Genomic DNA, 144,179 nt, shown 5'->3' with positions numbered 1-144,179 from the left:
GAGGAGGGGTGCCCCACCTGGAAGGGTAATGGGAGGGGCAGAGGGTGGGGTGTCACACCTGGGAGGGTATTGGGAGGTGCAGAGGAGGGGTGTCACACCTGGGAGGGTAATGGGAGGGGCAGAGGAGGAATGTCACACCTGGGAGGGGCAGAGGAGGGGTGTCACACCTGGGAGGGTAATGGGAGGGGCAGGGGAGGAATGTCACACCTGGGAGGGGCAGAGGAGGGGTGTCACACCTGGGAGGGTAATGGGAGGGGCAGAGGAGAGGTGTCACACCTGGGAGGGTGATGGGAGGGGCAGAGGAGGGGTGTCACACCTGGGAGGGTGATGGGAGGGGCAGAGGAGGGGTGTCACACCTGGGAGGGTAATGGGAGGGGCAGAGGAGGGGTGCCACACCTGGGAGGGTAATGGGAGGGGCAGAGGAGGGGTGTCACACCTGGGAGGGGCAGAGGAGGGGTGTCACACCTGGGAGGGGCAGAGGAGGGGTGCCACACCTGGGAGGGGCAGAGGAGGGGTGCCACACCTGGGAGGGTATTGGGAGGGGCAGAGGAGGGGAGCCACACCTGGGAGGGTAATGGGAGGGGCAGAGGAGGGGAGCCACACCTGGGAGGGTAATGGGAGGGGCAGAGGAGGGGTGTCACACCTGGGAGGGTAATGGGAGGGGCAGAGGAGGGGTGTCACACCTGGGAGGGTAATGGGAGGGGCAGAGGAGGGGTGCCACACCTGGGAGGGTAATGGGAGGGGCAGAGGAGGGGTGTCACACCTGGGAGGGTAATGGGAGGGGCAGAGAAGGGGTGCCACACCTGGGAGGGTAATGGGAGGGGCAGAGGAGGGGTGTCACACCTGGGCGGGGCAGAGGAGGAGTGTCACACCTGGGAGGGTAATGGGAGGGGCAGAGGAGGGATGTCACACCTGGGAGGGTAATGGGAGGGGCAGAGGAGGGGTGTCACACCTGCAAGGGTAATGGGAGGGGCAGAGGAGGGGTGTCACACCTGGGCGGGGCAGAGGAGGAGTGTCACACCTGGGAGGGTAATGGGAGGGGCAGAGGAGGGATTTCAAACCTGGGAGGGGCAGAGGAGGAGTGTCACACCTGGGAGGGTAATGGGAGGGGCAGAGGAGGGATGTCACACCTGGGAGGGTAATGGGAGGGGCAGAGGAGGGGTGTCACACCTGCAAGGGTAATGGGAGGGGCAGAGGAGGGGTGTCACACCTGGGCGGGGCAGAGGAGGAGTGTCACACCTGGGAGGGTAATGGGAGGGGCAGAGGAGGGGTGTCACACCTGGGAGGGTAATGGGAGGGGCAGAGGAGGGGTGTCACACCTGGGAGGGTAATGGGAGGGGCAGAGGAGGGGTGCCACACCTGGGAGGGTAATGGGAGGGGCAGAGGAGGGGTGTCACACCTGGGAGGGTAATGGGAGGGGCAGAGAAGGGGTGCCACACCTGGGAGGGTAATGGGAGGGGCAGAGGAGGGGTGTCACACCTGGGCGGGGCAGAGGAGGAGTGTCACACCTGGGAGGGTAATGGGAGGGGCAGAGGAGGGATGTCACACCTGGGAGGGTAATGGGAGGGGCAGAGGAGGGGTGTCACACCTGCAAGGGTAATGGGAGGGGCAGAGGAGGGGTGTCACACCTGGGCGGGGCAGAGGAGGAGTGTCACACCTGGGAGGGTAATGGGAGGGGCAGAGGAGGGATTTCAAACCTGGGAGGGGCAGAGGAGGAGTGTCACACCTGGGAGGGTAATGGGAGGGGCAGAGGAGGGATGTCACACCTGGGAGGGTAATGGGAGGGGCAGAGGAGGGGTGTCACACCTGCAAGGGTAATGGGAGGGGCAGAGGAGGGGTGTCACACCTGGGCGGGGCAGAGGAGGAGTGTCACACCTGGGAGGGTAATGGGAGGGGCAGAGGAGGGGTGCCACACCTGGGAGGGTAATGGGAGGGGCAGAGGAGGGGTGTCACACCTGGGAGGGTAATGGGAGGGGCAGAGGTGGGATGTCAAACCTGGGAGGGTAATGGGAGGGGCAGAGGAGGGGTGTCACACCTGGAAGGGTAATGGGAGGGGCAGAGGAGGGGTGTCACACCTGCAAGGGTAATGGGAGGGGCAGAGGAGGGGTGTCACACCTGGGCGGGGCAGAGGAGGAGTGTCACACCTGGGAGGGTAATGGGAGGGGCAGAGGAGGGATTTCAAACCTGGGAGGGTAATAGGAGGGGCAGAGGAGGGGTGTCACACCTGGGAGGGTAATGGGAGGGGCAGAGGAGGGGTGCCACACCTGGGAGGGTAATGGGAGGGGCAGAGGAGGGGTGTCACACCTGGGAGGGTAATGGGAGGGGCAGAGGAGGGGTGCCACACCTGGGAGGGGCAGAGGAGGGGGTGTCACACCTGGAAGGGTAATGGGAGGGGCAGAGGAGGGGTGTCACACCTGGGAGGGTAATGGGAGGGGCAGAGGAGGGATGTCACACCTGGGAGGGTAATGGGAGGGGCAGAGGAGGGATGTCACACCTGGGAGGGTAATGGGAGGGGCAGAGGAGGGGTGTCACACCTGGAAGGGTAATGGGAGGGGCAGAGGAGGGGTGTCACACCTGGGCGGGGCAGAGGAGGAGTGTCACACCTGGGAGGGTAATGGGAGGGGCAGAGGAGGGATGTCACGCCTGGGAGGAAAATGGGAGGGGCAGAGGAGGGGTGTCACACCTGGGAGGGTAATGGGAGGGGCAGAGGAGGGGTGCCACACCTGAGAGGGTAATGGGAGGGGCAGAGGAGGGGTGCCACACCTGGGAGGGTAATAGGAGGGGCAGAGGAGGGATGCCACACCTGGGAGGGTAATGGGAGGGGGTGTCACACCTGGGAGGGTAATGGGAGGGGCAGAGGAGGGGGGTCACACCTGGGAGGGTAATGGGAGGGGCAGAGGAGGGATGTCACACCTGGGAGGGTAATGGGAGGGGCAGAGGAGGGGTGTCACACCTGGAAGGGTAATGGGAGGGGCAGAGGAGGGGTGTCACACCTGGGCGGGGCAGAGGAGGAGTGTCCCACCTGGGAGGGTAATGGGAGGGGCAGAGGAGGAATGTCCCACCTGGGAGGGTAATGGGAGGGGCAGAGGAGGGATGTCACACCTGGAAGGGTAATGGGAGGGGCAGAGGAGGGGTGTCACACCTGGGAGGGTAATGGGAGGGGCAGAGGAGGGGTGTCACACCTGGGAGGGTAATGGGAGGGGCAGAGGAGGGGTGTCACACCTGGGAGGGTAATGGGAGGGGCAGAGGAGGGGTGCCACACCTGGGAGGGTAATGGGAGGGGCAGAGGAGGGGTGTCACACCTGGGAGGGTAATGGGAGGGGCAGAGGAGGGGTGTCACACCTGGGAGGGTAATGGGAGGGGCAGAGGAGGGGTGCCACACCTGGGAGGGTAATGGGAGAGGCAGAGGAGGGGTGCCACACCTGGGAGGGTAATGGGAGGGGCAGAGGAGGGGTGTCACACCTGGGAGGGTAATGGGAGGGGCAGAGGAGGGGTGCCACACCTGGGAGGGTAATGGGAGGGGCAGAGGAGGGGTGTCACACCTGGGAGGGTAATGGGAGGGGCAGAGGAGGGGTGCCACACCTGGGAGGGTAATGGGAGGGGCAGAGGAGGGGTGCCACACCTGGGAGGGTAATGGGAGGGGCAGAGGAGGGGTGTCACACCTGGGAGGGTAATGGGAGGGGCAGAGGAGGGGTGTCACACCTGGGAGAGTAATGGGAGGGGTGTCACACCTGGGAGGGTGATGGGAGGGGCAGAGGAGGGATGTCACACCTGGGAGGGTAATAGAAGGGGCAGAGGAGGGGTGTCACACCTGGGAGGGTAATGGGAGGGGCAGAGGAGGGGTGTCACACCTGGGAGGGTAATGGGAGGGGCAGAGGAGGGGTGCCACACCTGGGAGGGGCAGAGGAGGGGGTGTCACACCTGGGAGGGTAATGGGAGGGGCAGAGGAGGGGTGTCACACCTGGGAGGGTAATGGGAGGGGCAGAGGAGGGATGTCACACCTGGGAGGGTAATGGGAGGGGCAGAGGAGGGATGTCACACCTGGGAGGGTAATGGGAGGGGCAGAGGAGGGGTGTCACACCTGGAAGGGTAATGGGAGGGGCAGAGGAGGGGTGTCACACCTGGAAGGGTAATGGGAGGGGCAGAGGAGGGGTGTCACACCTGGGAGGGTAATGGGAGGGGCAGAGGAGGGGTGTCACACCTGGGAGGGTAATGGGAGGGGCAGAGGAGGGGTGCCACACCTGGGAGGGTAATGGGAGGGGCAGAGGAGGGGTGCCACACCTGGGAGGGTAATGGGAGGGGCAGAGGAGGGGTGTCACACCTGGGAGGGTAATGGGAGGGGCAGAGGAGGGATGTCACACCTGGGAGGGTAATGGGAGGGGCAGAGGAGGGGTGTCACACCTGGGAGGGTAATGGGAGGGGCAGAGGAGGGGTGCCACACCTGGGAGGGTAATGGGAGGTGGGAGGGTAATGGGAGGGGCAGAGGAGGGGTGTCACACCTGGGCGGGGCAGAGGAGGAGTGTCACACCTGGGAGGGTAATGGGAGGGGCAGAGGAGGGATTTCAAACCTGGGAGGGGCAGAGGAGGAGTGTCACACCTGGGAGGGTAATGGGAGGGGCAGAGGAGGGATGTCACACCTGGGAGGGTAATGGGAGGGGCAGAGGAGGGGTGTCACACCTGCAAGGGTAATGGGAGGGGCAGAGGAGGGGTGTCACACCTGGGCGGGGCAGAGGAGGAGTGTCACACCTGGGAGGGTAATGGGAGGGGCAGAGGAGGGGTGCCACACCTGGGAGGGTAATGGGAGGGGCAGAGGAGGGGTGTCACACCTGGGAGGGTAATGGGAGGGGCAGAGGTGGGATGTCAAACCTGGGAGGGTAATGGGAGGGGCAGAGGAGGGGTGTCACACCTGGAAGGGTAATGGGAGGGGCAGAGGAGGGGTGTCACACCTGCAAGGGTAATGGGAGGGGCAGAGGAGGGGTGTCACACCTGGGCGGGGCAGAGGAGGAGTGTCACACCTGGGAGGGTAATGGGAGGGGCAGAGGAGGGGTGCCACACCTGGGAGGGTAATGGGAGGGGCAGAGGAGGGGTGTCACACCTGGGAGGGTAATGGGAGGGGCAGAGGTGGGATGTCAAACCTGGGAGGGTGATGGGAGGGGCAGAGGAGGGATGTCACACCTGGGAGGGTAATAGAAGGGGCAGAGGAGGGGTGTCACACCTGGGAGGGTAATGGGAGGGGCAGAGGGGGGGTGTCACACCTGGGAGGGTAATGGGAGGGGCAGAGGAAGGGTGCCACACCTGGGAGGGGCAGAGGAGGGGGTGTCACACCTGGGAGGGTAATGGGAGGGGCAGAGGAGGGGTGTCACACCTGGGAGGGTAATGGGAGGGGCAGAGGAGGGATGTCACACCTGGGAGGGTAATGGGAGGGGCAGAGGAGGGATGTCACACCTGGGAGGGTAATGGGAGGGGCAGAGGAGGGGTGTCACACCTGGAAGGGTAATGGGAGGGGCAGAGGAGGGGTGTCACACCTGGAAGGGTAATGGGAGGGGCAGAGGAGGGGTGTCACACCTGGGAGGGTAATGGGAGGGGCAGAGGAGGGGTGTCACACCTGGGAGGGTAATGGGAGGGGCAGAGGAGGGGTGCCACACCTGGGAGGGTAATGGGAGGGGCAGAGGAGGGATGCCACACCTGGGAGGGGCAGAGGGGGTGTCACACCTGGGAGGGTAATGGGAGGGGCAGAGGAGGGATGTCACACCTGGGAGGGTAATGGGAGGGGCAGAGGAGGGGTGTCACACCTGGGAGGGTAATGGGAGGGGCAGAGGAGGGGTGTCACACCTGGGCGGGGCAGAGGAGGAGTGTCACACCTGGGAGGGTAATGGGAGGGGCAGAGGAGGAATGTCACACCTGGGAGGGTAATGGGAGGGGCAGAGGAGGGATGTCACACCTGGAAGGGTAATGGGAGGGGCAGAGGAGGGGTGTCACACCTGGGAGGGTAATGGGAGGGGCAGAGGAGGGGTGTCACACCTGGGAGGGTAATGGGAGGGGCAGAGGAGGGGTGTCACACCTGGGAGGGAAATGGGAGGGGCAGAGGAGGGGTGCCACACAGGGGAGGGTAATGGGAGGGGCAGAGGAGGGGTGTCACACCTGGGAGGGTAATGGGAGGGGCAGAGGAGGGGTGCCACACCTGGGAGGGTAATGGGAGGGGCAGAGGAGGGGTGCCACACAGGGGAGGGTAATGGGAGGGGCAGAGGAGGGGTGTCACACCTGGGAGGGTAATGGGAGGGGCAGAGGAGGGGTGCCACACCTGGGAGGGTAATGGGAGGGGCAGAGGAGTGGTGCCACACCTGGGAGGGTAATGGGAGGGGCAGAGGAGGGGTGCCACACCTGGGAGGGTAATGGGAGGGGCAGAGGAGGGGTGCCACACCTGGGAGGGTAATGGAAGGGGCAGAGGAGGGGTGTCACACCTGGGAGGGTAATGGGAGGGGCAGAGGAGGGGTGTCACACCTGGGAGGGTAATGGGAGGGGCAGAGGAGGGGTGCCACACCTGGGAGGGTAATGGGAGGGGCAGAGGAGGGATGTCACACCTGGGAGGGTAATGGGAGGGGCAGAGGAGGGGTGCCACACCTGGGAGGGTAATGGGAGGGGCAGAGGAGGGATGTCACACCTGGGAGGGTAATGGGAGGGGCAGAGGAGGGGTGTCACACCTGGGAGGGTAATGGGAGGGGCAGAGGAGGGGTGTCACACCTGGGAGAGTAATGGGAGGTGGGAGGGTAATGGGAGGGGCAGAGGAGGGGTGCCACACCTGGGAGGGTAATGGGAGGGGCAGAGGAGGGGTGTCACACCTGGGAGGGTAATGGGAGGGGCAGAGGAGGGATGTCACACCTGGGAGGGGCAGAGGAGGGGTGTCACACCTGGGAGGGTAATGGGAGGGGCAGAGGAGGGATGTCACACCTGGGAGGGTAATGGGAGGGGCAGAGGAGGGGTGTCACACCTGGGAGGGTAATGGGAGGGGCAGAGGAGGGGTGTCACACCTGGGAGAGTAATGGGAGGTGGGAGGGTAATGGGAGGGGCAGAGGAGGGGTGTCACACCTGGGAGGGTAATGGGAGGGGCAGAGGAGGGATGTCACACCTGGGAGGGTAATGGGAGGGGCAGAGGAGGGATGTCACACCTGGGAGGGTAATAGGAGGGGCAGAGGAGGGGTGCCACACCTGGGAGGGTAATGGGAGGGGCAGAGGAGGGGTGCCACACCTGGGAGGGTAATGGGAGGGGCAGAGGAGGGGTGTCACACCTGGGAGGGTAATGGGAGGGGCAGAGGAGGGATGTCACACCTGGGAGGGGCAGAGGAGGGGTGTCACACCTGGGAGGGTAATGGGAGGGGCAGAGGAGGGATGTCACACCTGGGAGGGTAATGGGAGGGGCAGAGGAGGGGTGTCACACCTGGGAGGGTAATGGGAGGGGCAGAGGAGGGGTGTCACACCTGGGAGAGTAATGGGAGGTGGGAGGGTAATGGGAGGGGCAGAGGAGGGGTGCCACACCTGGGAGGGTAATGGGAGGGGCAGAGGAGGGGTGTCACACCTGGGAGGGTAATGGGAGGGGCAGAGGAGGGATGTCACACCTGGGAGGGTAATAGGAGGGGCAGAGGAGGGGTGCCACACCTGGGAGGGTAATGGGAGGGGCAGAGGAGGGGTGTCACACCTGGGAGGGTAATGGGAGGGGCAGAGGAGGGATGTCACACCTGGGAGGGTAATGGGAGGGGCAGAGGAGGGATGTCACACCTGGGAGGGGCAGAGGAGGGATGTCACACCTGGGAGGGTAATGGGAGGGGCAGAGGAGGGGTGTCACACCTGGGAGGGTAATGGGAGGGGCAGAGGAGGGGTGTCACACCTGGGAGGGTCGGTGGTGGGGTGTCACCCTTCGGAGGGGGTGGGAATACCTCTGGGGGGTCCTGTACACCCGGCAGGGGGAGGGGCCTCACCTCTCCACAAGCTGCTCCTTATACCTCCGCACAGTCGGGTGTAGCGTTGTCTGGTGACGTCACACGCACGGCACGCACGGGGGGGGTGTAGCACAAGTAGGCTGGATGTCACCTGAGTACGGAGAGGCACGCGGGACACTCCTCTTCTCTCCGCGAGCCTCTGTGCGCGCTCCCGAGTATGGGACGCGCTCGTAAGAAGGAGACACGGGTGACGTCACGGACATGCGCAGTGGTAGGCGTGCCGTGTATCGCTATTGCGCATGCCTAATCATCACACGGGCTGTAACTAGGCACAGGCTGCTGTGACGTCACGGACATGCGCAGTGGTAGGCGTGCCGTGTATCGCTATTGCGCATGCCTAATCATCACACGGGCTGTAACTAGGCAGAGGCTGCTGTGACGTCACGTACATGCGCAGTGGTAGGCGTGCCGTGTGTCGCTCAGCCTGTGTCACGGACATGCGCAGTGGGAGCGCAGCGCAATGTGATGAGAGCACTAGTGATGGGATTTCCGGTGTGATGTCAGATAGTGCAGCTCCCCCCCCCGCATGCGCAGTAGGAGCCTGCGCCCCATTACATTGTGCAGCCACGTGTGAAACGTCCTAAATATCTCCGCTTCCGCACCACGTACACCCCCGACATTCTCAGGGGAGGGAGGGAGGGGACCCCCACATCTAGCTCTGTGCCGAATTGCAGCCCCCGAGCCCCGCTGGTTTTTGCAGCAAACCTATCTCGGGAACCAGCAGGTCTCGGGGGCTGCAATTGGGCACAGAGCTGGATCTGGGGGTCCCCTCCCTCCCCTGAGAATGTCGGGGGTGTACGTGGTGCAGAAGCGGAGATATTTAGGGTAAATAATGTCTAACTTCCCACTGAGCATGCGTGATACTCACTGAGGGAGGAGCTTCCGGGCTGCAATATCTGACATTACACCTCCAGCCCCGGAACCAGCATGTGTGATACTCAGTGAGGAAGGCTGCTTCCGGGCTGCCCATTCTGACATTACACCTCCAGCCCCGGAACCAGCATGCGCGATACTCAGTGAGGAAGGCTGCTTCCGGGCTGCCCATTCTGACATTACACCTCCAGCCCTGGAACCAGCATGCGCGATACTCAGTGAGGAAGGCTGCTTCCGGGCTGCCAATTCTGACATTACACCTCCAGCCCCGGAACCAGCATGCGTGATACTCAGTGAGGAAGGCTGCTTCCGGGCTGCCCATTCTGACATTACACCTCCAGCCCTGGAACCAGCATGCGCGATACTCAGTGAGGAAGGCTGCTTCCGGGCTGTCCATTCTGACATTACACCTCCAGCCCTGGAACCAGCATGTGTGATACTCAGTGAGGAAGGCTGCTTCCGGGCTGCAATATCTGACATTACACCTCCAGCCCCGGAACCAGCATGCGTGATACTCACTGAGGGAGGAGCTTCCAAAGTTGCAATATCTGACATTACACCTCCAGCCCCGGAACCAGCATTCGCGATACTCAGTGAGGAAGGCTGCTTCCGGGCTGCAATATCTGACATTACACCTCCAGCCCCGGAACCAGCATGTGCGATACTCAGTGAGGAAGGCTGCTTCCGGGCTGCAATATCTGACATTACACCTCCAGCCCCGGAACCAGCATGCGCGATACTCAGTGAGGAAGGCTTCTTCCGGGCTGCAATATCTGACATTACACCTCCAGCCCCGGAACCAGCATGCGCGATACTCAGTGAGGAAGGCTGCTTCCGGGCTGCAATATCTGACATTACACCTCCAGCCCCGGAACCAGCATGTGCGATACTCAGTGAGGAAGGCTGCTTCCGGGCTGCAATATCTGACATTACACCTCCAGCCCCGGAACCAGCATGTGCGATACTCAGTGAGGAAGGCTGCTTCCGGGCTGCAATATCTGACATTACACCTCCAGCCCCGGAACCAGCATGCGCGATACTCAGTGAGGAAGGCTGCTTCCGGGCTGCAATATCTGACATTACACCTCCAGCCCTGGAACCAGCATGCGCGATACTCAGTGAGGAAGGCTGCTTCCGGGCTGCAATATCTGACATTACACCTCCAGACCTGGAACCAGCATGCGCGATACTCAGTGAGGAAGGCTGCTTCCGGGCTGCAATATCTGACATTACACCTCCAGCCCCGGAACCAGCATGTGTGATACTCAGTGAGGAAGGCTGCTTCCGGGCTGCCCATTCTGACATTACACCTCCAGCCCCGGAACCAGCATGCGCGATACTCAGTGAGGAAGGCTGCTTCCGGGCTGCCCATTCTGACATTACACCTCCAGCCCTGGAACCAGCATGCGCGATACTCAGTGAGGAAGGCTGCTTCCGGGCTGCCAATTCTGACATTACACCTCCAGCCCCGGAACCAGCATGCGTGATACTCAGTGAGGAAGGCTGCTTCCGAGCTGCCCATTCTGACATTACACCTCCAGCCCTGGAACCAGCATGCGCGATACTCAGTGAGGAAGGCTGCTTCCGGGCTGTCCATTCTGACATTACACCTCCAGCCCTGGAACCAGCATGTGTGATACTCAGTGAGGAAGGCTGCTTCCGGGCTGCAATATCTGACATTACACCTCCAGCCCCGGAACCAGCATGCGTGATACTCACTGAGGGAGGAGCTTCCGAGGTTGCAATATCTGACATTACACCTCCAGCCCCGGAACCAGCATTCGCGATACTCAGTGAGGAAGGCTGCTTCCGGGCTGCAATATCTGACATTACACCTCCAGCCCCGGAACCAGCATGTGCGATACTCAGTGAGGAAGGCTGCTTCCGGGCTGCAATATCTGACATTACACCTCCAGCCCCGGAACCAGCATGCGCGATACTCAGTGAGGAAGGCTTCTTCCGGGCTGCAATATCTGACATTACACCTCCAGCCCCGGAACCAGCATGCGCGATACTCAGTGAGGAAGGCTGCTTCCGGGCTGCAATATCTGACATTACACCTCCAGCCCCGGAACCAGCATGCGCGATACTCAGTGAGGAAGGCTGCTTCCGGGCTGCAATATCTGACATTACACCTCCAGCCCCGGAACCAGCATGCGCGATACTCAGTGAGGAAGGCTGCTTCCGGGCTGCAATATCTGACATTACACCTCCAGCCCCGGAACCAGCATGCGCGATACTCAGTGAGGAAGGCTGCTTCCGGGCTGCAATATCTGACATTACACCTCCAGCCCTGGAACCAGCATGCGCGATACTCAGTGAGGAAGGCTGCTTCCGGGCTGCAATATCTGACATTACACCTCCAGACCTGGAACCAGCATGCGCGATACTCAGTGAGGAAGGCTGCTTCCGGGCTGCAATATCTGACATTACACCTCCAGCCCCGGAACCAGCATGTGTGATACTCAGTGAGGAAGGCTGCTTCCGGGCTGCCCATTCTGACATTACACCTCCAGCCCCGGAACCAGCATGCGCGATACTCAGTGAGGAAGGCTGCTTCCGGGCTGCAATATCTGACATTACACCTCCAGCCCCGGAACCAGCATGCGTGATACTCAGTGAGGAAGGCTGCTTCCGGGCTACAATATCTGACATTACACCTTCGGCCCCGGAACCAGCATGCGCGATACTCAGTGAGGAAGGCTGCTTCCGGGCTGCAATATCTGACATTACACCTCCAGCCCCAGAACCAGCATGCGCGATACTCAGTGAGGAAGGCTGCTTCTGGGCTGCACTATCTGACATTACACCTCCAGCCCCGGAACCAGCATGCAAGATACTCAGTGAGGAAGGCTACTTCCGGGCTGCCCATTCTGACATTACACCTCCAGCCCCGGAACCAGCATGTGCGATACTCAGTGAGGAAGGCTGCTTCCGGGCTGCAATATCTGACATTACACCTCCAGCCCCGGAACCAGCATGCGCGATACTCAGTGAGGAAGGCTGCTTCCGGGCTGCAATATCTGACATTACACCTCCAGCCCCGGAACCAGCATGTGTGATACTCAGTGAGGAAGGCTGCTTCCGGGCTGCCCATTCTGACATTACACCTCCAGCCCTGGAACCAGCATGCGCGATACTCAGTGAGGAAGGCTGCTTCCGGGCTGCAATATCTGACATTACACCTCCAGCCCCGGAACCAGCATGCGCGATACTCAGTGAGGAAGGCTGCTTCCGGGCTGCAATATCTGACATTACACCTCCAGCCCCGGAACCAGCATGCGCGATACTCAGTGAGGAAGGCTGCTTCCGGGCTGCAATATCTGACATTACACCTCCAGCCCCGGAACCAGCATGCGTGATACTCAGTGAGGAAGGCTGCTTCCGGGCTGCAATATCTGACATTACACCTCCAGCCCCGGAACCAGCATGCGCGATACTCAGTGAGGAAGGCTGCTTCCGGGCTGCAATATCTGACATTACACCTCCAGCCCCGGAACCAGCATGCGTGATACTCAGTGAGGAAGGCTGCTTCCGGGCTGCAATATCTGACATTACACCTCCAGCCCCGGAACCAGCATGCGCGATACTCAGTGAGGAAGGCTGCTTCCGGGCTGCAATATCTGACATTACACCTCCAGCCCCGGAACCAGCATGCGCGATACTCAGTGAGGAAGGCTGCTTCTGGGCTGCACTATCTGACATTACACCTCCAGCCCCGGAACCAGCATGCGAGATACTCAGTGAGGAAGGCTACTTCCGGGCTGCAATATCTGACATTACACCTCCAGCCCCGGAACCAGCATGCGCGATACTCAGTGAGGAAGGCTGCTTCCGGGCTGCAATATCTGACATTACACCTCCAGCCCTGGAACCAGCATGTGCGATACTCAGTGAGGAAGGCTGCTTCCGGGCTGCAATATCTGACATTACACCTCCAGCCTCGGAACCAGCATGCGCGATACTCAGTGAGGAAGGCTGCTTCCGGGCTGCAATATCTGACATTACACCTCCAGCCCCGGAACCAGCATGCGCGATACTCAGTGAGGAAGGCTGCTTCCGGGCTGCAATATCTGACATTACACCTCCAGCCCCGGAACCAGCATGCGAGATACTCAGTGAGGAAGGCTACTTCCGGGCTGCAATATCTGACATTACACCTCCAGACCCGGAACCAGCATGCGCGATACTCAGTGAGGAAGGCTGCTTCCGGGCTGCAATATCTGACATTACACCTCCAGCCCCGGAACCAGCATGCGCGATACTCAGTGAGGAAGGCTGCTTCCGGGCTGCAATATCTGACATTACACCTCCAGCCTCGGAACCAGCATGCGCGATACTCAGTGAGGAAGGCTGCTTCCGGGCTGCAATATCTGACATTACACCTCCAGCCCCGGAACCAGCATGCGCGATACTCAGTGAGGAAGGCTGCTTCCGGGCTGCAATATCTGACATTACACCGGCTCTTCTCGGAGAATCGGCTCTTCTGAATCGGCTCCCAGTAAAGAGCCGACTCTTACGGCTCTGAATCGGCTCTTCATTAAATATCACTAAACACCACTCAGAATCGGAGTAAAAGCCCCGCCCCCGTCTCCATGACAACTCCAGACTGCTTCTCTGACTGGGGCAATCCCTCCTGCTACTGCTCTGCTCTGCCCCATACACTCCTACAAGCTGCACGAGGAGGACTACATCTCCCAGCATGCCTCAGCGCCCTTTATTACACAGCAAGGCAGAGCTGTGTGGGGCGGCTGAGCAGAGGAGGACTACATCTCCCAGCATGCCTCAGCACCCTTTATTACACAGCAAGGCAGAGCTGTGTGGGGCGGCTGAGCAGAGGAGGACTACATCTCCCAGCATGCCTCAGCGCCCTTTATTACACAGCAAGGCAGAGCTGTGTGAGGAGGCTGAGCAGAGGAGGACTACATCTCCCAGCATGCCTCAGCGCCCTTTATTACACAGCAAAGCAGAGCTGTGCGGGGCGGCTGAGCAGAGGAGGACTACATCTCCCAGCATGCCTCAGCACCCTTTATTACACAGCAAGGCAGGGCTGTGTGGGGCGGCTAAACAGAGGAGGACTACATCTCCCAGCATGCCTCAGCGCCCTTTATTACACAGCAAGGCAGAGCTGTGTGGGGCGGCTGAGCAGAGGAGGACTACATCTCCCAGCATGCCTCAGCACCCTTTATTACACAGCAAGGCAGAGCTGTGCGGGGCGGCTGAGCAGAGGAGGACTACATCTCCCAGCATGCTTCAGCGCCCTTTATTACACAGCAAGGCAGAGCTGTGCGGGGCGGCTGAGCAGAGGAGGACTACATCTCCCAGCATGCCTCAGCGCCCTTTATTACACAGCAAGGCAGAGCTGTGTGGGGCGGCTGAGCAGAGGAGGACTACATCTCCCAGCATGCCTCAGCGCCCTTTATTACACAGCAAGGCAGAGCTGTGTGGGGCGGCTGAGCAGAGGAGGACTACATCTCCCAGCATGCCTCAGCACCCTTTATTACACAGCAAGGCAGAGCTGTGCGGGGAGGCTGAGCAGAGGAGGACTACATCTCCCAGCATGCCTCAGCACCCTTTATTACACAGCAAGGCAGGGCTGTGCGAGGAGGCTGAGCAGAGGAGGACTACATCTCCCAGCATGCCTCAGCACCCTTTATTACACAGCAAGGCAGGGCTGTGTGGGGCGGCTGAGCAGAGGAGGACTACATCTCCCAGCATGCCTCAGCGCCCTTTATTACACAGCAAGGCAGAGCTGTGTGGGGCGGCTGAGCAGAGGAGGACTACATCTCCCAGCATGCCTCAGCGCCCTTTATTACACAGCAAGGCAGAGCTGTGCGGGGAGGCTGAGCAGAGGAGGACTACATCTCCCAGCATGCCTCAGCACCCTTTATTACACAGCAAGGCAGAGCTGTGTGGGGCGGCTGAGCAGAGGAGGACTACATCTCCCAGCATGCCTCAGCGCCCTTTATTACACAGCAAAGCAGAGCTGTGTGGGGCGGCTGAGCAGAGGAGGACTACATCTCCCAGCATGCCTCAGCACCCTTTATTACACAGCAAGGCAGAGCTGTGTGGGGCGGCTGAGCAGAGGAGGACTACATCTCCCAGCATGCCTCAGCGCCCTTTATTACACAGCAAAGCAGAGCTGTGTGGGGCGGCTGAGCAGAGGAGGACTACATCTCCCAGCATGCCTCAGCACCCTTTATTACACAGCAAGGCAGAGCTGTGTGGGGAGGCTGAGCAGAGGAGGACTACATCTCCCAGCATGCCTCAGCACCCTTTATTACACAGCAAGGCAGAGCTGTGTGGGGCGGCTGAGCAGAGGAGGACTACATCTCCCAGCATGCTTCAGCGCCCTTTATTACACAGCAAGGCAGAGCTGTGTGAGGAGGCTGAGCAGAGGAGGACTACATCTCCCAGCATGCCTCAGCGCCCTTTATTACACAGCAAGGCAGAGCTGTGCGGGGCGGCTGAGCAGAGGAGGACTACATCTCCCAGCATGCCTCAGCACCCTTTATTACACAGCAAGGCAGAGCTGTGTGGGGCGGCTGAGCAGAGGAGGACTACATCTCCCAGCATGCCTCAGCACCCTTTATTACACAGCAAGGCAGAGCTGTGCGGGGCGGCTGAGCAGAGGAGGACTACATCTCCCAGCATGCCTCAGCGCCCTTTATTACACAGCAAGGCAGAGCTGTGTGGGGCGGCTGAGCAGAGGAGGACTACATCTCCCAGCATGCCTCAGCACCCTTTATTACACAGCAAGGCAGAGCTGTGTGGGGCGGCTGAGCAGAGGAGGACTACATCTCCCAGCATGCCTCAGCGCCCTTTATTACACAGCAAGGCAGAGCTGTGTGGGGCGGCTGAGCAGAGGAGGACTACATCTCCCAGCATGCCTCAGCACCCTTTATTACACAGCAAGGCAGAGCTGTGTGGGGCGACTGAGCAGAGGAGGACTACATCTCCCAGCATGCCTCAGGGCCCTTTATTACACAGCAAGGCAGAGCTGTGCGGGGCGGCTGAGCAGAGGAGGACTACATCTCCCAGCATGCCTCAGCGCCCTTTATTACACAGCAAGGCAGAGCTGTGCGGGGCGGCTGAGCAGAGGAGGACTACATCTCCCAGCATGCCTCAGCGCCCTTTATTACACAGCAAGGCAGAGCTGTGTGGGGCGGCTGAGCAGAGGAGGACTACATCTCCCAGCATGCCTCAGCGCCCTTTATTACACAGCAAGGCAGAGCTGTGCGGGGCGGCTGAGCAGAGGAGGACTACATCTCCCAGCATGCCTCAGCGCCCTTTATTACACAGCAAGGCAGAGCTGTGCGGGGCGGCTGAGCAGAGGAGGACTACATCTCCCAGCATGCCTCAGCGCCCTTTATTACACAGCAAGGCAGAGCTGTGCGGGGCGGCTGAGCAGAGGAGGACTACATCTCCCAGCATGCCTCAGCGCCCTTTATTACACAGCAAGGCAGAGCTGTGTGGGGCGGCTGAGCAGAGGAGGACTACATCTCCCAGCATGCCTCAGCGCCCTTTATTACACAGCAAGGCAGAGCTGTGCGGGGCGGCTGAGCAGAGGAGGACTACATCTCCCAGCATGCCTCAGCGCCCTTTATTACACAGCAAGGCAGAGCTGTGCGGGGCGGCTGAGCAGAGGAGGACTACATCTCCCAGCATGCCTCAGCGCCCTTTATTACACAGCAAATCAGAGCTGTGCGGGGCGGCTGAGCAGAGGAGGACTACATCTCCCAGCATGCCTCAGCGCCCTTTATTACACAGCAAGGCAGAGCTGTGCGGGGCGGCTGAGCAGAGGAGGACTACATCTCCCAGCATGCCTCAGCGCCCTTTATTACACAGCAAGGCAGAGCTGTGTGGGGCGGCTGAGCAGAGGAGGACTACATCTCCCAGCATGCCTCAGCGCCCTTTATTACACAGCAAGGCAGAGCTGTGTGGGGCGGCTGAGCAGAGGAGGACTACATCTCCCAGCATGCCTCAGCGCCCTTTATTACACAGCAAATCAGAGCTGTGCGGGGCGGCTGAGCAGAGGAGGACTACATCTCCCAGCATGCCTCAGCGCCCTTTATTACACAGCAAGGCAGAGCTGTGCGGGGCGGCTGAGCAGAGGAGGACTACATCTCCCAGCATGCCTCAGCGCCCTTTATTACACAGCAAGGCAGAGCTGTGCAGGGCGGCTGAGCAGAGGACTACATCTCCCAGCATGCCTCAGCGCCCTTTATTACACAGCAAGGCAGAGCTGTGCAGGGAGGCTGAGCAGAGGACTACATCTCCCAGCATGCCTCAGCACCCTTTATTACACAGCAAGGCAGAGCTGTGTGGGGAGGCTGAGCAGAGGAGGACTACATCTCCCAGCATGCCTCAGCACCCTTTATTACACAGCAAGGCAGAGCTGTGCGGGGCGGCTGAGCAGAGGAGGACTACATCTCCCAGCATGCCTCAGCACCCTTTATTACACAGCAAGGCAGAGCTGTGTGGGGCGGCTGAGCAGAGGAGGACTACATCTCCCAGCATGCCTCAGCACACTTTATTACACAGCAAGGCAGAGCTGTGTGGGGCGGCTGAGCAGAGGAGGACTACATCTCCCAGCATGCCTCAGCGCCCTTTATTACACAGCAAGGCAGAGCTGTGTGGGGCGGCTGAGCAGAGGAGGACTACATCTCCCAGCATGCCTCAGCGCCCTTTATTACACAGCAAGGCAGAGCTGTGCGGGGCGGCTGAGCAGAGGAGGACTACATCTCCCAGCATGCTTCAGCGCCCTTTATTACACAGCAAGGCAGAGCTGTGCGGGGCGGCTGAGCAGAGGAGGACTACATCTCCCAGCATGCTTCAGCGCCCTTTATTACACAGCAAGGCAGAGCTGTGTGGGGCGGCTGAGCAGAGGAGGACTACATCTCCCAGCATGCCTCAGCGCCCTTTATTACACAGCAAGGCAGAGCTGTGCGGGGCGGCTGAGCAGAGGAGGACTACATCTCCCAGCATGCCTCAGCGCCCTTTATTACACAGCAAGGCAGAGCTGTGCGGGGCGGCTGAGCAGAGGAGGACTACATCTCCCAGCATGCCTCAGCACCCTTTATTACACAGCAAGGCAGAGCTGTGCGGGGAGGCTGAGCAGAGGAGGACTACATCTCCCAGCATGCTTCAGCGCCCTTTATTACACAGCAAGGCAGAGCTGTGTGGGGAGGCTGAGCAGAGGAGGACTACATCTCCCAGCATGCCTCAGCGCCCTTTATTACACAGCAAGGCAGAGCTGTGTGGGGAGGCTGAGCAGAGGAGGACTACATCTCCCAGCATGCCTCAGGGCCCTTTATTACACAGCAAGGCAGAGCTGTGCGGGGAGGCTGAGCAGAGGAGGACTACATCTCCCAGCATGCCTCAGCGCCCTTTATTACACAGCAAGGCAGAGCTGTGCGGGGAGGCTGAGCAGAGGAGGACTACATCTCCCAGCATGCCTCAGCGCCCTTTATTACACAGCAAGGCAGAGCTGTGCGGGGAGGCTGAGCAGAGGACTACATCTCCCAGCATGCCTCAGCGCCCTTTATTACACAGCAAGGCAGAGCTGTGTGGGGCGGCTGAGCAGAGGAGGACTACATCTCCCAGCATGCCTCAGCGCCCTTTATTACACAGCAAGGCAGAGCTGTGCGGGGCGGCTGAGCAGAGGAGGACTACATCTCCCAGCATGCCTCAGCGCCCTTTATTACACAGCAAGGCAGAGCTGTGCGGGGCGGCTGAGCAGAGGAGGACTACATCTCCCAGCATGCCTCAGCGCCCTTTATTACACAGCAAGGCAGAGCTGTGTGGGGCGGCTGAGCAGAGGAGGACTACATCTCCCAGCATGCCTCAGCGCCCTTTATTACACAGCAAGGCAGAGCTGTGCGGGGCGGCTGAGCAGAGGAGGACTACATCTCCCAGCATGCCTCAGCGCCCTTTATTACACAGCAAGGCAGAGCTGTGCGGGGCGGCTGAGCAGAGGAGGACTACATCTCCCAGCATGCCTCAGCGCCCTTTATTACACAGCAAATCAGAGCTGTGCGGGGCGGCTGAGCAGAGGAGGACTACATCTCCCAGCATGCCTCAGCGCCCTTTATTACACAGCAAGGCAGAGCTGTGCGGGGCGGCTGAGCAGAGGAGGACTACATCTCCCAGCATGCCTCAGCGCCCTTTATTACACAGCAAGGCAGAGCTGTGTGGGGCGGCTGAGCAGAGGAGGACTACATCTCCCAGCATGCCTCAGCGCCCTTTATTACACAGCAAGGCAGAGCTGTGTGGGGCGGCTGAGCAGAGGAGGACTACATCTCCCAGCATGCCTCAGCGCCCTTTATTACACAGCAAATCAGAGCTGTGCGGGGCGGCTGAGCAGAGGAGGACTACATCTCCCAGCATGCCTCAGCGCCCTTTATTACACAGCAAGGCAGAGCTGTGCGGGGCGGCTGAGCAGAGGAGGACTACATCTCCCAGCATGCCTCAGCGCCCTTTATTACACAGCAAGGCAGAGCTGTGCAGGGCGGCTGAGCAGAGGACTACATCTCCCAGCATGCCTCAGCGCCCTTTATTACACAGCAAGGCAGAGCTGTGCAGGGAGGCTGAGCAGAGGACTACATCTCCCAGCATGCCTCAGCACCCTTTATTACACAGCAAGGCAGAGCTGTGTGGGGAGGCTGAGCAGAGGAGGACTACATCTCCCAGCATGCCTCAGCACCCTTTATTACACAGCAAGGCAGAGCTGTGCGGGGCGGCTGAGCAGAGGAGGACTACATCTCCCAGCATGCCTCAGCACCCTTTATTACACAGCAAGGCAGAGCTGTGTGGGGCGGCTGAGCAGAGGAGGACTACATCTCCCAGCATGCCTCAGCACACTTTATTACACAGCAAGGCAGAGCTGTGTGGGGCGGCTGAGCAGAGGAGGACTACATCTCCCAGCATGCCTCAGCGCCCTTTATTACACAGCAAGGCAGAGCTGTGTGGGGCGGCTGAGCAGAGGAGGACTACATCTCCCAGCATGCCTCAGCGCCCTTTATTACACAGCAAGGCAGAGCTGTGCGGGGCGGCTGAGCAGAGGAGGACTACATCTCCCAGCATGCTTCAGCGCCCTTTATTACACAGCAAGGCAGAGCTGTGCGGGGCGGCTGAGCAGAGGAGGACTACATCTCCCAGCATGCTTCAGCGCCCTTTATTACACAGCAAGGCAGAGCTGTGTGGGGCGGCTGAGCAGAGGAGGACTACATCTCCCAGCATGCCTCAGCGCCCTTTATTACACAGCAAGGCAGAGCTGTGCGGGGCGGCTGAGCAGAGGAGGACTACATCTCCCAGCATGCCTCAGCGCCCTTTATTACACAGCAAGGCAGAGCTGTGCGGGGCGGCTGAGCAGAGGAGGACTACATCTCCCAGCATGCCTCAGCACCCTTTATTACACAGCAAGGCAGAGCTGTGCGGGGAGGCTGAGCAGAGGACTACATCTCCCAGCATGCCTCAGCACCCTTTATTACACAGCAAGGCAGAGCTGTGTGGGGCGGCTGAGCAAGAGGAGGACTACATCTCCCAGCATGCCTCAGCACCCTTTATTACACAGCAAGGCAGAGCTGTGCGGGGCGGCTGAGCAGAGGAGGACTACATCTCCCAGCATGCCTCAGCACCCTTTATTACACAGCAAGGCAGAGCTGTGCGGGGAGGCTGAGCAGAGGAGGACTACATCTCCCAGCATGCTTCAGCGCCCTTTATTACACAGCAAGGCAGAGCTGTGTGGGGAGGCTGAGCAGAGGAGGACTACATCTCCCAGCATGCCTCAGCGCCCTTTATTACACAGCAAGGCAGAGCTGTGTGGGGAGGCTGAGCAGAGGAGGACTACATCTCCCAGCATGCCTCAGGGCCCTTTATTACACAGCAAGGCAGAGCTGTGCGGGGAGGCTGAGCAGAGGAGGACTACATCTCCCAGCATGCCTCAGCGCCCTTTATTACACAGCAAGGCAGAGCTGTGCGGGGAGGCTGAGCAGAGGAGGACTACATCTCCCAGCATGCCTCAGCGCCCTTTATTACACAGCAAGGCAGAGCTGTGCGGGGAGGCTGAGCAGAGGACTACATCTCCCAGCATGCCTCAGCGCCCTTTATTACACAGCAAGGCAGAGCTGTGTGGGGCGGCTGAGCAGAGGAGGACTACATCTCCCAGCATGCCTCAGCACCCTTTATTACACAGCAAGGCAGAGCTGTGCGGGGCGGCTGAGCAGAGGAGGACTACATCTCCCAGCATGCCTCAGCGCCCTTTATTACACAGCAAGGCAGAGCTGTGCGGGGCGGCTGAGCAGAGGAGGACTACATCTCCCAGCATGCCTCAGCACCCTTTATTACACAGCAAGGCAGGGCTGTGTGGGGCGGCTGAGCAGAGGAGGACTACATCTCCCAGCATGCCTCAGCGCCCTTTATTACACAGCAAGGCAGAGCTGTGCGGGGCGGCTGAGCAGAGGAGGACTACATCTCCCAGCATGCCTCAGCGCCCTTTATTACACAGCAAGGCAGAGCTGTGCGGGGCGGCTGAGCAGAGGAGGACTACATCTCCCAGCATGCCTCAGCGCCCTTTATTACACAGCAAGGCAGAGCTGTGTGGGGCGGCTGAGCAGAGGAGGACTACATCTCCCAGCATGCCTCAGCACCCTTTATTACACAGCAAGGCAGAGCTGTGTGGGGCGGCTGAGCAGAGGAGGACTACATCTCCCAGCATGCCTCAGCACCCTGTATTACACAGCAAGGCAGAGCTGTGTGGGGCGACTGAGCAGAGGAGGACTACATCTCCCAGCATGCCTCAGCGCCCTTTATTACACAGCAAGGCAGAGCTGTGTGGGGCGGCTGAGCAGAGGAGGACTACATCTCCCAGCATGCCTCAGCACCCTTTATTACACAGCAAGGCAGAGCTGTGTGGGGCGGCTGAGCAGAGGAGGACTACATCTCCCAGCATGCCTCAGCGCCCTTTATTACACAGCAAGGCAGAGCTGTGCGGGGCGGCTGAGCAGAGGAGGACTACATCTCCCAGCATGCATCAGCGCCCTTTATTGCAGGGCAAAGCAGAGCTGTGTGGGGCGGCTGAGCAGAGGAGGACTACATCTCCCAGCATGCCTCAGCGCCCTTTATTACACAGCAAGGCAGAGCTGTGTGGGGCGGCTGAGCAGAGGAGGACTACATCTCCCAGCATGCCTCAGCGCCCTTTATTACACAGCAAGGCAGAGCTGTGCGGGGCGGCTGAGCAGAGGAGGACTACATCTCCCAGCATGCCTCAGCACCCTTTATTACACAGCAAGGCAGAGCTGTGCGGGGCGGCTGAGCAGAGGACTACATCTCCCAGCATGCCTCAGCGCCCTTTATTACACAGCAAGGCAGAGCTGTGCGGGGCGGCTGAGCAGAGGAGGACTACATCTCCCAGCATGCCTCAGCGCCCTTTATTACACAGCAAGGCAGAGCTGTGCGGGGCGGCTGAGCAGAGGAGGACTACATCTCCCAGCATGCCTCAGCGCCCTTTATTACACAGCAAAGCAGAGCTGTGTGGGGCGGCTGAGCAGAGGAGGACTACATCTCCCAGCATGCCTCAGCGCCCTTTATTACACAGCAAGGCAGAGCTGTGCGGGGCGGCTGAGCAGAGGAGGACTACATCTCCCAGCATGCCTCAGCGCCCTTTATTACACAGCAAGGCAGAGCTGTGCGGGGAGGCTGAGCAGAGGAGGACTACATCTCCCAGCATGCCTCAGCGCCCTTTATTACACAGCAAGGCAGAGCTGTGTGGGGCGGCTGAGCAGAGGAGGACTACATCTCCCAGCATGCCTCAGCGCCCTTTATTACACAGCAAGGCAGAGCTGTGTGGGGCGGCTGAGCAGAGGAGGACTACATCTCCCAGCATGCCTCAGCGCCCTTTATTACACAGCAAGGCAGAGCTGTGCGGGGCGGCTGAGCAGAGGAGGACTACATCTCCCAGCATGCCTCAGCACCCTTTATTACACAGCAAGGCAGAGCTGTGTGGGGCGGCTGAGCAGAGGAGGACTACATCTCCCAGCATGCCTCAGCACCCTTTATTACACAGCAAGGCAGAGCTGTGTGGGGCGGCTGAGCAGAGGACTACATCTCCCAGCATGCCTCAGCGCCCTTTATTACACAGCAAGGCAGAGCTGTGCGGGGAGGCTGAGCAGAGGACTACATCTCCCAGCATGCCTCAGCACCCTTTATTACACAGCAAGGCAGAGCTGTGTGGGGCGGCTGAGCAGAGGAGGACTACATCTCCCAGCATGCCTCAGCGCCCTTTATTACACAGCAAAGCAGGGCTGTGCGGGGCGGCTGAGCAGAGGAGGACTACATCTCCCAGCATGCCTCTGCACCCTTTATTACACAGCAAGGCAGAGCTGTGCGGGGCGGCTGAGCAGAGGACTACATCTCCCAGCATGCCTCAGCACCCTTTATTACACAGCAAGGCAGAGCTGTGCGGGGCGGCTGAGCAGAGGAGGACTACATCTCCCAGCATGCCTCAGCACCCTTTATTACACAGCAAGGCAGAGCTGTGCGGGGCGGCTGAGCAGAGGAGGACTACATCTCCCAGCATGCCTCAGCGCCCTTTATTACACAGCAAGGCAGAGCTGTGCGGGGCGGCTGAGCAGAGGAGGACTACATCTCCCAGCATGCCTCAGCACCCTTTATTACACAGCAAGGCAGAGCTGTGTGGGGCGGCTGAGCAGAGGAGGACTACATCTCCCAGCATGCCTCAGCGCCCTTTATTACACAGCAAGGCAGAGCTGTGTGGGGCGGCTGAGCAGAGGAGGACTACATCTCCCAGCATGCCTCAGCGCCCTTTATTACACAGCAAGGCAGAGCTGTGCGGGGAGGCTGAGCAGAGGACTACATCTCCCAGCATGCCTCAGCGCCCTTTATTACACAGCAAAGCAGAGCTGTGTGGGGCGGCTGAGCAGAGGAGGACTACATCTCCCAGCATGCCTCAGCGCCCTTTATTACACAGCAAGGCAGAGCTGTGCGAGGAGGCTGAGCAGAGGAGGACTACATCTCCTAGCATGCCTCAGCGCCCTTTATTACACAGCAAGGCAGAGCTGTGCGGGGCGGCTGAGCAGAGGAGGACTACATCTCCCAGCATGCCTCAGCGCCCTTTATTACACAGCAAGGCAGAGCTGTGTGGGGCGGCTGAGCAGAGGAGGACTACATCTCCCAGCATGCCTCAGCACCCTTTATTACACAGCAAAGCAGGGCTGTGCGGGGCGGCTGAGCAGAGGAGGACTACATCTCCCAGCATGCCTCAGCACCCTTTATTACACAGCAAGGCAGAGCTGTGTGGGGTGGCTGAGCAGAGGAGGACTACATCTCCCAGCATGCCTCAGCGCCCTTTATTACACAGCAAGGCAGAGCTGTGCGGGGCGGCTGAGCAGAGGAGGACTACATCTCCCAGCATGCCTCAGCGCCCTTTATTACACAGCAAGGCAGAGCTGTGCGGGGCGGCTGAGCAGAGGAGGACTACATCTCCCAGCATGCTTCAGCGCCCTTTATTACACAGCAAGGCAGAGCTGTGTGAGGAGGCTGAGCAGAGGAGGACTACATCTCCCAGCATGCCTCAGCGCCCTTTATTACACAGCAAAGCAGGGCTGTGTGGGGCGGCTGAGCAGAGGAGGACTACATCTCCCAGCATGCCTCAGCGCCCTTTATTACACAGCAAAGCAGGGCTGTGTGGGGCGGCTGAGCAGAGGAGGACTACATCTCCCAGCATGCCTCAGCACCCTTTATTACACAGCAAAGCAGGGCTGTGCAGGGCGGCTGAGCAGAGGAGGACTACATCTCCCAGCATGCCTCAGCACCCTTTATTACACAGCAAGGCAGAGCTGTGCGGGGCGGCTGAGCAGAGGAGGACTACATCTCCCAGCATGCCTCAGAGCCCTTTATTATACAGCAAGGCAGAGCTGTGTGGGGCGGCTGAGCAGAGGAGGACTACATCTCCCAGCATGCCTCAGCGCCCTTTATTACACAGCAAGGCAGAGCTGTGTGGGGCGGCTGAGCAGAGGAGGACTACATCTCCCAGCATGCCTCAGCACCCTTTATTACACAGCAAGGCAGAGCTGTGTGGGGCGGCTGAGCAGAGGAGGACTACATCTCCCAGCATGCCTCAGCGCCCTTTATTACACAGCAAGGCAGAGCTGTGTGGGGCGGCTGAGCAGAGGAGGACTACATCTCCCAGCATTCCTCAGGGCCCTTTATTACACAGCAAATTTAGGGCTGTGTGGGGCGGCTGAGCAGAGGAGGACTACATCTCCCAGCATGCCTCAGCGTCCTTTATTACACAGCAAGGCAGAGCTGTGCGGGGCGGCTGAGCAGAGGAGGACTACATCTCCCAGCATGCCTCAGCGCCCTTTATTACACAGCAAGGCAGAGCTGTGTGGGGCGGCTGAGCAGAGGAGGACTACATCTCCCAGCATGCCTCAGCACCCTTTATTACACAGCAAGGCAGAGCTGTGTGGGGCGGCTGAGCAGAGGAGGACTACATCTCCCAGCATGCCTCAGCACCTTTTATTACACAGCAAGGCAGAGCTGTGTGGGGCGGCTGAGCAGAGGAGGACTACATCTCCCAGCATGCCTCAGCGTCCTTTATTACACAGCAAAGCAGAGCTGTGTGGGGCGGCTGAGCAGAGGAGGACTACATCTCCCAGCATGCCTCAGCGCCCTTTATTACACAGCAAGGCAGAGCTGTGTGGGGCGGCTGAGCAGAGGAGGACTACATCTCCCAGCATGCCTCAGCACCCTTTATTACACAGCAAGGCAGAGCTGTGCGGGGCGGCTGAGCAGAGGAGGACTACATCTCCCAGCATGCCTCAGCGCCCTTTATTACACAGCAAAGCAGAGCTGTGTGGGGCGGCTGAGCAGAGGAGGACTACATCTCCCAGCATGCCTCAGCGCCCTTTATTACACAGCAAGGCAGAGCTGTGTGAGGAGGCTGAGCAGAGGAGGACTACATCTCCCAGCATGCCTCAGCGCCCTTTATTACACAGCAAAGCAGAGCTGTGTGGGGCGGCTGAGCAGAGGAGGACTACATCTCCCAGCATGCCTCAGCGCCCTTTATTACACAGCAAGGCAGAGCTGTGTGGGGCGGCTGAGCAGAGGAGGACTACATCTCCCAGCATGCCTCAGCGTCCTTTATTACACAGCAAAGCAGAGCTGTGTGGGGCGGCTGAGCAGAGGAGGACTACATCTCCCAGCATGCCTCAGCGCCCTTTATTACACAGCAAGGCAGAGCTGTGCGGGGCGGCTGAGCAGAGGACTACATCTCCCAGCATGCCTCAGCGCCCTTTATTACACAGCAAAGCAGAGCTGTGTGGGGCGGCTGAGCAGAGGAGGACTACATCTCCCAGCATGCCTCAGCACCCTTTATTACACAGCAAAGCAGAGCTGTGTGGGGCGGCTGAGCAGAGGAGGACTACATCTCCCAGCATGCCTCAGCACCCTTTATTACACAGCAAAGCAGGGCTGTGCGGGGCGGCTGAGCAGAGGAGGACTACATCTCCCAGCATGCCTCAGCACCCTTTATTACACAGCAAGGCAGAGCTGTGCGGGGCGGCTGAGCAGAGGAGGACTACATCTCCCAGCATGCCTCAGCGCCCTTTATTACACAGCAAGGCAGAGCTGTGCGGGGCGGCTGAGCAGAGGAGGACTACATCTCCCAGCATGCCTCAGCGCCCTTTATTACACAGCAAGGCAGAGCTGTGCGGGGCGGCTGAGCAGAGGAGGACTACATCTCCCAGCATGCTTCAGCGCCCTTTATTACACAGCAAGGCAGAGCTGTGTGAGGAGGCTGAGCAGAGGAGGACTACATCTCCCAGCATGCCTCAGCGCCCTTTATTACACAGCAAAGCAGGGCTGTGTGGGGCGGCTGAGCAGAGGAGGACTACATCTCCCAGCATGCCTCAGCGCCCTTTATTACACAGCAAAGCAGAGCTGTGTGGGGCGGCTGAGCAGAGGAGGACTACATCTCCCAGCATGCCTCAGCACCCTTTATTACACAGCAAAGCAGGGCTGTGCGGGGCGGCTGAGCAGAGGAGGACTACATCTCCCAGCATGCCTCAGCACCCTTTATTTCACAGCAAGGCAGAGCTGTGCGGGGCGGCTGAGCAGAGGAGGACTACATCTCCCAGCATGCCTCAGCGCCCTTTATTACACAGCAAGGCAGAGCTGTGCGGGGCGGCTGAGCAGAGGAGGACTACATCTCCCAGCATGCCTCAGCGCCCTTTATTACACAGCAAGGCAGAGCTGTGCGGGGCGGCTGAGCAGAGGAGGACTACATCTCCCAGCATGCCTCAGCGCCCTTTATTACACAGCAAGGCAGAGCTGTGCGGGGCGGCTGAGCAGAGGAGGACTACATCTCCCAGCATGCCTCAGCACCCTTTATTACACAGCAAGGCAGAGCTGTGCGGGGCGGCTGAGCAGAGGAGGACTACATCTCCCAGCATGCCTCAGCGCCCTTTATTACACAGCAAGGCAGAGCTGTGTGGGGCGGCTGAGCAGAGGAGGACTACATCTCCCAGCATGCCTCAGCACCCTTTATTACACAGCAAGGCAGAGCTGTGTGGGGCGGCTGAGCAGAGGAGGACTACATCTCCCAGCATGCCTCAGCGCCCTTTATTACACAGCAAGGCAGAGCTGTGTGGGGAGGCTGAGCAGAGGAGGACTACATCTCCCAGCATGCCTCAGCGCCCTTTATTACACAGCAAGGCAGAGCTGTGCGGGGCGGCTGAGCAGAGGAGGACTACATCTCCCAGCATGCCTCAGCGCCCTTTATTACACAGCAAGGCAGAGCTGTGTGGGGCGGCTGAGCAGAGGAGGACTACATCTCCCAGCATGCCTCAGCGCCCTTTATTACACAGCAAGGCAGAGCTGTGTGGGGCGGCTGAGCAGAGGAGGACTACATCTCCCAGCATGCCTCAGCACCCTTTATTACACAGCAAGGCAGAGCTGTGTGAGGAGGCTGAGCAGAGGAGGACTACATCTCCCAGCATGCCTCAGCACCCTTTATTACACAGCAAAGCAGAGCTGTGTGGGGCGGCTGAGCAGAGGAGGACTACATCTCCCAGCATGCCTCAGCACCCTTTATTACACAGCAAGGCAGAGCTGTGTGGGGCGGCTGAGCAGAGGACTACATCTCCCAGCATGCCTCAGCGCCCTTTATTACACAGCAAGGCAGAGCTGTGTGGGGCGGCTGAGCAGAGGACTACATCTCCCAGCATGCCTCAGCACCCTTTATTACACAGCAAGGCAGAGCTGTGCGGGGCGGCTGAGCAGAGGAGGACTACATCTCCCAGCATGCCTCAGCGTCCTTTATTGCAGAGCAAAGCAGAGCTGTGCGGGGCGGCTGAGCAGAGGAGGACTACATCTCCCAGCATGCCTCAGCACCCTTTATTACACAGCAAGGCAGAGCTGTGTGGGGCGGCTGAGCAGAGGAGGACTACATCTCCCAGCATGCCTCAGCACCCTTTATTACACAGCAAGGCAGAGCTGTGTGGGGCGGCTGAGCAGAGGAGGACTACATCTCCCAGCATGCCTCAGCGCCCTTTATTACACAGCAAGGCAGAGCTGTGTGGGGCGGCTGAGCAGAGGAGGACTACATCTCCCAGCATTCCTCAGGGCCCTTTATTACACAGCAAATTTAGGGCTGTGTGGGGCGGCTGAGCAGAGGAGGACTACATCTCCCAGCATGCCTCAGCGTCCTTTATTACACAGCAAGGCAGAGCTGTGCAGGGCGGCTGAGCAGAGGAGGACTACATCTCCCAGCATGCCTCAGCGCCCTTTATTACACAGCAAGGCAGAGCTGTGTGGGGCGGCTGAGCAGAGGAGGACTACATCTCCCAGCATGCCTCAGCACCCTTTATTACACAGCAAGGCAGAGCTGTGCGGGGCGGCTGAGCAGAGGAGGACTACATCTCCCAGCATGCCTCAGCGTCCTTTATTACACAGCAAGGCAGAGCTGTGCAGGGCGGCTGAGCAGAGGAGGACTACATCTCCCAGCATGCCTCAGCGCCCTTTATTACACAGCAAGGCAGAGCTGTGCGGGGAGGCTGAGCAGAGGACTACATCTCCCAGCATGCCTCAGCACCCTTTATTACACAGCAAGGCAGAGCTGTGCGGGGCGGCTGAGCAGAGGAGGACTACATCTCCCAGCATGCCTCAGCACCCTTTATTACACAGCAAGGCAGAGCTGTGTGGGGCGGCTGAGCAGAGGAGGACTACATCTCCCAGCATGCCTCAGCACCCTTTATTACACAGCAAGGCAGAGCTGTGTGGGGCGGCTGAGCAGAGGACTACATCTCCCAGCATGCCTCAGCGCCCTTTATTACACAGCAAAGCAGAGCTGTGTGGGGCGGCTGAGCAGAGGAGGACTACATCTCCCAGCATGCCTCAGCACCCTTTATTACACAGCAAGGCAGAGCTGTGCGGGGCGGCTGAGCAGAGGAGGACTACATCTCCCAGCATGCCTCAGCACCCTTTATTACACAGCAAGGCAGAGCTGTGTGGGGCGGCTGAGCAGAGGAGGACTACATCTCCCAGCATGCCTCAGCGCCCTTTATTACACAGCAAGGCAGAGCTGTGCGGGGAGGCTGAGCAGAGGACTACATCTCCCAGCATGCCTCAGCGCCCTTTATTACACAGCAAATCAGGGCTGTGTGGGGCGGCTGAGCAGAGGAGGACTACATCTCCCAGCATGCCTCAGCGCCCTTTATTACACAGCAAGGCAGAGCTGTGCGGGGCGGCTGAGCAGAGGAGGACTACATCTCCCAGCATGCCTCAGCGCCCTTTATTACACAGCAAATCAGAGCTGTGCGGGGCGGCTGAGCAGAGGAGGACTACATCTCCCAGCATGCCTCAGCGCCCTTTATTACACAGCAAGGCAGAGCTGTGTGGGGCGGCTGAGCAGAGGAGGACTACATCTCCCAGCATGCCTCAGCACCCTTTATTACACAGCAAGGCAGAGCTGTGCGGGGAGGCTGAGCAGAGGACTACATCTCCCAGCATGCCTCAGCACCCTTTATTACACAGCAAGGCAGAGCTGTGTGGGGAGGCTGAGCAGAGGAGGACTACATCTCCCAGCATGCCTCAGCGCCCTTTATTACACAGCAAGGCAGAGCTGTGCGGGGCGGCTGAGCAGAGGAGGACTACATCTCCCAGCATGCCTCAGCTCCCTTTATTACACAGCAAGGCAGAGCTGTGCGGGGCGGCTGAGCAGAGGAGGACTACATCTCCCAGCATGCCTCAGCGCCCTTTATTACACAGCAAGGCAGAGCTGTGCGGGGCGGCTGAGCAGAGGAGGACTACATCTCCCAGCATGCCTCAGCGCCCTTTATTACACAGCAAATCAGAGCTGTGCGGGGCGGCTGAGCAGAGGAGGACTACATCTCCCAGCATGCCTCAGCACCCTTTATTACACAGCAAGGCAGAGCTGTGCGGGGAGGCTGAGCAGAGGACTACATCTCCCAGCATGCCTCAGCACCCTTTATTACACAGCAAGGCAGAGCTGTGTGGGGCGGCTGAGCAGAGGAGGACTACATCTCCCAGCATGCCTCAGCGCCCTTTATTACACAGCAAGGCAGAGCTGTGCGGGGCGGCTGAGCAGAGGAGGACTACATCTCCCAGCATGCCTCAGCGCCCTTTATTACACAGCAAGGCAGAGCTGTGTGAGGAGGCTGAGCAGAGGAGGACTACATCTCCCAGCATGCCTCAGCGCCCTTTATTACACAGCAAGGCAGAGCTGTGTGGGGCGGCTGAGCAGAGGACTACATCTCCCAGCATGCCTCAGCGCCCTTTATTACACAGCAAGGCAGAGCTGTGTGGGGCGGCTGAGCAGAGGAGGACTACATCTCCCAGCATGCCTCAGCACCCTTTATTACACAGCAAAGCAGGGCTGTGTGGGGCGGCTGAGCAGAGGAGGACTACATCTCCCAGCATGCCTCAGCGCCCTTTATTACACAGCAAGGCAGAGCTGTGTGGGGCGGCTGAGCAGAGGAGGACTACATCTCCCAGCATGCCTCAGCGCCCTTTATTACACAGCAAGGCAGAGCTGTGCGGGGCGGCTGAGCAGAGGAGGACTACATCTCCCAGCATGCCTCAGCGCCCTTTATTACACAGCAAGGCAGAGCTGTGCGGGGCGGCTGAGCAGAGGAGGACTACATCTCCCAGCATGCTTCAGCGCCCTTTATTACACAGCAAGGCAGAGCTGTGCGGGGCGGCTGAGCAGAGGAGGACTACATCTCCCAGCATGCTTCAGCGCCCTTTATTACACAGCAAGGCAGAGCTGTGTGGGGCGGCTGAGCAGAGGAGGACTACATCTCCCAGCATGCCTCAGGGCCCTTTATTACACAGCAAGGCAGAGCTGTGCGGGGCGGCTGAGCAGAGGAGGACTACATCTCCCAGCATGCCTCAGCGCCCTTTATTACACAGCAAGGCAGAGCTGTGCGGGGCGGCTGAGCAGAGGAGGACTACATCTCCCAGCATGCCTCAGCGCCCTTTATTACACAGCAAGGCAGAGCTGTGCGGGGCGGCTGAGCAGAGGAGGACTACATCTCCCAGCATGCCTCAGCACCCTTTATTACACAGCAAGGCAGAGCTGTGTGGGGCGACTGAGCAGAGGAGGACTACATCTCCCAGCATGCCTCAGCGTCCTTTATTACACAGCAAGGCAGAGCTGTGCAGGGCGGCTGAGCAGAGGAGGACTACATCTCCCAGCATGCCTCAGCACCCTTTATTACACAGCAAGGCAGAGCTGTGCGGGGCGGCTGAGCAGAGGAGGACTACATCTCCCAGCATGCCTCAGCACCCTTTATTACACAGCAAGGCAGAGCTGTGTGAGGAGGCTGAGCAGAGGAGGACTACATCTCCCAGCATGCCTCAGCGCCCTTTATTACACAGCAAAGCAGAGCTGTGTGGGGCGGCTGAGCAGAGGAGGACTACATCTCCCAGCATGCCTCAGCGCCCTTTATTACACAGCAAGGCAGAGCTGTGTGGGGCGGCTGAGCAGAGGAGGACTACATCTCCCAGCATGCCTCAGCGCCCTTTATTACACAGCAAGGCAGAGCTGTGTGGGGCGGCTGAGCAGAGGAGGACTACATCTCCCAGCATGCCTCAGCACCCTTTATTACACAGCAAGGCAGAGCTGTGCGGGGCGGCTGAGCAGAGGAGGACTACATCTCCCAGCATGCCTCAGTGTCCTTTATTACACAGCAAGGCAGAGCTGTGCGGGGCGGCTGAGCAGAGGAGGACTACATCTCCCAGCATGCCTCAGCACCCTTTATTACACAGCAAGGCAGAGCTGTGTGGGGCGGCTGAGCAGAGGAGGACTACATCTCCCAGCATGCCTCAGCGCCCTTTATTACACAGCAAGGCAGGGCTGTGTGGGGAGGCTGAGCAGAGGAGGACTACATCTCCCAGCATGCCTCAGCACCCTTTATTACACAGCAAGGCAGGGCTGTGCGGGGCGGCTGAGCAGAGGAGGACTACATCTCCCAGCATGCCTCAGCGCCCTTTATTACACAGCAAGGCAGAGCTGTGCGGGGCGGCTGAGCAGAGGAGGACTACATCTCCCAGCATGCCTCAGCGCCCTTTATTACACAGCAAGGCAGAGCTGTGTGGGGAGGCTGAGCAGAGGAGGACTACATCTCCCAGCATGCCTCAGCGCCCTTTATTACACAGCAAGGCAGAGCTGTGCGGGGCGGCTGAGCAGAGGAGGACTACATCTCCCAGCATGCCTCAGCACCCTTTATTACACAGCAAGGCAGAGCTGTGTGGGGCGGCTGAGCAGAGGAGGACTACATCTCCCAGCATGCCTCAGCGCCCTTTATTACACAGCAAGGCAGAGCTGTGCGGGGCGGCTGAGCAGAGGAGGACTACATCTCCCAGCATGCCTCAGCGCCCTTTATTACACAGCAAGGCAGAGCTGTGTGAGGAGGCTGAGCAGAGGAGGACTACATCTCCCAGCATGCCTCAGCACCCTTTATTACACAGCAAGGCAGAGCTGTGCGGGGCGGCTGAGCAGAGGAGGACTACATCTCCCAGCATGCCTCAGCACCCTTTATTACACAGCAAGGCAGAGCTGTGCGGGGCGGCTGAGCAGAGGAGGACTACATCTCCCAGCATGCTTCAGCACCCTTTATTACACAGCAAGGCAGAGCTGTGTGGGGCGGCTGAGCAGAGGAGGACTACATCTCCCAGCATGCCTCAGCGCCCTTTATTACACAGCAAGGCAGAGCTGTGCGGGGAGGCTGAGCAGAGGACTACATCTCCCAGCATGCCTCAGCACCCTTTATTACACAGCAAGGCAGAGCTGTGCGGGGCGGCTGAGCAGAGGAGGACTACATCTCCCAGCATGCTTCAGCACCCTTTATTACACAGCAAGGCAGAGCTGTGCGGGGCGGCTGAGCAGAGGAGGACTACATCTCCCAGCATGCCTCAGCGCCCTTTATTACACAGCAAGGCAGAGCTGTGCGGGGCGGCTGAGCAGAGGAGGACTACATCTCCCAGCATGCCTCAGCACCCTTTATTACACAGCAAGGCAGAGCTGTGTGGGGCGGCTGAGCAGAGGAGGACTACATCTCCCAGCATGCCTCAGCACTCTTTATTACACAGCAAATCAGAGCTGTGCGGGGCGGCTGAGCAGAGGAGGACTACATCTCCCAGCATGCCTCAGCACCCTTTATTACACAGCAAGGCAGAGCTGTGTGGGGCGGCTGAGCAGAGGAGGACTACATCTCCCAGCATGCCTCAGCGCCCTTTATTACACAGCAAATCAGAGCTGTGCGGGGCGGCTGAGCAGAGGACTACATCTCCCAGCATGCCTCAGCACCCTTTATTACACAGCAAGGCAGAGCTGTGCGGGGCGGCTGAGCAGAGGAGGACTACATCTCCCAGCATGCCTCAGCGCCCTTTATTACACAGCAAGGCAGAGCTGTGCGGGGCGGCTGAGCAGAGGAGGACTACATCTCCCAGCATTCCTCAGCGCCCTTTATTACACAGCAAGGCAGAGCTGTGCGGGGCGGCTGAGCAGAGGAGGACTACATCTCCCAGCATGCCTCAGCGCCCTTTATTACACAGCAAAGCAGAGCTGTGTGGGGCGGCTGAGCAGAGGAGGACTACATCTCCCAGCATGCCTCAGCGCCCTTTATTACACAGCAAATCAGAGCTGTGTGGGGCGGCTGAGCAGAGGAGGACTACATCTCCCAGCATGCCTCAGCGCCCTTTATTACACAGCAAGGCAGAGCTGTGTGGGGCGGCTGAGCAGAGGAGGACTACCTCAGCGCCCTTTATTACACAGCAAATCAGAGCTGTGCGGGGCGGCTGAGCAGAGGAGGACTACATCTCCCAGCATTCCTCAGGGCCCTTTATTACACAGCAAAGCAGAGCTGTGTGAGGAGGCTGAGCAGAGGAGGACTACATCTCCCAGCATGCCTCAGCACCCTTTATTACACAGCAAGGCAGAGCTGTGTGGGGCGGCTGAGGCATCGGCTCTTTTGAAACTGAGAACCGGCTCTTGTCTCTTAGAGCCGGCTCGTTCGCAAACGACCCATCACTACTGGTCACACTCAGGGCTGGTCACACTCAGGGCTGGTCACACTCGGGCTGGTCACACTCAGGGGCTCGGTCACACTCGGGGTTGGTCACACTCGTGGCTGGTCACACTCGCGGCTGGTCACACTCGCGGCTGGTCACACTCGCGGCTGGTCACACTCGGGGCTGGTCACACTCGGGCTCGGTCACACTCGGGGCTGGTCACACTCGGGCTCGGTCACACTCGGGGCTGGTCACACTCAGGGCTGGTCACACTCGGGGCTGGTCAAACTCGGGCTCGGTCACACTCGGGGCTGGTCACACTCGTGGCTGGTCACACTCGTGGCTGGTCACACTCGCGGCTGGTCACACTCGCGGCTGGTCACACTCGCGGCTGGTCACACTCGGGGCTGGTCACACTCGGGCTCGGTCACACTCGGGGCTGGTCACACTCGGGCTCGGTCACACTCGGGGCTGGTCACACTCAGGGCTGGTCACACTCGGGGCTGGTCAAACTCGGGCTCGGTCACACTCGGGGCTGGTCACACTCAGGGCTGGTCACACTTGCGGCTGGTCACACTCGGGGCTGGTCACACTCGGGCTCGGTCACACTCGGGGCTGGTCACACTCGGGGCTGGTCACACTTGCGGCTGGTCACACTCGGGGCTGGTCACACTCGGGCTCGGTCACACTCGGGGCTGGTCACACTCGGGGCTGGTCACACTTGCGGCTGGTCACACTCGGGGCTGGTCACACTCGCAGCTCGGTCACACTCGGGGCTGGTCAGACTTGGGGCTGGTCACACTCGGGTTCGGTCACACTCAGGGGCTGGTCACACTCAGGGGCTGGTCACACTACGCTTCTGGACTGCGATACAACGGAGAATGGGCCAACACAAACCACATCTACAAAAAAAAAAAGCCAGACAGACCTTTTGAGAAGGAGAGGTGCCATAGTCATTGTGAAAACCATTGACAATATCCAGGAGGCTCAAAGACATTTGTCCAACACCATGCCAAACTACAGGGGAACCCCACAGGATGGCACTCAATAAGGGGGTAAATGTTTTGCCCGTGAACATTAGAGCACATGTATGGACTTGAATCCCTGAATAGCCTAGAACAAGCTGCCCATTATTTCCAGGAGTGTAAAACTCACAGAGAACATCTCAGGGTGGTTGGAAAACATCTTGAATCCTCTGGTCTGTAAAAGACTCAGCTACATACAGGATACCACCCACCTCCTGAACCAACTGGTGGCCATAGGTCCAGTGCCTGAGGGAACCATTCTGGCCACAATGGACATGGAGTTTCAGTACACCAACACCCCCCATGATGACGTGATTGCAGCCTGTCATAAATATCTTCAGGGTCGGGACAAACCTGTACAGCCGATTCCTGGACTGATGAGATTCATTCCAGGGCTGTGGAGTCGGAGTTGAGGAGTCGGAGCAATTTTGGGTATGCGGAGTCGGAGATTTCATAAACTGTGGAGTCGGAGTCGGATGATTTTGTATAAAATCAACAGCCTTGGTAAGTATAAAGGGGCCCATACACCTAACGCTTTTCCTGCCGATATACAGCCGTTTCCATCACAGTGATCAAAACGGCAGTGAAATCGCCGCGCACACCGCTGACAGAACGATCGATTTCCGTCCGAAATCGATCGTTCCCGTCGATTCCCGTCGACCCATCCGTGCGGAAGATTTTTCTCGGTCGCCGGCGGGTCGGGAGTGCGGCGTTCGAATGCCCGACGACCGACGCAATACAGCGGTAATACATTACCTGCTCCAGCGGGCGCGAGTCCCCTGGTCTTCTTCTCCGCTTCAGGCTTCGGGCTCCAGAGCTACACAGAACTTCCTGTCCCGGCAGGAAGTTTAAACAGTAGAGCGCCCTCTACTGTTTAAACTTCCCCTGGACAGGAAGTTCAGTAGCCGGAGCATGGCAGGGCCGGAGAAGAGGACAGCGGGGACTCGCGCCGGCTGGAGCAGGTAATGTATGCAGGGGGGGGGGGGGGGGGGCGGCAGCAGCGGCAGCTCCACAGATCGTGATCGGTTTCAGGCTGAAATCGATTCACAATCTGTTTGCAGTAAAGGTGGCCATACGATCCCTCTCTGATCAGATTCGATCAGAGAGGGATCTATCTGCTGGTCGAATCTGACAGCAAATCGACCAGTGTATGGCCACCTTTAGACTAAGGAGTTGGAGTCAAAGTCATTTTGGGTACCTGAGTCGCAGTTGGTGGTTTCATAAACTGAGGAGTCGGATGATTTTGTACAAAATCAACAGCCCTGGTAGGTATTAGACTAAGGAGTTGGAGTCGATGAGTCAGAGTCGGAGCCATTTTGGGTACCTGGAGTCGGAGTTGGTGGTTTCATAAACTGAAGAGTTGGAGTTGGAGTCGGAAGATTTTTGTACCGACTCAACAGCCCTGATCCATTCTCACCCATAATTATTTCACTTTTGGACAGGACCTCTATTTACAACAGATGGAAGTGGCAATGGGTTCACAATCTGTACCACAGTAAGCAAATCTCTTCATGGCCAAAATCGAAGAGGAATACCTCAATACATGTCATATAAAACCCATGGACTACTTCTGTTTTATAGATGAACTTTTAATCAACTGGTCTGCTAGTGAAAAGGATCTTCTCCAATTCCACAGGAACTTCAGTGCGTTTCATCCCACAATCAAACTGAAGCTTACCTACTCTCACACGCAAATTAAAACTTTCTGGACACCACCATATACATCGGGGGGGGGGGGGGGGGGGGGGCAGCCTAACTTAAATAGAGCCGTCGTGCTTCCTCCCAAGCCGATTTCCGCCATTACCACCGCCGATCGTTAGATTTAAGAATGAGAACAAAGTTTCCAATTATGAATCTCCCCTCTAGGCCACCATTGATGCCTGCGTCACCTACCTAGTTACAATGTAGCAACACATTACCTCCTACAGTGTACTTATTGTACGTGGATAGGAAGTACTGGGTGAGGCCAAATAGTAAAATGACACTTACTGACTTTAGGGAATAAAAATGTTTTAATATGTACATCAAGAGGGCATATTATTATTAAATTATGGGCTAAAAATTAGTGATGGATGTAAAACTGAAAAAATGCACCTTTTTGTTTCCAAATAAAATATTGTCACCATACATTATACTAGGGATATAATTGTAACGTTGCAATAACCGGGACAAATAAGCAAATAAAATGTGTGGATTTTAATTATGGTAGCATGTATTTTTTTAATACTATATTATTCCCATTAAAATAAAATAATTCTCAGCATATTGTACCACCCAAACAAAGCTTAATTGGTGGCAGAAAAAACAAGGTGTAGATCATTTTGTTGTGATAACTAGTGATAAAGTTATTGGGGAATGAAAGGAAGGAGCACTGAAATGTGAAAATTCCTCTAGTCCAGTGGTCCTCAAACTAAGGCTGTGGGCCAAATGCAGCCCCCTGAGGCTTTTTTACCAGCCCCCATACACAATATGTATTACTTATAGATGCAGTCAGCTACATCTTTAAATATTGGTGGTCCACAAATAGAATAGCAGTGCTGGCACCACCCATCCACATGGAAGCCAGTAAGCAGTCATTCAAAGGTTTCCAATGAAATTCCACATCAGGTGACACTGCTGTCCAATTGGACTTCAGGTTGTCACCTGGGTATGCTTCACTGTCTGGCCCGCAAAGACATCATTTTATGTATACTCCGGCCCCTAGCAGTCTGAAGTATGTTGACCTGGCCCTCGACCCAAAATGTTTGGGAACCCCTGCTCTAATCCATAAGGTGAAAAATACCCGTGGGGTGAAATGGTTAAAAGAAACTAGAGCGGATGAAACATAAAAGTTGAATACATACCTGGGGCTTCCTCCAGCCCCATAAGCTCGGATCACTCCCACGCCGGTGCCCTCCGCTGCCTGCAGCTCCAGTACCAGGTCCCGTCACTTCCTCCAGCCCCGTAAGCTCGGATCACTCCCACGCCGCCATCCATCGCTGCCCGCAGCTCCGGTAACGGGTCCCATCACTTCCTCCAGCCCCATAAGCTCGGATCACTCCCACGCCGGTGCCCTCCGCTGCCTGCAACTCCAGTACCAGGTCCCATCACTTCCTCCAGCCCCGTAAGCTCGGATCACTCCCACGCCTGTGCCCTCCGCTGCCCGCAGCTCCGGTAACGGGTCCCATCACTTCCTCCAGCCCCGTAAGCTCGGATCTCTTCCATGCCGCAGTCCTTCACTGCCCGCAGCTCCGGTAATGGGTCCCATCACTTCCCCCAGCCCCATAAGCTCGGATCGCTCCCACACCGCCGCCCTCCGCTGCCCGCAGCTCCAGTACTGGGTGCCGTAACATCCTCCAGCCCCATAAGCTCAGATCACTCCCACACCACCATCCCCCGCTGCCCGCAGCTCCAGTACCAGGCCCTGACACTTCCTCCAGCCCCATAAGCACAGATCACTCCCACGCCGGTGCCCTCCGCTGCCTGCAGCTCCAGTACCGGGTCCCATCACTTCCTCCAGCCCCACAAGCACGGATCACTCCCACGCCGGTGCCCTCCGCTGCCTGCAGCTCCAGTACCGGGTCCCATCACTTCCTCCAGCCCCATAAGCTCGGATCACTCCCACGCCGCCGCCCTCCGCAGCTACGGTACTGGGTCCCGTCACTTCCTCCAGCCCCATGGGCACGGATCACTCCCACGCCGCCATCCTCCGCTGCCCGCAGCTCCGGTACCGGATCCCGTCACTTCCTCCAGCCCCATAAGCTTGGATCACTCCCACGCCGCCGCCCTACGCTGCCCGCAGCTCCGGTACCGGGTCCCGTCACTTCCTCCAGCCCCATAAGCTCGGGTCACTCCCACGCCGCCGCCCTCCGCTGCCCGCAGCTCCGGTACCGGATCCCGTCACTTCCTCCAGCCCCATAAGCTTGGATCACTCCCACGCCACCGCCCTACGCTGCCCGCGGCTCCGGTACCGGGTCACGTCACTTCCTCCAGCCCCATAAGCTCGGGTCACTCCACGCCGCCACCCTCCGCTGCCCGCAGCTCCGGTACCGGGTCCCGTCACTTCCTCCAGCCCCATAAGCTCGGATCACTCCCACGCCACCGCCCTCCGCTGCCTGCAGCTCCAGTACCGGGTCCCATCACTTCCTCCAGCCCCATAAGCACGGATCACTCCCACGCCGGTGCCCTCCGCTGCCTGCAACTCCAGTCCTGGGTCCCGTCACTTCCTCCAGCCCCATAAGCTCGGATCTCTCTCATGCCGCCGCCCTTCGCTGCCCGCAGCTCCGGTAACGGGTCCCATCACTTCCTCCAGCCCCATAAGCTCGGATCACTCCCACGCCGATGCCCTCCGCTGCCTGCAGCTCCAGTACCGGGTCCCATCACTTCCTCCAGCCCCATAAGCACGGATCACTCCCACGCCGGTGCCCTCCGCTGCCTGCAGCTCCAGTACAGGGTCCCGTCACTTCCTCCAGCCCCATAAGCTCGGATCACTCCCACGCCGCCGCCCTCCGCTGCACGCAGCTCCGGTACAGGGTCCCGTCACTTCCTCCAGCCCCATAAGCTCGGATCACTCCCACGCCGCCGCCCTCCGCAGCTACGGTACTGGGTCCCGTCACTTCCTCTAGCCCCATGGGCACGGATCACTCCCACGCCGCCATCCTCCGCTGCCCGCAGCTCCGGTACCAGATCCCGTCACTTCCTCCAGCCCCATAAGCTCGGGTCACTCCCACGCCGCCGCCCTCCGCTGCCCGCAGCTCCGGTACCGGGTCCCGTCACTTCCTCCAGCCCCATAAGCTCGGATCACTCCCACGCCACCGCCCTCCGCTGCCTGCAGCTCCAGTACCGGGTCCCATCACTTCCTCCAGCCCCATAAGCACGGATCACTCCCACGCCGGTGCCCTCCGCTGCCTGCAACTCCAGTACCGGGTCCCGTCACTTCCTCCAGCCCCATAAGCTCGGATCACTCCCTCACCGCCGCCCTCCGCTGCCCGCAGCTCCGGTACCGGGTTCGTCACTTCCTCCAGCCTCATAAGCTCGGATCACTCCCACGCCGCCGCCCTCCGCAGCTACGGTACTGGGTCCCGTCACCTCCTCCAGCCCCATGGGCACGGATCACTCCCACGCCGCCATCCTCCGCTGCCCGCAGCTCCGGTACCGGATCCCGTCACTTCCTCCAGTCCCATAAGCTCTGATCACTCCCACGCCGCCGCCCTACGCTGCCCGCAGCTCCGGTACCGGGTCCCATCACTTCCTCCAGCCCCATAAGCTCGAATCACTCCCACGCCACCATCCCTCGCTGCCCGCAGCTCCGGTACCGGGTCCCATCACTTCCTCCAGCCCCATAAGCTTGGATCACTCCCACGCCGCCGCCCTCCGCTGCCCGCAGCTCCAGAACCGGGCCCTGACACTTCCTCCAGCCCCATAAGCTCGGATCACTCCCACGCTGCCGTCCTCCGCTGCCCGCAGCTCCGGTACCAGATCCCGTCACTTCCTCCAGCCCCATAAGCTCAGGTCACTCCCACGCCGCTGCCCGCAGCTCCGGTACCGGGTCCCGTCACTTCCTCCAGCCCCATAAGCTCGGATCACTCCCACGCCACCGCCCTCCGCTGCCTGCAGCTCCAGTACCGGGTCCCATCACTTCCTCCAGCCCCATAAGCACGGATCACTCCCACGCCGGTGCCCTCCGCTGCCTGCAACTCCAGTCCTGGGTCCCGTCACTTCCTCCAGCCCCATAAGCTCGGATCTCTCTCATGCCGCCGCCCTTCGCTGCCCGCAGCTCCGGTAACGGGTCCCATCACTTCCTCCAGCCTCATAAGCTCGGATCACTCCCACGCCGCCGCCCTCCGCAGCTACGGTACTGGGTCCCGTCACCTCCTCCAGCCCCATGGGCATGGATCACTCCCACGCCGCCATCCTCCGCTGCCCGCAGCTCCGGTACCGGATCCCGTCACTTCCTCCAGTCCCATAAGCTCGGATCACTCCCACGCCGCCGCCCTACGCTGCCCGCAGCTCCGGTACCGTGTCCCGTCACTTCCTCCAGCCCCATAAGCTCGAATCACTCCCACGCCACCATCCCTCGCTGCCCGCAGCTCCGGTACCGGGTCCCATCACTTCCTCCAGCCCCATAAGCTTGGATCACTCCCACGCCGCCGCCCTCCGCTGCCCGCAGCTCCGGATCCGGGCCCTGACACTTCCTCCAGCCCCATAAGCTCGGATCACTCCCACGCTGCCGTCCTCCGCTGCCCGCAGCTACGGTACTGGGTCCCGTCACTTCCTCCAGCCCTATAAGCTCGGACGACTTCCACGCCGCCATCCTCCGCTGCCTGCAGCTCCAGTACTTGGTCCCGTCACTTCCTCCAGCCCCATAAGCTCGGATCACTCCCACGCCGCCATCCACCGCTGCCCACAGCTCCGGTACCAGGTCCCGTCACTTCCTCCAGCCCCATAAGCTCGGATCGCTCCCACGCCGCTGTCCTCCGCTGCCTGCAGCTCCAGTACTGGGTCCCTTTACTTCCTCCAACCCCATAAGCTCAGACCACTCCCACGCCGCCCACAGCTCCAGTACCGGGTCCCATCACTTCCTCCAGCCCCATAAGCACGGATCACTCCCAAGCCGGTGCCCTCCGCTGCCTGCAGCTCCAGTACCGGGTCCCGTCACTTCCTCCAGCCCCATAACCTCGGATCACTCCCACGCCGCCGCCCTCCGCTGCCCGCAGCTCCGGTACCGGGTCCCGTCACTTCCTCCAGCCCCATAAGCTCGGATCACTCCCACGCCGCCGCCCTCCGCAGCTACGGTACTGGGTCCCGTCACCTCCTCCAGCCCCATGGGCACGGATCACTCCCACGCCGCCATCCTCCGCTGCCCGCAGCTCCGGTACCGGATCCCGTCACTTCCTCCAGCCCCAGAAGCTCGGATCACTCTCACGCCGCCGCCCTACGCTGCCCGCAGCTCCGGTACCGGGTCCCGTCACTTCCTCCAGCCCCATAAGCTCAGATCGCTCCCACGCCGCTGCCCGCAGCTCCGGTACCGGGTCCCGTCACTTCCTCCAGCCCCATAAGCTTGGATCGCTCCTACGCCACTGCCCTCCGCTGCCTGCAGCACCGGTACCCGGTCCCGTCACTTCCTCCAGCCCCATAAGCTCGGATCACCCCCACGCCACCATCCCCCGCTGCCCGGCGCCAGCAGCTCCGGAACCGAGTCCTGTAAATTCATCCAGCCCCATAAGCTCGGATCACTCCCACGCTGCTGTCCTCTGCTGCCTGCAGCTCCGGTACCGGGTCCCGTCACTTCCTCCAGCCCCATAAGCTTGGATCGCTCCCACACTGCCGCCCTCCGCTGCCCGCAGCTCCGATACCTGGTCCCGTCACTTCCTCCAGCCCCATAAGCTCGGATCACTCCCACGCCACCATCCCCCGCTGTCTGCAGCTCCGGTACCGGGTCCCATCACTTCCTCCAGCCCCATAAGCTTGGATCACTCCCACTCCGCCGCCCTCCGCTGCCCGCAGCTCCGGAACCGGGCCCTGACACTTCCTCCAGCCCCATAAGCTCGGATCACTCCCACGCTGCCGTCCTCCGCTGCCCGCAGCTACGGTACTGGGTCCCGTCACTTCCTCCAGCCCCATAAGCTCGGATGACTTCCACGCCGCCGCCCTCCGCTGCCTGCAGCTCCAGTACTTGGTCCCGTAACTTCCTCCAGCCCCATAAGCTCGGATCACTCCCACGCCGCCATCCACCGCTGCCCACAGCTCCGGTACCAGGTCCCGTCACTTCCTCCAGCCCCATAAGCTCGGATCGCTCCCACGCCGCCGTCCTCCGCTTCCTGCAGCTCCGGTACTGGGTCCCTTCACTTCCTCCAGCCCCATAAGCTCAGATCACTCCCACGCCGCCATCCACCGCTGCCCACAGCTCCGGTACCGGGTCCCGTCACTTCCTCCAGCCCCATAAGCTCGGATCGCTCCCACGCCGCCGTCCTCCGCTGCCCACAGCTCCGGTACCAGGTCCCGTCACTTCCTCCAGCCCCATAAGCTTGGATCACTCCTGCGCCGCTGCCTGCAGCTCCGGTACCGGGTCCCGTCACTTCCTCCAGCCCCATAAGTTTGGATCACTCCCACACCGCCATCCTCCACTGCCTGCAGCTCCGGTACTGGGTCCCGTCACTTCCTCCAGCCCCATAAGCTTGGATCACTCCCACGCCGCCGCCCTCCGCTGCCCGCAGCTCCGGTACCAGGTCCCGTCACTTCCTCCAGCCCCATAAGCTCGGATCACTCCCACGCCGCCATCCTCCGCTGCCCGCAGCTCCGGTACCGGGTCCCGTCACTTCCTCCAGCCCCATAAGCTCGGATCACTCCCACGCCGCCGCCCTCCGCTGCCCGCAGCTCCGGTACCGGGTGCCGTCACTTTCTCCAGCCCCATAAGCTCGGATCACTCCCACGCCACCATCCCCCACTGCCCGGCGCCCGCAGCTCCGGAACCGGGTCCTGTAACTTCCTCCAGCCCCATAAGCTCGGATTACTCCTACGCCAACATCCCCCGCTGCCCGCAGCTCCGGTACCGGGTCCCGTCACTTCCTCCAGCCCCATAAGCTTGGACCACTCCCACGCCGCCGCCCTCCGCTGCCCGCAGCTCCGGAACCAGGCCCTGACACTTCCTCCAGCCCCATAAGCTCGGATCACTCCCACGCCGCCATCCACCGCTGCCCACAGCTCCGGTACCGGGTCCCGTCACTTCCTCCAGCCCCATAAGCTCGGATCGCTCCCACGCCGCCATCCTCCGCTGCCTGCAGCTCCAGTACTGGGTCCCGTCACTTCCTCCAACCCCATAAGCTCAGACCACTCCCACGCCGCCATCCACCGCTGCCCACAGCTCCGGTACCGGGTCCCGTCACTTCCTCCAGCCCCATAAGCTCGGATCACTCCCACGCCACCGCCCTCCGCTGCCTGCAGCTCCAGTACCGGGTCCCATCACTTCCTCCAGCCCCATAAGCACGGATCACTCCCAAGCCGGTGCCCTCCGCTGCCTGCAGCTCCAGTACGGGGTCCCGTCACTTCCTCCAGCCCCATAAGCTCGGATCACTCCCACGCCGCCGCCCTCCGCTGCCCGCAGCTCCGGTACCAGGTCCCGTCACTTCCTCCAGTCCCATAAGCTCGGATCACTCCCACGCCGCCGCCCTCCGCAGCTATGGTACTGGGTCCCGTCACCTCCTCCAGCCCCATGGGCACGGATCACTCCCACGCCGCCATCCTCCGCTGCCCGCAGCTCCGGTACCGGATCCCGTCACTTCCTCCAGCCCCATAAGCTCGGATCACTCCCACGCCGCCGCCGTACGCTGCCCACAGCTCCGGTACCGGGTCCCGTCATTTCCTCCAGCCCCATAAGCTCAGATCGCTCCCACGCCGCTGCCCGCAGCTCCGGTACCGGGTTCCGTCACTTCTTCCAGCCCCATAAGCTCGGATCGCCCCCACGCCGCCGCCCTCCGCTGCCCGCAGCTCCGGTACCGGGTCCCGTCACTTCCTCCAGCCCCATAAGCTCGGATCACTCCCACACCACCATCCCCCGCTGCCCGCAGCTCCAGTACCGGGTCCCGTCACTTCCTCCAGCCGCATAAGCTCGGATCGCTCCCACTCCACCGTCCTCCGCTGCCCACAGCTACGGTACCAGGTCCCGTCACTTCCTACAGCCCCATAAGCTTGGATCGCTCCTACGCCACTGCCCTCCGCTGCCTGCAGCACCGGTACCCGGTCCCGTCACTTCCTTCAGCCCCATAAGCTCGGATCACCCCCACGCCACCATCCCCCGCTGCCCGGCGCCCGCAGCTCCGGAACCGAGTCCTGTAAATTCATTTAGCCCCATAAGCTCGGATCACTCCCACGCTGCTGTCCTCTGCTGCCTGCAGCTCCGGTACCGGGTCCCGTCACTTCCTCCAGCCCCATAAGCTTGGATCACTCCCACGCCGCCGCCCTCCGCTGCCCGCAGCTCCGGAACCAGGCCCTGACACTTCCTCCAGCCCCATAAGCTCGGATCACTCCCACGCTGCCTTCCTCCGCTGCCTGCAGCTATGGTACTGGGTCCTGTCACTTTCTCCAGCCCCATAAGCTTGGATCACTCCCACGCCGCCGTCCTCCGCTGCCCACAGCTCCAGTACTGGGTCCCATCACTTCCTCCAGCCTCATAAGCTCGGATCACTGTCACGCCACCATCCCCCGCTGCCAGCAGCTCCGGTACCGGGTCCCGTCACTTCCTCCAGCCTTATGAGCTCGAATCACTCCCGCGCCGCCGCCCTGCGCTGCCCGCAGCTCCGCTACAGGGTCCCGTCACTTCCTCCAGGCCCATAGGCTTGGATCACTCCCACGCCGCCTACCTCCGCTGCCCGCAGCTCCGGAACCGGGCCCTGACACCTCCTCCAGCCCCATAAGCTCCGATCACTCCCACACTGCCGCCCTCCGCTTCCCGCAGCTCTGGTACCGGGTCCCGTCACATCCTCCAGCCCCATAAGCTCGGATCACTCCCACGCCACCATCCTCCGCTGCCCGCAGCTCAGGTACCGGGTTTCGTCACTTCCTACAGCCCCATAAGCTCGGATCACTCCCACGCCGCCGCCCTCCGCTGCCCACAGCTCCGGTACCGGGTCCCATCACTTCCTCCAGCCCCATAAGCTCGGATCACTCCCACGGCACCGCCCTCCGCTGCCCGCAGCTCCGGTACCGGGTCCCATCACTTCCTCCAGCCCCATAAGCTCGGATCGCTCCCACGCCGCCGCCCTCCGCTGCCCGCAGCTCCGGTACCGGGTCCCGTCACTTCTTCCAGCCCCATAAGCTCGGATCACTCTCACGCCGCCATCCTCCGCTGCCCGCAGCTCCGGTACCAGGTCCCGTCACTTCCTCCAGCCCCGTAAGCTCGGATCACTCCCACGCCGCCATCCATCGCTGCCCGCAGCTCCGGTAACGGGTCCCATCACTTCCTCCAGCCCCATAAGCTCGGATCACTCCCACGCCGGTGCCCTCCGCTGCCTGCAGCTCCAGTACCAGGTCCCGTCACTTCCTCCAGCCCCGTAAGCTCGGATCACTCCCACGACGGTGCCCTCCGCTGCCCGCAGCTCCGGTAACGGGTCCCATCACTTCCTCCAGCCCCGTAAGCTCGGATCTCTTCCATGCCGCAGTCCTTCACTGCCCGCAGCTCCGGTAACGGGTCCCATCACTTCCCCCAGCCCCATAAGCTCGGATCGCTCCCACACCGCCGCCCTCCGCTGCCCGCAGCTCCAGTACTGGGTGCCGTAACATCCTCCAGCCCCATAAGCTCAGATCACTCCCACACCACCATCCCCCGCTGCCCGCAGCTCCAGTACCGGGCCCTGACACTTCCTCCAGCCCCATAAGCACGGATCACTCCCACGCCGGTGCCCTCCGCTGCCTGCAGCTCCAGTACCGGGTCCCATCACTTCCTCCAGCCCCATAAGCACGGATCACTCCCACGCCGGTGCCCTCCGCTGCCTGCAGCTCCAGTACCGGGTCCCATCACTTCCTCCAGCCCCATAAGCTCGGATCACTCCCACGCCGCCGCCCTCCGCAGCTACGGTACTGGGTCCCGTCACTTCCTCCAGCCCCATGGGCACGGATCACTCCCACGCCGCCATGCTCCGCTGCCCGCAGCTCCAGTACCGGGTCCCATCACTTCCTCCAGCCCCATAAGCTTGGATCACTCCCACGCCGCCGCCCTACGCTGCCCGCAGCTGCGGTACCGGGTCCCGTCACTTCCTCCAGCCCTATAAGCTCGGGTCACTCCCACGCCGCCGCCCTCCGCTGCCCGCAGCTCCGGTACCGGATCCCGTCACTTCCTCCAGCCCCATAAGCTTGGATCACTCCCACGCCACCGCCCTACGCTGCCCGCGGCTCCGGTACCGGGTCACGTCACTTCCTCCAGCCCCATAAGCTCGGGTCACTCCCACGCCGCCACCCTCCGCTGCCCGCAGCTCCGGTACCGGGTCCCGTCACTTCCTCCAGCCCCATAAGCTCGGATCACTCCCACGCCACCGCCCTCCGCTGCCTGCAGCTCCAGTACCGGGTCCCATCACTTCCTCCAGCTCCATAAGCACGGATCACTCCCACGCCGGTGCCCTCCGCTGCCTGCAACTCCAGTCCTGGGTCCCGTCACTTCCTCCAGCCCCATAAGCTCGGATCTCTCTCATGCCGCCGTCCTTCGCTGCCCGCAGCTCCGGTAACGGGTCCCATCACTTCCTCCAGCCCCATAAGCTCGGATCACTCCCACGCCGATGCCCTCCGCTGCCTGCAGCTCCAGTACCGGGTCCCATCACTTCCTCTAGCCCCATAAGCACGGATCACTCCCACGCCGGTGCCCTCCGCTGCCTGCAGCTCCAGTACAGGGTCCCGTCACTTCCTCCAGCCCCATAAGCTCGGATCACTCCCACGCCGCCGCCCTCCGCTGCACGCAGCTCCGGTACAGGGTCCCGCCACTTCCTCCAGCCCCATAAGCTCGGATCACTCCCACGCCGCCGCCCTCCGCAGCTACGGTACTGGGTCCCGTCACTTCCTCTAGCCCCATGGGCACGGATCACTCCCACGCCGCCATCCTCCGCTGCCCGCAGCTCCGGTACCAGATCCCGTCACTTCCTCCAGCCCCATAAGCTCGGGTCACTCCCACGCCGCCGCCCTCCGCTGCCCGCAGCTCCGGTACCGGGTCCCGTCACTTCCTCCAGCCCCATAAGCTCGGATCACTCCCACGCCACCGCCCTCCGCTGCCTGCAGCTCCAGTACCGGGTCCCATCACTTCCTCCAGCCCCATAAGCACGGATCACTCCCACGCCGGTGCCCTCTGCTGCCTGCAACTCCAGTACCGGGTCCCGTCACTTTCTCCAGCCCCATAAGCTCGGATCACTCCCTCGCCGCCGCCCTCCGCTGCCCGCAGCTCCGGTACCGGGTCCCGTCACTTCCTCCAGCCTCATAAGCTCGGATCACTCCCACGCCGCCGCCCTCCGCAGCTACGGTACTGGGTCCCGTCACCTCCTCCAGCCCCATGGGCACGGATCACTCCCACGCCGCCATCCTCCGCTGCCCGCAGCTCCGGTACCGGATCCCGTCACTTCCTCCAGTCCCATAAGCTCGGATCACTCCCACGCCGCCGCCCTACGCTGCCCGCAGCTCCGGTACCGGGTCCCATCACTTCCTCCAGCCCCATAAGCTCGAATCACTCCCACGCCACCATCCCTCGCTGCCCGCAGCTCCGGTACCGGGTCCCATCACTTCCTCCAGCCCCATAAGCTTGAATCACTCCCACGCCGCCGCCCTCCGCTGCCCGCAGCTCCGGAACCGGGCCCTGACACTTCCTCCAGCCCCATAAGCTCGGATCACTCCCACGCTGCCGTCCTCCGCTGCCCGCAGCTCCGGTACCAGATCCCGTCACTTCCTCCAGCCCCATAAGCTCGAGTCACTCCCACGCCGCCGCCCTCCGCTGCCCGCAGCTCCGGTACCGGGTCCCGTCACTTCCTCCAGCCCCATAAGCTCGGATCACTCCCACGCCACCGCCCTCCGCTGCCTGCAGCTCCAGTACCGGGTCCCATCACTTCCTCCAGCCCCATAAGCACGGATCACTCCCACGCCGGTGCCCTCCGCTGCCTGCAACTCCAGTACCGGGTCCCGTCACTTCCTCCAGCCCCATAAGCTCGGATCACTCCCTCGCCGCCGCCCTCCGCTGCCCGCAGCTCCGGTACCGGGTCCCGTCACTTCCTCCAGCCTCATAAGCTCGGATCACTCCCACGCCGCCGCCCTCCGCAGCTACGGTACTGGGTCCTGTCACCTCCTCCAGCCCCATGGGCATGGATCACTCCCACGCCGCCATCCTCCGCTGCCCGCAGCTCCGGTACCGGATCCCGTCACTTCCTCCAGTCCCATAAGCTCGGATCACTCCCACGCCGCCGCCCTACGCTGCCCGCAGCTCCGGTACCGGGTCCCGTCACTTCCTCCAGCCCCATAAGCTCGAATCACTCCCACGCCACCATCCCTCGCTGCCCGCAGCTCCGGTACCGGGTCCCATCACTTCCTCCAGACCCATAAGCTTGGATCACTCCCACGCCGCCGCCCTCCGCTGCCCGCAGCTCCGGAACCGGGCCCTGACACTTCCTCCAGCCCCATAAGCTCGGATCACTCCCACGCTGCCGTCCTCCGCTGCCCGCAGCTACGGTACTGGGTCCCGTCACTTCCTCCAGCCCTATAAGCTCGGACGATTTCCACGCCGCCATCCTCCGCTGCCTGCAGCTCCAGTACTTGGTCCCGTCACTTCCTCCAGCCCCATAAGCTCGGATCACTCCCACGCCGCCATCCACCGCTGCCCACAGCTCCGGTACCAGGTCCCGTCACTTCCTCCAGCCCCATAAGCTCGGATCGCTCCCACGCCGCCGTCCTCCGCTGCCTGCAGCTCCAGTACTGGGTCCCTTTACTTCCTCCAACCCCATAAGCTCAGACCACTCCCACGCCGCCCACAGCTCCGGTACCGGGTCCCGTCACTTCCTCCAGCCCCATAAGCTCGGATCACTCCCACGCCACCGCCCTCCGCTGCCTGCAGCTCCAGTACCGGGTCCCATCACTTCCTCCAGCCCCATAAGCACGGATCACTCCCAAGCCGGTGCCCTCCGCTGCCTGCAGCTCCAGTAGCGGGTCCCGTCACTTCCTCCAGCCCCATAAGCTCGGATCACTCCCACGCCGCCTCCCTCCGCTGCCCGCAGCTCCGGTACCGGGTCCCGTCACTTCCTCCAGCCCCATAAGCTCGGATCACTCCCACGCCGCCGCCCTCCGCAGCTACGGTACTGGGTCCCGTCACCTTCTCCAGCCCCATGGGCACGGATCATTCCCACGCCGCCATCCTCCGCTGCCCGCAGCTCCGGTACCAGATCCCGTCACTTCCTCCAGCCCCATAAGTTTGGATCACTCCCACGCCGCCGCCCTACGCTGCCCGCAGCTCCGGTACCGGGTCCCGTCACTTCCTCCAGCCCCATAAGCTCAGATCGCTCCCACGCCGCTGCCCGCAGCTCCGGTACCGGGTCCCGTCACTTCCTCCAGCCCCATAAGCTTGGATCGCTCCTACGCCACTGCCCTCCGCTGCCTGCAGCACCGGTACCCGGTCCCGTCACTTCCTCCAGCCCCATAAGCTTGGATCACCCCCACGCCACCATCCCCCGCTGCCCGGCGCCAGCAGCTCCGGAACCGAGTCCTGTAAATTCATCCAGCCCCATAAGCTCGGATCACTCCCACGCTGCTGTCCTCTGCTGCCTGCAGCTCCGGTACCGGGTCCCGTCACTTCCTCCAGCCCCATAAGCTTGGATCGCTCCCACACTGCCGCCCTCCGCTGCCCGCAGCTCCGATACCTGGTCCCGTCACTTCCTCCAGCCCCATAAGCTCGGATCACTCCCACGCCACCATCCCCAGCTGCCCAGCGCCCGCAGCTCCAGAACCGGGTCCTGTAACTTCCTCCAGCCCCATAAGCTCGGATCACTCCCACGCTGCTGTCCTCTGCTGCCTGCAGCTCCGGTACCGGGTCCCATCACTTCCTCCAGACCCATAAGCTTGGATCACTCCCACGCCGCCGCCCTCCGCTGCCCGCAGCTCCGGAACCGGGCCCTGACACTTCCTCCAGCCCCATAAGCTCGGATCACTCCCACGCTGCCGTCCTCCGCTGCCCGCAGCTACGGTACTAGGTCCCGTCACTTCCTCCAGCCCTATAAGCTCGGACGACGTCCACGCCGCCATCCTCCGCTGCCTGCAGCTCCAGTACTTGGTCCCGTCACTTCCTCCAGCCCCATAAGCTCGGATCACTCCCACGCCGCCATCCACCGCTGCCCACAGCTCCGGTACCAGGTCCCGTCACTTCCTCCAGCCCCATAAGCTCGGATCGCTCCCACGCCGCCGTCCTCCGCTGCCTGCAGCTCCGGTACTGGGTCCCTTCACTTCCTCCAGCCCCATAAGCTCAGATCACTACCACGCCGCCATCCACCGCTGCCCACAGCTCCGGTACCGGGTCCCGTCACTTCCTCCAGCCCCATAAGCTCGGATCGCTCCCACGCCGCCGTCCTCCGCTGCCCACAGCTCCGGTACCAGGTCCCGTCACTTCCTCCAGCCCCATAAGCTTGGATCACTCCTGCGCCGCTGCCTGCAGCTCCGGTACCGGGTCCCGTCACTTCCTCCAGCCCCATAAGTTTGGATCACTCCCACGCCGCCATCCTCCACTGCCTGCAGCTCCGGTACTGGGTCCCGTCACTTCCTCCAGCCCCATAAGCTTGGATCACTCCCACGCCGCCGCCCTCCGCTGCCCGCTGCTCCGGTACCAGGTCCCGTCACTTCCTCCAGCCCCATAAGCTCGGATCACTCCCACGCCGCCATCCTCCGCTGCCCGCAGCTCCGGTACCGGGTCCCGTCACTTCCTCCAGCCCCATAAGCTCGGATCACTCCCACGCCGCCGCCCTCCGCTGCCCGCAGCTCCGGTACCGGGTGCCGTCACTTTCTCCAGCCCCATAAGCTCGGATCACTCCCACGCCACCATCCCCCACTGCCCGGCGCCCGCAGCTCCGGAACCGGGTCCTGTAACTTCCTCCAGCCCCATAAGCTCGGATTACTCCCACGCCAACATCCCCCGCTGCCCGCAGCTCCGGTACCGGGTCCCGTCACTTCCTCCAGCCCCATAAGCTTGGACCACTCCCACGCCGCCGCCCTCCGCTGCCCGCAGCTCCGGAACCAGGCCCTGACACTTCCTCCAGCCCCATAAGCTCGGATCACTCCCACGCCGCCATCCACCGCTGCCCACAGCTCCGGTACCAGGTCCCGTCACTTCCTCCAGCCCCATAAGCTCGGATTGCTCCCACGCCGCCATCCTCCGCTGCCTGCAGCTCCAGTACTGGGTCCCGTCACTTCCTCCAACCCCATAAGCTCAGACCACTCCCACGCCGCCATCCACCGCTGCCCACAGCTCCGGTACCGGGTCCCGTCACTTCCTCCAGCCCCATAAGCTCGGATCACTCCCACGCCACCGCCCTCCGCTGCCTGCAGCTCCAGTACCGGGTCCCAACACTTCCTCCAGCCCCATAAGCACGGATCACTCCCCAGCCGGTGCCCTCCGCTGCCTGCAGCTCCAGTACGGGGTCCCGTCACTTCCTCCAGCCCCATAAGCTCGGATCACTCCCACGCCGCCGCCCTCCGCTGCCCGCAGCTCCGGTACCGGGTCCCGTCACTTCCTCCAGTCCCATAAGCTCGGATCACTCCCACGCCGCCGCCCTCCGCAGCTACGGTACTGGGTCCCGTCACCTCCTCCAGCCCCATGGGCACGGATCACTCCCACGCCGCCATCCTCCGCTGCCCGCAGCTTCGGTACCGGATCCCGTCACTTCCTCCAGCCCCATAAGCTCGGATCACTCCCACGCCGCCGCCCTACGCTGCCCAGAGCTCCGGTACCGGGTCCCGTCATTTCCTCCAGCCCCATAAGCTCAGATCGCTCCCACGCCGCTGCCCGCAGCTCCGGTACCGGGTTCCGTCACTTCTTCCAGCCCCATAAGCTCGGATCGCCCCCACGCCGCCGCCCTCCGCTGCCCGCAGCTCCGGTACCGGGTCCCGTCACTTCTTTCAGCCCCATAAGCTCGGATCACTCCCACACCACCATCCCCCGCTGCCCGCAGCTCCAGTACCGGGTCCCGTCACTTCCTCCAGCCGCATAAGCTCGGATCGCTCCCACTCCACCGTCCTCCGCTGCCCACAGCTACGGTACCAGGTCCCGTCACTTCCTACAGCCCCATAAGCTTGGATCGCTCCTACGCCACTGCCCTCCGCTGCCTGCAGCACCGGTACCCGGTCCCGTCACTTCCTTCAGCCCCATAAGCTCGGATCACCCCCACGCCACCATCCCCCGCTGCCCGGCGCCCGCAGCTCCGGAACCGAGTCCTGTAAATTCATTTAGCCCCATAAGCTCGGATCACTCCCACGCTGCTGTCCTCTGCTGCCTGCAGCTCCGGTACCGGGTCCCGTCACTTCCTCCAGCCCCATAAGCTTGGATCACTCCCACGCCGCCGCCCTCCGCTGCCCGCAGCTCCGGAACCAGGCCCTGACACTTCCTCCAGCCCCATAAGCTCGGATCACTCCCACGCTGCCGTCCTCCGCTGCCTGCAGCTATGGTACTGGGTCCGTCACTTCCTCCAGCCCCATAAGCTTGGATCACTCCCACGCCGCCGTCCTCCGCTGCCCACAGCTCCAGTACTGGGTCCCATCACTTCCTCCAGCCTCATAAGCTCGGATCACTGTCACGCCACCATCCCCCGCTGCCAGCAGCTCCAGTACCGGGTCCCGTCACTTCCTCCAGCCTTATGAGCTCGAATCACTCCCGCGCCGCCGCCCTGCGCTGCCCGCAGCTCCGCTACAGGGTCCCGTCACTTCCTCCAGGCCCATAGGCTTGGATCACTCCCACGCCGCCTACCTCCGCTGCCCGCAGCTCCGGAACCGGGCCCTGACACCTCCTCCAGCCCCATAAGCTCCGATCACTCCCACACTGCCGCCCTCCGCTTCCCGCAGCTCTGGTACCGGGTCCCGTCACATCCTCCAGCCCCATAAGCTCGGATCACTCCCACGCCACCATCCTCCGCTGCCCGCAGCTCAGGTACCGGGTTTCGTCACTTCCTACAGCCCCATAAGCTCGGATCACTCCCACGCCGCCGCCCTCCGCTGCCCACAGCTCCGGTACCGGGTCCCATCACTTCCTCCAGCCCCATAAGCTCGGATCACTCCCACGCCACCGCCCTCCGCTGCCCGCAGCTCCGGTACCGGGTCCCATCACTTCCTCCAGCCCCATAAGCTCGGATCGCTCCCACGCCGCCGCCCTCCGCTGCCCGCAGCTCCGGTACCGGGTCCCGTCACTTCTTCCAGCCCCATAAGCTCGGATCACTCTCACGCCGCCATCCTCCGCTGCCCGCAGCTCCGGTACCAGGTCCCATCACTTCCTCCAGCCCCATAAGCTAGGATCACTCCCACACCGCCATCCCCCGCTGCCCGCAGCTCCGTTACCAGGTCCTGTAACTTCCTCCAGCCCCATAAGCTCGGATCGCTCCCACGCCACCATCCCCCGCTGCCCGCAGCTCTGGTACCGGGTCCCGTCACTTCCTCCAGCCCCATAAGCTTGGATCACTCCCACGCCGCCGCCCTCCGCTGCCCGCAGCTCCGGAACCGGGCCCTGACACTTCCTCCAGCCCCATAAGCTCTGATCACTCCCACGCTGCCGTCCTCCGCTGCCCGCAGCTATGGTACTGGGTCCCGTCACTTCCTCCAGCCCCATAAGCTCAGATCACTTCCACGCCGCCATCCTCCGCTGCCTGCAGCTCCGGTACTGGGTCCCGTCACTTCCTCCAGCCCCATAAGCTCGGATCGCTCCCACGCCGCCGTCCTCCGCTGCCCACAGCTCCGGTACCAGGTCCCGTCACCTCCTCCAGCCCCATAAGCTCGGATCACTCCTACGCCGCTGCCTGCAGCTCCGGTACCGGGTCCCGTCACTTCCTCCAGCCCCATAAGCTCGGATCACTCCCACGCCGCCATCCTCCGCTGCCTGCAGCTCCGGTAACGGGTCCCGTCACTTCCTCCAGCCCCATAAGCTCGGATCACTCCCACGCCGCGGCCCTCCGCTGCCCGCAGCTCCGGTTCCCGGGTCCCGTCACTTCCTCCAGCCCCATAAGCTCGGATCACTCCCACGCCACCATCCCCCGCTGCCCGCAGCTCCGGTACCAGGTCCCGTCACATCCTCCAGCCCCATAAGCTCGGATCGCTCCCACGCCGCCGCCCTCCGCTGCCTGCAGCTCCGGTACCGGGTCCCGTCACTTCCTCCAGCCCTATGAGCTCGAATCACTCCCGCGCCGCTGCCCGCAGCTCCGCTACAGGGTCCCGTCACTTCTTCTAGCCCCATAAGCTCGGATCACTCCCACGCCACCATCCTTCGCTGCCCGCAGCTCCGGTACCGGGTCCCGTCACTTCCTCCAGCCCCATAAGCTCGGATCACTCCCACGCCGCCATCCTCCGCTGCCCGCTCCTCCGTTACCGGGCCCTGACACCTCCTCCAGCCCCATAAGCTCCGATCACTCCCACACTGCCGCCCTCCGCTGCCCGCAGCTCCGGTACCAGATCCCGTCACTTCCTCCAGCCCCATAAGCTCGGATCACTTCCACGCTGCCATCCTCTGCTGCCCGCTCCTCCGTTACCGGGCCCTGACACCTCTTCCAGCCCCATAAGCTCGGATCACTCCCACGCCGCTGCCCTCCGCTGCCCGCAGCTCCGGTACCAGGTCCCGTCACTTCCTCCAGCCCCATAAGCGCGGATCACTCCCACGCCACCATCCCCCGCTGCCCGCAGCTCCGGTACCAGGTCCCGTCACTTTCTCCAGCCCCATAATCTCGGATCGCTCCCACGCCGCCGCCCTCCGCTGCCTGCAGCTCCGGTACCGGGTCCCGTCACTTCCTCCAGCCCCATAAGCTCGGATCACTCCCACGCCGCTGTCCTCCGCTGCCCGCAGCTCCGGTACCGGGTCCTGTCACTTCCTCCAGCCCCATAAGCTTGGATCACTCCCACGCCGCCGTCCTCCGCTGCCTGCAGCTCCGGTACCAGGTCCCATTACTTCCTCCAGCCCCATAACCTCGTATCACTCCCACGCCGCCGTCCTCCGCTGCCTGCAGCTCCGGTACTGGGTCCCGTCACTTCCTCCAGCCCCATAAGCTCGGATCACTCCCACGCCGCCATCCTCCGCTGCCTGCAGCTCCGGTACCAGGTCCTGTCACTTCCTCCAGCCCCATAAGCACGGATCACTCCCACGCCGCCATCCACCGCTGCCTGCAGCTCCGGTACTGGGTCCCGTCACTTCCTCCAGCCCCATAAGCTCGGATCACTCCTACGCCGCTGCCTGCAGCTCCGTTACCGGGTCCCATCACTTCCTCCAGCCCCATAAGCTCGGACCGCTCCCACGCCGCCGTCCTCTGCTGCCCGCAGCTCCAGTACCGGGTGCCGTAACATCCTCCAGCCCCATAAGCTCGGATCGCTCCCACGCCGCTGTCCTCCGCTGCCTGCAGCTCCGGTACCGGGTCCCCGTCACTTCCTCCAGCTCCATAAGCTCGGATCGCTCCCACGCCGCCGCCCTCCGCTGCCTGCAGCTCCGGTACCGGGTCCCGTTACTTCCTCCAGCCCCATAAGCTCGGATCACTCCCACGCCGCCGTCCTCCGCTGCCCGCAACTCCAGTACTGGGTGCCGTAAAATCCTTCAGCCCCATAAGCTCGGACCGCTCCCACGCCGCCGCCCTCCGTTGCTTGCAGCTCCGGTACCGGGTCCCATCACTTCCTCCAGCTCCATAAGCTCGGACCGCTCCCACGCCGCCGCCCTCCGCTGCCTGCAGCTCCGGTACCGGGTCCCGTTACTTCCTCCAGTCCCATAAGCTCTGATCACTCCCACGCTGCCGTCCTCCGCTGCTCGCAGCTCCAGTACCAGGTCCCGTCACTTCCTCCAGCCCCATAAGCTCGGATCACTCCCACGCCGCCATCCTCCGCTGCCTGCAGCTCCGGTAACGGGTCCCGTCACTTTCTCCAGCCCCATAAGCTCGGATCACTCCCACGCCACCATCCCCCGCTGCCCGCAGCTCCGGTACCAGGTCCCGTCACTTCCTCCAGCCCCATAAGCTTGGATCGCTCCCACGCCGCCGCCCTCCGCTGCCTGCAGCTCCGGTACCGGGTCCCGTCACTTCCTCCAGCCCTATGAGCTCGAATCACTCCCGCGCCGCCACCCTGCGCTGCCCGCAGCTCCGCTACAGGGTCCCGTCACTTCTTCTAGCCCCATAAGCTCGGATCACTCCCACACTGCCGCCCTCCGCTTCCTGTTGCTCCGGTACTGGGTCCCGTCACTTCCTCCAGCCCCATAAGCTCGGATCACTCGCACGCCACCATCCCCCTCTGCCCGCAGCTCCGGTACCGGGTCCCATCACTTCCTCCAGCCCCATAAGCTCGGATCACTCCCACACCGCCGCCCTCCGCTGCCCGCAGCTCCGGTACCAGGTCCCATCACTTCCTCCAGCCCCATAAGCGCGGATCACTCCCACGCCACCATCCCCCGCTGCCCGCAGCTCCGGTACCAGCTCCGTCACTTTCTCCAGCCCCATAATCTCGGATCGCTCCCACGCCGCCGCCCTCCGCTGCCTGCAGCTCCGGTACCGGGTCCCATCACTTCCTCCAGCCCCATAAGCTCGGATCACTCCCACGCCGCCATCCTCCGCTGCCCGCTCCTCCGTTACCGGGACCTGACACCTCCTCCAGCCCCATAAGCTCCGATCACTCCCACGCGGCCGTCCTCCGCTGCCTGCAGCTTCGGTACCAGGTCCCATCACTTCCTCCAGCCCCATAAGCTCGGATCACTCCCACGCCACCGTCCTCCGCTGCCTGCAGCTCCGGTAACGGGTCCTGTCACTTCCTCCAGCCCCATAAGCTTGGATCACTCCCACGCCGCCGTCCTCCGCTGCCCGCAGCTCCGGTACCGGGTCCCGTCACTTCCTCCAGCCCCATAAGCTCGGATCACTCCCACGCCACCATCCCCCGCTGCTCGCAGCTCCGGTACCGGGTCCCGTAACTTCCCTTAGCCCCATAAGCTCGGATCGCTCCTATGCCGCCGTCCTCCACTGCCTGCAGCTCCGGTACCGGGTCCCGTCACTTCCTCCAGCCCCATAAGCTCGGATCACTCCCACGCCGCCATCCTCCGCTGCCTGCAGCTCCGGTACCAGGTCCTGTCACTTCCTCCAGCCCCATAAGCTCGGATCACTCCTACGCCGCTGCCTGCAGCTCCGGTACCGGGTCCCATCACTTCCTCCGGGCTGGAGCCGGAGGCCGGGCCCCATAAGCTCGGACTGCTCCCACGCCGCCGTCCTCCGCTGCCCGCAGCTCCAGTACCGGGTGCCGTAACATCCTCCAGCCCCATAAGCTTGGATCGCTCCCACGCCGCTGCCCTCCGCTGCCTGCAGCTCCGGTACCGGGTCCCATCACTTCCTCCAGCTCCATAAGCTCGGACCGCTCCCACGCCGCCGTCCTCCGCTGCCCGCAGCTCCGGTACTGGGTGCTGTAACATCCTCCAGCCCCATAAGCTCGGATCGCTCCCACGCCGCCGCCCTCCGCTGCCTGCAGCTCCGGTACAGGGTTCTGTCACTTCCTCCAGCCCCATAAGTTCGGACCGCTCCCACGCCGCCGTCCTCCGCTGCCCGCAGCTCCAGTACCGGGTGCCGTAACATCCTTCAGCCCCATAAGATCGGATCGCTCCCACGCCGCCGCCCTCCGTTGCTTGCAGCTCCGGTACCGGGTCCCATCACTTCCTCCAGTCCCATAAGCTCGGACCGCTCCCACGCCGCCGTCCTCCGCTGCCCGCAGCTCCAGTACCGGGTGCCGTAACATCCTCCAGCCCCATAAGCTCGGATCGCTCCCACGCCGCTGCCCGCAGCTCCGGCACCGGGTCCCATCACTTCCTCCAGTCCCATAAGCTCGGACCGCTCCCACGCCGCCGTCCTCCGCTGCCCGCAGCTCCAGTACCGGGTGCCGTAACATCCTCCAGCCCCATAAGCTCGGACCGCTCCCATGCTGCCGTCCTCCGCTGCCCGCAGCTCCAGTACCGGGTGCCGTAACATCCTCCAGCCCCATAAGCTCGGATCGCTCCCACGCCGCCGCCCTCCGCTGCCTGCAGCTCCGGTACCGGGTCCCATCACTTCCTCCAGTCCCATAAGCTCAGACCGCTCCCACGCCGCCGTCCTCCGCTGCCCGCAGCTCCAGTACTGGGTGCCGTAACATCCTCCAGCCCCATAAGCTCGGATCGCTCCCACGCCGCTGCCCGCAGCTCCGGTACCGGGTCCCGTCACTTCCTCCAGCCCCATAAGCTCGGATCGCTCCCACGCCACCGCCCTCCGCTGCCTGCAGCTCCGGCACCGGGTCCCATCACTTCCTCCAGCCCCATAAGCTCGGATCGCTCCCACGCTGCCATCCTCCGCTGCCTGCAGCTCCGGTACTGGGTCCCATCACTTCCTTCAGCCCCATAAGCTCAGACCGCTCCCACGCCGCCGTCCTCCGCTGCCCGCAGCTCCAGTACCGGGTGCCGTAAAATCCTCCAGCCCCATAAGCTCTATTATTATAGCATCCAGTCTCTGAGACGGAGCTATCCCCTCACACTAAGGGCCTATAATAGATAAATGGGACTTCTTGTGAGGGTATAGCTCCTCCCCAGAGACTGGTTACTATGGGAATAGACTCCTCCCTGTCCTGGAGGTCCTCGTGTGAGGGGATGGCTCTGCCTCAGACTGGTTGCTGTGGGAATAGGCTCCTCCCTCTTCTGGAGGTCCTCATGTGGGGGGATGGCTCTGCCTCAGACTGGTTGCTATGGGGATAGGCTCCTCCCTCTTCTGGAGGTCCTCATGTGAGGGGATGGCTCTGCCTCAGACTGGTTGCTATGGGGATAGGCTCCTCCCTCTTCTGGAGGTCCTCATGTGAGGGGATGGCTCCACCTCAGAGGCTGGTTGCTATGGGAATAGACTCCTCCCTCTCCCGAAGGTCCTTCTTGGGAGGGTATAGCTCCTCCTCAGAGACTGGTTGCTATGGGAATAACTACTCCCTGTCCCTGTCCTGGAGGTCCTCATGTGAGGGGATGGCTCTGCCTCAGACTGGTTGCTATGGGGATAGGCTCCTCCCTCTTCTGGAGGTCCTCATGTGAGGGGATGGCTCCACCTCAGAGGCTGGTTGCTATGGGAATAGGCTCCTCCCTCTCCCGAAGGTCCTTCTTGGGAGGGGATGGCTCCTAGGGTTGCCAGGTGTCCGGTTTTAGACCGGACAGTCCGGTTTTTGGCCGCTGTGTCCTGTCCAAAAAGGCATGTTAAACCGGACAATTAAGATGTCCGGTTTTATGCCTTTTGCCACTTGCCGCCACCCGTCCGCCAGCGCTGCGCGACCGCTGATTCGCTGCCTGGCTGTCAGTCAAAGGCACAGCCAGCCAGCTTACGCGGCGTAAGTTACGCCAGCTTAAGTACCGCCCCCGAGCCCGCGCTTCCCGACGTTGCTACGGCAACGCCAACGCTGCGTTGCCAACGCACGCATGACGTGCGTCACTCACGTCATTTGCAATGCGACTCTGCATCTGCGAAGGAAGCAAGGTAAGGTCAGGAGTCTGGAGATATGGTGAGTGAGTGACCCATAATTCTCTGGTTGTATTTCCGCTCTTTGTGTGCATTGGCTCCGCTCTATCTCCCCTCCGTATAGTCCAGGCGTGACTTTCAATCTCATTCAATCTCGCCTGAGCCCGCTGCTTACTATACTTTACACTTGAATTCATACTATTGTACAACGCAATTTATACTCAGGCATGTTCGGAATAGCCGATTTCCGATTCCGGCACAATTCCGCATTCCGACATATAGAAATTCCGTTACCGTTCCATTCCGACGGTATACCGGGGCAGTTCCGCGGAATTCCGATTTATACGGAATTCCGTCTGAAAAATTTTAAAATCTCTCCTCCTCCTCCTCCTCCATCCATCCATCCATCCATCGAAGTAGGGAATTGCAGATTTTCAAAACAGCTTATATACCATAGCTGGGTATGGAACCCAGAACCTAGTGTGTAGTAGGTATCTGTCTTACCCTCTAGACCATGAACCACACTACATGCTAAAGCTGGCGGTAGCATAAACCATACTTCCATTATGATCAATTCGATAGAAAAAGTAGCATGATTAAGGATTTGTACTTTTTGAAAAGCATGCTTATACACCATAGCTGGGATTTGAACCCAGGACCTAGTGTGTAGTAGGTATCTGTCTTACCCTCTAGACCATGACCCACACTACATGCTAAAGCTGGCGGTAGCATAAACCATACTTCCATTATGATCAATTCGATAGAAAAAGTAGCATGATTAAGGATTTGTACTTTTTTGAAAAGCATGCTTATATACCATAGCTGGGATTTGAACCTAGGACCTAGTGTGTAGTAGGTATCTGTCTTAACCTCTAGACCATGACCCACACTACATGCTAAAGCTGGCGGTAGCATAAACCATACTTCCATTATGATCAATTTGATAGAAAAAGTAGCATGATTAAGGATTTGTACTTTTTGAAAAGCATGCTTATGTACCATAGCTGGGATTTGAACCCAGGACCTAGTGTGTAGTAGGTATCTGTCTTACCCTCTAGACCAGGGGTCCCCAAACGTTTTGGGTTGAGGGCCGGGTCAACATACTTCAGACCGCTGGTGGGCCGGAGTAAACATAAAATGATGTAGAAGTCTTTGCGGACCAGACAGTGAAGCATACCCAGGTGACAATCTGCAAGCCAATTGGACAGCAGTGTCACCTGATGTGGAATTTGATTGGAAACCAGCAAAATTTCTGCTTTCTGGCTTCCATGTGGATGGGGGGTGCTGCACTGCTATTCCATATGTGGACCACCAATATTTAAAGATGTAGCTGACTGCATTTATAAGCAATACATTTTCTGTGTGGGGGGCCGGTAAGAAAGCCTTAGGGGGCCACATTCGGCCCGCGGGCCTTAGTTTGAGGACCACTGCTCTAGACCATCAACCACACTCAGGGCCAGGCTTTAGCATGTAGTGTGGTCAGAGGTGGGACAAGGTCCTTCAGCACCCAAGGCTGAGACAGCAAAGTGCGCCCCCCCATCCCTCCCACCCCAGCTGTCACACACTGATTGCTATTACACTAAGAGGTACCCCAGGGCCCCCACCCCCCCACCCCCAACACCTTAATCTCTACTTATCTGGCTTGCAGTCGCTGCCATGTATCACCTTTTCTTATTTCTTTCTGCTTCAAACACAATTGGGAATGACAGCTGAATGAATTGTGCACCCCCTCCTACACTGCGCCCTGAGGCTGCAGCCTCTCCAGCCTCAGCCTTACTAGTGGGTAAGACAGATACCTACTACCATGCAGTGTGGTTCATGGTCTAGAGGGTAAGACAGATACCTACTACACACTAGGTCCTGGGTTCAAATCCCAGCTATGGTATATAAGCATGCTTTTCAAAAAGTACAAATCCTTAATCATGCTACTTTTTCTATCGAATTGATCATAATGGAAGTATGGTTTATGCTAGGCCAGCTTTAGCATGTAGTGTGGGTCATGGTCTAGAGGGTAAGACAGATACCTACTACACACTAGGTTCTGGGTTCAAATCCCAGCTATGGTATATAAGCTGTTTTGAAAATCTGCAATTCCCTACTGCGATGGATGGATGGATGGATGGATGGAGGAGGAGGAGGAGGGAGATTGATTTTTTGTGTTGTGCCGGAAAATTCCGTCGGAATTATAAAATTTCCGCGGAATTCCGTTTGAGAGGTAAAGGAATTCCGATTTGATTACCGGAACCGGAATTAACCTAATTCCGGCCGGAATCACGGAATTCATAATTCCGCGGAATTTTCCGAGCATCCCTATTTATACTGTTATATTTGTTATATTTGCTCAAAATGTAAACATACATGTATGCGCAGATTTATATTTTAACTTTATGCCTATGTATGTCCACTTTATTGTTCTCAATAAAAAAATTTGGTGGGAAATTTTTTTTTTTTTTAAAAACTTCCCGCAAGAAATCGACCACTTCACTGTGCAAAAACGCCATAAATGCATTGCATTATTTGCATAGTTTTCCAGTTTTGTAATAGTTTTCTGCTCTGTCTCTTATTATGTGCATTTACTGGTGAAAAGCGGTCTCTTATTATGTGCATTTACTGGTGAAAAGTGGTCTCTTATGTGCATGTACTGGTGAGGACAGTTAGTGACATGGCTATGTACTCTGTAATGTGCTGCAGAAGATGTCAGTGCGATATAAATACTGTAAAAAAACATTTTTTAAAAAGCCCATTGCTTAGCCCCACTCTACATAAAAGTGTGCTTCTGACTCCGCCCCTAACTCCACCCCCTGTCCGGTTTTCTCCATCAGCCGACCTGGCAACCCTAATGGCTCCACCTCAGAGGCTGGTTGCTATGGGAATAGGCTCCTCCCTCTCCCGAAGGTCCTTCTTGGGAGGGTATAGCTCCTCCTCAGAGACTGGTTGCTATGGGAATAACTACTCCCTGTCCCTGTCCTGGAGGTCCTCATGTGAGGGGATGGCTCTGCCTCAGACTGGTTGCTATGGGGATAGGCTCCTCCCTCTTCTGGAGGTCCTCATGTGAGGGGATGGCTCCACCTCAGAGGCTGGTTGCTATGGGAATAGGCTCCTCCCTCTCCCAAAGGTCCTTCTTGGGAGGGTATAGCTCCTCCTCAGAGACTGGTTGCTATGGGAATAACTACTCCCTGTCCCTGTCCTGGAGGTCCTCATGTGAGGGGATGGCTCTGCCTCAGACTGGTTGCTATGGGGATAGGCTCCTCCCTCTTCCGGAGGTCCTCATGTGAGGGGATGGCTCCACCTCAGAGGCTGGTTGCTATGGGAATAGGCTCCTCCCTCTCCCGAAGGTCCTTCTTGGGAGGGTATAGCTCCTCCTCAGAGACTGGTTGCTAAGGGAATAAACTACTCCCTGTCCCTGTCCTGGAGGTCCTCATGTGAGGGGATGGCTCCACCTCAGAGGCTGGTTGCTATGGGAATAGGCTCCTTCCTCTCCTGAAGGTCCTTGGGAGGGTATAGCTCCTCCTCAGAGACTGGTTGCTATGGGAATAGACTACTCCCTGTCCCTGTCCTGGAGGTCCTCATGTGAGGGGATGGCTCTGCCTCAGACTGGTTGCTATGGGGATAGGCTCCTCCCTCTTCTGGAGGTCCTCATGTGAGGGGATGGCTCCACCTCAGAGGCTGGTTGCTATGGGAATAGGCTCCTCCCTCTCCCGAAGGTCCTTCTTGGGAGGGTATAGCTCCTCCTCAGAGACTGGTTGCTATGGGAATAACTACTCCCTCTCCCTGTCCTGGAGGTCCTCATGTGAGGGGATGGCTCTGCCTCAGACTGGTTGCTATGGGGATAGGCTCCTCCCTCTTCTGGAGGTCCTCATGTGAGGGGATGGCTCCACCTCAGAGGCTGGTTGCTATGGGAATAGGCTCCTCCCTCTCCCGAAGGTCCTTCTTGGGAGGGTATAGCTCCTCCTCAGAGACTGGTTGCTATGGGAATAACTACTCCCTGTCCCTGTCCTGGAGGTCCTCATGTGAGGGGATGGCTCTGCCTCAGACTGGTTGCTATGGGGATAGGCTCCTCCCTCTTCTGGAGGTCCTCATGTGAGAGGATGGCTCCACCTCAGAGGCTGGTTGCTATGGGAATAGGCTCCTCCCTCTCCCGAAGGTCCTTCTTGGGAGGGTATAGCTCCTCCTCAGAGACTGGTTGCTATGGGAATAACTACTCCCTGTCCCTGTCTTGGAGGTCCTCATGTGAGGGGATGGCTCTGCCTCAGACTGGTTGCTATGGGGATAGGCTCCTCCCTCTTCTGGAGGTTCTCATGTGAGGGGATGGCTCCACCTCAGAGGCTGGTTGCTATGGGAATAGGCTCCTCCCTCTCCCGAAGGTCCTTCTTGGGAGGGTATAGCTCCTCCTCAGAGACTGGTTGCTATGGGAAGAACTACTCCCTGTCCCTGTCCTGGAGGGCCTCATGTGAGGGGATGGCTCTGCCTCAGACTGGTTGCTATGGGGATAGGCTCCTCCCTCTTCTGGAGGTCCTCATGTGAGGGGATGGCTCCACCTCAGAGGCTGGTTGCTATGGGAATAGGCTCCTCCCTCTCCCGAAGGTCCTTCTTGGGAGGGTATAGCTCCTCCTCAGAGACTGGTTGCTATGGGAATAAGTACTCCCTGTCCCTGTCCTGGAGGTCCTCATGTGAGGGGATGGCTCTGCCTCAGACTGGTTGCTATGGGGATAGGCTCCTCCCTCTTCTGGAGGTCCTCATGTGAGGGGATGGCTCCACCTCAGAGGCTGGTTGCTATGGGAATAGGCTCCTCCCTCTCCCGAAGGTCCTTCTTGGGAGGGTATAGCTCCTCCTCAGAGACTGGTTGCTAAGGGAATAAACTACTCCCTGTCCCTGTCCTGAAGGTCCTCATGTGAGGGGATGGCTCCACCTCAGAGGCTGGTTGCTATGGGAATAGGCTCCTCCCTCTCCCGAAGGTCCTTCTTGGGAGGGTATAGCTCCTCCTCAGAGACTGGTTGCTATGGGAATAAACTACTCCCTGTCCCTGTCCTGGAGGTCCTCATGTGAGGGGATGGCTCCGCCTCAGAGGCTGGTTGCTATGGGAATAGGCTCCTCCCTCTCCCAAAGGTCCTTCTTGGGAGGGTATAGCTCCTCCTCAGAGACTGGTTGCTATGGGAATAAACTACTCCCTGTCCCTGTCCTGGAGGTCCTCATGTGAGGGGATGGCTCTGCCTCAGAGGCTGGTTGCTATGGGAATAGGCTCCTCCCTCTCCCGAAGGTCCTTCTTGGGAGGGTATAGCTCCTCCTCAGAGACTGGTTGCTATGGGAATAAACTACTCCCTGTCCCTGTCCTGGAGGTCCTCATGTGAGGGGATGGCTCCGCCTCAGAGGCTGGTTGCTATGGGAATAGGCTCCTCCCTCTCCCGAAGGTCCTTCTTGGGAGGGTATAGCTCCTCCTCAGAGACTGGTTGCTATGGGAATAAACTACTCCCTGTCCCTGTCCTGGAGGTCCTCATGTGAGGGGATGGCTCTGCCTCAGAGGCTGGTTGCTATGGGAATAGGCTCCTCCCTCTCCCGAAGGTCCTTCTTGGGAGGGTATAGCTCCTCCTCAGAGACTGGTTGCTATGGGAAGAACTACTCCCTGTCCCTGTCCTGGAGGTCCTCATGTGAGGGGATGGCTCTGCCTCAGAGGCTGGTTGCTATGGGAATAGGCTCCTCCCTCTCCCGAAGGTCCTTCTTGGGAGGGTATAGCTCCTCCTCAGAGACTGGTTGCTATGGGAAGAACTACTCCCTGTCCCTGTCCTGGAGGTCCTCATGTGAGGGGATGGCTCCGCCTCAGAGGCTGGTTGCTATGGGAATAGGCTCCTCCCTCTCCTGGAGAGCCTTCTTGTGAGGGGATGGCTCCGCCTCAGAGGCTGGTTGCTATGGGAATAGGCTCCTCCCTCTCCTGGGGGGCCTGATGTGAGCGGATGGCTCCGCCTCAGAGTCTGGTTACTATGGCGTCAGACGTTCACGTCTCTCCGTCTCTGGATGGCCCCGCCCACAGTGACGTGATGCCGTTCCGCCATATTTGCGGCTCCCTTACCTTAGAGAGTACGGAAGTGACGTCTAGCCCTGCCTTCGGTCACGTGCTGCTCCGGCTGGTGCACTTCCTCTTCCGGTCCGCTGAGCCTGTGCCGGGAGCTGCAGAGAAGCCGCACGTGTGGAGAGATGGGAGCCTACCTGTCCCAACCCAACACCGCCAAGAGCTCCGGGGAGGGAGGAGGAGGAGGCTGCGGGGGCCTCAGCTACGGCTACTCCGCCATGCAGGGCTGGAGGGTGGCCATGGAGGTACTGCCCTGACTGACTCCTCCCCTCTACCTACCTAACTCCTCCCCCTCACTGTACCCCACATGCAGGGCTGGAGGGTGGCCATGGAGGTACTGCCCTGACTGACTCCTCCCCTCTACCTACCTAACTCCTCCCCCTCACTGTACCCCACATGCAGGGCTGGAGGGTGGCCATGGAGGTACTGCCCTGACTGACTCCTCCCCTCTACCTACCTAACTCCTCCCCCTCACTGTACCCCACATGCAGGGCTGGAGGGTGACCATGGAGGTACTGCCCTGACTGACTCCTCCCCTCTACCTACCTAACTCCTCCCCCTCACTGTACCCCACATGCAGGGCTGGAGGGTGGCCATGGAGGTACTGCCCTGACTGACTCCTCCCCTCTACCTACCTAACTCCTCCCCCTCACTGTACCCCACATGCAGGGCTGGAGGGTGGCCATGGAGGTACTGCCCTGACTGACTCCTCCCCTCTACCTACCTAACTCCTCCCCCTCACTGTACCCCACATGCAGGGCTGGAGGGTGGCCATGGAGGTACTGCCCTGACTGACTCCTCCCCTCTACCTACCTAACTCCTCCCCCTCACTGTACCCCACATGCAGGGCTGGAGGGTGGCCATGGAGGTATTGCCCTGACTGACTCCTCCCCTCTACCTACCTAACTCCTCCCCCTCACTGTACCCCACATGCAGGGCTGGAGGGTGGCCATGGAGGTACTGCCCTGACTGACTCCTCCCCTCTACCTACCTAACTCCTCCCCCTCACTGTACCCCACATGCAGGGCTGGAGGGTGGCCATGGAGGTACTGCCCTGACTGACTGACTCCTCCCCCCACCCTACCTACCTGACTCCTCCCCCTCACTGTACCCCACATGCAGGGCTGGAGGGTGGCCATGGAGGTACTGCCCCGACTGACTCCTCCCCCTCACTGTACCCCACATGCAGGGCTGGAGGGTGGCCATGGAGGTACTGCCCTGACTGACTCCTCCCCTCTACCTACCTAACTCCTCCCCCTCACTGTACCTCACATGCGGGGCTGGAGGGTGACCATGGAGGTACTGCCCTGACTGACTGACTCCTCCCCCCACCCTACCTACCTGACTCCTCCCCCTCACTGTACCCCACATGCAGGGCTGGAGGGTGGCCATGGAGGTACTGCCCCGACTGACTCCTCCCCCTCACTGTACCCCACATGCAGGGCTGGAGGGTGGCCATGGAGGTACTGCCCTGACTGACTCCTCCCCTCTACCTACCTAACTCCTCCCCCTCACTGTACCCCTCTCTACCTGCCTGACTCGCCCTCTGACTGCTCCCTTATCCCTTCCTGGCTCCTCCCCCTCACTCCCCCCTCACTGTACCCCACATGCAGGGCTGGAGGGTGGCCATGGAGGTACTGCCCCGACTGACTCCTCCCCCTCACTGTACCCCACATGCAGGGCTGGAGGGTGGCCATGGAGGTACTGCCCTGACTGACTCCTCCCCTCTACCTACCTAACTCCTCCCCCTCACTGTACCCCACATGCAGGGCTGGAGGGTGGCCATGGAGGTACTGCCCTGACTGACTCCTCCCCTACCTACCTGACTCCTCCCCCTCACTGCCCCTCTCTACCTGCCTGACTCTCCCTCTGACTGCTCCCTTATCCCTTCCTGGCTCCTCCCCCTCACTCCCCCCTCACTGTACCCCACATGCAGGGCTGGAGGGTGGCCATGGAGGTACTGCCCTGACTGACTCCTCCCCTACCTACCTGACTCCTCCCCCTCACTGCCCCTCTCTACCTGCCTGACTCTCCCTCTGACTGCTCCCTTATCTCTTCCTGACTCCTCCCTCTCACTCCCCCCTCACTTTACCCCACATGCAGGGCTGGAGGGTGGCCATGGAGGTACTGCCCTGACTGACTCCTCCCTCACCCTACCTACCTGACTCTTCCCTCCTCACACTGTCCCTCTACCTGCCTGACTCCTCCCCCAATGTCCCTCTACCTGCCTGACTCCTTCCCCCACTGTCCCCCAATGTCCCTCTGCCTACCTGACTCCTCTCCCTCACTGTCCTCTACCTACGTGACCTAATAATCTAGTCATACCCAGAGTCCACTTGGAAACTTTTGGTCCCAGAGCCTTCTGTCATGCTGCCCCTACGTTTTGGATCTCCTTACCTCAACAGATCAGGACAGCTCCATCCCTGGACGTGTTTAAATCCAGACTGAAAACCCACGTGTTCAGTTTGGCATTTGCAGAAATATAACTTTTGTTGTGTGAATACTTCATCCTACTACCAATTACTGAATCTGAGAGAGCCTAAGCGCTTTGAGTCCTATGGGAGAAAAGCGCTATAGAAATGTTATTGTATTGTACTCCTCTCCCTCTGACTGCCCCCTTATCCCTCTACCTTCCTCACTCCTCCCCCCACACTGTACCCCATCACTCTACATACCTGACCCCTTCCCTGTCCTCCACATGCAGGGCTGGAGGGTGGCCATGGAGGCAACCCCTTACTGTCCCCATATAGCCCCTCCAGCCCTCCTCTGCTCACTCATCCTCCTTTGGCCCTCCTCTGCTTACTCTTCCTCCTTTGCTCACTCTTCATCCTCCTTTGGCCCTCCTCTGCTTACTCTTCCTCCTTTGCTCACTCTTCTTCCTCCTCTGGCCCTCCTCTGCTCACTCTTCCTCCTCTGCTCCCTCTTCTTCTTCTTCCTCCTCTGGCCCTCCTCTGCTCACTCTTCTTCCTCCTCTGGCCCTCCTCTGCTCACTCTTCCTCCTCTGGCCCTCCTCTGCTTACTCTTCCTCCTCTACTCACTCTTCTTCCTCCTCTGGCCCTCCTCTGCTCACTCTTATTCCTCCTCTGCTCACTCTTATTCCTCCTCTGCTCACTCTTCTTCCTCCTCTTGCCCTCCTCCTATGCTCACTCTTCCTCCTCCTATGCTCGCTCTTCCTCCTCCTCTGCTCGCTCTTCCTCCTCCTCTGGCCCTCCTCCTCTGCTTGCTCTTCCTCCTCCTCTGGCCCTTCTCCTCTGCTCGCTCTTCCTTCTCCTCTGCTCACTCTTCCTCCTCCTCTGCTGGCCCTTCTCCTCTGCTCGCTCTTCCTCCTCCTCTGCTGGCCCTTCTCCTCTGCTCGCTCTTCCTCCTCCTCTGCTGGCCCTTCTCCTCTGCTCGCTCTTCCTCCTCCTCTGCTGGCCCTTCTCCTCTGCTCGCTCTTCCTCCTCCTCTGCTGGCCCTTCTCCTCTGCTCGCTCTTCCTCCTCCTCTGCTGGCCCTTCTCCTCTGCTCGCTCTTCCTCCTCCTCTGCTGGCCCTTCTCCTCTGCTCGCTCTTCCTCCTCCTCTGCTGGCTCTTCCTCCTCCTCTGCTCGCTCTTCCTCCTCCTCTGCTCGCTCTTCCTCCTCCTCTGCTCGCTCTTCCTCCTCCTCTGCTGGCCCTTCTCCTCTGCTCGCTCTTCCTCCTCCTCTGCTGGCCCTTCTCCTCTGCTCGCTCTTCCTCCTCCTCTGCTGGCCCTTCTCCTCTGCTCGCTCTTCCTCCTCCTCTGCTGGCCCTTCTCCTCTGCTCGCTCTTCCTCCTCCTCTGCTGGCCCTTCTCCTCTGCTCGCTCTTCCTCCTCCTCTGCTGGCCCTTCTCCTCTGCTCGCTCTTCCTCCTCCTCTGCTGGCTCTGCTCGCTCTTCCTCCTCCTCTGCTGGCCCTTCTCCTCTGCTCGCTCTTCCTCCTCCTCTGCTGGCCCTTCTCCTCTGCTCGCTCTTCCTCCTCCTCTGCTCGCTCTTCCTTTTCCTCTGGCCCTCTTCCTCTGCTCGCTCTTCCTTTTCCTCTGGCCCTCCTCCTCTGCTCGCTCTTCCTTTTCCTCTGGCCCTCCTCCTCTGCTCGCTCTTCCTTTTCCTCTGGCCCTCCTCCTCTGCTCGCTCTTCCTTTTCCTCTGGCCCTCCTCCTCTGCTCGCTCTTCCTTCTCCCCTGGCCCTCCTCGCCTCTGTTCGCTCTTCCTCCTCCTCTGCTCGCTCTCCCTCCTCCTCTGCTCGCTCTTCCTTCTCCCCTGGCCCTCCTCTGTTCGCTCTTCCTTCTCCTCTGGCCCTCCTCGCCTCTGCTCGCTCTTCCTTCTCCTCTGGCCCTCCTCGCCTCTGCTTGTTCTTCCTCCTCCTCTGGCCCTCCTCCTCTGCTCGCTCTTCCTCCTCCTCTGCTCGCTCTTCCTTCTCCTCTGGCCCTCCTCGCCTCTGCTCGCTCTTCCTTCTCCTCTGGCCCTCCTCGCCTCTGCTCGTTCTTCCTCCTCCTCTGCTCGCTCTTCCTTCTCCCCTGGCCCTCCTCTGCTCGCTCTTCCTTCTCCCCTGGCCCTCCTCTGCTCGCTCTTCCTCCTCCTCTGGCCCCCCTCCTCTGCTCGCTCTTCCTCCTCCTCTGCTCGCTCTTCCTCCTCCTCTGGCCCTCCTCCTCTGCTTGCTCTTCCTCCTCCTCTGGACCCTCCTCCTCCTCTGCTCGCTCTTCCTCCTTCTCTGGCCCTCCTCCTCTGCTCGCTCTTCCTCCTTCTCTGGCCCTCCTCCGCTCGCTCTCCCTCCTCCTCTGCTCGCTCTCCCTCCTCCTCTGCTCGCTCTCCCTTCTCCTCTGGCCCTCCTCTGTTCGCTCTTCCTTCTCCTCTGGCCCTCCTCGCCTCTGCTCGCTCTTCCTTCTCCTCTGGCCCTCCTCGCCTCTGCTCGTTCTTCCTCCTCCTCTGCTCGCTCTTCCTCCTCCTCTGCTCGCTCTTCCTTCTCCCCTGGCCCTCCTCTGCTCGCTCTTTCTTCTCCCCTGGCCCTCCTCTGCTCGCTCTTTCTTCTCCCCTGGCCCTCCTCTGCTCGCTCTTTCTTCTCCCCTGGCCCTCCTCTGCTCGCTCTTTCTTCTCCCCTGGCCCTCCTCTGCTCGCTCTTCTTCCTCCTCTGGCCCTCCTCCTCTGCTCGCTCTTTCTTCTCCCCTGGCCCTCCTCTGCTCGCTCTTCTTCCTCCTCTGGCCCTCCTCCTCTGCTCGCTCTCCCTCCTCCTCTGCTCGCTCTTCCTTCTCCCCTGGCCCTCCTCTGTTCGCTCTTCCTTCTCCTCTGGCCCTCCTCGCCTCTGCTCGCTCTTCCCTCACTTTCTTTGGAACTAACTTGATTGTTTTCCCTCAGGACGCCCATAACTGCATTCCCGAGCTCGATGCAGAGACTGCCATGTTCTCTGTGTATGACGGCCATGGAGGTAAGTGAAACTAGCCGCTCCCACATATATGATGGTCTAATATCAACTTTTTTGTGTTTTTGTTTTTTAATATGAATACTATTATGGATTTTTCGAATGTAACACATCTGTATAGCTAATATCTCCTGCCATCATCATTTGTGGTTTGGCATTGCAATTACAACATTGCTCAGTGTTCTCCCCAGAATTTTTTTCCAGCCGGGTGGCATGAAAAATCAGCCGGGTGGGGATGGTCATGCTGATTGCCACTAGGTGGGTTATCGCCAACGCGCCCCCCTCCCCCCCCCCCCCATAAAATTGACAGGCTAGGTTCCGTACTGGAATCTCTTAAAGGGATACTTAATTGAAGAAAAATTAGGCTAGTTGTTTACCTGGGGCTTCTTCTAGCCCCTTAAAGTCCTCCTGCTGCCCTCATCGCCATTCCACGCTGCTCTCTTCCTTAGCCTCGCACCAACGCGATCATGCTGCCGTGGCCAGGAGCACTTTGCCTATGCGCAGTAGCAATTTTTTGTTACCCCGAAGTGCAGAATGCTGCCGGTCACGGGAATGTGATGATGGAGGAGGCGAATGACACGTTGTGGCCATGCATGCAGCATTCAAAGGGGAATCACAGAGGTACAAAGCAGCAGCGCGAATGACTGCAAGGGATTAGAACAATTTAAGAGGCTGGAAGAAGCCCCAGGTAAGTAGCTGGTCATTTTCTTTTAACAGGTAAAGTGTCTTTAAAGTTCTAACTACCCTTCTGCTGATTTGACAATGAAACTAGCAGCTTTCCCTATATACATGGGTGATCCCAGTGTGGGAAAGAGGATTTCTGGGCCATGACATGATATTAATGAGCAGGCAGCTTATCAATATCATGTTATGGCACCAGATATCCCCTCTTACACCACCCATGTATATAGGAAACATGGGAACAAAATCTTAGTAGTTTCATTTTCAAACCTGGCTGCTGGTTGTAACAACACTCAGTTACAAGGGATATTGCTGGCTATGTGGCTGTCAAGGGGCCAGGGTGCCTCACTAATCACTTTGGGTCTGCCTGCCTTTGTCCATGGCTGTCAGTACAGCGTCTCACTCTCCCCCCTCAGACCAGTCTAGTCTGGCAAGAATCAGAGACCAGGGGACACAGTCACAGGACAGGATAATCAGGGGGTGAAAGGGTTAAGCATCTTCAAGTTCTAGCTGGCGGGAGGGTCTGCGTTAGATAGTGAAACTCACTAACACAACACACAGCGGCTGGCAGGAGGATGAATACAGCGAGAGGAGAGCTGAGAGCGTCCGGCTAAACATTCCATAGAGAACTGAGCCGCGCTTCCTCTCCGATCTCCTGCTCAGCTAAGCTGCGTGTGACGTCACCTGCATTCCCCGCCCCTCCATACAACTGCCGGGAGCTGAGGAGGAGGGCGGAGGCAGCGTCCCTGAGTGACGTCACCTGCATTCCCCGCCCCTCCATACAACTGCCGGGAGCTGAGGAGGAGGGCGGAGGCAGCGTCCCTGAGTGACGTCACCTGCATTCCCCGCCCCTCCATACAACTGCCGGGAGCTGAGGAGGAGGGCAGAGGCAGCGTCCCTAAATGACAGCGGCTGACTGCAATGATACAGCCGCCGCTGCTCACTAATGAGCGACACAGAACGGGACAATTTCACCCGGGCGCTCGGAGGAGATCAGCCGGGCGGCGCGCCCTGGTAAATGGCCCTGGGGAGAACACTCTTGCTACTAACAGGGGGATGTAACCTCTCTGTACATATATCAGTATCTCCTGCCATCATCATTCTCTGTTCAGCATTACAGTCACCACTGATCACCACATTGCTGCTTACAGGGGGATGTAACATCTCTGTACATCTATCAGTATCTCCTGCCATCATCATTCTCTGTTTAGCATTACAGTTACCACTGATCACCACATTGCTACTTACAGGGGGTGTAACATCTCTGTACATCTATCAGTATCTCCTGCCATCATCATTCTCTGTTTAGCATTACAGTTACCACTGATCACCACATTGCTGCTTACAGGAGGTGTAACATCTCTGTACATCTATCAGTATCTCCTGCCATCATCATTCTCTGTTTAGCATTACAGTTACCACTGATCACCACATTGCTGCTTACAGGGCGATGTAACCTCTCTGTACAGCTATCAGTATCTCCTGCCATCATCATTCTCTGTTTAGCATTACAGTTACCACTGATCACCACATTGCTACTTACACGGGGATGTAACATCTCTGTACAGCTATCAGTATCTCCTGCCATCATCATTCTCTGTTTAGCATTACAGTTACCACTGATCACCACATTGCTACTTACAGGGGGATGTAACATCTCTGTACAGCTATCAGTATCTCCTGCCATCATCATTCTGTGTTTAGCATTACAGTTACCACTGATCACCACATTGCTACTTACAGGGGATGTAACATCTCTGTACATCTATCAGTATCTCCTGCCATCATCATTCTCTGTTTAGCATTACAATTACCACTGATCACCACATTGCTACTTACAGGGGATGTAACATCTCTGTACAGCTATCAGTATCTCCTGCCATCATCATTCTCTGTTCAGCATTACAGTCACCACTGATCACCACACTGCTACTTACAGGGGAATGTAACATCTCTGTACATCTATCAGTATCTCCTGCCATCATCATTCTGTGTTTAGCATTACAGTCACCACTGATCACCACATTGCTAGTTACAGGGGGATGTAACACCTCTGTACATCTATCAGTATCTCCTGCCATCATCATTCTCTGCTCAGCATTACAGTTACCACTGATCACCACATTGCTGCTTACAGGGGGATGTAACACCTCTGTACATCTATCAGTATCTCCTGCCATCATCATTCTCTGCTCAGCATTACAGTTACCACTGATCACCACATTGCTGCTTACAGGGGAATGTAACATCTCTGTACATCTATCAGTATCTCCTGCCATCATCATTCTCTGCTCAGCATTACAGTTACCACTGATCACCACATTGCTGCTTACAGGGGAATGTAACATCTCTGTACATCTATCAGTATCTCCTGCCATCATCATTCTCTGCTCAGCATTACAGTTACCACTGATCACCACATTGCTACTTACAGGGGGATGTAGCATCTCTGTACATCTATCAGTATCTCCTGCCATCATCATTCTCTGTTTAGCTTTACAGTTACCACTGATCACCACATTGCTACTTACAGGGGATGTAACATCTCTGTACATCTATCAGTATCTCCTGCCATCATCATTCTCTGTTTAGCATTACAGTTACCACTGATCACCACATTGCTACTTACAGGGGGTGTAACATCTCTGTACATCTATCAGTATCTTCTGCCATCATCATTCTCTGTTTAGCATTACAATTACCACTGATCACCACATTGCTGCTTACAGGGGGATGTAACATCTCTGTACATCTATCAGTATCCCCTGCCATCATCATTCTCTGTTTAGCATTACAGTTACCACTGATCACCACATTGCTACTTACAGGGGAATGTAACATCTCTGTACATCCATCAGTATCTCCTGCCATCATCATTCTCTGTTTAGCATTACAGTTACCACTGATCACCACATTGCTACTTACAGGGGATGTAACATCTCTGTACATCCATCAGTATCTCCTGCCATCATCATTCTCTGTTTAGCATTACAGTTACCACTGATCACCACATTGCTACTTACAGGGGATATAACATCTCTGTACATCTATCAGTATCTTCTGCCATCATCATTCTCTGTTTAGCATTACAGTTACCACTGATCACCACATTGCTACTTACAGGGGATGTAACATCTCTGTACATCTATCAGTATCCCCTGCCATCATCATTCTCTGTTTAGCATTACAGTTACCACTTATCACCACATTGCTACTTACAGGGGAATGTAACATCTCTGTACATCCATCAGTATCTCCTGCCATCATCATTCTCTGTTTAGCATTACAGTTACCACTGATCACCACATTGCTACTTACAGGGGATGTAACATCTCTGTACATCCATCAGTATCTCCTGCCATCATCATTCTCTGTTTAGCATTACAGTTACCACTGATCACCACATTGCTACTTACAGGGGGTGTAACATCTCTGTACATCTATCAGTATCTTCTGCCATCATCATTCTCTGTTTAGCATTACAGTTACCACTGATCACCACATTGCTACTTACAGGGGATGTAACATCTCTGTACATCTATCAGTATCTCCTGCCATCCTCATTCTCTGTTTAGCATTACAGTTACCACTGATCACCGCATTGCTACTTACAGGGGGGTGTAACATCTCTGTACATCTATCAGTATCCCCTGCCATCATCATTCTCTGTTTAGCATTACAGTTACCACTGACAGCACATTGCTACTTACAGGGGGATGTAACATCTCTGTACATCTATCAGTATCCCCTGCCATCATCATTCTCTGTTTAGCATTACAGTTACCACTGATCACCACATTGCTGCTTACAGGGGATATAACATCTCTGTACATCTATCAGTATCTTCTGCCATCATCATTCTCTGTTTAGCATTACAGTTACCACTGATCACCACATTGCTACTTACAGGGGATGTAACATCTCTGTACATCCATCAGTATCTCCTGCCATCATCATTCTCTGTTTAGCATTACAGTTACCACTGATCACCACATTGCTACTTACAGGGGATGTAACATCTCTGTACATCCATCAGTATCTCCTGCCATCATCATTCTCTGTTTAGCATTACAGTTACCACTGATCACCACATTGCTACTTACAGGGGGTGTAACATCTCTGTACATCTATCAGTATCTCCTGCCATCATCATTCTCTGTTTAGCATTACAGTTACCACTGATCACCACATTGCTACTTACAGGGGGGTGTAACATCTCTGTACATCTATCAGTATCTCCTGCCATCATCATTCTCTGTTTAGCATTACAGTTACCACTGATCACCACATTGCTACTTACAGGGGGATGTAACATCTCTGTACATCTATCAGTATCCCCTGCCATCATCATTCTGTGTTTAGCATTACAATTACCACTGATCACCACATTGCTGCTTACAGGGGGATGTAACATCTCTGTACATCTATCAGTATCTCCTGCCATCATCATTCTCTGTTTAGCATTACAGTTACCACTGATCACCACATTGCTACATACAGGGGATGTAACATCTCTGTACATCTATCAGTATCTCCTGCCATCATCATTCTCTGTTTAGCATTACAGTTACCACTGATCACTACATTGCTACTTACAGGGGAATGTAACATCTCTGTACATCTATTAGTATCTCCTGCCATCATCATTCTCTGTTTAGCATTACAGTTACCACTGATCACCACATTGCTACTTACAGGGGGATGTAACATCTATGTACATCTATCAGTATCTCCTGCCATCATCATTCTCTGTTTAGCATTACAGTCACCACTGATCACCACATTGCTACTTACAGGGGGATGTAACATCTCTGTACATCTATCAGTATCTCCTGCCATCATCATTCTCTGTTTAGCATTACAGTTACCACTGATCACCACATTGCTACTTACAGGGGGATGTAACATCTCTGTACATCTATCAGTATCTCCTGCCATCATCATTCTCTGTTTAGCATTACAGTCACCACTGATCACCACATTGCTACTTACAGGGGATGTAACATCTCTGTACAGCTATCAGTATCTCCTGCCATCATCATTCTCTGTTTAGCATTACAGTCACCACTGATCACCACATTGCTACTTACAGGGGGATGTAACATCTCTGTACATTTCCTGCCATTATCAGTCTTTGTTCAGCATTTTCCACTGATCACCACGCTGCTACTTATTTGGGTGAGGGTTTCTACCTTAGCAATCACTTCTCCATACATAGTATTTTCATGTTACATACCGTACTATAACACACGCTTTCATTATTTCATTGTATTTGATAGTTATACAAGCAATAAAGTTTAGTATGTGCTGAATATTGGCACACAAAACATTTAGGTTGAATACATCTGACAATTTATTACACACCATACAATTCTTAGTAAAGAATCCAAACTCTGAGATCTACACTGACCCCTTCGTAACATCTGCTGTATAATCCCTGCTTACACTGACCCCTTCATAACCATCTGATGTATAATCCCCGCCTACACTGACCCCTTCATAACCATCTGCTGTATAATCCTGCCTACACTGACCCCTTCATAACATCTGCTGTATAATCCCCACCTACACTGACCACTTTATAACCATCTGCTGTATAATCCCCACCTACACTGACCCCTTCTCAATAGTCTGCTGTATAATCCCCACCTACACTGACCCCTTCTCAATAGTCTGCTGTATAATCCTGCCTACACTGACCCCTTCATAACCATCTGCTGTATAATGTAAGAGTGAACAGAGGCGCCAGCAGGATAAAAGGTTCTAAAAGGCTTAAAATCCCTCAGGAGGTGGTGGTGGACTCGCCTTCCCGAAGCAGACAAGATACCGTCAGTTTTATGACAACAGGTTTATTAATATACTCCAAAACAGACAGTGCAATGCGTTTCACGGGTATGTTCCCGCTTCCTCAGGCAATAAACAGATAGGAGTACACTGTAAAGACAGAGACAGATAGCGTGTCCTTAGACCAATGTATATGTGTGCTGATGATTTTTGGTGTATAGTTATGTTAACGTGAATAATGGGTGAACAATGCTGTGGTTAGAGGTATATTGGGAGAGGGGGTGAGGGGCTGTGCGAGGATTGTTATAAGAGTAAGAATCTTAGTGGAATAAAAAGGGGGGGGGGGGGGGAGGGGGAGGAAAAAATGGAGGGGGGGGGGTAGGGAGAAAATTTAGGGTGGCAAAACGCAATGCAATCAGATGTAGTAAAATGCAGTAAAACAGACTCACCAGTATAGTCTCAAGGTCACGAATAGCGCCTCTGTACCGGTGAGTCTGGAGATCAAGGTTTATATACCTAAGAGTATATGGGTGGACCAATTACATGGTTCATAAGGGGTGGGGACTGTGTGATGGGCAGGTAATGTGTTTCTATGGGTGGGGAGGAGTCAAGCTGGGGGGCGTGTTTGTGGGCCAATAGGAGCAGGGGACAGGTTATGTAACCTATCTGCTGTATAATCCCTGCCTACACTGACCCCTTCACAACCATCTGCTGTATAATCCCCACCTACACTGACCACTTCATAACTGTCTGCTGTATAATCCCCACCTACACTGACCCCTTCACAACCATCTGCTGTATAATCCCCGCCTACACTGACCCCTTCACAACCATCTGCTGTATAATCCTGCCTACACTGACCCCTTTACAACCATCTGCTGTATAATCCTGCCTACACTGACCCCTTCACAACCATCTGCTGTATAATCCCCACCTACACTGACCCCTTCACAACCATCTGCTGTATAATCCCTACCTACACTGACCCCTTCACAACCATCTGCTGTATAATCCCCACCTACACTGACCCCTTCACAACCATCTGCTGTATAATCCTGCCTACACTGACCCCTTCACAACCATCTGCTGTATAATCCTGCCTACACTGACCCCTTCACAACCATCTGCTGTATAATCCCCGCCTACACTGACCCCTTCACAACCATCTGCTGTATAATCCCCGCCTACACTGACCCCTTCATAACTGTCTGCTGTATAATCCCTGCCTACACTGACCCCTTCACAACCATCTGCTGTATAATCCTGCCTACACTGACCACTTCATAACTGTCTGCTGTATAATCCCCGCCTACACTGACCCCTTCACAACCATCTGCTGTATAATCCCCGCCTACACTGACCCCTTCATAACTGTCTGCTGTATAATCCTGCCTACACTGACCCCTTCACAACCATCTGCTGTATAATCCCCACCTACACTGACCACTTCATAACTGTCTGCTGTATAATCCCCACCTACACTGACCCCTTCATAACCATCTGCTGTATAATCCCCGCCTACACGGGTCCCTTCATAACATCTGCTGTATAATCCTGCCTACACTGATATCTTCATAACGGTCTGCTGTATAATCCCCACCTTCACTGACCACTTCATAACCATCTGCTGTATAACCCCCGCCTACACTGACCCCTTAATAACCATCTGCTGTATAATCCTGCCTACACTGATCTCTTCATAACTGTCTGCTGTATAATCCCCACCTTCACTGACCACTTCATAACTGTCTGCTGTATAACCCCCGCCTACACTGACCCCTTAATAACCATCTGCTGTATAATCCTGCCTACACTGATATCTTCATAACGGTCTGCTGTATAATCCCCACCTTCACTGACCACTTCATAACCATCTGCTGTATAACCCCCGCCTACACTGACCCCTTAATAACCATCTGCTGTATAATCCTGCCTACACTGATCTCTTCATAACTGTCTGCTGTATAATCCCCACCTTCACTGACCACTTCATAACTGTCTGCTGTATAATCCCCGCCTACACGGATCCCTTCATAACCATCCTCTGTATAATCCCCGCCTACACTGACCCCTTCATAACCATCTGCTGTATAATCCCCACCTACACTGACCCCTTCATAACTATCTGCTGTATAATCCCCGCCTACACTGACCCCTTCATAACCATCTGCTGTATAATCCCCACCTACACTGACCCCTTCATAACCATCTGCTGTATAATCCCCGCCTACACTGACCCCTTCATAACTGTCTGCTGTATAATCCTGCCTACCCTGACCCCTTCACAACCATCTGCTGTATAATCCCCGCCTACACTGACCCCTTCATAACTGTCTGCTGTATAATCCCTGCCTACCCTGACCCCTTCATAACCATCTGCTGTATAATCCCCGCCTACACGGATCCCTTCATAACATCTGCTGTATAATCCTGCCTACACTGATCTCTTCATAACTGTCTGCTGTATAATCCCCACCTTCACTGACCACTTCATAACCATCTGCTGTATAACCCCCGCCTACACTGACCCCTTAATAACCATCTGCTGTATAATCCCTGCCTACACTGACCACTTCATAACATCTGCTGTATAATCCTGCCTACACTGACCCCTTCATAACCATCTGCTGTATAATCCCCGCCTACACTGACCCCTTCATAACCATCTGCTGTATAATCCTGCCTACACTGACCCCTTCATAACATCTGCTGTATAATTCTGCCTACACTGACCACTTCATAACCATCTGCTGTATAATCCCCACCTACACTGACCACTTCATAACATCTGCTGTATAATCCTGCCTACACTGATCTCTTCATAACTGTCTGCTGTATAATCCCCACCTTCACTGACCACTTCATAACCATCTGCTGTATAACCCCCGCCTACACTGACCCCTTAATAACTGTCTGCTGTATAATCCTGCCTACACTGACCCCTTAATAACTGTCTGCTGTATAATCCTGCCTACACTGACCCCTTCATAACTGTCTGCTGTATAATCCTGCCTACACTGACCCCTTCATAACTGTCTGCTGTATAATCCTGCCTATACTGACCCCTTCATAACTGTCTGCTGTATAATCCTGCCTATACTGACTCCTTCATAACCATCTGCTGTATAATCCCCGCCTACACTGACCCCTTCATAACCATCTGCTGTATAATCCCCGCCTACACTGACCCCTTCATAACCATCTGCTGTATAATCCCCGCCTACACTGACCCCTTCATAACCATCTGCTGTATAATCCCCGCCTACACTGACCCCTTCATAACCATCTGCTGTATAATCCTGCCTACACTGACCCCTTCATAACTATCTGCTGTATAATCCTGCCTACACTGACCCCTTCATAACCATCTGCTGTATAATCCTGCCTACACTGACCCCTTCATAACATCTGCTGTATAATTCTGCCTACACTGACCACTTCATAACATCTGCTGTATAATCCTGCCTACACTGACCACTTCATAACCATCTGCTGTATAATCCCCACCTACACTGACCACTTCATAACATCTGCTGTATAATCCCGCCTACACTGACCCCTTCATAACCATCTGCTGTATAATCCCGCCTACACTGACCCCTTCATAACCATCCTCTGTATAATCCTGCCTACACGGATCCCTTCATAACCATCCTCTGTATAATCCTGCCTACACGGACCCCTTCATAACATCTGCTGTATAATCCCGCCTACACTGACCACTTCATAACATCTGCTGTATAATCCCCACCTACACTGACCACTTCATAACATCTGCTGTATAATCCCGCCTACACTGACCCCTTCATAACCATCTGCTGTATAATCCCGCCTACACTGACCCCTTCATAACCATCCTCTGTATAATCCTGCCTACACGGATCCCTTCATAACCATCCTCTGTATAATCCTGCCTGCACGGACCCCTTCATAACATCTGCTGTATAATCCCCGCCTACACGGATCCCTTCATAACATCTGCTGTATAATCCCCACCTACAGTGACCCCCTTCATAACCACCTGCTGTATAATCCCTGCCTACACTGACCCCTTCATAACCATCTGCTGTATAATCCCCACCTTCACTGACCACTTCATAACTGTCTGCTTTATAATCCCCGCCTACACTGACCACTTCATAACCACCTGCTGTATAATCCCCGCCTACAGTGAACTCTTCACAACCATTTGCTGTATAATCCCCACCTACACTGACCCCTTCATAACCATCTGTTGTATAATCCCCGCCTACACTGACCACTTAATAACCATCTGTTGTATAATCCCCACCTACACTGACCCCTTCATAACCACCTGCTGTATAATCCCCGCCTACAGTGAACTCTTCACAACCATTTGCTGTATAATCCTGCCTACACTGACCCCTTCATAACATCTGCTGTATAATCCTGCCTACACTGACCCCTTCATCACCATCTGCTGTATAATCACCACCTACACTGACCCCTTCATAACTGTCTGCTTTATAATCCCCGCCTACACTGACCCCTTCATAACCATCTGCTGTATAATCCTGCCTACACTGACCCCTTCATAACCAACTGCTGTATAATCCTGCCTTCACTGATTTCGTCATAACCATTTGCTGTATAATCCTGCCTACACTGACCCCTTCATAACATCTGCTGTATAATCTTGCCTACACTGACCCCTTCATAACCATCTGCTGTATAATCCCCACCTACACTGACCCCTTCATAACCATCTGCTGTATAATCCCCACCTACACTGACCCCTTCATAACCATCTGCTGTATAATCCCCACCTACACTGACCCCTTCATAACCATCTGCTGTATAATCCCCACCTACACTGACCCCTTCATAACCATCTGTTGTATAATCCCCACCTACACTGACCCCTTCATAACCACCTGCTGTATAATCCCCGCCTACAGTGAACTCTTCACAACCATTTGCTGTATAATCCCCACCTACACTCACCCCTTCATAACCATCTGCTGTATAATCCCCGCCTACACTGACCCCTTCATAACCACCTGCTGTATAATCACCGCCTACACTGACCCCTTCATAACATCTGCTGTATAATCCTACCTACACTGACCCCTTCACAACCATTTGCTGTATAATCCTGCCTACACTGACCCCTTCATAACGTCTGCTGTATAATCCTGCCTACACTGACCCCTTCATCATCATCTGCTGTATAATCACCACCTACACTGACCCCTTCATAACATCTGCTGTATAATCCCCGCCTACACTGACCCCTTCATAACCATCTGCTGTATAATCCCGCCTACACTGACCCCTTCATAACCATCTGTTGTATAATCCCCACCTACACTGACCCCTTCATAACCATCTGTTGTATAATCCCCGCCTACACTCATATCTTCATAACCATCTTGTAACGATAGGTGTCAGCAACCAGAGAGAATCTGATTCTTGGCGATCTGCAGTATCACCAAGAATACAGATATGCCTGATTATTGATGATCTGCAGAATCGCCAATAATCCAAGTTTGACTAACCTCTAGACACCTGAAGCGTGTAAGTGTTTGGTGTAACAGTAGGAATTGGACCACCGGGGTAGCAGGTGGTCCAATAAGTAGAGAAGGACTCTACTGCAGTCAAGGACTCCAGGAGGGGGAGTCTCTGACTGGTTTGCAGGAAGGTCCCCTCTGAGGAGCAGGGGACCCCTGCAGGAGGGCTGAGCACCCAAGGGGTGGGTGACGGCCAGGGAGGTCGGACAGGCCGGGTCGGCAACACACGGGCAGATAAGGTACAGAGACAGGAGACTGATTCAGTAACCAGGGACAGGCAGGGTCGGCAACAGTAGGTCAGATGAGCAAAGGTACCGAATCAGAAAGCAGAAGAGAAGTCAGGAGAGCACAAGTCATAAACAGAAATCCAATAATGCCTAGTCTAGAGAGTGAGGTCCGTGGTCTTACACCCTGGAACTGATCTAAGGAATAACACAGATGATACACAGTATTCCTAGTCTGGGGTGTGAGGTCCGTGGTCTCTACACCCTGGAACTGGTCTAAGGAATAACACAGATAATACACAGTAAACTGGCTAAGTGTGGATTCCCAGGTCCACCTGGTTCAACCACACTGAAGATCTGACTAAGGTCTGAGTGCTAACACATAGGTATTCGCAACGCCAGACAACCAGCAACTGAACAGCAAGAGGTATATATAGGGAAGCGCTCCACAGCACCGCCCAGCTCCCGTCAACCAATCACCTGCTGAGCTGGGATCAGCTGACCGCCTCGATCAGCTAACCCTTCTCCCATTGGCATAAAGAGCCTGTCTTGCGGCGCGCGCAGCTCTCCATCTGTGTGCACTACTAGGTCCACATAAACCAGACGCATGTTGCTGCGGGGAACCCGCCGCACTGTACGCGGACACCACCGCCTAACTGTCAGAGCGCGCGGTGGTTTTCTCCGCAATCCCTCACACATCTGCTGTATAATCCCCGCCTACACTGACCCCTTCATAACCATCTGCTGTATAAATCACTGCCTACATGGATCTCTTCATAACTGTCTGCTGTATAATCCCCGCCTTCACTGACCCCTTCATAACTGTCTGCTGTATAATCCTGCCTACACGGACCCCTTCATAACTGGCTGCTGTATAATCCTGCCTACACTGACCCCTTCACAACTGTCTGCTGTATAATCCTGCCTACACTGACCCCTTCATAACTATCTGCTGTATAATCCTGCCTACACGGACCCCTTCATAACTCTCTGCTGTATAATCCTGCCTACATGGACCCCTTCATAACTGCCTGCTGTATAATCCTGCCTACACTGACCCCTTCATAACTGTCTGCTGTATAATCCCCGCCTACACTGACCCCCTTCATAACATCTGCTGTATAATCCTGCCTACACTGACCCCTTCATAACTGTCTGTTGTATAATCCCCGCCTACACTGACCCCTTCATAACAGTCTGCTTTATAATCCCCACCTTCACTGACCACTTCATAACAGTCTGTTGTATAATCCCCGCCTACACTGACCCCTTCACAACCGTTTGCTGTATGACCCCAGTGATCTGGTCCCCACATACCCCCCCCCCCCCCCCCCCCCCCCCTCTGGTCATGCAGTGCTCTCGTTTTCACCTCCTGGTATTAATGCAATAGCCTTGCCCTTCTATTTTTCAGGAGAAGAAGTGGCCTTGTATTGTTCCAAGTACCTACCTGATATCATCAAGGAGCAGAAGGCCTATAAGGAGGGCAAACTACAGAAGGTGGGTCTGTATTCCACATGAATGTGCTGTGAGAGAGGGAGAAGGAAGTGAGAGAGCAAGCAGATGTGGGAAGTATGCAGTGGTTGGGGAGTGTGAGGTATTGGTCAGGGCTGCGTGGTTGGGGAGTGTGAGGTATTGGTCACGGCTGCGTGGTTGGGGAGTGTGAGGTATTGGTCAGGGCTGCAGTGGTTGGGGAGTGTGAGGTATTGGTCAGGGCTGCAGTGGTTGGGGAGTGTGAGGTATTGGTCAGGGCTGCAGTGGTTGGGGAGTGTGAGGTATTGGTCAGGCTGCATTGGTTGGGAAGTGTGAGGTATTGGTCAGGGCTGCAGTGGTTGGGGAGTGTGAGGTATTGGTCAGGGCTGCAGTGGTTGGGGAGTGTGAGGTATTGGTCAGGGCTGCAGTGGTTGGGGAGTGTGAGGTATTGGTCAGGGCTGCAGTGGTTGGGGAGTGTGAGGTATTGGTCAGGCTGCAGTGGTTGGGGAGTGTGAGGTATTGGTCAGGGCTGCAGTGGTTGGGGAGTGTGAGGTATTGGTCAGGGCTGCAGTGGTTGGGCAGTGTGAGGTATTGGTCAGGGCTGCAGTGGTTGGGGAGTGTGAGGTATTGGTCAGGGCTGCAGTGGTTGGGGAGTGTTAGGTATTGGTCAGGGCTGCAGTGGTTGGGGAGTGTGAGGTATTGGTCAGGGCTGCAGTGGTTGGGGAGTGTGAGGTATTGGTCAGGGCTGCAGTGGTTGGGGAGTGTGAGGTATTGGTCAGGGCTGCAGTGGTTGGGGAGTGTGAGGTATTGGTCAGGCTGCAGTGGTTAGGGAGTGTGAGGTATTGGTCAGGGCTGCAGTGGTTGGGAAGTAAAAAAGGTTGGGGAGTGTGAGGTATTGGTCAGGGCTGCAGTGGTTGGGGAGTGTGAGGTATTGGTCAGGGCTGCAGTGGTTGGGGAGTGTGAGGTATTGGTCAGGGCTGCAGTGGTTGGGGAGTGTGAGGTATTGGTCAGGGCTGCAGTGGTTGGGGAGTGTGAGGTATTGGTCAGGGCTGCGTGGTTGGGGAGTGTGAGGTATTGGGCAGGGCTGCAGTGGTTGGGGAGTGTGAAGTATTGGTCAGGGCTGCAGTGGTTGGGGAGTGAGAGGTATTGGTCAGGCTGCAGTGGTTGGGCAGTGTGAGGTATTGGTCAGGGCTGCAGTGGTTGGGGAGTGTGAGGTATTGGTCAGGCTGCAGTGGTTGGGGAGTGTGAGGTATTGGTCAGGGCTGCAGTGGTTGGGGAGTGAGAGGTATTGGTCAGGGCTGCAGTGGTTGGGGAGTGTGAGGTATTGGTCAGGCTGCAGTGGTTGGGGAGTGTGAGGTATTGGTCAGGGCTGCAGTGGTTTGGGAGTGTGAGGTATTGGTCAGGGCTGCAGTGGTTGGGGAGTGTGAGGTATTGGGCAGGGCTGCAGTGGTTGGGGAGTGTGAGGTATTGGTCAGGGCTGCAGTGGTTGGGGGAGTGTGAGGTATTGGTCAGGCTGCAGTGGTTGGGGAGTGTGAGGTATTGGTCAGGGCTGCAGTGGTTGGGGAGTGTGAGGTATTGGGCAGGGCTGCAGTGGTTGGGGAGTGTGAGGTATTGGTCAGGGCTGCAGTGGTTGGGGGAGTGTGAGGTATTGGTCAGGCTGCAGTGGTTGGGGAGTGTGAGGTATTGGTCAGGGCTGCAGTGGTTGGGGAGTGTCAGATATTGGTCAGGCTGCAATGGTTGGGAAGTGTGAGGTATTGGTCAGGGCTGCAGTGGTTGGGCAGTGAGAGGTATTGGTCAGGCTGCAGTGGTTGGGGAGTGTGAGGTATTGGTCAGGCTGCAGTGGTTGGGGAGTGTGAGGTATTGGTAAGGCTGCAGTGGTTGGGCAGTGTGAGGTATTGGTCAGGCTGCAATGGTTGGGAAGTGTGAGGTATTGGTCAGGGCTGCAGTGGTTGGGCAGTGAGAGGTATTGGTCAGGCTGCAGTGGTTGGAGAGTGAGAGGTATTGGTCAGGCTGCAGTGGTTGGGGAGTGTGAGGTATTGGTCAGGGCTGCAGTGGTTGGGGAGTGTGAGGTACTGGTCAGGGCTGCGTGGTTGGGCAGTGTGAGGTATTGGTCAGGCTGTGGTGGTTGGGCAGTGTGAGGTATTGGTCAGGCTGCAGTGGTTGGGGAGTGTGAGGTATTGGTCAGGGCTGCAGTGGTTGGGGAGTGTGAGGTATTGGTCAGGCTGCAATGGTTGGGAAGTGTGAGGTATTGGTCAGGCTGCAGTGGTTGGGGAGTGTGAGGTATTGGTCAGGCTGCAGTGGTTGGGGAGTGTGAGGTATTGGTCAGGGCTGCAGTGGTTGGGGAGTGTGAGGTACTGGTCAGGGCTGCGTGGTTGGGCAGTGTGAGGTATTGGTCAGGCTGTGGTGGTTGGGCAGTGTGAGGTATTGGTCAGGCTGCAGTGGTTGGGGAGTATGAGGTATTGGTCAGGGCTGCAGTGGTTGGGGAGTGTGAGGTATTGGTCAGGGCTGCAGTGGTTGGGGAGTGTGAGGTATTGGTCAGGGCCTCAGTGGTTGGGCAGTGTGAGGTATTGGTCAGGCTGCAGTGGTTGGGGAGTGTGAGGTATTGGTCAGGCTGCAGTGGTTGGGGAGTGTGAGGTATTGGTCAGGGCTGCAGTGGTTGGGGAGTGTGAGGTATTGGTCAGGCTGCAGTGGTTGGGGAGTGTGAGGTATTGGTCAGGGCTGCAGTGGTTGGGGAGTGTGAGGTATTGGTCAGCGCTGCAGTGGTTGGGCAGTGTGAGGTATTGGTCAGGGCTGCAGTGGTTGGGGAGTGGGAGGTATTGGTCAGGTTGCAGTGGTTGGGGAGTGTGAGGTATTGGTCAGGGCTGCAGTGGTTGGGGAGTGTGAGGTATTGGTCAGGCTGCAGTGGTTGGGGAGTGTGAGGTATTGGTCAGGCTGCAGTGGTTGGGGGAGTGTGAGGTATTGGTCAGGCTGCAGTGGTTGGGGAGTGGGAGGTATTGGTCAGGCTGCAGTGGTTGGGGAGTGTGAGGTATTGGTCAGGCTGCAGTGGTTGGGCAGTGAGAGGTATTGGTCAGGGCTGCAGTGGTTGTGGAGTGTGAGGTATTGGTCAGGCTGCAGTGGTTGGGGAGTGTGAGGTACTGGTCAGGGCTGCGTGGTTGGGCAGTGTGAGGTATTGCTCAGGCTGCAGTGGTTGGGGGAGTGTGAGGTATTGGTCAGGGCTGCGTGGTTGGGCAGTGTGAGGTATTGGTCAGGCTGTGGTGGTTGGGCAGTGTGAGGTATTGGTCAGGCTGCAGTGGTTGGGGAGTGTGAGGTATTGGTCAGGCTGCAGTGGTTGGGCAGTGAGAGGTATTGGTCAGGGCTGCAGTGGTTGGGAAGTGTGAGGTATTGGTCAGGGCTGCGTGGTTGGGGAGTGTGAGGTATTGGTCAGGCTGCAGTGGTTGGGGGAGTGTGAGGTATTGGTCAGGCTTGCAGTGGTTGGGGAGTGAGAGGTATTGGTCAGGCTGCAATGGTTGGGAAGTGTGAGGTATTGGTCAGGCTGCAGTGGTTGGGGAGTGTGAGGTATTGTTCAGGCTGCAGTGGTTGGGGAGTGTGAGGTATTGGTCAGGGCTGCAGTGGTTGGGGAGTGTGAGGTATTGGTCAGGGCTGCAAAGGTTGGGCAGTGTGAGGTATTGGTCAGGGCTGCAGTGGTTGGGGAGTGTGAGGTATTGGTCAGGGCTGCAGTGGTTGGGGAGTGTGAGGTATTGGTCAGGGCTGCAGTGGTTGGGGAGTGTGAGGTATTGGTCAGGCTGCAGTGGTTTGGGAGTGTGAGGTATTGGTCAGGGCTGCAGTGGTTGGGAAGTGTGAGGTATTGGTCAGGGCTGCAGTGGTTGGGGAGTGTGAGGTATTGGTCAGGGCTGCAGTGGTTGGGGAGTGGGAGGTATTGGTCAGGCTGCAGTGGTTGGGGAGTGGGAGGTATTGGTCAGGCTGCAGTGGTTGGGAAGTGTGAGGTATTGGTCAGGGCTGCAGTGGTTGGGGAGTGGGAGGTATTGGTCAGGGCTGCAGTGGTTGGGGAGTGGGAGGTATTGGTCAGGCTGCAGTGGTTGGGGAGTGGGAGGTATTGGTCAGGGCTGCAGTGGTTGGGGAGTGAGAGGTATTGGTCAGGGCTGCAGTGGTTGGGGAATGTGAGGTATTGGTCAGGCTGCAGTGGTTGGGGAGTGGGAGGTATTGGTCATGGCTGCAGTGGTTGGGGAGTGTGAGGTATTGGTCAGGGCTGCAGTGGTTGGGCAGTGTGAGGTATTGGTCAGGGCTGCAGTGGTTTGGGAGTGTGAGGTATTGGTCAGGGCTGCAGTGGTTGGGAAGTGTGAGGTATTGGTCAGGGCTGATTGGTTGGGCAGTGTGAGGTATTGGTCAGGCTGCAGTGGTTGGGCAGTGTGAGGTATTGGTCAGGGCTGCAGTGGTTGGAGAGTGTGAGGTATTGGTCAGGGCTGCAGTGGTTGGAGAGTGTGAGGTATTGGTCAGGGCTGCAGTGGTTGGGGAGTGTGAGGTATTGGTCAGGGCTGCAGTGGTTGGGGAGTGTGAGGTATTGGTCAGGGCTGCAGTGGTTGGGGAGTGTGAGGTATTGGTCAGGCTGCAATGGTTGGGAAGTGTGAGGTATTGGTCAGGGCTGCAGTGGTTGGGCAGTGTGAGGTATTGGTCAGGCTGCAGTGGTTGGGCAGTGTGAGGTATTGGTCAGGGCTGCAGTGGTTGGGCAGTGTGAGGTATTGGTCAGGCTGCAGTGGTTGGGGAGTGTGAGGTATTTGGTCAGGGCTGCAGTGGTTGGGCAGTGTGAGGTATTGGTCAGGGCTGCAGTGGTTGGGGAGTGTGAGGTATTGGTCAGGGCTGCGTGGTTGGGCAGTGTGAGGTATTGGTCAGGCTGCAGTGGTTGGGCAGTGTGAGGTATTGGTCAGGGCTGCAGTGGTTGGGCAGTGTGAGGTATTGGTCAGGCTGCAGTGGTTGGGGAGTGTGAGGTATTGGTCAGGGCTGCAGTGGTTGGGCAGTGTGAGGTATTGGTCAGGGCTGCAGTGGTTGGGGAGTGTGAGGTATTGGTCAGGGCTGCAGTGGTTGGGGAGTGTGAGGTATTGGTCAGGGCTGCAGTGGTTGGGGAGTGTGAGGTATTGGTCAGGGCTGCAGTGGTTGGAGAGTGTGAGGTATTGGTCAGGGCTGCAGTGGTTGGGGAGTGTGAGGGATTGGTCAGGGCTGCAGTGGTTGGGGAGTGGGAGGTATTGGTCAGGGCTGCAGTGGTTGGGCAGTGTGAGGTGTTGGGCAGTGTGAGGTATTGGTCAGGCTGCAATGGTTGGGAAGTGTGAGGTATTGGTCAGGGCTGCGTGGTTGGGCAGTGTGAGGTATTGGTCAGGCTTGCAGTGGTTGGGGAGTGTGAGGTATTGGTCAGGCTTGCAGTGGTTGGGGAGTGTGAGGTATTGGTCAGGGCTGCAGTGGTTGGGGAGTGTGAGGTATTGGTCAGGCTGCAGTGGTTGGGAAGTGTGAGGTATTGGTCAGGCTTGCAGTGGTTGGGGAGTGTGAGGTATTGGTCAGGCTGCAGTGGTTGGGGAGTGAGAGGTATTGGTCAGGGCTGCAGTGGTTGGGGAGTGTGAGGTATTGGTCAGGCTGCAGTGGTTGGGGAGTGTGAGGTATTGGTCAGGGCTGCAGTGGTTGGGCAGTGTGAGGTATTGGTCAGGGCTGCAGTGGTTTGGGAGTGTGAGGTATTGGTCAGGGCTGCAGTGGTTGGGGAGTGAGAGGTATTGGTCAGGGCTGCAGTGGTTGGGGAGTGTGAGGTATTGGTCAGGGCTGCAGTGGTTGGGGAGTGGGAGGTATTGGTCAGGGCTGCAGTGGTTGGGCAGTGTGAGGTGTTGGTCAGTGTGAGGTATTGGTCAGGCTGCAATGGTTGGGAAGTGTGAGGTATTGGTCAGGGCTGCGTGGTTGGGCAGTGTGAGGTATTGGTCAGACTTGCAGTGGTTGGGGAGTGTGAGGTATTGGTCAGGCTTGCAGTGGTTGGGGAGTGAGAGGTATTGGTCAGGGCTACAGTGGTTGGGGAGTGTGAGGTATTGGTCAGGCTGCAGTGGTTGGGGAGTGTGAGGTATTGGTCAGGCTGCAGTGGTTGGGGAGTGTGAGGTATTGGTCAGGCTGCAGTGGTTGGGGAGTGTGAGGTATTGGTCAGGGCTGCAGTGGTTGGGGAGTGTGAGGTATTGGTCAGGGCTGCAGTGGTTGGGGAGTGTGAGGTATTGGTCAGGGCTGCAGTGGTTGGGGAGTGGGAGGTATTGGTTAGGGCAGCAGTGGTTGGGGAGTGTGAGGTTTTGGTCAGGGTGGGAAGTGTGAGGTTTGATACGGCTTTGCAGTGTGTTGGACTTGTCCGTGCTTATTGGGGCCTGTGGAGGGATTGTAGTGGAGACTTGGCATATAAATAGTTTACCACTGATACCAGGCTTTGGAGGACGCTTTTCTTGCTATCGATGAGAAACTGACCCAGGAGAATGTGATAAAGGAATTGTCAGAGATGGCAGGACGACCCATCCAAGACCACGAAGACAAGAACAAGGTAGCAGATGAAGACGATGGTGAGTACTGGAGTGTGGTGTTTGTCATGGGATGTTGAGGGCCTTGCTGAATTGGTTATGGATCTAATTGGGCTTTTGTTTTCCTTGCAGTGGATAACGAGGAGGCCGTTTTGTTACATGAGGAGGCTACCATGACCATAGAAGAACTCCTGACCCGTTACGGGCAGAATTGTGGGAAAGGGGCACGGAACAAAGGCATCCAGCAGACTGCCGACAAACCTGACTCTGAGGAGAAGGCCAAGGAAAGTAGCATTAATGGAGACCTGGACTCAGAGGACCAATGTAAGAATGGCAAGAAAGATTCTGGCTCTTCCTCCACCTCCTCCAACATCTCCTCATCATCAGATGGACCATCAGGAGATGGCACCGAAGCTTCAGGAAGTTCTTCAAAGGGGGTTGAGGAAGCGGTGTCCTCTTCCACGGGAGATGCCGGCCCATCCTGCTCCTCCTCTTCCCCCTCTCCCCAGCCACAGCACAGCACAGAGAAGTCCAAATTCTTTGAGGACAGTGAAGAGTCAGAGGCAGAAGAGGACGAAGAGGATAGTGAGGTGAGTGGTCCTGTTCCCTTTCAGTTTTGAGGGTGTTTATATGTGGGAGTGATGTAGACTGTTGTGGAGGGTGTGCTGTACCATCTCCATGGCTTCCATGCTGAGACTGACAATAATGGTTTGTTCTCCCCAGGAATGCAGCGAGGAAGAGTACAGCAGCGAGGAGGCTGAGAATGAGGAAGAGGAGGAGGACAGCGAGGAGGAGGAAGAAGAAGAGGAGGAGGAGGAGGAGGAAATGCTCCCGGGGATGGACGGGAAGGAGGAGGTGAGATGTGCTGTATTAGGTGGTGTGCAGCCTTGTAAGTTGTTAGTTGTACATGTGATGTTTATTGCTGTGATTTCCTGGAGAGGCCGGGTAGAAACCCTCAGTGACTGAAGAGCTGCTGGAATGAGATCAGTATAAAGTGGATATTGGCCACATTTCTCCATCAATGATATAATTATGCTCTCAGTACTTGAATGTAGATACTTACCTCGGTCGGGGGAAGCCTCGGAGCCTCCATCAGGCTGTTCCCTGCAGTATGGCCACACCTGCGCAGTAGCATGGACCCCGGAGCCTCCATCAGGCCGTTCCCTGCAGTATGGCCACACCTGCGCAGTAGCATGGACCCCGGAGCCTCCATCAGGCCGTTCCCTGCAGTATGGCCACACCTGCGCAGTAGCATGGACCCCGGAGCCTCCATCAGGCCGTTCCCTGCAGTGTGGCTGCGCCTGCGCAGTAGCATGGACCCTGGAGCCTCCATCATGCCGTTCCCTGCAGTGTGGCCGCACCTGCGCAGTAGCATGGACCCCGGAGCCTCCATCAGGCCAATCCCTGCAGTGTGGGCGCACGTGCGCAGTAGCATGGACGCCGGAGCCTCCATCAGGCCGTTCCCTGCAGTGTGGCTGCACCGTGCGCAGTAGCATGGACCCCGGAGCTTCCATCAGGCCGTTCCCTGCAGTGTGGCTGCACCTGCGCAGTAGCATGGACCCCGGAGCCTCCATCAGGCCGTTCCTTGCAGTATGGCCACACCTGCGCAATAGCATGGACCCCGGAGCCTCCATCAGGCCGTTCCTTGCAGTGTGGCCACACCTGCGCAGTAGCATGGACCCCGGAGCCTCCATCAGGCCATTCCCTGCAGTGTGGGCGCACGTGCGCAGTAGCATGGACCCCGGAGCCTCCATCAGGCTGTTCCCTGCAGTATGGCCGCACCTGCGCAGTAGCATGGACCTCGGAGCCTCCATCAGGCCGTTCCCTGCAGTGTGGCTGCGCCTGCGCAGTAGCATGGACCCCGGAGCCTCCATCAGGCCGTTCCCTGCAGTGTGGCCACACCTGCGCAGTAGCATGGACCCCGGAGCCTCCATCAGGCCGTTCCCTGCAGTATGGCCACGCCTGTGCAGTAGCATGGACCCCGGAGCCTCCATCAGGCCGTTCCCTGCAGTGTGGCTGCGCCTGCGCAGTAGCATGGACCCCGGAGCCTCCATCAGGCTGTTCCCTGCAGTGTGGCTGCGCCTGCGCAGTAGCATGGACCCCGGAGCCTCCATCAGGCCGTTCCCTGCAGTATGGCCGCACCTGCGCAGTAGCATGGACCCCGGAGCCTCAATCAGGCCGTTCCCTGCAGTGTGGCCTCACCTGTGCAGTAGCATGGACCCCGAAGCCTCCATCAGGCCATTCCCTGCAGTGTGGGCGCACCTGTGCAGTAGCATGGACCCCGGAGCCTCCATCAGGCCGTTCCCTGCAGTATGGCCGCACCTGTGCAGTAGCATGGACCCCGGAGCCTCCATCAGGCCGTTCCTTGCAGTGTGGCCACACCTGTGCAGTAGCATGGACCCCGGAGCCTCCATCAGGCCAATCCCTGCAGTGTGGGCGCACGTGCGCAGTAGCATGGACCCCGGAGCCTCCATCAGGCCGTTCCCTGCAGTATGGCCGCACCTGCGCAGTAGCATGGACCTCGGAGCCTCCATCAGGCCGTTCCTTGCAGTGTGGCCACACCTGTGCAGTAGCATGGACCCCGGAGCCTCCATCAGGCCATTCCCTGCAGTGTGGGCGCACGTGCGCAGTAGCATGGACCCCGGAGCCTCCATCAGGCTGTTCCCTGCAGTATGGCCGCACCTGCGCAGTAGCATGGACCTCGGAGCCTCCATCAGGCCGTTCCCTGCAGTGTGGCTGCGCCTGCGCAGTAGCATGGACCCCGGAGCCTCCATCAGGCCGTTCCCTGCAGTGTGGCCACACCTGCGCAGTAGCATGGACCCCGGAGCCTCCATCAGGCCGTTCCCTGCAGTATGGCCACGCCTGTGCAGTAGCATGGACCCCGGAGCCTCCATCAGGCCGTTCCCTGCAGTGTGGCTGCGCCTGCGCAGTAGCATGGACCCCGGAGCCTCCATCAGGCTGTTCCCTGCAGTGTGGCTGCGCCTGCGCAGTAGCATGGACCCCGGAGCCTCCATCAGGCTGTTCCCTGCAGTGTGGCTGCGCCTGCGCAGTAGCATGGACCCCGGAGCCTCCATCAGGCTGTTCCCTGCAGTGTGGCTGCGCCTGCGCAGTAGCATGGATCCCGGAGCCTCCATCAGGCCGTTCCCTGCAGTATGGCCGCACCTGCGCAGTAGCATGGACCCCGGAGCCTCAATCAGGCCGTTCCCTGCAGTGTGGCCTCACCTGTGCAGTAGCATGGACCCCGAAGCCTCCATCAGGCCATTCCCTGCAGTGTGGGCGCACCTGTGCAGTAGCATGGACCCCGGAGCCTCCATCAGGCCGTTCCCTGCAGTATGGCCGCACCTGTGCAGTAGCATGGACCCCGGAGCCTCCATCAGGCCGTTAGCCGTAATATGGCCGCACCTGTGCAGTAGCATGGACCCCGGAGCCTCCATCAGGCCGTTCCCTGCAGTATGGCCGCACCTGCGCAGTAGCATGGTGGAATTAGCTGAGCCCCATTGGGTCCATGCTACTGCGCAGCGGTTTTGCAGAGAGGAAGTTGCTGGAATGGCCGGTGCAGGAGGATGGAGATGCTTCCACCTTTCCTGAGGTAAGTACCCGTTTGGTGCACTTTCTTCCCTGTAGGTTTCCTACAGAGTGTAGAGGCCAAAAGCAATCTTTAAATAATGGCGTATATTCCATGTAACACAGCTCTGTACAGACGCTAATCAGCCAATGGCAGCCTCTTTGTGGGATGTAGGTTGGTGGACTCCAATACATGCAGCAGAGGGTTGGGATTGGTTTAGAGGAGTCGTGTGGGATGGAGATTGGTGGACTCTGCAATACATGCACTATAGGGGTGGGATTGGGTTAGAGGAGTCGTGTGGGATGGAGATTGGTGGACTCTGCAATACATGCACTATAGGGGTGGGATTGGGTTAGAGGAGTCGTGTGGGATGGAGATTGGTGGACTCTGCAATACATGCACTATAGGGGTGGGATTGGCTTAGAGGAGTCTGTGTGGGATGGAGATTGGTGGACTCTGCAATACATGCACTATAGGGGTGGGATTGGCTTAGAGGAGTCTGTGTGGGATGGAGATTGGTGGACTTTGGAATACATGCACTATAGGGGTGGGATTGGCTTGGAGGAGTCTGTGTGGGATGGAGATTGGTGGACTCTGCAATACATGCACTGTAGGGGTGGGATTGGCTTGGAGGAGTCTGTGTGGGATGGAGATTGGTGGACTTTGGAATACATGCACTATAGGGGTGGGATTGGCTTGGAGGAGTCTGTGTGGGATGGAGATTGGAGGACTTTGGAATACATGCACTATAGGGGTGGGATTGGCTTGGAGGAGTCTGTGTGGGATGGAGATTGGTGGACTTTGGAATACATGCACTATAGGGGTGGGATTGGCTTGGAGGAGTCTGTGTGGGATGGAGATTGGTGGACTCTGCAATACATGCACTGTAGGGGTGGGATTGGCTTGGAGGAGTCTGTGTGGGATGGAGATTGGTGGACTTTGGAATACATGCACTATAGGGGTGGGATTGGCTTGGAGGAGTCTGTGTGGGATGGAGATTGGTGGACTTTGGAATACATGCACTATAGGGGTGGGATTGGCTTGGAGGAGTCTGTGTGGGACGGAGATTGGTGGACTTTGGAATACATGCACTATAGGGGTGGGATTGGCTTGGAGGAGTCTGTGTGGGATGGAGATTGGTGGACTCTGGAATACATGCACTATAGGGGTGGGATTGGTTTAGAGGAGTCTGTGTGGGATGGAGGTTAGTGGACTCTGGAATACATGCACTATAGGGGTGGGATTGGTTTAGAGGAGTCGTGTGGGATGGAGATTGGTGGACTTTGGAATACATGCACTATAGGGGTGGGATTGGCTTGGAGGAGTCTGTGTGGGATGGAGATTGGTGGACTTTGGAATACATGCAGCAGAGGGTTGGGATTGGGTTAGAGGAGTCGTGTGGGATGGAGATTGGTGGACTCTGCAATACATGCACTATAGGGGTGGGATTGGCTTAGAGGAGTCTGTGTGGGATGGAGATTGGTGGACTCTGCAATACATGCACTATAGGGGTGGGATTGGCTTGGAGGAGTCGTGTGGGATGGAGATTGGTGGACTCTGCAATACATGCACTATAGGGGTGGGATTGGCTTGGAGGAGTCGTGTGGGATGGAGGTTGGTGGACTCTGCAATACATGCAGTATAGGGGTGGGATTGGCTTGGAGGAGTCGTGTGGGATGGAGATTGGTGGACTCTGCAATACATGCACTATAGGGGTGGGATTGGCTTGGAGGAGTCGTGTGGGATGGAGATTGGTGGACTCTGCAATACATGCACTATAGGGGTGGGATTGGCTTGGAGGAGTCGTGTGGGATGGAGGTTGGTGGACTCTGCAATACATGCACTATAGGGGTGGGATTGGCTTGGAGGAGTCGTGTGGGATGGAGATTGGTGGACTCTGCAATACATGCACTATAGGGGTGGGATTGGCTTAGAGGAGTCGTGTGGGATGGAGATTGGTGGACTCTGCAATACATGCAGCAGAGGGTTGGGATTGGGTTAGAGGAGTCGTGTGGGATGGAGATTGGTGGACTCTGCAATACATGCACTATAGGGGTGGGATTGGCTTAGAGGAGTCGTGTGGGATGGAGATTGGTGGACTCTGCAATACATGCACTATAGGGGTGGGATTGGCTTGGAGGAGTCGTGTGGGATGGAGATTGGTGGACTCTGCAATACATGCACTATAGGGGTGGGATTGGCTTGGAGGAGTCGTGTGGGATGGAGATTGGTGGACTCTGCAATACATGCACTATAGGGGTGGGATTGGCTTGGAGGAGTCGTGTGGGATGGAGGTTGGTGGACTCTGCAATACATGCACTATAGGGGTGGGATTGGCTTGGAGGAGTCGTGTGGGATGGAGGTTAGTGGACTCTGGAATACATGCACTATAGGGGTGGGATTGGCTTGGAGGAGTCGTGTGGGATGGAGATTGGTGGACTTTGGAATACATGCACTATAGGGGTGGGATTGGCTTGGAGGAGTCTGTGTGGGATGGAGATTGGTGGACTTTGGAATACATGCACTATAGGGGTGGGATTGGCTTGGAGGAGTCGTGTGGGATGGAGGTTGGTGGACTCTGCAATACATGCACTATAGGGGTGGGATTGGCTTGGAGGAGTCTGTGTGGGATGGAGGTTAGTGGACTCTGGAATACATGCAGTAGAGGGTTGGGATTGGCTTGGAGGAGTCGTGTGGGATGGAGGTTGGTGGTGTGTTCGTGAGTTGGTGTGGTGTCTCTCTAATGTTGGCAATATTATTGCTGGTTTGTGAGATGCACTCACATCTTTTAAATCCTTTGATATTTCAGCAACTTTGTTTGACCAAAGCAAGCATTGTCTTTAGTTTTCCAGTGAAATGAGCCCTCCCTCTGTCGTGTGACTCCTGTATGGAGCGTGTCACTGACGTGTGACTCCTGTATGGAGCGTGTCACTGACGTGTGACTCCTGTATGGAGCGTGTCACTGACGTGTGACTCCTGTATGTAGCGTGTCACTGACGTGTGACTCCTGTATGTAGCGTGTCACTGACGTGTGACTCCCTGTATGTAGTGTGTCACTGACGTGATACCCCTGTATGTAGTGTGTCACTGACGTGTGACTCCTCTATGTAGTGTCACTGACGTGACTCCTGTATGTAGTGTGTCACTGACGTGTGACTCCTGTATGGAGTGTCACTGACGTGTGACTCCTGTATGGAGTGTGTCACTGACGTGTGACTCCTGTGTGTAGCGTGTCACTGACGTGTGACTCCTCTATGTAGTGTGTCACTGTCGTGTGACCCCCTGTATGTAGCGTGTCACTGACGTGTGACTCCTGTATGTAGTGTGTCACTGACGTGTGACTCCTGTATGTAGTGTGTCACTGTCGTGTGACTCCTGTATGGAGTGTGTCACTGACGTGTGACTCCTGTATGTAGTGTGTCACTGTCGTGTGACTCCTGTATGGAGTGTGTCACTGTCGTGTGACTCCTGTATGTAGCGTGTCACTGACGTGTGACTCCTGTATGTAGCGTGTCACTGACGTGTGACTCCTCTATGTAGTGTGTCACTGTCGTGTGACCCCCTGTATGTAGTGTGTCACTGACGTGTGACTCCTCTATGTAGTGTGTCACTGACGTGTGACTCCTCTATGTAGTGTGTCACTGACATGTGACTCCTCTATGTAGTGTGTCACTGACATGTGACTCCTGTATGGAGTGTGTCACTGACGTGTGACTCCTGTATGTAGCGTGTCACTGACGTGTGACTCCTGTATGTAGCGTGTCACTGACGTGTGACTCCTCTATGTAGTGTGTCACTGTCGTGTGACCCCCTGTATGTAGTGTGTCACTGACGTGTGACTCCTGTATGTAGCGTGTCACTGACGTGTGACTCCTCTATGTAGTGTGTCACTGTCGTGTGACCCCCTGTATGTAGTGTGTCACTGACGTGTGACTCCTCTATGTAGCGTGTCACTGACGTGTGACTCCTCTATGTAGTGTGTCACTGTCGTGTGACTCCTGTATGGAGTGTGTCACTGACGTGTGACTCCCTGTATGTAGCGTGTCACTGACGTGTGACTCCCTGTATGTAGCGTGTCACTGACGTGTGACTCCCTGTATGTAGTGTGTCACTGACGTGTGACTCCTGTATGTAGCGTGTCACTGACGTGTGACTCCTGTATGTAACGTGTCACTGACGTGTGACTCCTGTATGTAGCGTGTCACTGTCGTGTGACTCCTCTATGTAGCGTGTCACTGTCGTGTGACTCCTCTATGTAGCGTGTCACTGTCGTGTGACCCCCTGTATGTAGTGTGTCACTGACGTGTGACTCCTGTATGTAGCGTGTCACTGTCGTGTGACCCCCCCTGTATGTAGTGTGTCACTGTCGTGTGACACCTGTATGTAGTGTGTCACTGTCGTGTGATCCCCTGTATGTAGTGTGTCACTGACGTGTGACTCCTCTATGTAGTGTGTCACTGACGTGTGACTCCTGTATGGAGTGTGTCACTGTCGTGTGACCCCCTGTATGTAGTGTGTCACTGACGTGTGACTCCTCTATGTAGTGTGTCACTGTCGTGTGACTCCTGTATGTAGTGTGTCACTGTCGTGTGACTCCTGTATGTAGTGTGTCACTGTCGTGTGACTCCTGTATGTAGTGTGTCACTGTCGTGTGACTCCTGTATGTAGCGTGTCACTGACGTGTGACTCCTGTATGTAGCGTGTCACTGACGTGTGACTCCTGTATGTAGCGTGTCACTGACGTGTGACTCCTGTATGTAGCGTGTCACTGACGTGTGACTCCTCTATGTAGTGTGTCACTGTCGTGTGACCCCCCTGTATGTAGTGTGTCACTGACGTGTGACTCCTGTATGTAGTGTGTCACTGTCGTGTGATCCCCTGTATGTAGTGTGTCACTTACGTGTGACCCCCTGTATGTAGTGTCACTGACGTGTGACCCCCTGTATGTAGTGTCACTGACGTGTGACTCCTGTATGTAGCGTGTCGCTGTCGTGTGACTCCTGTATGTAGCGTGTCGCTGTCGTGTCGCCCTGTATGTAGTGTCACTGACCGTGTCGCCCTGTATTTAGTGTCACTGGCCGTGTCGCCCTGTATGGAGCGTGTTGCTGTCGTGTCGCCCTGTATGTAGCGTGTCGCTGTCGTGTCGCCCTGTATGTAGTGTCACTGACCGTGTCGCCCTGTATGTAGTGTCACTGACCGTGTCGCCCTGTAGACTGCGGTCTCACCATGCTTCTGTTTCCTCCGCAGCCTGGATCTGACAGTGGAACCACAGCAGTGGTGGCCCTGATTAGAGGGAAGCAGCTGATTGTGGCCAATGCTGGGGACTCTCGCTGTGTCGTGTCGGAGGGTGGGAAGGCGGTGGACATGTCATATGATCACAAACCAGAGGACGAGGTAGAACTGGCCAGGATTAAGAACGCCGGGGGCAAAGTCACCATGGATGGCCGAGTCAATGGCGGGCTCAACCTCTCCCGTGCAATTGGTAAGTAATAACACTATTCAGTAAGGAGTCATTGGGCAAGAATGGCTAACACTGCAGGGTGGCTGCATGAGGAAATCGCCATACAAATGTTGGTAGTATTATTGGCATTATTTACTGAGGAACGTCGGAGATAGCATGCCGCTAATCGCTTTTTGCCGCTTATACTACAGATGCCTCTGTGTCCGTCTATTGCCGCTGCCAGTCCCCCCTGAAAAACACAGACAGGCTAGCGGCAATCTCCCCTCCCACCTCCTCGGGGCTTCCTTGCCTCGCTCACCGCCTCCGTAAGCTTGCGCCAATTGGGAGGGAGCGGCGGGGGGAGGTGATGCAGGGAAAACTGAAGAGCTGCCAGGTGAACTAGCGACAAGAAGATTGTTGCTAGTCTCGCGCTATTTATCAGGTGGACAGCAGAGCCGGAGGGGGGGGGGGGAGGGGGGGGACGGGTGTACTGGCGGCAGCAGCCGGACACAGAGGCAGGTCATTGTGTACAGAACATGTCTCTGTGTCCTGTTCATATTTAAACAATTCCGCCTTGGGTTCTCTTTAAAGTCATTGGGAACCTGTTTTTTTTTAAATAAACAGATACTTAAAGAGAACCAGCGAGGAAGCACCCTCATGTATTTTACCTTTATACAGGTCCTTCTAAAAAAAATTAGCATATTGCCCAAAATTCCTATCAAAAAATTAGCATACTGTGATAAAGTTGATTATTTTCTGTAATGTACTGATAAACATTAGACTTTCATATATTTTAGATTCATTACACACACCTGAAGTAGTTCAAGCCTTTTTATTGTTTTAATGTTGATGATTTTGGCATACAGCTCATGAAAACCCAAATTTCCTATCTCAAGAAATGAGCATATCATGAAAAGGTTCTCTAAACGAGCTATTAACCAAATCATCTAAATCAACTAATTAACTCTAAACACCTGCAAAAGATTCCTGAGGCTTTAAAAAACTCCCAGCCTGGTTCATTACTCAAAACCGCAATCATGGGTAAGACTGCCGACCTGACTGCTGTCCAGAAGGCCATCATTGACACCCTCAAGCAAGAGGGTAAGACACAGAAAGACATTTCTGAACGAATAGGCTGTTCCCAGAGTGCTGTATCAAGGCACCTCAGTGGGAAGTCTGTGGGAAGGAAAAAGTGTGGCAGAAAACGCTGCACAACGAGAAGAGGTGAACAGACCCTGAGGAAGATTGTGGAGAAGGACCGATTCCAGACCTTGGGGGACCTGCGGAAGCAGTATACTGAGTCTGGAGTAGAAACATCCAGAGCCACCGTATACAGGCATGTACAGGAAATAGACTACAGGTGCCTCATTCCCCAGATAAAGCCACTTTTGAACCAGAAACAGCGGCAGTGGCACCTGACCTGGGCTACAGAGAAGCAGCACTGGACTGTTGCTCAGTGGTCCAAAGTACTTTTTTCGGATGAAAGCAACTTTTACATGTCATTCGGAAATCAAGGTGCCAGAGTCTGGAGGAAGACTGGGCATAGGGAAATGCCAAAATGCCTGTCCAGTGTCAAGTACCCACAGTCAGTGATGGTCTGGGTGCCATGTCAGCTGCTGGTGTTGGTCCACTGTGTTTTATCATGGGCAGGGTCAATGCAGCTAGCTATCAGGACATTTTGGAGCACTTCATGCTTCCATCTGCTGAAAAGCTTTATGGAGATGATTTCATTTTTCAGCACGACCTGGCACCTGCTCACAGTGCCAAAACCACTGGTAAATGGTTTACTGACCATGGTATTACTGTGCTCAATTGGCCTGCCAACTCTCCTGACCTGAACCCCATAGAGAATCTGTGGGATATTGTGAAGAGAAAGTTGAGAGACACAAGACCCAACACTCCGGATGAGCTTAAGGCTGCTATCGAAGCATCCTGGGCCTCCATAACACCTGAGCAGTGCCACAGGCTGATTGCCTCCATGCCACGCCGCATTGAAGCATCCTGGGCCTCCATAACACCTGAGCAGTGCCACAGGCTGATTGCCTCCATGCCACGCCGCATTGAAGCAGTCATTTCTGCAAAAGGATTCCCGACCAAGTATTGAGTGCATAACTGAACATCATTATTTGAAGGTTGACTTTTTTTGTTTTAAAAACACTTTTCTTGTATTGGTCGGATGAAATATGCTAATTTTTTGAGATAGGAAATTTGGGTTTTCATGAGCTGTACGCCAAAATCATCAACATTAAAACAATAAAAGGCTTGAACTACTTCAGGTGTGTGTAATGAATCTAAAATATATGAAAGTCTAATGTTTATCAGTACATTACAGAAAATAATGACCTTTATCACAGTATGCTAATTTTTTGAGATAGGAATTTTCATGAGCTGTACGCCAAAATCATCAACATTAAAACAATAAAAGGCTTGAACTACTTCAGGTGTGTGTAATGAATCTAAAATATATGAAAGTCTAATGTTTATCAGTACATTACAGAAAATAATGACCTTTATCACAATATGCTAATGCTTTGAGAAGGACCTGTATATCAGTGGGCAGATGACAGTAAACACCTACTCTGCTCTTGGTTTCATTTTCCACCACAGTCTGCCTGTTATCAGCTCTGATGGGAATCCCTGACTGAGCACTCAGTCTAGCTTTGCCTGGCAATGATTATAGCTGAGTCAGTCTTGTGATGTCTTTTCAAGCCCAAGTCTGCCCCCTTGTGGCTCTGCATTCCTGCTATGTATCCTCTTAGCAGGAAATCAGAGCCACAAGTGGGCAGGCTTGGGCTTGAAAAGACATTACAGTAGACTGACTCCGCTATAATCCTTCTGGGGCAAAGCTAGACTGACTGCTCAGTCTGAGATTTTATCAGAGCTGATAACAGGCAGACTGTGGTGGAAAATGAAACCAAGAGGGTGCTTCGTCTCTGGTTCTCTTTAAAGTGCGTCTGAGATAAATTTATTGCATAATTGTGTTCCTTTTATATTGTTTATAGGGCATTCCTCAAGCCAAATAGTTTTTCGTTTTAATACTTTAATTCCCTATAAACTTAACAACCCTTGCCCACAGCTTTTCATAGTGCCTTGGCATTTTCAGACAGTAGCAAGGGATTATGGGAACTCAGTCTGGGCAGGAGGAGTGGGATGTGTTACAAGCCAGAGATTTCAGAGGCGGAGGGGAGGGGAGTGAAGTTTTCACAGGTTGAGAGCTGGAGATGCAGAGCAGCTTGCCTGTGTAATGTGACAAGCAGAACATGGCCGCTGTCATTGTATCACAGGAATAAATAATCATGTTCTGTTGAAGCTGTTTGCAGCTAGATTTGCTGTGTAAACTATCTAAACATTAGATATGTAGATCAGTTACTTGTTATAGATAGTTTTTCATCTCGGTTCCGCTTTAAGTAGAGGGCAGGCTCTGGGTCCTATAGAGGCTTCCCGCGCCTCTCCTGGACCCTTTTGCAGCGCTAGCTCCCTCGTAGCAGTATTCCACCAATGTGGTCAAATGCTGCTGTCTCCGCTGCTGAAGGGCGGCTTTGGAAGTTTTTGGAAATCCGAGCTCCATACTGCGCATGCCCTCTCTCCCACACTCGCGCGTGCGCAGTATGGAGTCGCCGGTCTTCAGGAGGACTCTGCTCTCGAACACTTCAGATGTTCCCCACGGCGGGGGTTTAAGCAGGGAAGTTGGCACTGCACCGCAGTGTTCCCCAACCCCGTCCTCAAGGCCCACCCACAGTGCATGTTTAGTGGAAATCCACAGAGGTGGTTAATCAGCTCTGCTGAGACCCTGATTACCCCACCTTTGCATGTTTGTGGTTTCCTGCAGAACATGTACTGTTGGTGAACCTTGAGGACAGGGTTGGGGGACCATGGACCCGGAGACTTGCCTCTCCTTAGGGAATTATCTGGCCTTAAGGACAGGGTTGGGGAACTCTGCTCTATAGGACCCGGAGACTTGCCTCTCCTTAGGGAATTATCTGGCCTTGAGGACAGGGTTGGGGGACCTGCTCTATAGCACCCGGAGACTTGCCTCTCCTTAGGGAATTATCTGGCCTTGAGGACAGGGTTGTGGGACCATGCTCTATAGGACCCGGAGACTTGCCTCTCCTTAGGGAATTTCCTGGCCTTGAGGACAGGGTTGTGGGACCTGCTCTATAGCACCCGGAGACTTGCCTCTCCTTAGGGAATTATCTGGCCTTGAGGACAGGGTTGTGGGACCATGCTCTATAGGACCCGGAGACTTGCCTCTCCTTAGGGAATTATCTGGCCTTGAGGACAGGGTTGTGGGACCATGCTCTATAGGACCCGGAGACTTGCCTCATCTTAGGGAATTTCCTGGCCTTGAGGACAGGGTTGTGGGACCTGCTCTATAGCACCCGGAGACTTGCCTCTCCTTAGGGAATTATCTGGCCTTGAGGACAGGGTTGGGGGACCTGCTCTATAGGACCCGGAGACTTGCCTCTCCTTAGGGAATTATCTGGCCTTGAGGACAGGGTTGTGGGACCATGCTCTATAGGACCCGGAGACTTGCCTCTCCTTAGGGAATTTCCTGGCCTTGAGGACAGGGTTGTGGGACCTGCTCTATAGGACCCGGAGACTTGCCTCTCCTTAGGGAATTATCTGGCCTTGAGGACAGGGTTGTGGGACCATGCTCTATAGGACCCGGAGACTTGCCTCTCCTTAGGGAATTTCCTGGCCTTGAGGACAGGGTTGTGGGACCTGCTCTATAGCACCCGGAGACTTGCCTCTCCTTAGGGAATTATCTGGCCTTGAGGACAGGGTTGGGGGACCTGCTCTATAGGACCCGGAGACTTGCCTCTCCTTAGGGAATTATCTGGCCTTGAGGACAGGGTTGGGGAACTCTGCTCTATAGGACCCGGAGACTTGCCTCTCCTTAGGGAATTATCTGGCCTTGAGGACAGGGTTGTGGGACCATGCTCTATAGGACCCGGAGACTTGCCTCTCCTTAGGGAATTATCTGGCCTTGGACAGGGTTGTGGGACCTGCTCTATAGCACCCAGAGACTTGCCTCTCCTTAGGGAATTATCTGGCCTTGAGGGCAGGGTTGGGGGACCTGCTCTATAGCACCCGGAGACTTGCCTCTCCTTAGGGAATTATCTGGCCTTGAGGGCAGGGTTGGGGGACCTGCTCTATAGCACCTGGGGACTTGCCTCTCCTTAGGGAATTATCTGGCCTTGAGGACAGGGTTGTGGGACCTGCTCTATAGCACCCGGAGACTTGCCTCTCCTTAGGGAATTATCTGGCCTTGAGGACAGGGTTGTGGGACCATGCTCTATAGGACCCGGAGACTTGCCTCTCCTTAGGGAATTTCCTGGCCTTGAGGACAGGGTTGTGGGACCTGCTCTATAGCACCCGGAGACTTGCCTCTCCTTAGGGAATTATCTGGCCTTGAGGACAGGGTTGTGGGACCTGCTCTATAGCACCCGGAGACTTGCCTCTCCTTAGGGAATTATCTGGCCTTGAGGACAGGGTTGTGGGACCATGCTCTATAGGACCCGGAGACTTGCCTCTCCTTAGGGAATTTCCTGGCCTTGAGGACAGGGTTGTGGGACCTGCTCTATAGCACCCAGAGACTTGCCTCTCCTTAGGGAATTATCTGGCCTTGAGGACAGGGTTGTGGGACCATGCTCTATAGGACCCGGAGACTTGCCTCTCCTTAGGGAATTTCCTGGCCTTGAGGACAGGGTTGTGGGACCTGCTCTATAGCACCCGGAGACTTGCCTCTCCTTAGGGAATTATCTGGCCTTGAGGACAGGGTTGGGGGACCTGCTCTATAGGACCCGGAGACTTGCCTCTCCTTAGGGAATTATCTGGCCTTGAGGACAGGGTTGGGGGACCTGCTCTATAGCACCCGGAGACTTGCCTCTCCTTAGGGAATTATCTGGCCTTGAGGACAGGGTTGTGGGACCATGCTCTATAGGACCCGGAGACTTGCCTCTCCTTAGGGAATTTCCTGGCCTTGAGGACAGGGTTGTGGGACCTGCTCTATAGCACCCGGAGACTTGCCTCTCCTTAGGGAATTATCTGGCCTTGAGGACAGGGTTGTGGGACCTGCTCTATAGCACCCGGAGACTTGCCTCTCCTTAGGGAATTATCTGGCCTTGAGGACAGGGTTGTGGGACCATGCTCTATAGGACCCGGAGACTTGCCTCTCCTTAGGGAATTTCCTGGCCTTGAGGACAGGGTTGTGGGACCTGCTCTATAGCACCCAGAGACTTGCCTCTCCTTAGGGAATTATCTGGCCTTGAGGTCAGGGTTGTGGGACCTGCTCTATAGCACCCGGAGACTTGCCTCTCCTTAGGGAATTATCTGGCCTTGAGGACAGGGTTGTGGGACCATGCTCTATAGGACCCGGAGACTTGCCTCTCCTTAGGGAATTTCCTGGCCTTGAGGACAGGGTTGTGGGACCTGCTCTATAGCACCCGGAGACTTGCCTCTCCTTAGGGAATTATCTGGCCTTGAGGACAGGGTTGGGGGACCTGCTCTATAGGACCCGGAGACTTGCCTCTCCTTAGGGAATTATCTGGCCTTGAGGACAGGGTTGGGGGACCTGCTCTATAGCACCCGGAGACTTGCCTCTCCTTAGGGAATTATCTGGCCTTGAGGACAGGGTTGTGGGACCATGCTCTATAGGACCCGGAGACTTGCCTCTCCTTAGGGAATTATCTGGCCTTGAGGGCAGGGTTGGGGGACCTGCTCTATAGCACCCGGAGACTTGCCTCTCCTTAGGGAATTATCTGGCCTTGAGGGCAGGGTTGGGGGACCTGCTCTATAGGACCCGGAGACTTGCCTCTCCTTAGGGAATTATCTGGCCTTGAGGGCAGGGTTGGGGGACCTGCTCTATAGCACCTGGGGACTTGCCTCTCCTTAGGGAATTATCTGGCCTTGAGGACAGGGTTGTGGGACCTGCTCTATAGCAACCGGAGACTTGCCTCTCCTTAGGGAATTATCTGGCCTTGAGGACAGGGTTGGGGGACCTGCTCTATAGCACCCGGAGACTTGCCTCTCCTTAGGGAATTATCTGGCCTTGAGGGCAGGGTTGGGGGACCTGCTCTATAGCACCTGGGGACTTGCCTCTCCTTAGGGAATTATCTGGCCTTGAGGACAGGGTTGTGGGACCTGCTCTATAGCACCCAGAGACTTGCCTCTCCTTAGGGAATTATCTGGCCTTGAGGGCAGGGTTGGGGGACCTGCTCTATAGCACCCGGAGACTTGCCTCTCCTTAGGGAATTATCTGGCCTTGAGGGCAGGGTTGGGGGACCTGCTCTATAGGACCCGGAGACTTGGCTCTCCTTAGGGAATTATCTGGCCTTGAGGGCAGGGTTGGGGGACCTGCTCTATAGCACCTGGGGACTTGCCTCTCCTTAAGGAATTATCTGGCCTTGAGGACAGGGTTGTGGGACCTGCTCTATAGGACCCGGAGACTTGCCTCTCCTTAGGGAATTATCTGGCCTTGAGGACAGGGTTGGGGGACCTGTTCTATAGCACCCGGAGACTTGCCTCTCCTTAGGGAATTATCTGGCCTTGAGGACAGGGTTGTGGGACCATGCTCTATAGGACCCGGAGACTTGCCTCTCCTTAGGGAATTATCTGGCCTTGAGGACAGGGTTGGGGGACCTGCTCTATAGCACCTGGAGACTTGCCTCTCCTTAGGGAATTATCTGGCCTTGAGGGCAGGGTTGTGGGACCTGCTCTATAGCACCTGGGGACTTGCCTCTCCTTAGGGAATTATCTGGCCTTGAGGACAGGGTTGTGGGACCTGCTCTATAGCACCCGGAGACTTGCCTCTCCTTAGGGAATTATCTGGCTTTTAGTTTTAATTGAATCCCAATGACTTTAATAAAACTTCTGCCGAGCTGAGGAAAGGCCCATCTGGCCTGAAGCAACGGGCTCAGCCACCCACTTTTCCTGCTGCCACCTCTTAATGAACTTATAATAAAGAGCTATGTTTTATCAAGAGAAGTATAATGTACTGGAGGTGTTGACCCATTTGGAGGACGACTTATAGTTTATACACAAAGAATATAAAAAAATACAAAACCGTGTTAACAGAAATATTTAAATAACATAATAAATGGTTACTGGCTTTGGTCATTTGAAGTACATGGAATGAAAATACTTGCGCAAACTCTCCTCTCTGGGGCCTGTAGCCCCGATCCTGAGATCAGCAGTCACTCTCTAAGCCAGCCGTCTCCAACTTGCGGCCCTCGATACAATATTTTGTGGCCCGCGCCGGCAAAAGCTTCCTTATAGTTCGCTTCAGTGCTCCCAAGTAATCTGCCGCATCCCTGCCGCTAAACGAGGGCTGCAGAGCCCCAAATTGCCTGAGGGGCAATCTGCTGGCATTTTCTGGAAGAGGCCGAGCTTTCAGCTTAAGCTCTGCCCCTCCTGATGTCAATCGCCGCACGGATCGCCTCCTCTCCCCGCCCCTCTCTGTGAAGGAAGAGTGAGAGGGGCGGGCAGAGGCGGCGATGCGCCGCGATTGATGTCAGGAGGGGCAGAGCTAAAGCTGAAAGCTCTGCCCCTTCCAGGAAATGCCGGCGGATTGCCCCCCAGGCGATTTGGGGGCTCGGCAGGCCTTGTTTAGCGGCGGGGACACGGGGGATTACTTGTAATGGGAGCACTGAAGCGAACTATAAGGTAAAATAGGCAAAATAGTTCGCTCCAGTGTGAATTTGATTTTGAAATAAAAATCAATGCAAGGGACGGGAACTATCTGCTGATTGATTCCCCTATGCGGCCCAGCCTCATCCTGACTTTGCCTCCTGCGGCCCCCAGGTAAATTGAGTTTGAGACCCCTGATCTAAGTCATATACGGTGCTGGATGCCTCTATCTGGGTGTGTCCAGGACTGAGCTTTCAAGGCTATTTCTATACACTTGATTTTTCATGTACAGGAGATTTACACTAGTCTCAATCACTTAAAGGCCAGACGTGTGGTCATGTGATGAGCTTGTCCTTGAATCTGAGCCACCTTGGGATATACAGTCTGCAGGTGCACTAGCTGTATTCAACAAGGTGACTTTCCTTGAGAACAACAACTGTGACTCCAGTTTCAACGAAGGAGTCAGACTAATATTAGAAGTCACATCCACACCAGGTAAAGCTAGGATTCATACACACTACAAATCATATGATAATATACATTCTTACAGTTGTTTGAGCTTACCTAATAACAAATGACAACTAGATAATAAAGATGTCTAATCTCGATGCGACGTATGCCAATAATCTGTCCCTTATTCTTCTCCCAGGAAGGTCACTGGGGCCATAATGTCAATTCCCCCTAAAATTGGACTCCACGAGATGGCCATTAGTCTCTGAGACATGCCACATTACCCGCTCCCCATTGCTGCAGTGTGTGCCAGACCCCATGTGTGACCATAGCATAATCCAGTGTCCTGTGACCTCTCAGGCTATGCTGCACATTGCTGCAGTGTGTGCCAGGCCCCATGTGTGACCATAGCATAATCCAGTGTCCTGTGACCTCTCAGGCTATGCTGCACACTGCTGCAGTGTGACCCCATGTGTGACCATAGCATAATCCAGTGTCCTGTGACCTCTCAGGCTATGCTGCACATTGCTGCAGTGTGTGCCAGACCCCATGTGTGACCATAGCATAATCCAGTGTCCTGTGACCTCTCAGGCTATGCTGTACATTGCTGCAGTGTGTGCCAGACCCCATGTGTCACCATAGCATAATCCAGTGTCCTGTGACCTCTCAGGCTATGCTGCACATTGCTGCAGTGTATACCAGACCCCATGTGTGACCATAGCATAATCCAGTGTCCTGTGACCTCTCAGGCTATGCTGCACATTGCTGCAGTGTGTGCCAGACCCCATGTGTGACCATAGCATAATCCAGTGTCCTGTGACCTCTCAGGCTATGCTGTACATGGCTGCAGTGTGTGCCAGACCCCATGTGTCACCATAGCATAATCCAGTGTCCTGTGACCTCTCAGGCTATGCTGTACATTGCTGCAGTGTGTGCCAGACCCCATGTGTCACCATAGCATAATCCAGTGTCCTGTGACCTCTCAGGCTATGCTGCACATTGCTGCAGTGTATACCAGACCCCATGTGTGACCATAGCATAATCCAGTGTGCAGTGACCTCTCAGGCTATGCTGCACATTGCTGCAGTGTGTGCCAGGCCCCATGTGTGACCATAGCATAATCCAGTGTCCTGTGACCTCTCAGGCTATGCTGTACATTGCTGCAGTGTGTGCCAGACCCCATGTGTCACCATAGCATAATCCAGTGTCCTGTGACCTCTCAGGCTATGCTGCACATTGCTGCAGTGTATACCAGACCCCATGTGTGACCATAGCATAATCCAGTGTGCAGTGACCTCTCAGGCTATGCTGCACAATGCTGCAGTGTATACCAGACCCCATGTGTGACCATAGCATAATCCAGTGTCCTGTGACCTCTCAGGCTATGCTGCACATTGCTGCAGTGTGTGCCAGACCCCATGTGTGACCATAGCATAATCCAGTGTGCAGTGACCTCTCAGGCTATGCTGTACATTGCTGCAGTGTGTACCAGACCCCATGTGTGACCATAGCATAATCCAGTGTGCAGTGACCTCTCAGGCTATGCTGTACATTGCTGCAGTGTGTGCCAGGCCCCATGTGTGACCATAGCATAATCCAGTGTCCTGTGACCTCTCCGGCTATGCTGTACATTGCTGCAGTGTGTGCCAAACCCCATGTATGACCATAGCATAATCCAGTGTCCTGTGACCTCTCAGGCTATGCTGCACATTGCTGCAGTGTGTACCAGACCCCATGTGTGACCATAGCATAATCCAGTGTGCAGTGACCTCTCAGGCTATGCTGCACATTGCTGCAGTGTGTGCCAGACCCCATGTGTCACCATAGCATAATCCAGTGTCCTGTGACCTCTCAGGCTATGCTGTACATTGCTGCAGTGTATACCAGACCCCATGTGTGACCATAGCATAATCCAGTGTCCTGTGACCTCTCAGGCTATGCTGCACATTGCTGCAGTGTATACCAGACCCCATGTGTGACTATAGCATAATCCAGTGTCCTGTGACCTCTCAGGCTATGCTGCACATTGCTGCAGTGTATACCAGACCCCATGTGTGACCATAGCATAATCCAGTGTTTTGTGACCTCTCAGGCTATGCTGTACATTGCTGCAGTGTGTGCCAGTCCCCATGTGTGACCATAGCATAATCCCAGGCTGCAGTGACTTCTCAGGCTATGCTGCACATTGCTGCAGTGTGTGCCAGGCCCCATGTGTGACCATAGCATAATCCAGTGTCCTGTGACCTCTCAGGCTATGCTGCACATTGCTGCAGTGTGTGCCAGTCCCCATGTGTGACCATAGCATAATCCAGTGTCCTGTGACCTCTCAGGCTATGCTGCACACTGCTGCAGTGTGACCCCATGTGTGACCATAGCATAATCCAGTGTCCTGTGACCTCTCAGGCTATGCTGCACATTGCTGCAGTGTATACCAGACCCCATGTGTGACCATAGCCTAATCCAGTGTCCTGTGACCTCTCCGGCTATGCTGTACATTGGTGCAGTGTGTACCAGACCCCATGTGTGATCATAGCATAATCCAGTGTCCAGTGACCTCTCAGGCTATGCTGCACATTGCTGCAGTGTATACCAGACCCCATGTGTGACCATAGCATAATCCAGTGTCCTGTGACCTCTCAGGCTATGCTGTACATTGCTGCAGTGTGTGCCAGACCCCATGTGTGACCATAGCATAATCCAGTGTGCAGTGACCTCTCAGGCTATGCTGCACATTGCTGCAGTGTGTGCCAGACCCCATGTGTGACCATAGCATAATCCAGTGTCCTGTGACCTCTCCGGCTATGCTGTACATTGCTGCAGTGTATACCAGGCCCCATGTGTGACCATAGCATAATCCAGTGTCCTGTGACCTCTCAGGCTATGCTGCACATTGCTGCAGTGTATACCAGACCCCATGTGTGACCATAGCATAATCCAGTGTGCAGTGATCTCTCAGGCTATGCTGCACATTGCTGCAGTGTATACCAGACCCCATGTGTGACCATAGCATAATCCAGTGTGCAGTGACCTCTCAGGCTATGCTGTACATTGCTGCAGTGTGTGCCAGACCCCATGTGTGACTATAGCATAATCCAGTGTCCTGTGACCTCTCAGGCTATGCTGCACATTGCTGCAGTGTGTGCCAGACCCCATGTGTGACTATAGCATAATCCAGTGTCCTGTGACCTCTCAGGCTATGCTGCACATTGCTGCAGTGTGTGCCAGACCCCATGTGTGACTATAGCATAATCCAGTGTCCTGTGACCTCTCAGGCTATGCTGCACATTGCTGCAGTGTGTGCCAGACCCCATGTGTGACCATAGCATAATCCAGTGTGCAGTGACCTCTCAGGCTATGCTGTACATGGCTGCAGTGTGTGCCAGACCCCATGTGTGACCATAGCATAATCCAGTGTGCAGTGACCTCTCAGGCTATGCTGCACATTGCTGCAGTGTGTGCCAGACCCCATGTGTGACCATAGCATAATCCAGTGTCCTGTGACCTCTCAGGCTATGCTGTACATTGCTGCAGTGTGTGCCAGTCCCCATGTGTGACCATAGCATAATCCAGTGTGCAGTGACCTCTCAGGCTATGCTGCACATTGCTGCAGTGTGTGGCAGACCCCATGTGTGACCATAGCATAATCCAGTGTCCTGTGACCTCTCAGGCTATGCTGCACATTGCTGCAGTGTATACCAGACCCCATGTGTGACCATAGCATAATCCAGTGTCCTGTGACCTCTCAGGCTATGCTGCACATTGCTGCAGTGTATACCAGACCCCATGTGTGACCATAGCATAATCCAGTGTGCAGTGATCTCTCAGGCTATGCTGCACATTGCTGCAGTGTATACCAGGCCCCACGTGTGACCATAGCATAATCCAGTGTGCAGTGACCTCTCAGGCTATGCTGCACATTGCTGCAGTGTATACCAGACCCCATGTGTGACCATAGCATAATCCAGTGTCCTGTGACCTCTCAGGCTATGCTGCACATTGCTGCAGTGTATACCAGGCCCCATGTGTGACCATAGCATAATCCAGTGTCCTGTGACCTCTCAGGCTATGCTGCACATTGCTGCAGTGTATACCAGACCCCATGTGTGACCATAGCATAATCCAGTGTCCTGTGACCTCTCAGGCTATGCTGCACATTGCTGCAGTGTATACCAGACCCCATGTGTGACCATAGCATAATCCAGTGTGCAGTGATCTCTCAGGCTATGCTGCACATTGCTGCAGTGTATACCAGGCCCCACGTGTGACCATAGCATAATCCAGTGTGCAGTGACCTCTCAGGCTATGCTGCACATTGCTGCAGTGTATACCAGACCCCATGTGTGACCATAGCATAATCCAGTGTCCTGTGACCTCTCAGGCTATGCTGTACATTGCTGCAGTGTATACCAGGCCCCATGTGTGACCATAGCATAATCCAGTGTCCTGTGACCTCTCAGGCTATGCTGCACATTGCTGCAGTGTATACCAGGCCCCATGTGTGACCATAGCATAATCCAGTGTCCTGTGACCTCTCCGGCTATGCTGTACATTGCTGCAGTGTGTGCCAGACCCCATGTGTGACCATAGCATAATCCAGTGTGCAGTGACCTCTCAGGCTATGCTGCACATTGCTGCAGTGTGTGCCAGACCCCATGTGTGACTATAGCATAATCCAGTGCCCTGTGACCTCTCAGGCTATGCTGCACATTGCTGCAGTGTATACCAGACCCCATGTGTGACCATAGCATAATCCAGTGTCCTGTGACCTCTCAGGCTATGCTGCACATTGCTGCAGTGTGTGCCAGACCCCATGTGTCACCATAGCATAATCCAGTGTCCTGTGACCTCTCAGGCTATGCTGCACATTGCTGCAGTGTGTGCCAGACCCCATGTGTGACCATAGCATAATCCAGTGTCCTGTGACCTCTCAGGCTATGCTGCACATTGCTGCAGTGTGTGCCAGACCCCATGTGTGACCATAGCATAATCCAGTGTCCTGTGACCTCTCAGGCTATGCTGCACATTGCTGCAGTGTATACCAGACCCCATGTGTGACCATAGCATAATCCAGTGTGCAGTGATCTCTCAGGCTATGCTGCACATTGCTGCAGTGTATACCAGGCCCCACGTGTGACCATAGCATAATCCAGTGTGCAGTGACCTCTCAGGCTATGCTGCACATTGCTGCAGTGTGTGCCAGACCCCATGTGTGATCATAGCATAATCCAGTGACCTCTCAGGCTATGCTGTACATTGCTGCACTGTATTCCAGACCCCATGTGTGACCATAGCATAATCCAGTGTCCTGTGACCTCTCAGGCTATGCTGTACATTGCTGCAGTGTGTGCCAGACCCCATGTGTGACCATAGCATAATCCAGTGTGCAGTGACCTCTCGGGCTATGCTGTACATTGCTGCAGTGTATACCAGACCCCATGTGTGACCATAGCATAATCCAGTGTCCTGTGACCTCTCAGGCTATGCTGCACATTGCTGCAGTGTGTGCCAGACCCCATGTGTGACCATAGCATAATCCAGTGTCCTGTGACCTCTCAGGCTATGCTGCACATTGCTGCAGTGTATACCAGACCCCATGTGTGACCATAGCATAATCCCAGGCTGCAGTGACTTCTCAGGCTATGCTGCACATTGCTGCAGTGTGTGCCAGACCCCATGTGTGACCATAGCATAATCCATTGTCCTGTGACCTCTCAGGCTATGCTGCACATTGCTGCAGTGTGTGCCAGACCCCATGTGTGACCATAGCATAATCCAGTGTCCTGTGACCTCTCAGGCTATGCTGTACATTGCTGCAGTGTATACCAGACCCCATGTGTGACCATAGCATAATCCAGCGTCTTGTGACCTCTCAGGCTATGCTGCACATTGCTGCAGTGTGTGTCAGACCCCATGTGTGACCATAGCATAATCCAGTGTCCTGTGACCTCTCAGGCTATGCTGCACATTGCTGCAGTGTATACCAGACCCCATGTGTGACCATAGCATAACCCAGTGTCCTGTGACCTCTCAGGCTATGCTGCACATTGCTGCAGTGTATACCAGACCCCATGTGTGACCATAGCATAATCCAGTGTCCTGTGACCTCTCAGGCTATGCTGTACATTGCTGCAGTGTGTGCCAGACCCCATGTGTCACCATAGCATAATCCAGTGTCCTGTGACCTCTCAGGCTATGCTGTACATTGCTGCAGTGTGTGCCAGACCCCATGTGTGACCATAGCATAATCCAGTGTGCAGTAACCTCTCAGGCTATGCTGCACATTGCTGCAGTGTGTGCCAGACCCCATGTGTGACCATAGCATAATCCAGTGTGCAGTGATCTCTCAGGCTATGCTGTACATTGCTGCAGTGTGTGCCAGGCCCCATGTGTGACCATAGCATAATCCAGCGTTTTGTGACCTCTCAGGCTATGCTGTACATTGCTGCAGTGTGTACCAGACCCCATGTGTGACCATAGCATAATCCAGTGTCCTGTGACCTCTCAGGCTATGCTGTACATTGCTGCAGTGTGTGCCAGACCCCATGTGTCACCATAGCATAATCCAGTGTCCTGTGACCTCTCAGGCTATGCTGCACATTGCTGCAGTGTATACCAGGCCCCATGTGTGACCATAGCATAATCCAGTGTCCTGTGACCTCTCAGGCTATGCTGTACATTGCTGCAGTGTGTGCCAGACCCCATGTGTGACCATAGCATAATCCAGTGTCCTGTGACCTCTCAGGCTATGCTGCACATTGCTGCAGCGTGTGCCAGACCCCATGTGTGACCATAGCATAATCCAGTGTCCTGTGACCTCTCAGGCTATGCTGCACATTGCTGCAGTGTGTGGCAGACCCCATGTGTGACCATAGCATAATCCAGTGTCCTGTGACCTCTCAGGCTATGCTGCACATTGCTGCAGTGTATACCAGGCCCCATGTGTGACCATAGCATAATCCTGTGTGCAGTGACCTCTCAGGCTATGCTGTACATTGCTGCAGTGTGTGCCAGTCCCCATGTGTGACCATAGCATAATCCAGTGTGCAGTGACCTCTCAGGCTATGCTGCACATTGCTGCAGTGTATACCAGACCCCATGTGTGACTATAGCATAATCCAGTGTCCTGTGACCTCTCAGGCTATGCTGCACATTGCTGCAGTGTGTGGCAGACCCCATGTGTGACCATAGCATAATCCAGTGTCCTGTGACCTCTCAGGCTATGCTGTACATTGCTGCAGTGTGTGCCAGACCCCATGTGTGACCATAGCGTAATCCAGTGTCCTGTGACCTCTCAGGCTATGCTGCACATTGCTGCAGTGTGTGCCAGGCCCCATGTGTGACCATAGCATAATCCAGTGTCCTGTGACCTCTCAGGCTATGCTGCACATTGCTGCAGTGTGTGCCAGACCCCATGTGTGACCATAGCATAATCCAGTGTCCTGTGACCTCTCAGGCTATGCTGCACATTGCTGCAGTGTGACCCCATGTGTGACCATAGCATAATCCAGTGTGCAGTGCCCTCTCAGGCTATGCTGCACATTGCTGCAGTGTGTGCCAGACCCCATGTGTCACCATAGCATAATCCAGTGTCCTGTGACCTCTCAGGCTATGCTGCACATTGCTGCAGTGTATACCAGACCCCATGTGTGACCATAGCATAATCCAGTGTCCTGTGACCTCTCAGGCTATGCTGCACATTGCTGCAGTGTGTGCCAGGCCCCATGTGTGACCATAGCATAATCCAGTGTCCTGTGACCTCTCAGGCTATGCTGCACATTGCTGCAGTGTATACCAGACCCCATGTGTGACCATAGCATAATCCAGTGTCCTGTGACCTCTCAGGCTATGCTGCACATTGCTGCAGTGTGACCCCATGTGTGACCATAGCATAATCCAGTGTCCTGTGACCTCTCAGGCTATGCTGTACATTGCTGCAGTGTATACCAGACCCCATGTGTGACCATAGCATAATCCAGTGTCCTGTGACCTCTCAGGCTATGCTGCACATTGCTGCAGTGTGTGCCAGACCCCATGTGTCACCATAGCATAATCCAGTGTCCTGTGACCTCTCAGGCTATGCTGCACATTGCTGCAGTGTATACCAGACCCCATGTGTGACCATAGCATAATCCAGTGTCCTGTGACCTCTCAGGCTATGCTGTACATTGCTGCAGTGTGTGCCAGGCCCCATGTGTGACCATAGCATAATCCAGTGTCCTGTGACCTCTCAGGCTATGCTGCACATTGCTGCAGTGTATACCAGACCCCATGTGTGACCATAGCATAATCCAGTGTCCTGTGACCTCTCAGGCTATGCTGCACATTGCTGCAGTGTGACCCCATGTGTGACCATAGCATAATCCAGTGTCCTGTGACCTCTCAGGCTATGCTGTACATTGCTGCAGTGTATACCAGACCCCATGTGTCACCATAGCATAATCCAGTGTCCTGTGACCTCTCAGGCTATGCTGCACATTGCTGCAGTGTATACCAGACCCCATGTGTGACCATAGCATAATCCAGTGTCCTGTGACCTCTCAGGCTATGCTGTACATTGCTGCAGTGTGTGCCAGACCCCATGTGTGACCATAGCATAATCCAGTGTGCAGTGACCTCTCAGGCTATGCTGCACATTGCTGCAGTGTGACCCCATGTGTGACCATAGCATAATCCAGTGTCCTGTGACCTCTCAGGCTATGCTGCACATTGCTGCAGTGTATACCAGACCCCATGTGTGACCATAGCATAATCCAGTGTGCAGTGACCTCTCAGGCTATGCTGTACATTGCTGCAGTGTATACCAGACCCCATGTGTGACCATAGCATAATCCAGTGTGCAGTGACCTCTCAGGCTATGCTGCACATTGCTGCAGTGTATACCAGACCCCATGTGTGACCATAGCATAATCCAGTGTCCTGTGACCTCTCAGACTAGGCTGCACATTGCTGCAGTGTGTACCTGACCCCATGTGTGACTATAGCATAATCCAGTGTGCAGTGACCTCTCAGGCTATACTGCACATTGCTGCAGTGTATACCAGACCCCATGTGTGACCATAGCATAATCCAGTGTCCTGTGACCTCTCAGGCTATGCTGTACATTGCTGCAGTGTGTGCCAGACCCCATGTGTGACCATAGCATAATCCATTGTTCTGTGACCTCTCAGGCTATGCTGCACATTGTTGCAGTGTGACCCCATGTGTGACTATAGCATAATCCAGTGTGCAGTGACCTCTCAGGCTATGCTGCACATTGCTGCAGTGTATACCAGACCCCATGTGTGACCATAGCATAATCCAGTGTCCTGTGACCTCTCAGGCTATGCTGCACATTGCTGCAGTGTGTGCCAGGCCCCATGTGTGACCATAGCATAATCCAGTGTCCTGTGACCTCTCAGGCTATGCTGTACATTGCTGCAGTGTATACCAGACCCCATGTGTGACCATAGCATAATCCAGTGTGCAGTGACCTCTCAGGCTATGCTGTACATTGCTGCAGTGTGTGCCAGACCCCATGTGTGACCATAGCATAATCCAGTGTCCTGTGACCTCTCAGGCTATGCTGCACATTGCTGCAGTGTATACCAGACCCCATGTGTGACCATAGCATAATCCAGTGTCCTGTGACCTCTCAGGCTATGCTGTACATTGCTGCAGTGTGTGCCAGACCCCATGTGTGACCATAGCATAATCCAGTGTCCTGTGACCTCTCAGGCTATGCTGTACATTGCTGCAGTGTGTGCCAGACCCCATGTGTGACCATAGCATAATCCAGTGTCCTGTGACCTCTCAGGCTATGCTGCACATTGCTGCAGTGTGTGCCAGGCCCCATGTGTGACCATAGCATAATCCAGTGTCCTGTGACCTCTCAGGCTATGCTGCACATTGCTGCAGTGTGACCCCATGTGTGACCATAGCATAATCCAGTGTCCTGTGACCTCTCAGGCTATGCTGCACATTGCTGCAGTGTGTGCCAGACCCCATGTGTGACCATAGCATAATCCAGTGTCCTGTGACCTCTCAGGCTATGCTGCACATTGCTGCAGTGTGTGCCAGACCCCATGTGTGACCATAGCATAATCCAGTGTCCTGTGACCTCTCAGGCTATGCTGCACATTGCTGCAGTGTGTGCCAGACCCCATGTGTGACCATAGCATAATCCAGTGTCCTGTGACCTCTCAGGCTATGCTGCACACTGCTGCAGTGTATACCAGACCCCATGTGTGACCATAGCATAATCCAGTGTCCTGTGACCTCTCAGGCTATGCTGCACATTGCTGCAGTGTGTGCCAGGCCCCATGTGTGACCATAGCATAATCCAGTGTCCTGTGACCTCTCAGGCTATGCTGCACATTGCTGCAGTGTATACCAGACCCTATGTGTGACCATAGCATAATCCAGTGTCCTGTGACCTCTCAGGCTATGCTGCACATTGCTGCAGTGTGACCCCATGTGTGACCATAGCATAATCCAGTGTCCTGTGACCTCTCAGGCTATGCTGTACATTGCTGCAGTGTATACCAGACCCCATGTGTGACCATAGCATAATCCAGTGTCCTGTGACCTCTCAGGCTATGCTGCACATTGCTGCAGTGTGTGCCAGACCCCATGTGTCACCATAGCATAATCCAGTGTCCTGTGACCTCTCAGGCTATGCTGCACATTGCTGCAGTGTATACCAGACCCCATGTGTGACCATAGCATAATCCAGTGTCCTGTGACCTCTCAGGCTATGCTGCACATTGCTGCAGTGTGTGCCAGGCCCCATGTGTGACCATAGCATAATCCAGTGTCCTGTGACCTCTCAGGCTATGCTGCACATTGCTGCAGTGTATACCAGACCCCATGTGTGACCATAGCATAATCCAGTGTCCTGTGACCTCTCAGGCTATGCTGCACATTGCTGCAGTGTGACCCCATGTGTGACCATAGCATAATCCAGTGTCCTGTGACCTCTCAGGCTATGCTGTACATTGCTGCAGTGTATACCAGACCCCATGTGTCACCATAGCATAATCCAGTGTCCTGTGACCTCTCAGGCTATGCTGCACATTGCTGCAGTGTATACCAGACCCCATGTGTGACCATAGCATAATCCAGTGTCCTGTGACCTCTCAGGCTATGCTGTACATTGCTGCAGTGTGTGCCAGACCCCATGTGTGACCATAGCATAATCCAGTGTGCAGTGACCTCTCAGGCTATGCTGCACATTGCTGCAGTGTGACCCCATGTGTGACCATAGCATAATCCAGTGTCCTGTGACCTCTCAGGCTATGCTGCACATTGCTGCAGTGTATACCAGACCCCATGTGTGACCATAGCATAATCCAGTGTGCAGTGACCTCTCAGGCTATGCTGTACATTGCTGCAGTGTATACCAGACCCCATGTGTGACCATAGCATAATCCAGTGTGCAGTGACCTCTCAGGCTATGCTGCACATTGCTGCAGTGTATACCAGACCCCATGTGTGACCATAGCATAATCCAGTGTCCTGTGACCTCTCAGGCTAGGCTGCACATTGCTGCAGTGTGTACCTGACCCCATGTGTGACTATAGCATAATCCAGTGTGCAGTGACCTCTCAGGCTATACTGCACATTGCTGCAGTGTATACCAGACCCCATGTGTGACCATAGCATAATCCAGTGTCCTGTGACCTCTCAGGCTATGCTGTACATTGCTGCAGTGTGTGCCAGACCCCATGTGTGACCATAGCATAATCCATTGTTCTGTGACCTCTCAGGCTATGCTGCACATTGTTGCAGTGTGACCCCATGTGTGACTATAGCATAATCCAGTGTGCAGTGACCTCTCAGGCTATGCTGCACATTGCTGCAGTGTATACCAGACCCCATGTGTGACCATAGCATAATCCAGTGTCCTGTGACCTCTCAGGCTATGCTGCACATTGCTGCAGTGTGTGCCAGACCCCATGTGTGACCATAGCATAATCCAGTGTGCAGTGACCTCTCAGGCTATGCTGTACATTGCTGCAGTGTGTGCCAGGCCCCATGTGTGACCATAGCATAACCTAGTGTCCTGTGACCTCTCAGGCTATGCTGTACATTGCTGCAGTGTATACCAGACCCCATGTGTGACCATAGCATAATCCAGTGTGCAGTGACCTCTCAGGCTATGCTGTACATTGCTGCAGTGTGTGCCAGACCCCATGTGTGACCATAGCATAATCCAGTGTCCTGTGACCTCTCAGGCTATGCTGCACATTGCTGCAGTGTATACCAGACCCCATGTGTGACCATAGCATAATCCAGTGTCCTGTGACCTCTCAGGCTATGCTGTACATTGCTGCAGTGTGTGCCAGACCCCATGTGTGACCATAGCATAATCCAGTGTCCTGTGACCTCTCAGGCTATGCTGTACATTGCTGCAGTGTGTGCCAGACCCCATGTGTGACCATAGCATAATCCAGTGTCCTGTGACCTCTCAGGCTATGCTGCACATTGCTGCAGTGTGTGCCAGGCCCCATGTGTGACCATAGCATAATCCAGTGTCCTGTGACCTCTCAGGCTATGCTGCACATTGCTGCAGTGTGACCCCATGTGTGACCATAGCATAATCCAGTGTCCTGTGACCTCTCAGGCTATGCTGCACATTGCTGCAGTGTGTGCCAGACCCCATGTGTGACCATAGCATAATCCAGTGTCCTGTGACCTCTCAGGCTATGCTGCACATTGCTGCAGTGTGTGCCAGACCCCATGTGTGACCATAGCATAATCCAGTGTCCTGTGACCTCTCAGGCTATGCTGCACATTGCTGCAGTGTGTGCCAGACCCCATGTGTGACCATAGCATAATCCAGTGTCCTGTGACCTCTCAGGCTATGCTGCACACTGCTGCAGTGTGTGCCAGACCCCATGTGTGACCATAGCATAATCCAGTGTCCTGTGACCTCTCAGGCTATGCTGCACATTGCTGCAGTGTGTGCCAGACCCCATGTGTGACCATAGCATAATCCAGTGTCCTGTGACCTCTCAGGCTAAGCTGCACATTGCTGCAGTGTGTGCCAGACCCCATGTGTGACCATAGCATAATCCAGTGTCCTGTGACCTCTCAGGCTATGCTGCACATTGCTGCAGTGTGTGCCAGACCCCATGTGTCACCATAGCATAATCCAGTGTCCTGTGACCTCTCAGGCTATGCTGTACATTGCTGCAGTGTATACCAGACCCCATGTGTGACCATAGCATAATCCAGTGTCCTGTGACCTCTCAGGCTATGCTGCACATTGCTGCAGTGTATACCAGACCCCATGTGTGACCATAGCATAATCCAGTGTGCAGTGACCTCTCAGGCTATGCTGTACATTGCTGCAGTGTGTGCCAGACCCCATGTGTGACCATAGCATAATCCAGTGTCCTGTGACCTCTCAGGCTATGCTGCACATTGCTGCAGTGTATACCAGACCCCATGTGTGACCATAGCATAATCCAGTGTCCTGTGACCTCTCAGGCTATGCTGCACATTGCCGCAGTGTATACCAGACCCCATGTGTGACCATAGCATAATCCAGTGTCCAGTGACCTCTCAGGCTATGCTGCACATTGCTGCAGTGTGTGCCAGACCCCATGTGTGACTATAGCATAATCCAGTGTCCTGTGACCTCTCAGGCTATGCTGCACATTGCTGCAGTGTGTGCCAGTCCCCGTGTGTGACCATAGCATAATCCAGTGTCCTGTGACCTCTCAGGCTATGCTGTACATTGCTGCAGTGTGTGCCAGGCCCCATGTGTGACCATAGCATAATCCAGTGTCCTGTGACCTCTCAGGCTATGCTGCACATTGCTGCAGTGTGTACCAGACCCCATGTGTGACCATAGCATAATCCAGTGTCCTGTGACCTCTCAGGCTATGCTGCACATTGCTGCAGTGTGTGCCAGACCCCATGTGTCACCATAGCATAATCCAGTGTCCTGTGACCTCTCAGGCTATGCTGCACATTGCTGCAGCGTGTACCAGACCCCATGTGTGACCATAGCATAATCCAGTGTCCTGTGACCTCTCAGGCTATGCTGTACATTGCTGCAGTGTATACCAGACCCCATGTGTGACCATAGCATAATCCAGTGTCCTGTGACCTCTCAGGCTATGCTGCACATTGCTGCAGTGTGTACCAGTCCCCATGTGTGACCATAGCATAATCCAGTGTCCTGTGACCTCTCAGGCTATGCTGCACATTGCTGCAGTGTGTGCCAGACCCCATGTGTCACCATAGCATAATCCAGTGTCCTGTGACCTCTCAGGCTATGCTGTACATTACTGCAGTGTGTGCCAGACCCCATGTGTGACCATAGCATAATCCAGTGTGCAGTGACCTCTCAGGCTATGCTGTACATTGCTGCAGTGTGTGCCAGACCCCATGTGTGACCATAGCATAATCCAGTGTCCTGTGACCTCTCAGGCTATGCTGCACATTGCTGCAGTGTGTGCCAGACCCCATGTGTCACCATAGCATAATCCAGTGTCCTGTGACCTCTCAGGCTATGCTGTACATTGCTGCAGTGTATACCAGGCCCCATGTGTGACCATAGCATAATCCAGTGTCCTGTGACCTCTCAGGCTATGCTGCACATTGCTGCAGTGTATACCAGGCCCCATGTGTGACCATAGCATAATCCAGTGTCCTGTGACCTCTCAGGCTATGCTGTACATTGCTGCAGTGTGTGCCAGTCCCCATGTGTGACCATAGCATAATCCAGTGTCCTGTGACCTCTCAGGCTATGCTGCACATTGCTGCAGTGTATACCAGACCCCATGTGTCACCATAGCATAATCCAGTGTCCTGTGACCTCTCAGGCTATGCTGCACATTGCTGCAGTGTGTGCCAGACCCCATGTGTGACCATAGCATAATCCAGTGTGCAGTGACCTCTCAGGCTATGCTGCACATTGCTGCAGTGTGTGCCAGACCCCATGTGTGATCATAGCATAATCCAGTGACCTCTCAGGCTATGCTGTACATTGCTGCACTGTATTCCAGACCCCATGTGTGACCATAGCATAATCCAGTGTCCTGTGACCTCTCAGGCTATGCTGTACATTGCTGCAGTGTGTGCCAGACCCCATGTGTGACCATAGCATAATCCAGTGTGCAGTGACCTCTCGGGCTATGCTGTACATTGCTGCAGTGTATACCAGACCCCATGTGTGACCATAGCATAATCCAGTGTCCTGTGACCTCTCAGGCTATGCTGCACATTGCTGCAGTGTGTGCCAGACCCCATGTGTGACCATAGCATAATCCAGTGTCCTGTGACCTCTCAGGCTATGCTGCACATTGCTGCAGTGTATACCAGACCCCATGTGTGACCATAGCATAATCCAGTGTCCTGTGACCTCTGAGGCTATGCTGTACATTGCTGCAGTGTGTGCCAGACCCCATGTGTGACCATAGCATAATCCAGTGTCCTGTGACCTCTCAGGCTATGCTGCACATTGCTGCAGTGTGTGCCAGACCCCATGTGTGACCATAGCATAATCCAGTGTGCAGTGACCTCTCAGGCTATGCTGCACATTGCTGCAGTGTATACCAGGCCCCATGTGTGACCATAGCATAATCCAGTGTCCTGTGACCTCTCAGGCTATGCTGCACATTGCTGCAGTGTATACCAGGCCCCATGTGTGACCATAGCATAATCCAGTGTGCAGTGACCTCTCAGGCTATGCTGCACATTGCTGCAGTGTATACCAGACCCCATGTGTGACCATAGCATAATCCAGTGTCCTGTGACCTCTCAGGCTATGCTGCACATTGCTGCAGTGTGTGCCAGTCCCCGTGTGTGACCATAGCATAATCCAGTGTGCAGTGACCTCTCAGGCTATGCTGTACATTGCTGCAGTGTGTGCCAGACCCCATGTGTGACCATAGCATAATCCAGTGTGCAGTGACCTCTCAGGCTATGCTGCACATTGCTGCAGTGTGTGCCAGACCCCGTGTGACCATAGCATAATCCAGTGTCCTGTGACCTCTCCGGCTATGCTGTACATTGCTGCAGTGTGTGCCAGACCCCATGTGTGACCATAGCATAATCCATTGTCCTGTGACCTCTCAGGCTATGCTGTACATTGCTGCAGTGTGTGCCAGACCCCATGTGTGACCATAACATAATCCAGTGTCCTGTGACCTCTCCGGCTATGCTGTACATTGCTGCAGTGTGTGCCAGACCCCATGTGTGACCATAGCATAATCCAGTGTCCTGTGACCTCTCAGGCTATGCTGCACATTGCTGCAGTGTGACCCCATGTGTGACCATAGCATAATCCAGTGTCCTGTGACCTCTCAGGCTATGCTGTACATTGCTGCAGTGTATACCAGACCCCATGTGTGACTATAGCATAATCCAGTGTCCTGTGACCTCTCAGGCTATGCTGCACATTGCTGCAGTGTGTGCCAGACCCCATGTGTGACCATAGCATAATCCAGTGTCCTGTGACCTCTCAGGCTATGCTGTACATTGCTGCAGTGTATACCAGACCCCATGTGTGACTATAGCATAATCCAGTGTCCTGTGACCTCTCAGGCTATGCTGCACATTGCTGCAGTGTGTGCCAGACCCCATGTGTCACCATAGCATAATCCAGTGTCCTGTGACCTCTCAGGCTATGCTGCACATTGCTGCAGTGTATACCAGACCCCATGTGTGACCATAGCATAATCCAGTGTCCTGTGACCTCTCAGGCTATGCTGCACATTGCTGCAGTGTGTACCAGACCCCATGTGTGACCATAGCATAATCCAGTGTCCTGTGACCTCTCAGGCTATGCTGCACATTGCTGCAGTGTGTACCAGACCCCATGTGTGACCATAGCATAATCCAGTGTCCTGTGACCTCTCAGGCTATGCTGCACATTGCTGCAGTGTATACCAGACCCCATGTGTGACCATAGCATAATCCAGTGTCCTGTGACCTCTCAGGCTATGCTGCACATTGCTGCAGTGTGTGCCAGACCTCATGTGTGACCATAGCATAATCCAGTGTCCTGTGACCTCTCAGGCTATGCTGTACATTGCTGCAGTGTATACCAGGCCCCATGTGTGACCATAGCATAATCCAGTGTCCTGTGACCTCTCAGGCTATGCTGCACATTGCTGCAGTGTATACCAGACCCCATGTGTGACCATAGCATAATCCAGTGACCTCTCAGGCTATGCTGCACATTGCTGCAGTGTATACCAGACCCCATGTGTGACCATAGCATAATCCAGTGTCCTGTGACCTCTCAGGCTATGCTGCACATTGCTGCAGTGTATACCAGACCCCATGTGTGACCATAGCATAATCCAGTGTCCTGTGACCTCTCAGGCTATGCTGTACATTGCTGCAGTGTGTGCCAGACCCCATGTGTGACTATAGCATAATCCAGTGTCATGTGACCTCTCAGGCTATGCTGCACATTGCTGCAGTGTGTGCCAGACCCCATGTGTGACCATAGCATAATCCAGTGTCCTGTGACCTCTCAGGCTATGCTGCACATTGCTGCAGTGTGTGCCAGACCCCATGTGTGACCATAGCATAATCCAGTGTCCTGTGACCTCTCAGGCTATGCTGTACATTGCTGCAGTGTGTGCCAGACCCCATGTGTGACCAAAGCATAATCCAGTGTGCAGTGACCTCTCAGGCTATGCTGTACATTGCTGCAGTGTATACCAGACCCCATGTGTGACCATAGCATAATCCCAGGCTGCAGTGACTTCTCAGGCTATGCTGCACATTGCTGCAGTGTATACCAGACCCCATGTGTGACCATAGCATAATCCAGTGTCATGTGACCTCTCAGGCTATGCTGCACATTGCTGCAGTGTATACCAGACCCCATGTGTGACCATAGCATAATCCAGTGTCCTGTGACCTCTCAGGTTATGCTGTACATTGCTGCAGTGTGTGCCAGACCCCATGTGTGACCATAGCATAATCCAGTGTCCTGTGACCTCTCAGGCTATGCTGCACATTGCTGCAGTGTGTGCCAGACCCCATGTGTGACCATAGCATAATCCTGTGCCCTGTGACCTCAGGCTATGCTGCACATGGCTGCAGTGTATACCAGACCCCATGTGTGACTATAGCATAATCCAGTGTGCAGTGACCTCTCAGGCTATGCTGTACATTGCTGCAGTGTGTGCCAGACCCCATGTGTGACCATAGCATAATCCAGTGTCCTGTGACCTCTCAGGCTATGCTGTACATTGCTGCAGTGTGTGCCAGACCCCATGTGTGACCATAGCATAATCCAGTGTCATGTGACCTCTCAGGCTATGCTGCACATTGCTGCAGTGTATACCAGACCCCATGTGTGACCATAGCATAATCCAGTGTCCTGTGACCTCTCAGGTTATGCTGTACATTGCTGCAGTGTGTGCCAGACCCCATGTGTGACCATAGCATAATCCAGTGTCCTGTGACCTCTCAGGCTATGCTGCACATTGCTGCAGTGTGTGCCAGACCCCATGTGTGACCATAGCATAATCCTGTGCCCTGTGACCTCAGGCTATGCTGCACATGGCTGCAGTGTATACCAGACCCCATGTGTGACTATAGCATAATCCAGTGTGCAGTGACCTCTCAGGCTATGCTGTACATTGCTGCAGTGTGTGCCAGACCCCACGTGTGACCATAGCATAATCCAGTGTCCTGTGACCTCTCAGGCTATGCTGCACATTGCTGCAGTGTATACCAGACCCCATGTGTGACCATAGCATAATCCAGTGTGCAGTGATCTCTCAGGCTATGCTGCACATTGCTGCAGTGTATACCAGGCCCCACGTGTGACCATAGCATAATCCAGTGTGCAGTGACCTCTCAGGCTATGCTGCACATTGCTGCAGTGTATACCAGACCCCATGTGTGACCATAGCATAATCCAGTGCCCTGTGACCTCTCAGGCTATGCTGCACATTGCTGCAGTGTATACCAGACCCCATGTGTGACCATAGCATAATCCAGTGTCCTGTGACCTCTCAGGCTATGCTGCACATTGCTGCAGTGTGTGCCAGACCCCATGTGTCACCATAGCATAATCCAGTGTCCTGTGACCTCTCAGGCTATGCTGCACATTGCTGCAGTGTGTGCCAGACCCCATGTGTGACTATAGCATAATCCAGTGTCCTGGGACCTCTCAGGCTATGCTGCACATTGCTGCAGTGTGTGCCAGACCCCATGTGTGACCATAGCATAATCCAGTGTGCAGTGACCTCTCAGGCTATGCTGCACATTGCTGCAGTGTGTGCCAGACCCCATGTGTCACCATAGCATAATCCAGTGTCCTGTGACCTCTCAGGCTATGCTGTACATTGCTGCAGTGTTTGCCAGACCCCATGTGTGACCATAGCATAATCCAGTGACCTCTCAGGCTATGCTGTACATTGCTGCAGTGTGTGCCAGACCCCATGTGTGACCATAGCATAATCCATTGTTCTGTGACCTCTCAGGCTATGCTGTACATTGCTGCAGTGTGTGCCAGTCCCCATGTGTGACCATAGCATAATCCAGTGTCCTGTGACCTCTCAGGCTATGCTGTACATTGCTGCAGTGTGTGCCAGGCCCCATGTGTGACCATAGCATAATCCAGTGTGCAATGACCTCTCAGGCTATGCTGTACATTGCTGCAGTGTGTACCAGACCCCATGTGTGACCATAGCATAATCCATTGTCCTGTGACCTCTCAGGCTATGCTGCACATTGCTGCAGTGTATACCAGACCCCATGTGTGACTATAGCATAATCCAGTGTCCTGTGACCTCTCAGGCTATGCTGTACATTGCTGCAGTGTGTGCCAGACCCCATGTGTGACCATAGCATAATCCATTGTCCTGTGACCTCTCAGGCTATGCTGCACATTGCTGCAGTGTATACCAGACCCCATGTGTGACCATTGCATAATCCAGTGTCCTGTGACCTCTCAGGCTATGCTGTACATTGCTGCAGTGTGTGCCAGACCCCATGTGTCACCATAGCATAATCCATTGTCCTGTGACCTCTCAGGCTATGCTGTACATTGCTGCAGTGTATACCAGACCCCATGTGTGACCATTGCATAATCCAGTGTCCTGTGACCTCTCAGGCTATGCTGTACATTGCTGCAGTGTGTGCCAGGCCCCATGTGTGACCATAGCATAATCCAGTGTGCAATGACCTCTCAGGCTATGCTGTACATTGCTGCAGTGTGTACCAGACCCCATGTGTGACCATAGCATAATCCATTGTCCTGTGACCTCTCAGGCTATGCTGCACATTGCTGCAGTGTATACCAGACCCCATGTGTGACTATAGCATAATCCAGTGTCCTGTGACCTCTCAGGCTATGCTGTACATTGCTGCAGTGTGTGCCAGACCCCATGTGTGACCATAGCATAATCCAGTGTCCTGTGACCTCTCAGGCTATGCTGCACATTGCTGCAGTGTATACCAGACCCCATGTGTGACTATAGCATAATCCAGTGTCCTGTGACCTCTCAGGCTATGCTGCACATTGCTGCAGTGTGTGCCAGGCCCCATGTGTGACCATAGCATAATCCAGTGTGCAGTGCCCTCTCAGGCTATGCTGTACATTGCTGCAGTGTATACCAGACCCCATGTGTGACCATAGCATAATCCAGTGTCCTGTGACCTCTCAGGCTATGCTGTACATTGCTGCAGTGTGTGCCAGGCCCCATGTGTGACCATAGCATAATCCAGTGTCCTGTGACCTCTCAGGCTATGCTGCACATTGCTGCAGTGTGTGCCAGACCCCATGTGTGACCATAGCATAATCCAGTGTCCTTTGACCTCTCAGGCTATGCTGCACATTGCTGCAGTGTATACCAGACCCCATGTGTGACCATAGCATAATCCAGTGTCCTGTGACCTCTCAGGCTATGCTGCACATTGCTGCAGTGTGTGCCAGACCCCATGTGTGACCATAGCATAATCCAGTGTCCTGTGACCTCTCCGGCTATGCTGCACATTGCTGCAGTGTGTGCCAGACCCCATGTGTGACCATAGCATAATCCAGTGACCTCTCAGGCTATGCTGTACATTGCTGCAGTGTGTGCCAGACCCCATGTGTGACCATAGCATAATCCATTGTTCTGTGACCTCTCAGGCTATGCTGTACATTGCTGCAGTGTGTGCCAGTCCCCATGTGTGACCATAGCATAATCCAGTGTCCTGTGACCTCTCAGGCTATGCTGTACATTGCTGCAGTGTGTGCCAGGCCCCATGTGTGACCATAGCATAATCCAGTGTGCAATGACCTCTCAGGCTATGCTGTACATTGCTGCAGTGTGTACCAGACCCCATGTGTGACCATAGCATAATCCATTGTCCTGTGACCTCTCAGGCTATGCTGCACATTGCTGCAGTGTATACCAGACCCCATGTGTGACCATTGCATAATCCAGTGTCCTGTGACCTCTCAGGCTATGCTGTACATTGCTGCAGTGTGTGCCAGACCCCATGTGTCACCATAGCATAATCCATTGTCCTGTGACCTCTCAGGCTATGCTGTACATTGCTGCAGTGTATACCAGACCCCATGTGTGACCATTGCATAATCCAGTGTCCTGTGACCTCTCAGGCTATGCTGTACATTGCTGCAGTGTGTGCCAGGCCCCATGTGTGACCATAGCATAATCCAGTGTGCAATGACCTCTCAGGCTATGCTGTACATTGCTGCAGTGTGTACCAGACCCCATGTGTGACCATAGCATAATCCATTGTCCTGTGACCTCTCAGGCTATGCTGCACATTGCTGCAGTGTATACCAGACCCCATGTGTGACTATAGCATAATCCAGTGTCCTGTGACCTCTCAGGCTATGCTGTACATTGCTGCAGTGTGTGCCAGACCCCATGTGTGACCATAGCATAATCCAGTGTCCTGTGACCTCTCAGGCTATGCTGCACATTGCTGCAGTGTATACCAGACCCCATGTGTGACTATAGCATAATCCAGTGTCCTGTGACCTCTCAGGCTATGCTGCACATTGCTGCAGTGTGTGCCAGGCCCCATGTGTGACCATAGCATAATCCAGTGTGCAGTGCCCTCTCAGGCTATGCTGTACATTGCTGCAGTGTATACCAGACCCCATGTGTGACCATAGCATAATCCAGTGTCCTGTGACCTCTCAGGCTATGCTGTACATTGCTGCAGTGTGTGCCAGGCCCCATGTGTGACCATAGCATAATCCAGTGTCCTGTGACCTCTCAGGCTATGCTGCACATTGCTGCAGTGTGTGCCAGACCCCATGTGTGACCATAGCATAATCCAGTGTCCTTTGACCTCTCAGGCTATGCTGCACATTGCTGCAGTGTATACCAGACCCCATGTGTGACCATAGCATAATCCAGTGTCCTGTGACCTCTCAGGCTATGCTGCACATTGCTGCAGTGTGTGCCAGACCCCATGTGTGACCATAGCATAATCCAGTGTCCTGTGACCTCTCCGGCTATGCTGCACATTGCTGCAGTGTGTGCCAGACCCCATGTGTGACCATAGCATAATCCAGTGACCTCTCAGGCTATGCTGTACATTGCTGCAGTGTATACCAGACCCCACGTGTGACCATAGCATAATCCAGTGTCCTGTGACCTCTCAGGCTATGCTGCACATTGCTGCAGTGTGTGCCAGGCCCCATGTGTGACCATAGCATAATCCAGTGTCCTGTGACCTCTCAGGCTATGCTGCACATTGCTGCAGTGTATACCAGACCCCATGTGTGACCATAGCATAATCCAGTGTCCTGTGACCTCTCAGGCTATGCTGCACATTGCTGCAGTGTGTGCCAGACCCCATGTGTGACCATAGCATAATCCAGTGTCCTGTGACCTCTCAGGCTATGCTGCACATTGCTGCAGTGTATACCAGACCCCATGTGTGACCATAGCATAATCCAGTGTGCAGTGACCTCTCAGGCTATGCTGTACATTGCTGCAGTGTGTGCCAGGCCCCATGTGTGACCATAGCGTAATCCAGTGTCCTGTGACCTCTCAGGCTATGCTGCACATTGCTGCAGTGTATACCAGACCCCATGTGTCACCATAGCATAATCCAGTGTCCTGTGACCTCTCAGGCTATGCTGCACATTGCTGCAGTGTATACCAGACCCCATGTGTGACCATAGCATAATCCAGTGTCATGTGACCTCTCAGGCTATGCTGCACATTGCTGCAGTGTATACCAGACCCCATGTGTGACCATAGCATAATCCAGTGTCCTGTGACCTCTCAGGCTATGCTGCACATTGCTGCAGTGTGTGCCAGACCCCATGTGTGACCATAGCATAATCCAGTGTGCAGTGACCTCTCAGGCTATGCTGTACATTGCTGCAGTGTGACCCCATGTGTGACCATAGCATAATCCAGTGTCCTGTGACCTCTCAGGCTATGCTGCACATTGCTGCAGTGTGTGCCAGACCCCATGTGTGACTATAGCATAATCCAGTGTCCTGTGACCTCTCAGGCTATGCTGTACATTGCTGCAGTGTGTGCCAGACCCCATGTGTGACCATAGCATAATCCAGTGTGCAGTGACCTCTCAGGCTATGCTGCACATTGCTGCAGTGTGTGCCAGACCCCATGTGTAACCATAGCATAATCCAGTGTCCTGTGACCTCTCAGGCTATGCTGTACATTGCTGCAGTGTATACCAGACCCCATGTGTGACTATAGCATAATCCAGTGTCCTGTGACCTCTCAGGCTATGCTGCACATTGCTGCAGTGTATACCAGACCCCATGTGTGACTATAGCATAATCCAGTGTCCTGTGACCTCTGCTGCAGTGTGTGCCAGACCCCATGTGTGACCATAGCATAATCCAGTGTCCTGTGACCTCTCAGGCTATGCTGCACATTGCTGCAGTGTGTGCCAGACCCCATGTGTGACCATAGCATAATCCAGTGTGCAGTGACCTCTCAGGCTATGCTGCACATTGCTGCAGTGTGTGCCAGACCCCATGTGTGACTATAGCATAATCCAGTGTCCTGTGACCTCTCAGGCTATGCTGCACATTGCTGCAGTGTATACCAGGCCCCATGTGTGACCATAGCATAATCCAGTGTCCTGTGACCTCTCCGGCTATGCTGTACATTGGTGCAGTGTGTACCAGACCCCATGTGTGACCATAGCATAATCCAGTGCCCTGTGACCTCTCAGGCTATGCTGTACATTGCTGCAGTGTGTGGCAGACCCCATGTGTGACCATAGCATAATCCAGTGTGCAGTGACCTCTCAGGCTATGCTGTACATTGCTGCAGTGTGTGGCAGACCCCATGTGTGACCATAGCATAATCCAGTGCCCTGTGACCTCTCAGGCTATGCTGCACATTGCTGCAGTGTGTGCCAGACCCCATGTGTGACCATAGCATAATCCAGTGTCCTGTGACCTCTCAGGCTATGCTGTACATTGCTGCAGTGTATACCAGACCCCATGTGTGACCATAGCATAATCCATTGTTCTGTGACCTCTCAGGCTATGCTGCACATTGCTGCAGTGTGTGCCAGACCCCATGTGTGACCATAGCATAATCCAGTGTCCTGTGACCTCTCAGGCTATGCTGTACATTGCTGCAGTGTATACCAGACCCCATGTGTGACTATAGCATAATCCAGTGTCCTGTGACCTCTCAGGCTATGCTGCACATTGCTGCAGTGTATACCAGACCCCATGTGTGACCATAGCATAATCCAGTGACCTCTCAGGCTATGCTGTACATTGCTGCAGTGTATACCAGACCCCATGTGTGACTATAGCATAATCCAGTGTCCTGTGACCTCTCAGGCTATGCTGCACATTGCTGCAGTGTGTGCCAGACCCCATGTGTGACCATAGCATAATCCAGTGACCTCTCAGGCTATGCTGTACATTGCTGCAGTGTGTGCCAGACCCCATGTGTGACCATAGCATAATCCAGTGTCCTGTGACCTCTCAGGCTATGCTGTACATTGCTGCAGTGTATACCAGACCCCATGTGTGACCATATCATAATCCAGTGTCCTGTGACCTCTCAGGCTATGCTGTACATTGCTGCAGTGTGTGCCAGACCCCATGTGTGACCAAAGCATAATCCAGTGTGCAGTGACCTCTCAGGCTATGCTGTACATTGCTGCAGTGTGACCCCATGTGTGACCATAGCATAATCCAGTGTCCTGTGACCTCTCAGGCTATGCTGTACATTGCTGCAGTGTATACCAGACCCCATGTGTGACCATAGCATAATCCAGTGTCCTGTGACCTCTCAGGCTATGCTGCACATTGCTGCAGTGTGTGCCAGACCCCATGTGTGACCATAGCATAATCCAGTGTCCTGTGACCTCTCAGGCTATGCTGCACATTGCTGCAGTGTGTGCCAGGCCCCATGTGTGACCATAGCATAATCCAGTGTCCTGTGACCTCTCAGGCTATGCTGCACATTGCTGCAGTGTGTGCCAGACCCCATGTGTGACCATAGCATAATCCAGTGTCCTGTGACCTCTCAGGCTATGCTGCACATTGCTGCAGTGTGTGCCAGACCCCATGTGTGACCATAGCATAATCCAGTGTCCTGTGACCTCTCAGGCTATGCTGCACATTGCTGCAGTGTGTGCCAGGCCCCATGTGTGACCATAGCATAATCCAGTGTCCTGTGACCTCTCAGGCTATGCTGCACATTGCTGCAGTGTATACCAGACCCCATGTGTGACCATAGCATAATCCAGTGTCCTGTGACCTCTCAGGCTATGCTGTACATGGCCGCAGTGTGTGCCAGACACCATGTGTGACCATAGCATAATCCAGTGTCCTGTGACCTCTCAGGCTATGCTGTACATGGCCGCAGTGTGTGCCAGACCCCATGTGTGACCATAGCATAATCCAGTGTCCTTTGACTTCTCAGGAGACCACTTCTACAAGAGGAACAAGAACCTTCCTCCTGAGGAACAGATGATTTCTGCCCTACCAGACATCAAAGTCCTGACACTGAATGAGGAGCATGACTTCATGGTCATTGCCTGTGATGGTATATGGTAAGATATTGCCAATCTGCTCTCTTCAGATACATCGGCAGCGAATTCCACCAAAACCTAATCTGTCCTCTCTTCCAGGAACGTGATGAGCAGCCAGGAAGTGGTGGACTTTGTGCTTGATAAGATGAGCCAACAGGAGCAGGCCGGGAAACCTGTTTGCCTGTCCTCCATAGTGGAAGAAGTAAGTCTCCATTATACAATCGTGTTCTGGGATGGGAAGGGGTGTGGCCTATTGTACATAGTGGTGGAAGTTAGGCCTGAACGATTTTAGGGAAAGTTTGCACGATTTCTGTCAGAAATTGCTATTTCGATTCGATTCACGATTTTATTCAAATCAAGCTTTAAACCAACCTGACCAAGGCGAGAGTCAACGAGGGGCGGCGGGGAGATTATCATGTCGCCTATCCCTAGTTTCCCCTTGCAGCACTTATTATGGGGGGGGGTATGAGTCATGTCACAGAGGCGGTGGGGACAATTAATATTAGGAATGGGGTAGGTATGGTAAAGGTAAGCAGTGGGGGTGGGATGGGTGTTACGCTGATACACACGCACACACTTAATTCTCCATCTCAGAGCACTCACTGATACACACACACTTCATCTTGCAGCACTCACTGATACACAGTTATCCACACTCACTAATACACACACTTCATCTTGCAGCACTCACTGATACACACACACACACACACACACAAAGCAGCACACACACACACGTATCCACTCACTGATACACACACACACCAACACACACCAACACACACACACACAGCAGCACACACACACGTATCCACTCACTGATACACACACACAGCAGCACACATTGAAATGCACACACACATACTTATCCACACACACTGACTGAAAGACACAAACCGTCACGCACTTCAGTCTTGCCTGCAGCTCCATCTCCCCCACGCAGTGCAGATAGATCCACGTGCTCTCTGTCTCCTGTGCTTCCTGACAACTTCTGGAAGGGGAGGGAGGGAATTCCTTCTCTGCTCCCTGCTACACGCTGAGCTGCTTTGTAATGCTGAGAAAAGTCAGACCAGACAATAGCTTTTGTCTCGCTGTGGTCTGCACACCTTTAAACAATCAGTGTAGCAAATAGTTTGAGTGCCTATATCAGCTTCACAGAAGGAGCGAGCGAGAGACTGTGGGCGGAGTCTGCCGCCCGCCCAGCTGAGCTGACGATGAAGCTAGGAGGAGTGACAGAGAGCAAGAGCCTGCCGCTGCTATGTCTGCTGATGACAGGAGGAGGAGGAGAAGAAGGTGGCACTAACTACGTAGAAGTATGAGATACTGAGCTGCCGAGGGGAGTGAGAGCCGCCGCTTTTTGTACAGACATTTGTACATGCTGCGGTGCTGCTACTGTACAGCAAGAGGGCGCAGTACAGCAAATATCGGCAAAAATCGACACTTTGGCGATCACGGAATCATCACTTCCGTGATTGCGATTTCGATACAAAACGATAAATCGTTCAGGCCTAGTGGAAGTCACGTTATACAGTCATATTCCTGGAGGGGGAGGGGGGATGGACTATTGTCCATAGTGGTGGAAGTCACGTCATACAATCCTATTCCTGGAGGGGGAGGGGGGATGGACTATTGTCCATAGTGGAGGAAGTCACGTTATACAGTCATATTCCTGGAGGGGGAGGGGGGATGGACTATTGTCCATAGTGGAGGAAGTCACGTTATACAGTCATATTCCTGGAGGGGAAGGGGTGTAATGGATTATTGTCCATAGTGGTGGAAGTCACGTCATACAATCATATTCCTGGAGAGGGAGGGGTGTGATGGACTATTGTCCATAGTGATGGAAGTCACGTCATACAATCATATTCCTGGAGGGGGCGGGGTGTGATGGACTATTGTCCATAGTGGGGGAAGTCACGTCATACAATCATATTCCTGGAGGGGGAGGGGGGATGGACTATTGTCCATAGTGGTGGAAGTCACGTCATACAATCATATTCCTGGAGGGGGAGGGGTGTAATGGACTATTGTCCATAGTGGAGGAAGTCACGTCATACCATCATATTCCTGGAGGTGGAGGGGTGTAATGGATTATTGTCCATAGTGGTGGAAGTCACGTCATACAATCATATTCCTGGAGGGGGAGGGGTGTGATGGACTATTGTCCATAGTGGTGGAAGTCACGTCATACAATCGTATTCCTGGAGGGGGAGGGGTGTGATGGACTATTGTCCATAGTGGTGGAAGTCACGTCATACAATCATATTCCTGGAGGGGGAGGGGGGATGGACTATTGTCCATAGTGGTGGAAGTCACGTCATACAATCCTATTCCTGGAGGGGGGATGGACTATTGTCCATAGTGATGGAAGTCATGTCATACAATCATATTCCTGGAGGGGGAGGGGTGTGATGGACTATTGTCCATAGTGGAGGAAGTCACGTCATACAATCCTATTCCTGGAGGGGGGATGGACTATTGTCCATAGTGATGGAAGTCACGTCATACAATCATATTCCTGGAGGGGGGATGGACTATTGTCCATAGTGAAGGAAGTCACGTCATACAATCATATTCCTGGAGGGGGAGGGATGTGATGGATTATTGTCCATAGTGGTGGAAGTCACGTCATACAATCATATTCCTGGAGGGGGGATGGACTATTGTCCATAGTGGAGGAAGTCACGTCATACAATCATATTCCTGGAGGGGGAGGGATGTGATGGATTATTGTCCATAGTGATGGAAGTCACGTCATACAATCATATTCCTGGAGGGGGAGGGGTGTGGCCTCTTGTCCATAGTGGTGGAAGTCACGTCATACAATCCTATTCCTGGAGGGGGAGGGGTGTGATGGACTATTGTCCATAGTGGTGGAAGTCACGTCATACAATCATATTCCTGGAGGGGTGTGATGGACTATTGTCCATAGTGGAGGAAGTCGCGTCATACAATCATATTCCTGGAGGGGTGTGATGGACTATTGTACATAGTGGAGGAAGTCACGTCATACAATCATATTCCTGGAGGGGGAGGGGTGTAATGGATTATTGTCCATAGTGGTGGAAGTCACGTCATACAATCATATTCCTGGAGGGGGAGGGGTGTAATGGATTATTGTCCATAGTGGTGGAAGTCACGTCATACAATCATATTCCTGGAGAGGGAGGGGTGTGATGGAAGTCACGTCATACAATCATATTTCTGGAGGGGGAGGGGTGTGATGGACTATTGTCCATAGTGGTGGAAGTCACGTCATACAATCATATTCCTGGAGGGGTGTGATGGACTATTGTCCATAGTGGAGGAAGTCGCATCATACAATCCTATTCCTGGAGGGGGAGGGGGAATGGACTATTGTTTATAGTGGTGGAAGTCACGTCATACAATCATATTCCTGGAGGGGGAGGGGTGTAATGGATTATTGTCCATAGTGGTGGAAGTCACGTCATACAATCATATTCCTGGAGGGGGAGGGGTGTGATGGCCTATTGTCCATAGTGATGGAAGTCACGTCATACAATCATATTCCTGGAGGTGGAGGGATGTAATGGATTATTGTCCATAGTGGTGGAAGTTTCGTCATACAATCCTATTCCTGGAGGGGTAGGGGGGATGGACTATTGTCCATAGTGGAGGAAGTCACGTCATACAATCATATTCCTGGAGGGGGAGGGGTGTGATGGACTATTGTCCATAGTGGAGGAAGTCACGTCATACAATCCTATTCCTGGAGGGGGAGGGGTGTAATGGACTATTGTCCATAGTGGAGGAAGTCACGTCATACAATCATATTCCTGGAGGTGGAGGGATGTAATGGATTATTGTCCATAGTGGTGGAAGTTTCGTCATACAATCCTATTCCTGGAGGGGGAGGGGGGATGGACTATTGTTTATAGTGGAGGAAGTCACGTCATACAATCATATTCCTGGAGGGGGAGGGGTGTGATGGACTATTGTCCATAGTGGAGGAAGTCACGTCATACAATCCTATTCCTGGAGGGGGAGGGGAGATGGACTATTGTTTATAGTGGAGGAAGTCACGTCATACAATCATATTCCTGGAGGGGGAGGGGTGTAATGGACTATTGTCCATAGTGGAGGAAGTCACGTCATACAATCATATTCCTGGAGGGGGAGGGGGGATGGACTATTGTCCATAGTGGTGGAAGTCACGTCATACAATCCTATTCCTGGAGGGGGAGGGGTGTGATGGACTATTGTCCATAGTGGTGGAAGTCACGTCATACAATCCTATTCCTGGAGGGGGAGGGACTATTGTTTATAGTGGAGGAAGTCACGTCATACAATCATATTCCTGGAGGGGGAGGGGTGTAATGGACTATTGTCCATAGTGGAGGAAGTCACGTCATACAATCCTATTCCTGGAGGGGGAGGGGGGATGGACTATTGTTTATAGTGGAGGAAGTCACGTCATACAATCCTATTCCTGGAGGTGGAGGGGGATGGACTATTGTTTATAGTGGAGGAAGTCACGTCATACAATCATATTCCTGGAGGGGGAGGGGTGTAATGGACTATTGTCCATAGTGGAGGAAGTCACGTCATACAATCATATTCCTGGAGGTGGAGGGATGTAATGGATTATTGTCCATAGTGGAGGAAGTCACGTCATACAATCCTATTCCTGGAGGGGGAGGGGGGATGGACTATTGTTTATAGTGGAGGAAGTCACGTCATACAATCATATTCCTGGAGGGGGAGGGGTGTGATGGACTATTGTCCATAGTGGAGGAAGTCACGTCATACAATCATATTCCTGGAGGTGGAGGGATGTAATGGACTATTGTCCATAGTGGTGGAAGTCGCGTCATACAATCCTATTCCTGGAGGGGGAGGGGGAATGGACTATTGTCCATAGTGGTGGAAGTCACGTCATACAATCATATTCCTGGAGGGGGAGGGGTGTGATGGATTATTGTCCATAGTGGAGGAAGTCATGTCATACAATCATATTCCTGGAGGTGGAGGGGTGTAATGGATTATTGTCCATAGTGGTGGAAGTTTCGTCATACAATCCTATTCCTGGAGGGGGAGGGGGGATGGACTATTGTTTATAGTGGAGGAAGTCACGTCATACAATCATATTCCTGGAGGTGGAGGGGTGTAATGGATTATTGTCTAGTGGTGGAAGTCACGTCATACAATCCTATTCCTGGAGGGGGAGGGGTGTGATGGACTATTGTCCATAGTGGTGGAAGTTTCGTCATACAATCCTATTCCTGGAGGGGGGATGAACTATTGTCCATAGTGGTGGAAGTCGCGTCATACAATCATATTCCTGAAGGGGGGGGGGAGGGGGGGGATGGACTATTGCCTGTAGTGGAAGTAGGTATTGGTCATGTGATGTCATTGTCCTCCTGTCTCTCCACCCTCCATAGCTGTGGCCTGAGGGGCTGGCAGACCTCATACCAGGCAGATGTTGGTCATGTGATGTCATTGTCCTTCTCCTGTCTCTCCACCCTCCATAGCTGTGGCCTGAGGGGCTGGCAGACCTCATACCCGGCAGATATTGGTCATGTGATTTTTCTTTGTCTTGCAGCTCCTGGATCAGTGCTTGGCTCCGGACACCTCTGGAGATGGCACCGGCTGTGACAACATGACCTGTATTATTGTCCGCTTTCATCCATTCACCCTCAGCAAGAGGAAACTGGAGGATGAGGCGATCGGCAGTGGGAAGAGCAGCAGTAAGAAGGCCAAGCGGGATTAGTGGAGCTCTGACCTCACTGGACTATGGACACTGCGGACACTGAGTATTGTGCTTTTTTAGAGTTGGGTCCTGAAGGCCGCTGTACAAATGTCGTCTTCTCGTGGTTGGCTCTGGGCTGGACGGCGCTCGGGGGAGGGGGGACTGGTCATTAACAATTTGTGTATAATTTTGTAATCATTCCATAAGCCCTTGTTGCTGGTCCAGAACCTGTGGATGAATTTTAACATGCCTTTTTTTATAAATCGGTGTGTGGTCTGACTCACTATGGCGTGCTGATGGTTGGATGATCTGCCGCGTACACCGAAGATAGCTGGAACGTAGGGGGGAACTCTGGGAAATGGCGCTGTAGCCGGCACTCCTGACATTAAATGGTTAATAAGGCTCCTGTGTGGTTAGAGGCGCTGTGGGCTGAATGCCCGTTTCACCAGGATATCCGCATGTATGTGGGAATTGGTAATACTGTTGTCAGTGTCTGGATACTGGCACCCTTCGGGCTATCGTAACAGAGGATGTGTAACTATGTGCCCATATCAGTAACTGGATGCAGTAACAGGGCAGTAGCTAGGTAATGACATGAGGAACCATACACCGACATTGCATCTCTCATCTGGAACAGGAAGCTGTAGTAACTGGATGCAGTAACAGGGCAGTAGCTAGGTAATGACATGAGGAACCATACACAGACAATGCATCTCTCATCAGGAACAGGAACCTGTAGTAACTGGATGCAGTAACAGGGCAGTAGCTAGGTAATGACATGAGGAACCATACACAGACATTGCATCTCTCATCAGGAACAGGAAGCTGTAGTAACTGGATGCAGTAACAGGGCAGTAGCTAGGTAATGCTATGAGGAACCATACACAGACATTGCATCTCTCATCAGGAACAGGAACCTGTAGTAACGGATGCAGTAACAGGGCAGTAGCTAGGTAATGACATGAGGAACCATACACAGACATTGCCTCTCTCATCAGGAACAGGAACCTGTAGTAACTGGATTCAGTAACAGGGCAGTAGCTAGGTAATGACATGAGGAACCATACACAGACATTGCATCTCTCATCGGGAACAGGAACCTGTAGTAACTGGATGCAGTAACAGGGCAGTAGCTAGGTAATGACATGAGGAACCATACACAGACAATGCATCTCTCATCGGGAACAGGAACCTGTAGTAACTGGATGCAGTAACAGGGCAGTAGCTAGGTAATGACATGAGGAACCATACACAGACATTGCATCTCTCATCGGGAACAGGAACCTGTAGTAACTTGATGCAGTAACAGGGCAGTAGCTAGGTAATGACATGAGGAACCATACACAGACATTGTATCTCTCATCGGGAACAGGAACCTGTAGTAACTGGATGCAGTAACAGGGCAGTAGCTAGGTAATGACATGAGGAACCATACACAGACATTGCATCTCTCATCGGGAACAGGAAGCTGTAGTAACTGGATGCAGTAACAGGGCAGTAGCTAGGTAATGACATGAGGAACCATACACAGACATTGCATCTCTCATCAGGAACAGGAACCTGTAGTAACTGGATGCAGTAACAGGGCAGTAGCTAGGTAATGACTTGAGGAACCATACACAGACATTGCATCTCTCATCAGGAACAGGAACCTGTAGTAACCGATGCAGTAACAGGGCAGTAGCTAGGTAATGACATGAGGAACCATACACAGACATTACATCTCTCATCAGGAACAGGAACCTGTAGTAATGGATGCAGTAACAGGGCAGTAGCTAGGTAATGACATGAGGAACCATACACAGACATTGCATCTCTCATCGGGAACAGGAAGCTGTAGTAACTGGATGCAGTAACGGCAGTAGCTGGGTAATGACATGAGGAACCATACACAGACATTGCATCTCTCATCGGGAACAGGAAGCTGTAGTAACTGGATGCAGTAACAGGGCAGTAGCTAGGTAATGACATGAGGAACCATACACAGACATTGCATCTCTCATCGGGAACAGGAACCTGTAGTAACTGGATGCAGTAACAGGGCAGTAGCTAGGTAATGACATGAGGAACCATACACAGACATTGCATCTCTCATCGGGAACAGGAACCTGTAGTAACTGGATGCAGTAACAGGGCAGTAGCTA

The 144,179-nt window shown here is 55.8% G+C and overlaps 2 protein-coding genes across 4 annotated transcripts in view; one reads left to right on the top strand and one right to left on the bottom strand.

Annotated features, from left to right (window-relative positions):
- Positions 1 to 8,247, bottom strand: part of NRBP1 (nuclear receptor binding protein 1) — a 131,368-nt gene extending 123,121 nt beyond the window's left edge. The window contains exon 1 of the mRNA XM_068279801.1: positions 7,974 to 8,247. The gene's annotated coding sequence lies outside the window, so the exon portion shown is untranslated. The remainder of the gene's footprint in view (positions 1 to 7,973) is intronic.
- Positions 8,248 to 66,560: 58,313 nt separating this feature from the next.
- Positions 66,561 to 142,298, top strand: PPM1G (protein phosphatase, Mg2+/Mn2+ dependent 1G). Of its 3 annotated transcripts, none has more exons than XM_068279798.1 (10): positions 66,561 to 66,894; positions 71,994 to 72,063; positions 85,689 to 85,774; positions 92,181 to 92,313; positions 92,404 to 92,861; positions 92,995 to 93,126; positions 101,084 to 101,318; positions 136,217 to 136,346; positions 136,425 to 136,527; positions 141,889 to 142,298. In XM_068279798.1, exons 1-10 carry the CDS (start codon positions 66,775 to 66,777, stop codon positions 142,054 to 142,056), a joined length of 1,635 nt encoding a protein of 544 aa, XP_068135899.1. In that variant the 5' UTR covers positions 66,561 to 66,774; the 3' UTR covers positions 142,057 to 142,298. The 3 variants fall into 3 exon arrangements, with proteins under 3 accessions (XP_068135899.1, XP_068135901.1, XP_068135900.1); XM_068279800.1 differs by lacking the exon at positions 66,561 to 66,894 and adding an exon at positions 68,753 to 68,773; XM_068279799.1 differs by lacking the exon at positions 66,561 to 66,894 and adding an exon at positions 69,335 to 69,374.
- Positions 142,299 to 144,179: the final 1,881 nt, after the last annotated feature.

Source organism: Hyperolius riggenbachi, chromosome 4, assembly GCF_040937935.1.
Source record: "Hyperolius riggenbachi isolate aHypRig1 chromosome 4, aHypRig1.pri, whole genome shotgun sequence".
NCBI lineage: Eukaryota > Metazoa > Chordata > Amphibia > Anura > Hyperoliidae > Hyperolius > Hyperolius riggenbachi.
This window is presented reverse-complemented; position numbering and strand designations above follow the sequence as displayed.

Excerpts from the sequence above, each read along its gene's own strand:
- PPM1G (XM_068279798.1), top strand. The coding sequence starts at position 66,775 with ATGGGAGCCTACCTGTCCCAACCCAACACCGCCAAGAGCTCCGGGGAG. Across the intron at positions 92,862-92,994 it reads AGGACGAAGAGGATAGTGAG|GAATGCAGCGAGGAAGAGTA; the intron begins GTGAGTGGTCCT and ends TGTTCTCCCCAG. Across the intron at positions 136,528-141,888 it reads TGTCCTCCATAGTGGAAGAA|CTCCTGGATCAGTGCTTGGC; the intron begins GTAAGTCTCCAT and ends TTTGTCTTGCAG.